The sequence below is a fragment of the Mus caroli genome, unplaced genomic scaffold (assembly GCF_978045245.1).
Source record: "Mus caroli unplaced genomic scaffold, Mus_caroli_1 scaffold_13, whole genome shotgun sequence".
Taxonomy (NCBI): domain Eukaryota; kingdom Metazoa; phylum Chordata; class Mammalia; order Rodentia; family Muridae; genus Mus; species Mus caroli.
In genome coordinates, this window is record NW_028227268.1 from 102,373,046 (window position 1) to 102,517,224 (window position 144,179).

Here is a 144,179-nt window from a genome sequence, read left to right on the forward strand (position 1 = left end):
AATATTATTCAGCTATTAAAAATGAGAACATCATAAATTTTGCAGGCAAATGGATGGAACTAGAAAATATCATCCTGAGCGAGGTAACTCAGACCCAAAAGGACATGCATGGTATGTACTCATTGATTAGTGGATATTAGCCAAAATGTACAGAATACCTAGGATACAACCCACAAACTGTAAGTGTAATAAGCAAAAAGGCCCTAGTGAGGATTCTTTAATTCCACTTAAAATGGAGAAGGAGGTAATCAGAGGAGGGAGGGGAAGGGAGGGACCTGAGTGGGAAAAGGGGAACAGGAAATGGAGAAGAGATTGAAGGAAAGGCTGTCCATGACTGGCCCAACTTGGGATCCATCTCATGGGGAGCACCAAACCCTGACACTGACACTGATGCCATGACGTGCTTACAGACAGGAGCCTGGCATGGCTGTCCTCTGAGAGCCCCTACCAGCAGCTGACCGAGGCAGAAGCAGATACTTAAACCCAACCATTGAACTGAAGTCTGGGACCCCTATGGTTGAATTAGGGGAAGGATTGAAGAAGGTGAAGGGGAGAACAACCACATAGGAAGATCAGCAGTCTCAACTAACCCAGACCCCAGGGAGCTTCCAGAGACTGAGCCACCAACCAGGCAGCGTACATGGGCTTGTCCAAGGCCTCTGGCACACACATAGCAGAGGTCTTCCTGGTCAGGACTCAGTGTGAGAAGATGCACTTAATCCTAGAGAGCCGTGAGGCCCTAGGGAAGGGGGAGGCCTGATGTATGTGTGGGAACACTCTCTCAGAGACAGGGGGGAGGAGGAATGGGATGGGGAATTGTGGAAGGGATGGACTGAGAGAGGGGCAATGACTGGAATGTAAATAAATAAAATAATAATAAGCCGGGCAGTGGTGGTGCACAGCTTTAATCCCAGCACTTGGGAGGCAGAGGCAGGCGGATTTCTGAGTTTGAGACCAGCCTGGTCTACAGAGTGAGTTCCAGGACAGCCAGGGCTCTACAGAGAAACCCTGTCTCAGAAAACCAAAAATAAATAAATAAAATAGTAAACAAAACCAAAAAACCCTTAAGGCTGAATCTGACAGATTTGATTTAAAACATAAACCTTAGAGAACCTAGGATATACTTTCTCAGTTGTTTTATACATACACTTATACATACATACATACATACTGCCTACTTTCGTTCTTTCTTTCTTTTTTTTTTTTTGATTTTTCGAGACAGGGATTCTCTGTATAGTCCTGGCTATCCTGGAACTCACTTTGTAGACCAGGCTGGCCTCGAACTCAAAAATCTGTCTGCCTCTGCCTCCCAAGTGCTGGGATTAAAGGCGTGCGCCACCACACCCGGCGCCTATTTTCTATCTACCATCAATCAATCAATTAATCAATCAATCATCTATCTATCATCTATCTATCTATCCATCCATCTACAGTTTCCTTCTTGTGTTACTGTTAGACTATTAAGAGCCAGATGGTCATCTGAGATAGATCTCATTATCTTAATTTCTAAGTTTAAAATCTCTCAGGAGGTTTAAGAACAGTTTCTTTACAGCAAGGACCATTTTATTTGAGTTTAAAAGAAACAGCCCCCAGAGCAGGCAGGCAAACTGTAAATCTCAGTAACTTGTCAGAGAAGGTGACTGGACAAGGAAAGGAAACAAGTTCTGCAGCTTGAATTAAGTAGGTATGGAGGTCACACACGTGACAGACAAACAGCCACACAGTGTTTGTCTGTCAGGGAGGGCTTTAGAAAAACGTGGACCACTCAGCGAGGATATAGCTAACAGATTCAATGTGATTCTGTTGCCCCGGATTCTATCCTCAGTCTCAGAGTATTACTGTGAGTGGTTATATTTTGCAGGCATCCTGGTTGTCTTGTTATAGAGTCTCACTGGCACTCTCAGGTGAGATCCCAATGTCATACCATGTCTTTTTGTTACATATAAGGCAAAGGATGTTTCTAAGTCAGAAAATTTCAAGGCAAAGGCTTACAATAACCTCTTTTACTTTGAGGTGTTTCTGTCAACATTAATTAGTACACAAACTTTTTTTTGAAAATGGACCTGGGTCATTGATTAAGGCAAGGTGTCATGTCAAGGGTCACCTGAGGTACCTGGTAGTTCTCTGAAGCTGCTAGGGTGAAGTTTTTACCAGGGTAGCATCAACAAGGACAGGAGGCATCACTGGGGGGGGGGGGAGGCTGACAGAATATCATCTTACAGTGGTGGGGGGGGCTGACAGAATATCATCTTACAGTGGTTCCCTCACTATGGAAGAGGGTAGAACCCTGTTTCTCAGACCCTCACAGGGGGGTACTCATTGGGTGCCTTGGCTCCCCATAGCTGTACCAAGCATCCTATTTCCTCCTGCAAGTAGCTTCTCTGATGTTGTTTGCTGTCTGCATCATTTCCAAGGGCCAACCTTATTTTATTAACTAGGCTTATATCTTTCCTAGAGTCCTCACCCCAAGCCTTTTGGATTGTCTGGAGGAAGGAAAGTGAAGCTCAGGGTCCAAAGAGCTTGGGGAAGGCACAGTGTGTCAGCCAGGATAACTAACCGTGGAACAGGTACTTGTTAGTAGGTCCTCAGGGGACCGACAGCCAGAGTCTGCTCTGAATGTTATAGAGACACCTCAGTTAGCCATTTGCTCTGAGTTTCTTTGAGATCTAAACCTCTGTAAGTAAACATATCAATTACTCAAAGAATGAGAAAAAAAGAAATAAGTCATTGTTAGAGCCTAGATGGAATGGTAAGGCCTAGGTAAAAATGTTATGGCCTAGAGAACAGTTACTTGGCTAGCCTGCCACTGCAAAGAAATTTTCTCATATGTTTCTGCTGTCACTAGGAAACTTTCTAATGCCATGATTGATTACATATTCTGTAATGTTCTGCGTCCTTGCAAACCAATCATGATATAAATCAGTAGAACTGCTTTGTATAGTTACCCACAATAAGCTGGAACCCAAACCAGCCAACCAACAACATTTCCTGCACCTGTGTATAACCTGCCCCAACATAAAAGAGAGACACCTGCACCAATATAAGAAACTATTTGGAATAAGACTTCCATTTTACAGTAGTGGTCAGTAAAGTTTAACTTCCCAAGACCTCCCTGGGAACTGACATCGTACTTGACAGGAAGAAATATGTACATGGATAACTGACATCCTGGTTGGAAAGTTAAGACATGAATGTTAGACAAGGCAGGTCCCCTGCCCCAACCAATGGGAGCAGGATAAATGTACAACACAGACATATTCCTAAGGAAATCCCCTTTCCCTGGCTGGCATGAAACTCACTAGATAGACTAGGCTGACCTTGAACTCATAGAGTTCTGCCTGCATCTGCCCCAGTGCTAGAATAAAGTCTGTGCTGCATGCTTGGTGTTCATTCCCACCTCTCTCTTGATAGGTAAGTGAGATTCTAAAAGTAGTTCTGGAGCTGCCTTTGATGGGATTAATCTACTATAGCTGTATAAGGAGGTAAGGGCAATATTTTAGTATACATGGTTTCTGGTGAGATTGCTAAAAAAAAAAGAAAAAAAGTATAGGTTTACAAGTGGGAAGGGATAAGGCCTTAAACACATGCTAACTGTATAGCAATTATTGATTCTCAGTTGACTCTAGGGTAAGAGGTCATTTTCCTTTCCCGTATCCCCATAATTCTATCTATTAGATTTGGTCCAGGCCCTCCCCAGGCCACACACACCTACAAAAGCCTCTTTCTCCATCTGTCCTCTGAGATGACTGTTATTCTCATTGCCACATAGAAAAACCATGCCCTGGCTCTAAGTCTTCCTTTGAATCTGTGATTCTCACTTCCCCAAAGAAAGTTTACCAAGACCCCAAGCAACCAGAGCTACTAGTGTCCCATCCTTATGATAGACACACATCAACTGAAGGAAAGAAACCTTGCTCTAGTCCCCACCCCACCCCCTTCCCCAGGAATTAAAGACAACCAGACAGTAAGTGAATATTATGGACTACTCATCATCTACATGATATGGGATCTCCCGACTTCTCTGAAACCTATAAGACAAGACCTTACTCTACCTTGTGGGCCTAACGTCTTCTCAGAACCACTAACGAGATATCTTTCTTAGTGTTAATAACTCTTCTAATTAATCTCGTACTCAAAAAGACTATTTGGAGGCTAGAGAGTTGGCTCAGGTTAGAGTTCATATTCCTATCGCAGAAGACCAGGGCTTGGTGTCCAGCACCCAATGGTGGCTGACAACCATCCATAACTCCAGTTCTAGGGGATCCAATGTCTTCCACTGACCTCCATAGGTACATGGTGTTCATACTTACATGCAGGCAAAACACTCATACACATAAAATAATTCAATGTTTTTTTTTAAAGGACAATCTGCCTCAGTGTCACCTTTGAATCTCACTATTGAGCCACTTACATTGTCTTGCGGCAATATGAGGCACAAGTGGTCAGACACCCTGTCATTGCAAAACTGAACATGATACTTTACCAGTGGAAAGGGGAGCATGTAATACCAAGTTAAAGCCACTAAGGCAGAGAGACAGGATACTGTAAAGGAGACGGAGTGCTTTCAGCTAGACGGACATTCTCCACATCCCTGCACCTTTCAGCAGAATCATCCAAAGCAAATCTATCCCACTCATCAGTATCTCCAGGCTTATCTTTAGCTTTCTGACAGGACCATAGCTCCTGCTTCTTACCTTTTCTTCCTTGTATCTTTGCACTTTCTAAGAGGTCCCTTCTTGTAACTGAGGTTACATGGCCTACATTCTATCCTTCCTATGTGATACCATTGAGTCCTTGCATTACTGCTTTCTGATGCTGCGATAAATAACGCACCATGATCAAAAGCAATCTGAGGAGGAAAGGGTTTATTTATTTCGTCTTAGGCTTCCAGGTCATAGTATCACTAAGGGAAGTGAAGGCAGGGACTCAAGCAGAGCAGAGGCAGGAACTATGGAAGAAAGACGCTTGCCCCTACGGTGGGATCAGCCCACCACAGGAATCATCAATCAAGACAACTCCTGGCCGGGTGTGGTGGCGCACGCCTTTAATCCCAGCACTTGGGAGGCAGAGGCAGGCAGATTTCTGAGTTCAAGGCCAGCCTGGTCTACAAAGTGAGTTCCAGGACAGCCAGGGCTATACAGAGAAACCCTGTCTTGAAAAACCAAAACAAACAAAAAAAAAAACAAAAAAAAGACAACTCCCCACAGACCTGCACACAAACCAATTTGAGGGAAGCAACTCCTCAATGTTCTCACTTCTCATGTGACTCCGGTTTTTATCAAGTCCACAATAAAAATAATCCACTATAATTCTTGATAAAGTTTTAAATCTTCTATAAAAACATGTGAATTAGTATCCAGATTTTGATCCTAGAGAGAATGTAAAAATTGTTTTTAATTGTGAAACATCAGAAAAAATAATTATCCCAAATCTGCTTGCCCAAACAAGCATCTTGATTTCCCTATTTCTATTGATGCCCCTATTATTTTTTCCTTTATAGCCATCTAATTAAATTTGACCCTGTTTAGACTATTACACTGTCGCTTCTTTTCTATTTACACTCAAGTGTTTTCAGCTTTCAGAATTTTGGATGGTTTTGAAGAAGTATAGCAAAATTCGAGGCTTTTGGGCCCAGGCTTGGGAGTGTAGCCTTTGTGGCTTAGTGCTCCAGGTGCTGGTCATAAAACAGATAGCGACATTCCTTCCTCCACCCACCTGCTTCCTGGGTTCAAAAAGTGTTCATTCAAAGAAAGTCACCCTGACCCACCCTGACCATTGCTGGAACCTGCAATGCAAATGTACTATCTTTAGGGGCTCTTAGATTGTTAGGGGCTCTTAGAAACTGTCTTGAGAAATAACCCTCACAATTACCAAGTATTCCTTGTGACATTTGTGACTTTACACTTCCTTGTGACTCTTAACTGGTATTTTTGGTATTTTCCAACAACACCTTCCCCCAGCTACTCGGGGCGCCATGGTCCTCTACCCCTGTGTGGTATATGACCATGGGCCCAAGAGTGCTCTTGAATAAAAATCCTCTTGCAGTTGCAGTAAGACCGTTTCTCGTGTGATTTGGGGTGTCGCCTCTCCTGAGTCAGAATGTGGGGGAGTCCTCACGTTGTGGGTCTTTCAGTTTCAAATTCCCCTCCCAAATGACTTTATATGAACACACTTTTCCCCGATAATGGAGATGAGTGTGCCCTAAAACTCCAACAAAAGCAGGTGTTGGTTATGATGGTTGTTAGCATTTTGTCTAAGCTCTGCCCCACAGTTACCTGGCAACAGCCAAGTATGCCTGACTCACTATAAAAGGGGCTGCTTGACCCCTCATCCCTTTCTTGCTCTTGCCTTCCTGTTCCCTCTCTCTACCAATTCCCTCCCCCCCCCCCCATGTGCTCATGGCTGGCTTCTTCTCCTCTACTCCCATCCTTCTCTTCCCTTCCCTTCCCTTCCCTTCCCTTCCCTTCCCTTCCCTTCCCTTCCCTTCCCTTCCCTTCCCTTCCCTTCCCTCCCCCTCCTTCTCTTCTCTCTCTTCCCCTCCCCCCTCTTTCTCTGCCTCTACTACCCTCTTAACTCCCCTCCCCATGCCCTTAATAAATGCTACTCTATACTATACCATTGTGTGGCTGGTCCCTCAGGGGGAAGGGATGCCTCAGCATGGGCCCACCAAGGCACCCCCTTCCCCCACACCTCATATGATGTGTTTATACAAAGATAAAGAGAGGAAGAATATGTTTTGGTGGAGGTGTGGTGAGGCGTGGGGGAAGGGGGTGCCTCAGCAGGATTTCAGTTTGTTAATAAAAATACCAGGTTTCTGTCTTTTTATTCGGGAGTTAAAACAGGCTAGAGCCAGCATAGAAATGCTCTGCAGTTATTTGGGAGCAAAAGGGACATAAAAACAATTACTTTTACAACCCCATATTCCACACCTGGAATTAAAATGAAAACATATTCTTATACTACTTTTGTGTTTTTTAAAGAAACCAAAATTCTAAAATTGTCATTATAGAGGTGAACGGGCTGTAACTTGTGTTGTCACTGATCTTCAGGGTTAAGGGATGAGCTGTGTCCCTTTTCTTCTTACCTCTCCATTTGCTTTCCTCTGGGAGCTCCACACTGGATCAGATGACCTTCTCCAATAGAGGAAGAAGGGTTGTCTGTCAAAACCATATGGCTAGCTGTTCTTCCCTGCTAGAGCCTCCAAACAAGCTCTCAAAACTATGTTAATAGTTTTTTACCTTGATCAGTCTAACAGATGAAAGATGGGCAGCACTTCATTTTCTTTTCTTGAGACAGGGTTTCTCTGTGTAGCCCTGGCTGTCCTGAAATTTGCTCTGTAGACCAAGCTGGCCCTCAAACTCCGGGATCCATCTTCCTCTGCCTCTCTAGTGCTGGGATTAAAGGTGTGCACTGCCACAAATATGTGGCTCCGTGTTTTTTATTTCTTTCCTTTTTTTTTAGATTTATTTATTTTTATATGTATTGGCATTCTGACTGCATGTATATCTGTGAGGGTTCCTGATCCTTTAGGACAGAAGTTACACACAATTGTGAGCTGTCATGTGGCTACTGGGAATTGAACTTGGGTGCCAAGCTGGCCTAGAACTAATTAAAGAGTTCCAACTAGACCTTAGCCTTCTGGGCGGGCGGGCCATGATGCCCAGGTAATTGTATTTTGATTTGTATTGCTATTATGTAGGCAGAATTACACTTCTCAGTGTGAAGCATACTTTACTGGGCCAAGGAAATGAAAATATTTTGAGAAGGAAGATGGAAGCCAGGCCCCTAGGGGACTTTTCAACAACCATCTGGTGAACACAGCACTGTTTACTCAGCATTAGTCCTGTGGGTGGGTCCAGGAGTGCTAGCTTTTCATTTCACAGTTTCTCAGTTGAAGGCAGGAGACTGTGGCCAGGGAGGATTCTGATCTACCCTTGTGGTTTCACTTGTGACTCGAGTATTTGTATCCCCCATCCTAACTCAAAGTTTGAAAACGGTTTAACTGTGAAACGGTTCAGACAATAGTAAACGCCATGTATCTATCAGTAAGCTTCACAATGCTTACGTCTGCTTCCTGTTTCATCTCTCCAACCCAGTTGTCTTCTTCCTAAAGCTTTCAGAGGAAAATCCCATGCCTCATGTCACTTGGCCTATTAATAGTTTAGTATGTTTTTCTAACAGATAAGACAACAGATTTTGTATCGATAAACACATTGATATTTTTGAGTCCTTCAGAATTAAAAAAATTGAATGCAAGAAAACCATCTGACCAAATAAATAGGCAAATGAATTGGACAGATAATTCTCAATTTTTTTTCAACAAATAGTATCTCAAAAGAAATACAAATAACCAATACTTTTTTTGAAAAATGTTCTTTAGGGGAATGAAAGCTCAAATGACATTGACAATACATCTCACCCCAGTTGGAATGGCTGTCATTAAGAAGACAAGTAGAAATTTGCCTGGTGGTGCATGCCTTTGTGAGTTCTAGGCCAGCCAAGGTTACATAGTAAAAACCCCTTTCAAAAAGAAAGAAAGAAAACACATAGAGGGTGGTGACATAGCTCAGTGGGTAAAAGCCAAGATGTAATGCTGACACTGTAATCCCTGGAACCTGAGTAAAAGTGGAGAGACTGACTCTGCAAGTTGTCCTTTGTCCTCACACATAATGTAGTATGTGAGTGTGTGTGTGCACTCGAACACACTCACACTCACACATACACTCACTTATGCACATTCTCACACACTCATTCACACACATTCACACTCATACATTCAGACACACACACTCCAATGATAGAAATGAGGGGTTGGGGAGGTGGCTCAGTGGATAAAGCATTTGCTGTTCAAGTGTAAGGACTGGACTCTAGATCCCAGAAACCCATGTAATGCTCTGTGACCTTGGCGGCCAGCCTGTAATTCCAGAGCCCAGCAGGCAGACATAGGATCCGTAGAGCAAGCCAACTAGTAGTCTAGTCATCAGCAAGCTCTGGGTTCAATTGAGAGAGCCTACCTCAATGAATAAGGTAGAGCGTGACAGAGGCAGGTGTGTCAATCTCAGGCCTTTCCACAAGCACAGGTGTGCATTTGAACACACACAGGCACACCAAGAAAGAAAACAAATGTTGGTGAGCATGAAGAACCCTTATCTATGTGGGTGAGAATGTAAACTCACGCAGTCACTATGGAAATCAATTTGGAGCTTCCTTAAAAATCTAAAAATAGAATCACCATATGATCTAGTTTTACTATTCCTGGGTACATTTGAAATAGGTTTATGACATTTTCATGTATGTCTGTCACTATACTTGGCTTATACACAACCCTCTCCTCCCCGGCCCCTCTCCTCTCTGTGCCCCCTTCTCACTGTTCCCCCTTTATTGTCTGTGCCCCCTCTTCTCACTCTCTCCCCGCTCCTCTCTGTTCTCTCCTCTCTTCTCTGTGTCCCCTTCTCACTGTTCCCTGAATAGAACCCTAAAAGAGACCTTAACTAAATTGTCCTTGGAGCCTGGCACTGACTGGGTGGTGCTCCTACCCCTTGCCCTGTTCTGAGCCTGGAACACCCCCTACCATTTTAATCTGACCTCTTTTGTAATCCTGTATGGGACTTCCATTCTCTTGACCCCAGCTCTTGACCTCCACCCCAGAGTGACTTTTCAGACTTACAAGGATCTTATAGCTCGATTGCAAAATCAAGCTTTGCGGATCAGCCACCAGGAATTGTGGCCTACACTAAGTGCCCTGTATAAAGCAGGTACCCCAAAAGTTTCACACAAGTACCAAGTTGGAGATTGGGTATATGTTAAGAGATGGCGTGCTAAAAACTTGGAAGCAAAGTGAAAAGGACCATTCCTGGTGTTTTTGAACAACCGGACCTCCGTTAAAGTGGATGGAGTAACTGCTTGGGTTCATGTAATTTATGTCAGACTAGCACCTGAACCTGATGCCAACTGGAGAGCAGCCAGACACCCAAGCAGCCCCCTCAAGCTCAAGATCACCTGCCCTTCTGCAAGGCCAGAGAAACCAGGAGATGGCTATGGTGTATCTTCCTTCTGGCACTGATACTCAGCACCCCCGCATTCCTACCAAAGTGATTTGGCAAGTACTCTCAACCACTGCAGATGTTGCTTGGTCCATTACAGAGGAACACCTGCCTTATACCTGGTGGCCAGACCTTGTCTTTGTTATCTGTAAGTTAGCAGCAGGCCTTGACTCCTGGGGATATCCCTACCCTAGAGACACAGAGGAAGGGATTACTCGAATGTGTAGGACAAGGGGCTTTCGAATCCTAAACCATGACCCAGAAGCAGCCTTGGAAGGGGGGGGCACTTAGGGTGTGGACACCCAAAGTTCAGGGGTGTCCTGTAGGAACTCCCATACATGTATAACCCCCAAATGGGAGAAGCCAGCAGCAGGTTCTTCAGTGGGGGAGGAGGCAACCACTTCTTTGGTGCTACCTAGAGGTGTGAAACATGGGGAAGCACATACTGGAGACCATTGGGGGGAGGGGTGTAGGTAAAGGTTCAATGGCCAAGGTGAGAGAAGGGCTAGCCAAGCAGAAGAGAGAAGGGAACAGAGTCAGGGCTTGTTTGAGTCTTGGTTTAACTCCTCCCCTTGGTTAACCACCCTCATATCCACCTTGTTAGGACCCCTAATTGTTCTCCTGCTATTGTTGACCTTTGGACCCTGCATATTGAGCAAGTTTATAGCCTTCATAAAAGAGAATAGGAGCAGTGCAGTTGATGGTCCTGCACCAACAATATGAGACCCTGAGTATAGCACTTGAAGAATATGAGTTAGTTATACAAGACTGTGGGGCAATGGGCTATGCACAGACAGGCTGGTCTCCAGTCGAGTTGAGGTCTGAACCCCGGTGAAACCTGGGGGTTAGGTTCTATGGATGCTTTATATTTGTTGGGGATTTCCTTTTGTAGTTTAATCTTGAATGTCAATCCCCAATCTGTGCCCTCTTTATAATATGCGCAACCCCCAAGAGAATCATCTCTTGGTCCAGTAAGCAGTCCTTGCGGCTGTTGTAAAGCCAATTTGTAATGGGTTGCACCACCCTTGTAGAGAAGAATTGGGGGAACAATAGCTATTAAGGGGTTATTTTCCAGGGGAGGTGACTTTGGAATTGGGGTGACGTCGTTTAACTGTGATATAATCCCAAGAGGAGGATGGGGTCCAATAGGTATCCCCAGTGGTTTCACAGCCCCAAGAGGCACAGTAAAAATCATTTTTATAGCCACATTTATAATTTAGAGATCTATCTCGATGAGTTCCTGGACAGACATATATACCTCCAGTGTGTAAGGCCAGGGCAGCACGACATATATCACTGCTGCAACCTGGATCAATCTTTTTATCACCTGTGTTAACTGCTGTTAATTGAGGCATATAATAATCAGGGGTGCCCCAGGTGGCAACTGCACCCAATGCGAGGACACAGATGTCTACTTCTAACACGGGCCAATGGGGCTCGGCACCAATCTTGGAGCTGGTCCGTGGTGATAATTTTCATGTCTCCTGGACCCCTGGCTCCTGTCGAAGTTACTGCCCCCACAGCCCCCACAGGAGAGGCTCGTAGCTAGTCCCAAGCTTCTGACCTTCAGGCTAGACTCCTCCCAGTTACCTCGCAACAGCAAGATAACAAGCCCACTATAAGAGGGGCTGTTTGGCCCTGAAAGATCCTGACAGAATGTAAAAGGTCACAGAAGCCCTGAAATTGGTAAGATAGATTTCATTGTTAGCAGAACTAGCTTCACTGATTTAAAAAAAATAGAGGTGCACAATGCTCTGGCCACTTCTTGAACCCGTGTGTCTGCCAATGTTTTGACCATTCCTTGAACCCATATGTTTGCCCACTGATGAAGCCCATTGCCAGGTGTTTGTGATATTGGTTGCTAAGATAGAGTCAGAAAATCTCCCCAGCAACCACAGCTGGGCCAATCCTGAGTTGCTACACCTGCACCAGACTCTTTCCTTATACCCCTCCCATACCCATTTCTTGAGAATAGACATTGTTTAGATCTGGAAATCCCATACTCCCCCCTTCTCCTTTCCCCGCTGAGGGCCTATAAAAACTGAGACCCCTTTTCCCTCAGGGTCGACTCCTCTACCCCTCATGGGATATGAGCCATCCCCAGAACTCTGGCTTCCCCCAAATAAAGCCTCATGTGGTTTGCATCAAGCTTGGTCTCTTGTGAGATCTTGGGTGTCCGCTATTGTCCCGAGGCCTGAGCGAGGGGCTCCTCACGGAGTCTTTCAGCCCCTCCTCACTCTCTTAAGCTTTTACTTTCCTTACTCTCCCTCTTTCTCTCTCTTACTCTCTAAGCTTTTACCTCACTCTAAGCTTTTACCTTTCTTACTCTCTAGCCTTTCTTCTCTCTCTGTCTCCTTTTCTCTTGGTCATGGCCGGTCTCCCTCTCCCCTCTCCCTCTCCCCTCTCCCTCTCCCCTCTCCCTCTCCCCTCTCCCTCTCCCCTCTCCCTCTCCCTCACCCTCTCCCTCTCCCTCTCCCTCTCCCTCTCCCTCTCCCTCTCCCCTCTCCCCTCTCCCCCTCACCTCTCCCTCTCCCCTCTCTCTCTCTCTCTCTCTCTCTCTCTCTCTCTCTCTCTCTCTCGCTCTCTCTCGCTCTCTCTCTCTCTCACTTTCTCTCTTTCCCCCTGCCTTTCTACAATAAAGCTCTAAAACCATAGACTGTCTCTGTTCATCAAGGCCCAGACTAAGGACTCTCATCTGTGTGGAAACCTCTCTCCCTCTGCCTTCTTCCCATATCTCCTATTCTGTTCTCATCTCCTCTGCAGTATCCAGCATGGTATGCCAGAGACTGAGAACCTGGTACTGGGGGCTGCCCCTTGCCCACCCCTTGCCGTGTGCAGTCACACAGCCAGATGCCCACCTGGGGCCATGTAGAAAACATCCAATAGTCCTCCCACATCTGCCTGCCCAGAGCACAGGAACTCTGGCTGGACATGGGCTCTCTCCCTACCCCCTTTTTCCCTACACCCTCAGCCCCACACAAAACCCCTGAGCGTAGCTCTAGGATTGGAGGTTGTACAAGAAAAAGGGGAGAATGAAGGGTCCTAAGGACTTTTTCCAGTCCCACATCCTCCTTACAGCTTCCCCCTCCTGCCTGGGGTCAAGGCTAAGCCAAGTTCTATTCTCCACCCACAGGAACACTCTTGAGCAAAAAAATTCTCAGAATGTACTGACTGACTTCTGGAAAGTCCCAGGTAGAGTTCTTCTCATGCTTGCTAGTCAATATGCTTAGCCAATAAATTTGAGCTGTAACCTTGCTCATTCACTTCCTGGATGATTTTGCTGATAAATGGAGGAATTGCAGTTGGTTATTCTTATTGGTTTTATTTCTCCTTCCAGTCTCCGTCAAGCACTCAGTAATCATACTTATAGACAACATTTGAACTCTTGAATTAAAACAGAAAGGGGACGATGACATGATCATGTAGGGACAGAGTAACATGGTTCCCACCCCTGGGACAGGGCCAGAAGAGCATTGGCCTCCACAAACATTGATGACTGCTATGGATGTAAGACTTGTTTGTATGATAATGTACATATTTTCATGTTCTTCCTTGTCCTCTATGCCAAAGTTAATGACTCTATGATAATCAGAGACACCAGGACTCTGAGAGGTGAAGGTGTGTCTATGTCTCTGCAAAATGATAAATGCTGAGACCTTCAGGACAGCCCTCAAGGCTATGGGAAAGAACTCTGAAAACATGAATTCAAAAATATATAATTTCTCAACTATGCAAAATATAAGGATGCAATATGAACTGTATAAGGAGCTTCACAGATCTAAAGGATCAGAGGAAGCTGCATTTTAAGCTACTTTGTCAGAAAAGTACAAAGTCAGGCAGATTCCTGAGTTCATGTTGAGCCTGGGACAGAGCTAGGTTGTGCCCAGACAAGGTAGGAATGGTAATTTTAGGGCAGGGTCCGACCCAGCTAGTTTATTGTCTGTGCTTAACAAAGGTAGGTAGATCTCTGAATTCTTTTGAAATGTTAAAAAAAAAAAATGTGCTTGCTATCTCTTAAGAATCAAGGGGCTGGGTCATGGAATGTTGATTCATGAGATAATCAAAAGGAAACCTGGGATAATTACTGAATTGATATGTAAATAAAAGACTGGACTTTTGATCTGCAAGAGATAAGCTATCCAGAGAATTTTTAGAATAGCAAGAGAAAGTTGTCTGGAGCAGAACACTGAGAGAGCAGTCCTGAAAGCTGCCCTGAGCAAAACATAATGAGGCTGTCAGTTCCTAACCCACGATTTGACTTTTGAGTCCTTTGTTTTGCCACTAGCCGACCACTCCTTCCTCAGAAATCCTCTTTAAGCCAAGGCTGGACCTTGGCCCATGATAAACTCTAACCTAAGTTCCTTGCTGCCAGAGAAACTCATTTCATAGATGCTAGTTCAGTTAGTGACAGGAAGAATTTTCATAGTATTGAAAACCATTTCTAGAGATTTTATAAATTGGAACTTTCATTTTAAACACAGAGTCTCATGTCTCCAGGCTGGTCTCAAACCTGGTTTGTAACTGAGAATGGCTTTGAAGTCTGATCCCCCTGCCTCCATCTCTTAATGGTTGGAATTACAGGTGGGGCCACTATGCCTGTTTCCATGCAATAGGAATAAGTCCTGAAGTTTGTGTATGCTGGATAAGCACTCTACCAAGTATATCCTCAAGCTGCTAGGAAGGTTAAATAAAGTCTTCTTGAAAACAGAGATAGCCCTGAGTTGCTATGAGACACTAAGCTTATATTTAAAACATTTCAAAAATGCACTTGACTCTTAAAATCTAGGCTATACTAGGGAGGGTGTTTTTAATAGAATCAAACAAATTAAAGCTATGGAAGGGTGTTTGCTATTTTCATATCATTTATTATTGTTGTTGTTGATAATGATTTGTGTGTGTGCATGAGGAGGTTAGAGGGCAACTTTTGGAAGTCAGTGCTCTTTCCATGATAATTGCCTATAGGAACAGCTATTAATTAATAAATGTCTTGGCTCCAGGTAGAGAGCCCAACAGATATGGTATAACAAGATGGCTGCTCTGAGTCAGAAAGCCAGAGAATGGAAGCTGCCTACATCTTGGGGCAGATATTGATTTAACTGTGAATTTTAAAATTGGGATTATTTGCTTTTAGGATAGATTTATGTACAGATTTTGTGGAAATCACGTGGGGAATTTTGCCTGGGTTTGGAACTAGGAAAGGGAAAGTTAGTCACTAATCCCAAGTAGAGAGGGCAGTAATAATTGCCTGCTATGAACAGGTATTAATTAATAGAAGTCTGTGGCTTCAGGTAGAGAGCTCAACAGATAGATATTATAATAGGTATTAATAAAATAAAAGTCTGTGGCTCCAGGTAGAGAGCCCAACAGGTAGATGGTATAACAGGGTGGCTGTTCTAGACAGAGAGCTTAACAAGTAAAAACTCTCTGTTTCCTATAGGCAGATATTAGTGAAATCTTGAATTAATTGCTTTAAAGATGGTATAAGGATATATTGCTCTAATTTGACTTACAGCATACTCAAATTCTGTCTAACATGGGCTTCACGGGAATTTTTGGTTTAAATCCCGGTTTGACAAGCTGCCTGCTAATAAGCAGGTATATATAGAAGTGTGAATCAATTGTTTTAAAGATGGTATAATGAGGTCTGCAGGATAACTAACTCATATTCTTTGAAAGTGGGATCCACAGAAATTTTGGGTTAAGTTTCTGGCAAAATAGAAAAAGCCTAAGAAGAGGCACATACAGTATTTTAGTTTACTTCATTTGTTTTGGGTTGCTTTAATTTTCAAAATGGGTACAATTTTATTCCTCTGGGAGAGAGGTCAAAATAAAGGATTTTCTGGTTACTGTCTCAAGGATCTGCTGGTTTGGGAGAAAGGTTTTGTCTTTGTGTTTTTAGATAAGTGATTAATATCTATACACCTTCCAGAGCAATATGGGACAGATATGATGAAGGAAGACCCCCTGAAGAACTAGATTCCAGAGAAACAAACAAAAAAAGTTATCTTGATGATACTAAAATTTTGTTTTGAGATTTGTATATTACATAATATACAGCCTTGGTGAGTCTCATCATTAGACATGCTGAACTGACCTGCTTTGAACGCCTGATCTCTTGGAGTTTCAGCTGGATCCAATCATGACACAGACATTAAAGACTAAAACAATTGTTGGTGTGGCCTCCTTAAAGCCAACCAACTCCCCATTTCCCCTCCTCTTCCTTCCTCCTTCAAAGATATCTCAATGCCCGTATTTAGCTTGAAGAAGTTATGAAGAGTTGCCGTCCCAGTTCCCTGGGTTTGGAGCCGGAAGTGATTATTCTAAGGTTGCCTTTTTGGGTAATTTAGAAATGGTCATAATTGGAACAGGGAGGAACTATCTAAAATCAATTGTGTAGCCATAATCTCATTTGGTAGAAATCTTTACAATAGTTACTAAGTTGAAGTCATAATTTCTTATTTTGGTACAGAATTTATTTTCATTGGTATAAATTTCTTCTATTGAGACAAAAATTTTAGAAGTGTAAGACTTGGACCCAGTCCCTCTATAACTGTTATTACAAACTGATCTGAGATATTTAAGCCTGTGAGTTAAGAGCCAGATAGCAAATTCATGGCTCTGAGTTTATTGTTAGGGTGTTTTCAGATATTTTAATTATATATATATGGGGAGTGGATGGACGAATGGGAATGTGAGCAAAACCTGCAGCAAGGGAGCCTCGATCAGTCACTGCATGGGGCTAGCCAAGGAAGCAGCAGGGTTGCTGGGGCAGAGAGTATCTGAGTATAGCGCAGGATGGTGACATTTTTTAAATACTTTTCACAACATTTCTACTGTGGGGCTTTGGTACTGAAAAAGTCAGATGGTAGGTATGTGACACTTTTATCAGCTGAACCACCTTACTGCCTCTGTTTACTATTTTATATTCATATTCATGCTTTAAATTTTTGCATTGGGCTTCATTCCTGGCAGTAGCAATTTTGCTATCTAAAAGCATTGCTTTTCCGACTCAATGTGCCCTAAAATTACCTGGAGTGTTGATAAAATGTAGCTTTTGCTTCAGGCAGTCTGAGACAAAGCCCCCGATTCTATAGGGAACTCCCAGTGAAGCTGGAAACTTCTGGAGACAGCTGAGGAGCTCCCTCCTGTAGCGTGTATGTTCTTCCTCTCTAGCCCGCCCTTACCTTGGAAGGAGCTACTTCTGTTCTTCAGCCTAAAACTGAAAAGTCAAACTTTGGGTGGTTAACTGATCTCCTTACATACTCTGCCCTTAAATCTGAAAAATTAAACAGAAGTCAAGTGTAGACTTTAAAGACAACCAGAGACATGACCCACATTTTCCATAGTGACCCAGACTTTTCGTGACCTTTCATTTCAACAACCTTCTCACAGCTTGAGCTCTTGTTAATTAGCAAGATTTAAAATAATGTTATCACTGGAAAGTTGTGTTATCTTTTGATATTGCACATTAGTAAAATCCCCTTAGAAAGCTTTTTGTAGTGATCTGTATCAAGAGATACTAGCTTGCTTATACCAGAATTGTTTTAATATTTAACCTATAGCGTCACTCTTGATAATTGATTATAAATAACTTGTTTTGTTTAATAGATATTTGTTGAAAGTAACCATGGGCTTTTCACTATAATAGATAATAAATTACTGAAGGAGAAAGGTGCTTGCTACAAAGATATCCATTAACTCTTAACTCAAGTGAACAGCAACAAACTCAATCTTTAGCAGCAGGGTAAGTTTGGACATAATAAAAACTCGAGACATTAAAATGCCGAGTAGATTGTGATATTGTGTGTAAAAGAAATATAGTGAAAAAATCACAGAGGCAAGAAATGAAAAAAGACAGAATTCTAAATGTTCAGTATGATTATGTAATGTTTTGATAAATAAAATATTGATAGCTACACATGGTAGTGCATGTCTGCAATCCCAATGCCAAGGGGGTGGGAGGTGGAGGCAGGATTTCAAGTTTGAGGTCAGCCTGAACTGTACAACCAGACTCTTTCTCAAAAACAAACAACTAAAATGCAAACACACACACACACACACACACACACACACACACACACACACACACAGAGTATACTGTAGAGAAAGAAATCACACACACACACACAATACACTGTAGAGAAAGAAATCACACACACACAATGTAATATAGGGCCAACCCCTCACCACACACAATGTACTGTAGAGATAGAAACCACACACACACTCACACATGAATGATGTCCTATGGTGCCAGATCCTTTAAGGGTTCATTTTTCTTCTTAGCTATTGATGCAACTCATGACAGCTTTCCTTACACCCCCAGGCCTCCTTGTCCTTGCTGCCTGTGTGGCTAGCTTTACTTCCTGTCTCTGCACCTGCAAGTGGTAGACAGTGGGCAGCAACGTACAGCTGTTTTCAGAGACGAGACTAACACAGTTTTCCCCAGAGGCTACCAAATGCTATACATTTGCCTCAAAAGCCATGTTGTTGCCTCAAACTCAGAAAGATGAAAACCAGACAGCAGGGCATTAAAAAAAAGGTTTTTCTTTTGTTTTTTAAATTTTAATAATTTAATTACATCATTTCCCCCTTATATCCATGTGTGTGTGTGTGTGTGTGTGTGTGTGTAATCTCCTTTTGGTATGGCTTTTGCTTTTGTTTTTTATTTGTTTTATTTTGAGACAGGGTCTCTCTCACTATGTTGCCCTGGTTGTCCTGAAGCTTGCTGTGTAGATCAGGCTGGTCTTGAACTCACAGCAATCCAACTGCCTCTGCCTCCCAAGTGCTGAGATTAAAGGCGTGTGACACATGCTGAGCTACATATTCCTACATATGCGTGTCACTTGCACACATGCTTCAGGGCTGGCCATTTGTATTCAGAGGACTACTTCTTCCACTCAGAGGCTTTCTTTTCAAAGCGATTTTTGTTCTGAAGTTATTTGGATTTCCTCCTACTTTTGCTTTAATTGTATTTTTTTTTTGAAGTTTGGTATTCATTTATAATCACAAGTTCACTCATACTTATGTCTACCCAACAGCGAAGTCACTAACTAGGTCCTCAGTTTGCCACATTTCCTAGAATTGCTGTAAAGAGTGAAGAGACGAGACGAGCGTGGTGGTGCTCGCCTTTAATCCCAGCACTCGGGAGGCAGAGGCAGGCGGATTTCTGAGTTCGAGGCCAGCCTGGTCTACAGAGTGAGTTCCAGGACAGCCAGGGCTATACAGAGAAACCCTGTCTCGAAAAACCAAAAAAAAAAAAAAAAAAAGAGTAAAGAGGCTGGGGTGGGAAATGGCCTGAAGGCCGAGGTGAAACATTCTTGTTCTTTATACTTGTTGTGTGGCAGAAGCCACAGTACTGACCCAGGATGGAGGTAGAGAGTGGAGGAGAAGAGACAGGATTCTGGAAATGAGGCTACTGGGCGTCATCACCTTATTCTGGTCTTTGTGTGAGCAAGACCTTTCTCTATCTTCTAAGATTTTGTTTTTAAATGCTTTGCTGCCTGGTTTTATTCTTTCTGGGTTTGGGGTAACAGCATGGATGGTACTTTTGTCAAATACCTGCCCAGTATCTGGCAGCCTCTGGAGGAAACCTGGTAAGTTTTTTCTCTGAAAATAGCTACATCTGTGAAGTATCTGACCGGAAGCAGAGTAGCAAGAAAAAAAAAAAAAGCCACTGCAATGTGTATATGCTACAGCTGTCAGCTAAAGAACGAACCATCAGATAGCCAATGAAAGGAGGTGAGAGATTCATACTCCATTTTCAGAAGGAAGATGGATAAGTTAGCAATCTGGGACAGATGAGGAGACCCTCCCAACATATGAGAAACACAGTGGTCTGCTGCAAACACTGTAGGTATAGTGTACACAGGGCTTGTTTCCCTGATGACGAGAAACTCCCAGAGAGGGACCTGCTACCCTTGAGTTCCTTTTAGAAAACCTGTCCTTGGGCAGATAAGGAAGCTCAGAAAGAGCCGTTCCCTGAATTTGCTGACTTTCAGATTTTACCTTAAGATCATCAACACACCCAAGCAGCAAATTTGAGGGTGTCATGTCCCTAATTCCTTCACTTTGTTTTTTTTCAGCCATGCAAACTTGCTTCTTTTGGACATACTAACCGCACCAAGCAGGCAGGCTACAAATAAACAAAGAAAGTATTTATGTGACAAAATTATCCCAGTGCTGGGTTCCTGACTCTGGTGCTCCTGCAGGGAGCCAGGATCGGGCTTAGAGCTGCTGTCCCCCAAGTTGTCAACCTGTATTCCCTTTCAGTCTTCTCATGTGTCAAAGCCTTGCTAGTGCTGTAGAGAATAAGGACACACAGAACTAGAAAGGCTAAGGCAGTAGAAAGCCAGTCAGTTAGTATTTACCTAAGAGTACAATGAGCTAATGTGAGCTTCTGCTGCTGAGTGGTGAAGGACACCCTTGATTCTGGAGATGACAGTTTCCCGTGGGTACCCTTCAATGCGTGACTTTCTGTTTAACTCTACTCAGTGCTTGTAGTTTACATTCCCGATTCCACTCCTGGCCCAGGGAACAGCAGGCAGTGAGGTTGCATGCACATTAATTTTGAATGTAGGAAGTAAGTGTTCAATGACCTTGTTGAAAACCCCTTGTTGCTAATGTGTTACAGCAGGTGGCAGCCTTTCCCTGAGAGAGGGGAAGAGCCAATGCAAAACTGGCTTTGGTTTCAATAGTTTAGTGTTTGTCTTCCTCTGATACAAGCATCAAGACTTGAAGTGGTAGATTTATTACAGAAGAGAGGTGAACAGGAGCCTGGACTCTGGCATGGTGATATGTGTGTATCTTCCAGAGATGGCCCCAGAGAAGCTGTCTCTAAGGAGTTAGTCGGATGCCCTAGGAGAATCTGGCCAAGTGAAGACACTACTAACCATGGTGAGCACAGGTGTCAGCATGAGGTTCAGAAAATGGCTCTGAGCTAGACACAGGACAACACAGAACTTCCCCAGAGACTTGGAACATAAATCATTGGCTGTGTACTGAAAATGCATCTAACAGCAGAAGTACCCCCTTTTCATTACAGATCTGCAAACAGCCCTGTAAACTAATCTGCTAAATTAGAAAGTACAGTGAGTTATTTGGACACAGATTTGCAAAGTTCTTAGTAAAAAGTCAGACTTGGTGGAGAATCTTGGTGGAGACGCTAGAAACCTGATGCTCAGTTTTCTTACAGGCAGGATCGCCATTTGTGATGATTACTACTGTCAACCTCACAGGATCTAGTAATCCCCTAGGAGATAAACTCTGCACATATTTGTGAGGGACTTTCTAGTTTGGGTTAACTTAAGGTGGGAAGGCAGGGCAACCCTTTATGTGGTGGGGCCATTCCATGGGCTTGGACCCAAGATGGACTATAAAGGAGAAAGCAAGCTGAGTACCAGCAATTCTCACTCCCTTACCAACCATGGATACAATGTGACTATCTGCCTCAAGACTTCTCTGCTGTGATGGACTGTGTCTTCCAGCTGAGAGCTAAAACAAACCCTTCCTCCCTTAAATTGCTTGAGTCATGAATTTTGTTACAACACTAAGAAATGTAATGAGTCTATTCATCAAGAAAATGCTATGGGGCTAGAGAGATGGCTCAGCACTTCAGAGCGCTTAAGATTTTGGTTGTCAGCAGCCATGGCAGTTGGCTCACAACTGCCTGTAATTCCAGGGTCCCTCTGCCCTCTTCTGGCTTCCATGACAAGAGCACTCATATGCATATACCTCCATGCAGACAGACACACATATATCTAATTGAAAGAAAAAAAATGCTATGTAGAAAAGGATGCTGTTTGAAACATTGCAAATGAGGAGACACATATAGGTGACGGTCCCTATAGATGTCTCCATAGTCCCTATAGATGAATCCACTGTGTCTTAAGGAAGTGTGGTGATTAGACTAGAAATGGTAAAGAGCTGGGGCAGGTCAGTGAAATCAGCATGAATTTAATAAAGTTAAAACTAAAACCTCAGTTAAACCAGAAGCTCAGCAGCCAGGTATATCTGTCACACAACATAGATGACAATTTCTTTTGTCACAGAATATTCTACTGAATAGCAATGGCCTAGGATGGAAGGATGCATTGCTAAGTCGGGTTGTTTAGAATGGACACGCCTCACTAATGAGGTAAGTGTTCCTGAACTTGGCAGCAGATTGAAATAGAGCTTCTCACAGCAGAACATCACTGCCAAGCCTGCTGCCATAGGCCAGGCACTCAGACCTATTGCGACAACTTACAGGTGTTTGCATCGCACTATCAAGAAGGTGGTGGAGAAGGCTTTTGATAATATATCCATGGTTTACAAGGAACAGCTAAAATGCACACCTACATTGTTCTGGGATATAACGGGAGCCCCAGCTTGCTTCATTTGAAAGAACGTATCTCTTTCCCTAAGGCAGGCCCAGCTATTAGCTTTTCTGACATACACTGTTTCCAGAAGGCTTTCTACAAACACTGTAGAGTAACAGTGTCGCCTCCTAGGTGGGCTGTGAGCCACTTCCTGCCCCCAAGCCAACTGCTGTCTGCACTGCATAGGGGAAGCTGATCTATCTTTCTTTCTTCCTTTCTTCCTTCCTTCCTTCCTTCCTTCCTTCCTTCCTTCCTTCCTTCCTTCCTGTCTGTCTTTCTTCCTCCCTCCCTTCCTCCCTTCCCTTTCTTCCTCCCTTTCTTCCTTCCTCCCTTCCTCCCTTCTTCCCTTTCTTCCTTTCTTTCTCTCTTCCTTCCTGTCTGTCTTTCTTCCTCCCTTCCTCCCTCCTTTTCTTCCTCCATTTCTTCCTTCCTCCCTTCCTTTCTTCCTCCCTTTCTTCCTTCCTCTCTTCCTTCCTTCCTTCCTTCCTTCCTTCCTTCCTTCCTTCCTTCCTTCCTTCCTTCCTTCCTCCCTTTCTTCCTCCCTCCCTTCCTTTCTCTCTTTCTTCCTTTCTTTCTCTCTTCCTTCCTTCCTGTCTGTCTTTCTTCCTCCCTTCCTTCCTCCCTTCCTTCCTCCCTCCCTTTCTTCCTCCCTTTCTTCCTTCCTCCCTTCCTTTCTTCCTCCCTTTCTTCCTTCCTCCCTTCCTTCCTTTCTTCCTCCCTCCCTTTCTTCCTCCCTCCCTCCCTTTCTTTCTTCCTTTCTCCCTTCCTTTCTTTCTTCCTTTCTTTAGATTTATTAGTACATTGTAACTGTCTTCAGATAGCCCAGAAGAGGGAATCAGATCTCATTACAGATGGTTGTGAACCACCATGTGGTTGCTGGGATTTGAACTCAGAACCTTCAGAAGAGCAGTCAGTGCTCTTAACCGCTGAGCCATCTATCCAGCCCTGGGAAGCTGATTTCTCAGAAGCTCACCTTTGGAGAAACAAGTCTATTGGGGTGAAAATTCAAAAGTAAAATATTCTTTTTTTTTTTTTTTTTTTTTTTGAGACAGGGTTTCTCTGTGTAGCCAGTAAAATATTCTTAAGACAATGAAGCAAAGTGTATGTGACAAATGCTTTTTCTCTAGGAAGTAAATTTTTGAGAAGCTGTCTATGATTTGCAATTTTATAAAACTTTAAAACTTTCAAAGCCAGATATTATATCATCATACAAATTGTGAACTGGTGTTTACCATTGGATTTTTGACATTAGAATAAATGCTTTAACACTAATCTCAAAAATTGCTTTGAGTGCTAAATACTTTAGTCAACTTCAAGAAGTTATAGAACTTAATTTTAAGGCTTAAAAGGGACATTAACCAGGGCTGGGTAGATAGATGGTGGCTAATGTGCACACTACACAAGTGTGAGGACCTTAGTTCTGATCCCCAGACATCTCCTACAAAAAAAAAAATCCCAGCATGGCAGTGCATACCCGTGACTCTGTGACTAGTCACTATAGCCCAAGCGATGATCTCCTGGTCCAGTGAGCTCAGCTCAAACATGAAAGTGGAAAAGCAGTTGAGGAAGATATCCTGACATGAGTCTACACACACACACACACACACCCCACAGAGAGAGACAGAGACAGAGACAGACATAGAGAGAGACAAAGAGACAGAAACACAGAGACACAGAGACAAAGACAGAGAGCCCAGTGTCCAGGAACTTTGGGTTTACCTATAGATGAAACTCTTCTCCATGTGTCCATGGCTCTTATGTCCTACACTTCAGAGACAAAAGACAAGAAAGTCCGTGAATCACACGGTCACGTTTATCATCAATTAGCATGATGCAGTCTCGAAACACAAATAAACAAATGTGGCATGAAGATAACGAGTGGAGTGTTTTTGGAGCTATGACACATGCCTATTCTTCTAAGACAAGACTCTGTAAGCAGGCGTGCTGTGCCCGAGGATGCTACGCATGCGCACAACATGGAGAATGTTCAGGAATTGCCTGTCTTGATTCTGTGGTCATTTTTGATTAGTACTGTGTCTTCATATGCTTTAAGGAAGTTATGCATTTCAAACTTTATATGTTTTTATTTAAATTTGAGACAAACTCTCACAATATAGCTCGTTCTGGTTTTCAACTCTATCGTCCTGAGTCAACCCTAGAGTTCTGGGATTACAGGTATGCACTGCTACTCCTAGGCTGTCTGTTAAAGTTTATATACATTTAAAGTTAGTTTTTCATAATTAAATTTGGTGTACTTCTAAAGAATTTCTTGATGTCTCAGTTGAATCCTTCTGTGAGTTCAACATAGTCAAACACATTCTCCAATATCTAAGTTCCCTGAGTTTATAGGACCATTTACTTTAATGAAAGTGATTTTAAAAGAAAGGAATTTTAAGTACAAAAGCTCAGAAGCACCAAAGACAGTAGAACTTCAAAGCATCAAGGCTCTGGCCCCTCCCACCAAGCCCACCTCTTAGACTTCTGTTTAAAACCACCATTTCCTGTTTGGAGTTCTTGTCTCACAGCTGAGAAAAAACAAAGGTCACGTGACTTCCCTTCAGCATCTGCCCAGCAGACAGGCCAAGGTGAGAAGACTGAGCAACAACAGAGGAGGCCCTGGGAGGATTGCGGCCAAGCCGGCCTTCTGAGAAACAAGCTTTGCTCACACCCTCCTTTGCTGCAAGAGTCCTGGCAGCCTCAAAAAGAAAGTTCTGGAATCAAACCAGACCCTTGTGCTTGTTTGGCTGAGAACTTGAAACAAATCCTAGACCAGTCCACTTAAGAAAACAAGCCGATCTGGAGACCATATATACCGGCAGGCATTCTCTGTTGCCTGACGATAGCAGGTAGCGTACCACCACCAACTAATGACCTCCGCAGAATCCTTGGACCTATCTGTGGGTCTTCTGTATCCTTTTTTTTTTTTCATAGTTAATATTATTTTAAATAACTTGACTCTTTGCTTGGTAGAAATAACCAAGCTTGGCTTGCTGGTGTGAAACAGCACAGCGCCCCCACCCAGTCCGTCAGTCCCCATGTCACCCCTACCCTATCCCTGTCCCACTGCATTTCTAGTTTGTTACATGTGAGCTTTGGTTTACAGGAGTTGTCCAACAGTTCTTGTATTCCCACTCTCTGGCATCCTGTGGATGTGTGCTTTGTTCAAGCATCTCTGAAACATAGAAGGACTAGGCTTGAATGAGGCTTGGGTCCCCCTCTTACAGCTTTTACATTGATGGCCTCAAAGCATAGCCCCCACATCCCATCCATGTAGATAAATGTCAAGAGAGATAGATGGGGCTAGATAGATAGATAGATAGAACTGTTTCTCCAGCTCTTTTGGACTGAGTACTAGACTTGACTTACCCCTCCCCCCCTTCTTGAGGATCATGTCACGTGACCTCCCCTGCCCCAGCGGGTTTTTTTTTTTTCCTATCTTATTTTGCTTTATCTTCTATCTTCAGCAGAAGCAGCATTTCAAAACATCAAGGCTGACTCCATAGTCAGCATTTGAATGTACTGAAACATGCTTAAGTGCAGATGTTCCCCTGAATCTATGTGTATTTATGTCTATGTGTGCACATACATACATATGTATATGCATGTGAAGGTCAGAAGACAACTTGAGGAGCCCTTCCTTGTTTTGGGAATAGGGTCTCTCACCTGTGACTTGGCGCTCACCTGTTAGGTTAAGCTCACTGTAGCTGAGTTCCAGAGATCTGTTGCTATCTCACCAGTACTAGAATTTTAAGTGTGTGCCACCTTGCCCAGCTTTTAACTGTGGAGAGCTTTGGGGGCTAGAAACTTGGCAGGAATTTGACTTTGGGCCAGGACAGGGAAGTAGGCTCAGATATCTTGGTCATCCTGATAAGCCCTTAGAAACAGTGATCAAGGGACTTTGTTTATTGCCTTGCTTGTTCCTTGACTATTTGTGTTTATTGTCTTCCTTGTTCCCTTGAACTAGTACTGACCTTATTACTTGCATGAAATTAGAATGGTATAAAAGCAGACTGGGAAAAAATAAACCCGCTTCAGCCTCAGCACTCGCTGGGGTCATGCTACAGTGTTGTCTAATTGTCTTTTTTCTTTTTAATCTTTGCTCCTGCCCTGGAGAATCTGTTGACTGACTGAGCTGGCTTAGTCATTTAACATAGGTTTTGGGAATGTCCTCAGGCTTGTGTCACAATAGCCCAAGTACTGTCCCTGAGTTTGTATTTTTAACAAAATATAAAATGTTTTTTAAAAGTATAGATATTAAAATTCTATACTGTTCAATGGCTCCCATTCTATTTCTTATTTATGTATGTATTGATTGTTTATTTGAGATAATGTCTTACTCAGAGGCCAGGCTGACTTGTTACTAAGTAGTCCATGCTGTCCTCGGAGTGATCTCCCTGCCTCAGACTCCTGAGGGCTAAGAGTCTAGATGTAAGCTTCCACTCTTGGCCCTGTTTCTTTGTGTGTATGGTGTGTGTGTGTGTGTGTGTGTGTGTGTGTATGTACAGCCCTTTCTATGTTCACTTATGCTTGTCTACCTCTTGTCCTCTCACTGCTGTAGAAGTTACCATGACATCTATGTACAATTACCTTATCTCCAACTGACGCAGACTGCCTCTAACCACCCTGTACCACAGACAGCAGCCCTGTGATAGACATACTCCTGCCCACCTCCTCAAGGCCCTGTGCAGAGGGGATTTCTGAGTCACAGGTACACCCACACACAGATGCAGCCAGAAAACTCTTTAGAATAGGTGCGCGTGTACACTCCTAACAGCAGTGAGCATGGGCTCTTGTTTTTTACATGTTTTCTAAGACTATCATGCTTTTCCAGCTTCCCCGTCTTTACAAATCAAAGGGCACTAAGTAGTATCTAGGGTTCTTTAACTGCTTTTCTTGATTACTGTGACTCTGAACGTCTCTTGACTCTTAAGCATTTAGGTTAATGCTGCTGAGAACTAGCCACTTAGACCTTCCACAGCATTTCTGTCTTGTGCCTTGTCTGACTTACCGGAGCTCCTTTGCAAGCTGGGTTTTAGCTCCTTGTTGGGTTGAGGCCTTACAAGTATCCCTTCCCAGCTGTCCTCTGCCCAAGTTTGTGACAGTATTCATACACAGACGATCTTATTATTGTGCAGCCAAACCTGTCAAGCTAATTATTCTGTGGCTTGTACTTTTTGAATACTGTTAACAAAGTTCCCACCTCAAAGTCCCATATACATTCACATGTTTCTCTAGTAGCCGTTTGGTTTCAGACCTCAGGATAGGCACAGTTTACATATCAAAGCAGACCTGGTCTCCAGGTTCTCCCAGCATCCCTCAGTCCCTACCTGGCATACCCTGCCCCCAGCCCTGAACTTCTAGCCCAGTGGCTGGGCTGCTCTTCCACCAGAGAGAGTCTCTTTTCTCTATATAATCCAGACATTTTGGTCTCCCTGCTCTCTCCTTCTTTCTCCCCATGGTGACTTCCCTGGCTTTGGTCCTTGGGGCAGTGAATTCACCCAAGATCAGCTTCCCAATAAACCTGCATTTAATATCTAATCTGTCTTGAATTGGCTCACTTTGCTGGCAGAAAAGTAACTTATCACTAGCTTTATCATCTTATTTTTTATAATAAATAAAATATGAGATTGTTATTGCTCTATACTTTTAACACCAATGCAGTGCTGGCCATATTCTAGGAACTTAGAAAGTCATAAAGTCTCCTTCCATCTCTAGTCCTGCTTCTTTGGAAGCCAAGTGAAGGACTTCTCTCCTGGAGGTGGAGGAGGCTCAGAAGGCTCCCTGGTCAAGGGCATCAGAAAGCACAGCTTCTCTCTCTGCCCTGCTGAGAGACCAGGCAGTTTCCTCAGGCAGACTGATAGGACATGGCTATGAATGGACAATAAAGATCATTAACCTCCAAGATGGCTGCCTTCTTCACCCTATTGACCCAGGACAAAAGTCTGTGGGCTTCTTTTTTCTTAGAAGTATGACTCCCCAATAGTGGATTGGTTTGGTCAGTTCAAAGCCAGACCAGGATGTGTTTATGCCCAACCTATGGACCTATCAACATCCCTGTCATTGTTCAAACTGGTCAACTCTAAACTGGAGGAAGACCCCCTCACAGACTTTGAAAAGCCCCGGCCCTCATGGAGAGGCAGAGCCTCTGGAGTGAGCTCTCTATCTGCCCTGCAGAGGCTCTTTCTCTGTGTGTCTTGCTGTGTGTACATTTCCCCCACCAGCTGGCTCTGTTTCTCCAAGTCTGAGCTTCCTTTTACCGCTACCTGCTGTGCTTGGGATGTTTCCTCATTTCTCACTCTTCAACTGGCAGAGAAAGCAAACACTCAAGAGTCCCAGACAGTAGGACTGCCACTGCCTTGTTCCAAACCAGCAGCTCACACTTCTACAAGCAACCTCACCTCTGACTTTCTGGCTTATGTTCTCCATGTTTTGTTTTGTTTTGTTTTTTTTATCCATTCTTAGCCTTGTTACAGTAATAGGGCTTACAACAACGTACAGGCACCTAGAAATTGAAAAAAACAAACAAACCCAAAAACAAACAAAAAAACCCCAGCAGTTTTATCTATCTATCTATCTATCTATCTATCTATCTATCTATCTATCTGTACTAGTTTTCTTCTTGTCACAGAAGTGTCTTGTATCTGTCCAGGTTGATCCAGAAGTTACACAATGAGAGACTTGGGGTGCAGTTCTGTAGTCGAGCACTTGTTTAATACAAAGCCCTGGATTTGAGTTTCAGCACCATAACAAAACCAGACATTTGAACAGGAAAAGCTTTTTGTAGTTGATTTGGAGATGGGGTTTCACTATGCTGCCCAGGCTGGCCTTGAACTCCTAGATCACGTGATCTTCCTGCCTCATCCTCCCAAGTAGCTTTGAACAAGGCAAAGCATGGCAGAATGGGCAACAGCTAAGAAGTCTAGACCTGTATTCTTTAGCTTTTTTACAACTTTTGCGTCCTACAGGGACTTTTTGGATATTTTTTTCCCCTTACTAACACCCATCACCCCTTTAACCTTGTAAGACCCCCTGACCCTCGATCAGTGGTACTTACTTTGAGATGCCCCTGAGTGAGACACTAAGACACAGATTGATGCAAAAGCAAAAAGTTTATTTTATGGCCTGTCTGAGTCAACCTTCAATCAGTCCCTCAAGTTGAGTGACTAGAAGGCGACCCTGAGTGACTATTACAAGCAGTTTTTATACTTAGTAAGGGCACAGGTTAGATCAGCAGCAAGGTTACAGTTCAAAAATTTTGGTTAAGAATATTGACCTTTTAATCTATTGGCTAGCAAGCATGATACACATTTGAACTCTACCTGGGACTTTCCAGAGGGTCAGGTTACTATCAATCAGTACATTCTGAGAATCTTTTACTCAAGAATGTTCCTGTGGGTGGTGAATGGAACTTGGCCTATCCTTGACCTCAGGCGGGAGGGGGAAGCTGTAAGGAGGGTGTGGGACTGGAAAAAACTCTTAGGGTCTCTCACCACTACAGACAGAAACCCTCCATATCTGTTTGTACTGGAGCCTTTGATAGAATGGCCTAAGAGTCTTTCACATTCTTGCCACAAGCATCAGTCTTTACCCCTACATAGAATGGCCTGCCCTTGGGAGAGGACTCAGCATCCAGTAGATACTGAAAGCTTGCAAAAGCAAGTGGAGGGAGGGGCGGTGGCTTTCCCTGTCTTGTCAGGTGAATGGGGGCATTTGAATGCCACAGAAGTTCCATTTGTTCTCCCAAATCTGTTTTCAGCACTGTTCTACCTTCTCCTCTGCTCTGGGAGGGCTGACAGATACAAAGGCACCTCTTTCTCTATGGCTCTCAGTTGGATTTTGCCAGTGGAACTCCTGGCTGAAGACCAGAGAAGGGAGAATAATGAGAGCACTAGGACCTTGTTTTTTTCCCTAGCTAAACTGTGTATGCTTGAGTGAAGGCATTGTTCCTCTCAAGGTGGCCTGTTCCACATGGCAGCCTTCCACAGGCTGTGTGGCATCAACTCCTCTTATCACTGTGACGAACACCTTCCAGGAGCAACTTAAACAAGGGAAGCTTTACTAGGGTTTGTTCACTGCCACAGCTGTTGTCCACCACAGCAGGGAAAGCCTGTCAGAGCTCATGGTGGTAAGAGCGTGGGACTCTGCCTCTTCACATCTCACTGAATTAGAAAACCTTAACACTGGGGCCTGGCACATCACATCGAAGGGCCAAAAGATTCCACTCTTGGACCAGTGCCACTGGCTGGGAAGCACAGGAGCCTAGGGGGACATTTCACATTCAATTATCACCCTCAGGGCCTAAGGGAACCTAGTGCCTGCTGCTTCTGAGAGTTAGTTCCTAGAGCAACCCTTAAATTTCCAGTTCACCCCCAACTCGCTCTAAATAGTCCCTTTGAAAATAACTTCTGGCCAGGTGTGGTGGCACATGCCTTTAATCCCAGCACTTGGGAGGCAGAGGCAGGCAGATTCAAGGCCAGCCTGGTCTACAGAGTGAGTTCTAGGACAGCCAGGGTTACACAGAAAAACCCTGTCTCAAAACAAAACAAAAAACAAAAAACAAAACAACAACAACAACAACAACAACAAAAAGAATTTTAAAAAAGAAAATAACTTCTGTCTAAAGTCTGTGGTACTGTGCAGGCACAGAGCTCAGGTTTGATCTCTAGCCCAGAAGGAAAAAACAAAACAAAAGACAGGGATGGAAGGTCTTTTCCTCAAGTCACACCTACATCTTTAGGAACTCAGCTTGAAAAAAAAATCAACCAAATTCATGTTACATGAAAATACTTCTTGCACTTAAAAAGATTTCTTAGACTAAGTAGTTGTCATCACAAATTCATCCACTAACCATTCATCCCATGATTCCACTATCTCAGTGCTGACCAGCGACTACTGTACTGAGTCCACTTCTCTTCTTTATCTGCCAAGGCTCCTTACTGGGCATCTCTCACACAGGGAGGAATATGGATCTAATTAGCTTTGATGTTGTCTAAATCAGGGTTATCTATTGCCAGGAGTGTTCTCTTTGGAAAGAGGACTTTCTGGAAAGGATGGAAACCGTGGACACCATGACAGCAGAGATGAAGGGTTTCGCTGTCATCTATTCTCATAAAAACAACAGCCAGTGTTTCCACAATGTACCATTACAAAGAACGGAGTGCTGGTGTGAGTGAGACTGGGTCCCATAGACTCAAATATTTGCATGCTAGCCAGTGAGTGTCAAGGAAGGATTACAAGGTTTGTCATGGGGGAATGGCTTGGAAGTTTCAAAAGCCCACATCAGAACCTCTCTCTCTCTCTCTCTCTCTCTCTCTCTCTCTCTCTCTCTCTCTCTCTCTCTCTCTCTGCCTGAGGATCAGGATGTAGCTCTCAGCTCCTTCCTCACTGTTACGCATGCTTTCCTCACCATGATGATAATGGACTAAGCCTCTCAAACTTTAAGCCAGCCCCTAGTTCAATGCTTTTTCTAAAAATAAGAATTGCCTTGGAAATGGTGTATCTTCACAGCACTAGAACAGTCACTAAGATAGCTGTCTCTCCTTGATACATGCCTGCAGTCTCAGGACTTAAAAGGCGGAGGCAGGAAGGTTTTGAGTTTGTTCTAGGTTGCTTCCTGTTGCTGTGATAAAATGGTGAACAACAGCAACTTGTGGAGGAAAGGTCTTATGTGGCTTGCAGGTTATGGTCCATCATAGAAAGAAGCCAGGACAGGAAGTGAAGCAGAAACCACAGCAACAATGTTTACTATCTGGCTTCCCCTGGTTTTCCCAGCTATCTTTCTTATACAGGTGGCCAGCCCACATCAATTAACAATCAAGAAGATGCCCTGAAAGACATGCCCACAAGCCAATCTCATAGAGGCAATTTTTTTGACAAGGTTTCCTTTTCCCAAGTATGTCTGATGTGTTTATAAAAAGATAAAGAGAGAGGGGATATGTTCTATGGAGGTGTGGTGAGATATGAGGGAAGGGGGTGCCTCTGTGGGCCCCATGCTGAGGCACCCCTTCCCCCTGAGGGACCGACCACATGATGGTGTAGTACAGAATAGAGTTTATTAAGGGCAGGAGGAGGGGAATTAAGAGGTAGTAGAGGCAGAGAAAGCAGAAAGAGAGAGAGAGAGAGAGAGAGAGAGAGAGAGAGAGAGAGAGAGAAGAAGAAGAAGAAGAAGAAGAAGAAGAAGAAGAAGAAGAAGAAGAAGAAGAGGAGGAGGAGGAGGAGGGAGAGGAGGAGCAGGCCATGAGCACGTGGAGAGGGGAGGGGGAAGGGATAAGAGGACAGAGCAAGAGTGCGAGAGGAACAAGAGCAAGAGAGTGAGGAAGGGACAAGCAGCCCCTTTTATAGTGGGTCAGATCTACCTGACTATTACCAGGTAACTGTGGGGCAGAGCTTAGACAAAATGCTAACAATGCCAAGTTGATAACTGCCTGGTTAGAGTTTCTATTGCTTCAATAAAACATCATGGCAAATTGGGGGGGGGGGAAGAGTTTATTCAGCTTACGCTTCCATATCATAGTTCATCAGTGGAGGAAGTCAGGATAGGAACTCAAGCAGGACTGGAGTGATGTAGAGACCATGGAGGGGTGCTGCTTACTGGCTTGCTCAGTCTGCTTTCTTATAGAACTCAGGACCACCAGCCTAGCACCACCTACAATGAACTGGGCCCTCCGTCACTGATCACTCATTGAGAAAATGCCTTACAGCTGGATCTCATAGAGGCATTTCCTCAACAGAGTCTCCTTTCTCTCTGATGATTTTAGCTTGTGTCAAGTTGACACACAAAACCAGCCAGGTCAACATGGAGATTAGCCATTACAGATCCTCTTTCAAAGTACATAAACAAGCTGATACAGTCCTTGTAGTTTTGTCATCATTTGGGACTTTCTGGTGTCATTTGAAATGTTAACATATCAAGGAAAGCTCAGACTTGAAAACACAAGAAATCACCAGTGATTGTTATGAGATACTTAAAAATCACTACAAGTGCCTGAGTTCACTTCTTGCCACATCAGCTTTGCTCAAAATGAAAGAAATGAAGGAATATGGTTCAGCAATTAGAGAACCTTTAAAACAGTGGGTGGTCTACTGCAAAGCACATAGGAACCATTCAGACTTTACTCCTGCAAAGACAGCTGATTGTGGGAAGCCGCAAACACCATTACAAGATGATGCTGGTTTCAATAAGCCGACGCCCATGAATATGGGTAAACAACCAATGTGCGCATGTGCCATAGAGTTTTTTGCTGAGTCACTGCCCGGCACGAGGCATGTAAATGAGGTACTGAAAGCATAACCAATCAGGTATAGACACGCCTCTCCTAGGCCTATATAAGCAGCGCCAGTCCTGGGGCTCGGGGTCCTATGCAGTCAATGCTCTCCCAATAAATGTGTTGCAGAAGGATCCTGCTGTGGCGTCTTTCTTGCTGGCGAGTCAGGCCTCTCACAGATGATTGCCATGATGACCAATGTCTACTTGATCTGACCTGGTTATCTTAAGAAGCTGCCTTATAGACAACTAGTTGTCACCCAGCCAAGTTCCTTGCCCAGAAAGCACACTATCCCCACAATTGCTTTACGCAGAGATTAGCATGTCTGAACAGAGAAATAAAATGCTAGCCATTAGTCTTATGGGGGGTGGTGGTGTCAAAAAAACATTGGTTTTGGGAGGGATAGAACTCGGAGGTGGAGTTTTGGCATACACAAGGCCCTGGCTTCAATTCCCAGCACAATAAAGTAATCTTTATCTGTTTCCCTTCTCCCCTGCTTGAAATTAGTTCCAGTCCAGAGTACTTACTGATGTCCACTGTGTGCCAGGCTAGGAATATGGTGTGCAAAAGGCCAAGCAGAGGCTCTCAGAAGGTTGCTTCCCATGAAGGGAAGTAAGAGCTGACAAAGGCATAAACCAATAAAGCAATACAGTTACAGTAACTAAGGGCTGTAGGGGAGGTGACCTGGGACAATGGCAGACATCTGAGGAAACATGCAAAGAGCTTGTCGTAGAAATGAGTGTCATGGTTGACGACAGGAAGACTGCAGTATGGCTGCAGCAGAGTAAGGCGGGCAGGCTTGGAGGGTGACAGGGAGATGAGGAAATGAGGCAGACTCACATCAAAGGAAGATGCAGGACGCAAAGCAGGGAAACTGCAGAGTGCCACACAGACACTTTGTATATTGTAGGCTGTCAGACAGGGAAGTGGGAGGTCAGGGAGAGCAGCTGGGTCAGAGATCCAGGTGTCGGATAGGTAGAGTGCCTAGGGTTGTAGTGGCAAGGTTGATGTGGGCCCACAGTGGCTTTGTGAAATTAGAAAGGGCCCTTTAGCAACACTGACAGCTGATAGGTGGGATGTGGAGCCAAGAGCAACGGAGCAGGACTCCGTTTGAGCCAGAGTAGATGGGTGGATGGTGGCAACATTCTGATCAGGCTTAGGTGGAGTCCACTGACGTGTGCACTCAAGGTGGGTGTGACTGTACCTGACACCTAAGCAGCAGTTGTGGTATTGATGCTGGCTTCCCTTCTGCTGGCACTGGGAATGTGCTGATGCACAGAGATAATATGTGTGACATAGTAGGCCAATGTACTTGCCTTCCCATAAGCTCCTGTCCCCATGGTTCTCTAACTCAGTGAGTACAGAGAAAGCCAGCCAAGTGATAAGTCTTTTATTTCAGGGGAAGACAAAAGCATGAAATCAAGTGATTTCGATCAACAAAAAACAGCCTGTTGAAACAAAATATACTCTTATGTCCCAGCAAGGCTGAACCTGAAGGATTTCCCCTGATCACAGGTAGAGCCAAGTCAAACACAAGAAGCAACGATGCCTGTACCAATTCCCCATGGCGGGAAAGAGGCATAAATGTTTGAGTAACAGGCAGGGAGTTGGAAGATTAAAAGTGAACACAGAATTAACCCAGATTTGGGGGTGGAGGCTTGATACTGTTGTAACCCCTGAATTTCTGATACTAGAGAGACTTCAGTGTTGTACAGACAGTACAGTTTGCCTCTGCATTCCCCGCCAGAGGCTCCCCCTCTCCCCCGCCCAGGCAAGCAGGATTTGCAGACAGCTGGTTTCTGTGCTGCATCCTTCTGCAGCAGCCTGGGGCTCCCTCCCCGTCCCCTAGCATTAGAATGGCAAGACCCATAATGAGGACATTCTGAGGAGACATTCTCCTGGCCTCTGTGTCTCCAAAAACCAACACTCCTGCTGATAAGAACTCCAGGTGCCTGTCCTTGACCTTAGAGAAATAACAAGCTCACGGGAGACTATGGCAAAAAAGCTAAACAGAGGTCAGATCACAGTTACGACTGGCCATAAAAAAAAGTCCTTGAACAGACACCCATTAACCCCCCACCCCTGCTTCAGTACTATTCCACCCTCTACTCCCCTTTTCTGTGAATATTCACTCTATTCCTAACTATACTGCATATAAACCCAATGCTTTCTGGACTCAGGGTCGCTTGCCAGCATTCATGTGGTGAGTGCGGGGAGGTGAATCGAGATTGAACTTGAAACAATAAAAGGACTCTTTTGCCAGTTGCAGCGGACTTTGCAATTCTTGAGCTTATCTGGATTTCAGGTGGACTCAGGGCACAACAATACGAGGAGGTGTCAACCATCTCTCCCCAACCCCCACCCTCCAGTAGTAGTAGCAATTATGGATCAATGAAACTCTGAGAATTATCAAGCAAAGCTTTGTACCATGTTTCCAGATCCTGGGGCCTGTGCTTGCTCTGAGGTCCAGAGGGTTAACGATGGAGTCAGACAGGACACATGGGAGGAAAGTATGCAAGGCTCATATTCTACTATGGAAAGCTGTAACTATGGCTGAAGCAGGAAGTAACTGAATCCATGTAGGTCAAAAAAGTACAGAGAGAATAGTTTCCTCAGCAAAGTCAGTGAGAGAGACATTTTGGAAAAGGGAAAGAGGAATGGTTTTTTTTTCTTTCTTTTTCCTTTTTTTTTTTTTTTTTTTTTGGTATTTTGAGACAGGGTTTCTCTGTGTAGCCCTGGCTGTCCTGGAACTCACTCTGTAGACCAGGCTGGCCTCGAATTCAGAAATCCACCTGCCTCTGCCTCCCAAGTGCTGGGATTAAAGGCGTGCACCACCAACTTCTTAAGAAGCTAAGGTCTTTAATTGGCAAGATCAAATATTTCCAACTGCACCAGGAATGGGGCTTTCGAGAAGGAAGGAAATCTTACAGCAATAAAGCCAGTCATCTATCTATTTATCAATTAATCAATCATCTATTTATTTATTATTTATCATTTATCTATTTATCATCTATTTACCTTCTGTCTTTGATTTTTTTTGGGGGGGGTATATTTCAATCCTGCTGTATTAGGACAGCCTGCATTATTAGCAAGCGAAGAGAATTCAACCTGAAGTTCCTGTGCCTGTCGCAGGGAGAGAGAAAAAGGGTGAGAGAAGGTAGATTCTGTCCTAGCCATTGCCTGGAGAAAGGCAATATTGGGCAGAGCATGCAGAAAGACAGACAGACTTGCCACTGTTCACTCTCTGTGTCTTTTGTTCTAGATGCATGCACAAGCTATCCAAAAGGCTAAAGACAGGAAAATAAATCTGTGCAGTAAAAACAGGCTCATGCATAGCAATCGGCATCTGCTCTTTTACAAGGAACGTTACATTCTCCTCTCTCCAGAGCCTTTGTCACTTTGTTCCCACTCTGGTCATGCGCACCCCTTTGACATCACAGAGTAATGGGGAGGTAGAGGAAAGAACTTGGGCCTGGGAGGTCAAACTCAATAGAATAGGGTTGGTGTCTGCCAACTACTCACTACAGGGCCTGAGTCTCAGGTTTCTTCCTTTGCACACTGGAGAAATTAAGTATTCTGAGCTATCCTAGCACAATGAGAGAGCTGTTCTGGTCGCCTCAGCACCCCCAGTCCAAAAGAACAAAGACTGATTTTGTGAGATCTTACATCTGGCCAGCTCAGCATACCTCTTTCCCCTGGTTTTAGCGGAGATGGAAACCCCCTCTTACAGCACTCAGACCCTTTCGTAAGCTTTCACCCTTCCCTGCAAGGCTTTCACTCCTTTGGTCCAACTCTGCTTGTTATAGTAATTCATGTTTTCTTTTGTAGGTAAAGAATCGAACTGCTTTAAATATTAAAGTGGTTTATTTAAGCTTCAGTAATTGACCCTTTCTTTGTGGGAGTGGCACTGGTGTCTCATGGACTCCCTTGAAAAGAGGGACCACGTATGTCTGTAATAAACACTATGCTTGCTAACTTCCCCTGTAGCTGGCTAGTTATGCCACAGGACTAAACTGTGGCCAATGGATTCTAGAAATGGCCAAACCTCTTCTCTGACACTTCATTCTGCTTGCTAGAATGCAAAGTGGATGGGGTTAGAAAAACACACTGAACCCTGGGGAAGCCAAATCCTGAAAAAGGCAAAGAAAGAGCAACATGGACTCCTGACACCATGAAACTCTGTTCTGGACTTATTATCCACGCAGACTTTGATAGAAGAAAAAACTCAACTACTTTTCATGTTTAAGCAACTGATATTTTCCAACCAGGGGTAGAGTTAGGGGTTGGGACTGGGGCTGGGGCTGGGGTTGGGGTTGGGGTTGGGGTTGGGGCTGGGGTTGGGGCTGGGGCTGGGGTAGGTTAAGGGTAAGGGTAGGGGTAGTTGTAAGTGTTAGGGTTAGGGTCAGTGTAAGGATTAGGTCTAGGGTTAGTGTTCTTATCATTCTCAGGCAAAAATAACTGATATACTCATAATAGACTAACCTACTCCACCCCCACTGATTGTCAAAGCATATGATAAAACAGTATCAAGCACTGTTTCTGACCCCGGAAGGCCTGTTACTGACAAGCAGTTTCTCACATCCTCCCTGGCAGCTACTCCAAAGTTTCTTCAACTAGTCACTAACATATTCCTTCAACTACTCACAAACCCATCTCCCTGCCTTCTCTCTCAGCAAATGCCCTGTGTTTATCTAAGAAACCTTTAATTACAACTCTAACTTCACACCTTCAGGTTTAGGGGACTTAGTCTAAGGTTAATCCCTTCTCTATCTCCTTTGTCCTAGTCACGGACTGTCCTGTATCCCTGACTCCCCTGGCCCCTTCCTTTCAGACTTTATATTATTTCCTATAATAGGCCTAATAATCTAAAGAACAAGAATGGCCAGCATTGCCACCATCCTTTCCTCCACCTTACATCCCCTCCTATGTGTTCCCTCCATCCTGCCCTGCCTCATTCTTTTTACCCCACGGTTTCTTGGTTTGCTGGGGCTCCTTTTCTTCCCCTAGGATCTTCTCAGAACCTCTGGGAACTGGCTTCTGTTTGCCAAGGTCACAGAACTCTAGCTAATCCAGTGCACATTTCTCAATCCTCAACTCTTTCTGCTCCATAGTATGTGGCAGCAGACCACATCTCCTCACTTTTTTTCTTGGCCTCCATACCACAGATCTTGTTTCATTTTGTTTTTTACCCTTATTTTTTCCCTTCAGTATTTACTGGGGGCTCTTTCTTCCCATGCCATACCAAAAATGCCAATGATTCAGCCCATTTAGGAAATGGCTTTTAGGAGGTTCCCCTTACTTGTGGGATCTTAGGCTAGTTGAATCCTTGTCCTAGAGATTTTAACTCTCATCCTGACACAACCTGGAGTCACCTGAGAAAATGGAGGGGTTGCTGAGATCAGCTTGGCCTGTGGGCATGTCTATGGGGACTGTCTTATTAATGGATACAGGAGGGCCCAGCTACTGTGGACTGTACCATTTCACATCAGGTGGTCCTGCATGTGCAAGAAAGCTAGCAAAGCATGGGTCTGTGAGCAAGACAGAACATAGTGCTCCTTCATGGTCTCTATGTCCAAAGCTTGAGTTCCTGACCTTCCCTTCCCTCAATGCTGGACTTGGAAGTATAAGCCAAGTAAACCCTTTCCTCCCCTAAGTTCTGCTTTGCCAAAAGTGTTTTATCACAGCAGCAGAAAGCAAACTAGAACCCCCAAATCTGTATTTCAAGGTGGGCCCTCTTTTGGAGGAACTCCAGTCCCATGTATCCAACAGAGTCACATTCATCCCCTGCTCTCTTCCTGTAAACGTCCCACCAGCTGCCCAAGCTAGTTAAGGTTTCTTCAGCCTCTTCTCTTGCCACCCCCTTCTTTTCTTCCTTACACAACCACATTAGTTTGTCTCCCAAGCGTGGGGGGCTACTGTGGCTCTAAGCCTTGGATGGCTGTGTTGGTGCATTCTTGGGTCTGCTCTTTGGCTCTCCTCTTGGTTACCTACCTCTTTCTCCAGGTCTCCGGCTCCTGCCATTTCTGTTAGTGTCTTCTCTGACTTCTGCACTCTGGCTTAATGTCCAGGTATGTGTTCTGAAGGGTCTTTACCTCTGCCTGGCATTTACGCCATACTATAACTGCTTATTGGTCCATCCTACATTGTTAGCACACAGTGGAAATTTACTAATTCTCCTGTTTCCAGTGTCCTTCACTGGCTCAATGTTATTTTTATTGAATAAATGAATCCAATGTAGGTGTTCTGTGTTTGATGTATCTTCTCTCATTCTCAACAGGGTAACATGTTTGACTAGTCAGGCAATTAAGGATATTCAGTATAGCAACCACTTTCAAGTGAATGAGAGAAGAGATCCTCTCTAGATACCGCAACATTTTTAAGTTGTTAATTTTCACGCAGCACTATAACTTGGGATGTTCATGAGAGTGGATATGAACTCTTGCTTTCTGGTTTAAGCTGACAATCTTCCTTGCTTGAGATCTGCTTGAGTCAAGGATACTCCCGAGTGGAGTGTCCATGGAGACAGACACTCACTGCTGCTTACTGCCTTTTTTCCATTTCTCCTATCTTCTGATTTCAAGGTTGCTATGAAATTAAAAAGTCCAACGCTTGAAGGATGAAAGGTCCAGTTTTTATCTTATCTGTTCCAGTATTTCATGAGTATTTAACTTCAGGTTGGTTATAAGCAGGACTCGGTGTTTCCATTATCCCTGTGTATTCTCTCTCTCACGTGTTTGTGTGTGTTCATGTATGAGAGTGTGCATGTGTCATGGTGCTCTTATGAAGATCAGAGGTCACATTTAGCTGTCAATACTCACTTCCACTTTGAGTCAGGTCTCTGTCACTACATATGCTGGGCTAGGGGCCTGTAGGCTTCTGCTGATTTCCTTATCTCTGCCCCCCATCTCACCATAGGATCTATGATTACAATTGCATATTACTGTTCCTAGGTTATCAGGGTTCTAGGGACACAAACTCAGATCCTCGCCCCCATGTAAAGCCTGCTTCCCATTGACCCATCACCCTGTTTTATTTTCTTGTACAGACCTCTCCTCAAGAGACAGGTAACGTTAACTCTCTTGCTAAAGGTTTCCAAAGTACAATAAAACCTGACAGTTTCATTAGCCATACAGGACCAAGTCCCATTCCTACAATTCCAAAAGGGAATTTTCTCTAAGCTCTCATACTTGTCTGATATTGATAGACGTGCAGCATACCATTCCCACTCTAATTCTTTCCATGTATCCGAGTCTCTCAGGCATGCCTCTGAGAGTGAAGGTCATAGACTGCTTTTTGCCCATAAAAACATAACTGCCCAAGAAACAGGACCATGTCATGGCAGACCCACAAGATCATCTTCCGGGCATCTAGGATGAGTTGTTTGCTTAGACACAACACTTGAAAACAGAAAGTGTCAGTGTTCAGAATCACCAGGTTAGTTGGAAATAAGCCACCCAGGAGCACCTGACCAGCCTTTAGGAACTGACTTCCTCTCTGCAGCCGGGACGCTGCTGTTGCCACCTCGTAAGAGGCCTTTAATTACACGTCTCTGTAGTCTCCATCACCAGTCCATACAAAGTGAAGCTTTTGAGACAGAATTTGACTCTTATCGCTCAGACCGATTTAGAACCCATGTCAACCCTCTGTGGGAGACTCCTGTGTGCTGGGATTGCAAGTGTGCGTCACCATGCTCAGCTAGGAAGAAACAAAATGGGCTTCTGGCTTGCTGCTGCCCTGCTGTCACTCAGGAGCGGTAACATCTTGTTTATGTGTAAACCCTCCCTTGTGGGTGCTAACTAGCTCAGACTGAAGGTATTTGGGAATCCATGCTCACTGGATCCTTCAAGTGCTGCTCATACTGAAGTATGACAATGACCAAGGTTGGCTTAGTAGAATACTCTCCAGTGCAAATGCATATTCTGCATGCCATATTTTAGTTTACTCATGACTCTTCCATTGCAAAGTATGTTTTCTTGGTATGTAGGCTTAATTTAGCACAACAATGTCATGTACAGAAAGGTGAAGAACAATTTTAAGTGAATCATAAAATCAGTTTAAAAACAGAAAAACAAACAAACAAACAAACAAACAAAACACAAAAACCAACCCACAAGCCTATTCAGGGACTGGACCCAAGCAAGTAGGAATGGGTAGATGGGGTAGATGACTTAGATATTGGGGTCACTGCCCTGTGCTCTGTCTCCAGTCCCAAACTCTTGTACTCTTTCAGAACTGTTTTGGCTATGAGCTATTTTAATTAACTTTGCAATTATCTATTCCATTACTAAAAGGTTCTGAAGACCAAGGATGCCATCATAACACATTTAACATCCTCTGACTTTGTTGTATCAAAGAGATGACTGAGCTTCTCAAGTAAAAAGCCATTAGCTGGGATCCATCTGCAGTACAATTTCATTCTACACAGATCGGCTCCAAAGACCTAGGGAACTAAGATAAGATATAATGAGCATCAGATTATGTCTACCAGAGGGGTGGATTATTTTCCTATAGAATCATCCCAGATAATGAGATTCGTGTCCAATGACTTGAGGCCAAATTAAGGCTTGGGTTTCTACCTTGTCTGAAGAATTCCTTGTGGCTGTGGAATCCCTCCCAGATATTTTCAATGTCCTTTTGTATTTAAAGAGGTATTAAAATACTTCATAAATATATATGGCCATATCTGAAGTCAGGAGCAATCACAAAACCATAAAAGCATCTTCAGACACACTCTTGATTGTGAAGTTGAGAAACCCTGAAGCCCTCAGCTCTTTGATGTCATACTACAAAAGGCTACATCTTAGAGTACTATCCGACTTCCATCAGACAAGTCCCCTGTCACCATTTTATCACATCACTCCTGCAAACAGACATTAAATTTGCACAGCACATTTGACTTAGTGACCAGTTTAGTTCTTTGAGTAGAATCAAGAAAAAGATATAATCAACATTTGCATTCACAAAGAATAATCCGAAATCACAATGAAACTTGTCAAATTTACACACTCAACGAATACATCTTTTTAACTAGACATTTTAAGAAGCAATCCTGACCCTAAAGTTGGGAGCAATTATCTGGTACACGCACAAATGTGGGTCCTGTGTATCAACACCCACCACAGAGAATTGCTCCTTAGGTGCCCTCTGTGCCCAATCTAGTTTTGTAGTTTCCTGGCTGTGGATATCTGACAAACTTTCTCTCATCCCTGTATATTCATCTAATTCAATTCCTGTATCTCCATCTCAAGATTTGTTCACTGTGAATTAAGAATCTCAGATGAAATATGACCATTGAACCATGGCTACTAAAGAGGTGGGTTATTTTCCTGGTAAAATCCAGGTAATCAGTTTCAAGTCCACAGTCCGAGAGCTTTGGGTATGACTGCATAGGTCCCTGGATGGCTTATCTTGGTATTTTCTAACTCCCCTCATGCTTTCAAGTTTACTTAGCGAACAGCTATCCATTAGTTGGTACCCACACTGTATCAGCACCTGGCATTCAGATGACCAAGTCATAACTTTTTAACGAGAATTCAATAAAGAATCCATGTAAAGCTGAGGAGTCTCTGAATTCACTGCAGCCCTGCAGAAGTGGAATTGGCAAACTAACTGCTCTAACATTCTGAGTGGATAAAACAAAGCCCTGCCCCTAAGTGCACTCACTTGCTGAACAACTTATGACTTACAAAGAGCACCAAACTGAAACCAGTGAATTGCTCTCCACTCCCCAAGTTTGGTTGGTTGAGGGAAGCTCACACTATAGTTCCCAGTTTGAGCACTGACTCCTGAGCACACGTGATCCTATTTCAGCCTACCACATACCTGGGACTACAAGATGTGTCACCACATCAGGTGGAACCCTGGATTTTCTGTCTATACTCGTCTTTCACTTCCAAAACCAAGTAGTTTTTGTTGAGACAAGATCTCTCTATTCTGTAGTCCTGGCTGTCCTTGAACTCACTGTGTAGTTCAAGCTGGCTCCAAACTCACAGCGATCCACCTGTTTCTGCTTCCAAGGGCTGGGATTAAGGGTGTGCCACCACCACACCTGGCCACAAACCAGGTAATTTACTGAAAAGAAATCTGAAGCAGCCCATTCTGTACATGTAGGAATCTCTGTTCACATGGCTCACACCTGTAATTCCAGCACTCAGAAGGCTAAGGCAGCAGAATTGCTGAAGTTCTAAGCCAGTCTAGGTTATAGCTTGGTTACACAATGAGTTATAGGCCAGTGTATGGGCTATAGAGTGAGACCTGGTCTCAACAGATCATTATTAGAACAGATAGAATAGACCGAGGACCTAATACCAGGTATCAGTGGATGGCTGCTTTACCTGGAGAGGACTTAAGTTTCCTCACCTGCAACTTGATAGCCAGGATCATTTTAGTTTATAAATTTGAAAACTCACTACCTGTACAGTGATGTAGTAAAAGTTCAGGTATATCTAAAACGACATAATCTTATTTTTTCCTACAAATATTGCTGCCTTTTGAGCTTTTTCTTATTTGGGTACCAAACATTTAGGTATACTTGGTTTTCTAGTTTGCTGTCCTGTTGCTGTTATAAAACCAATGGAGATAGTAATGTGTACTTTAGCTTACTGGCTATAGCCCATCAATGAAGGAAGCCAGGACAGCTCAGGACAGGAACCTGGAGACAGGAGCTAAAGCAGAGAGCATGGAGAAATACTGTTCACATGCTCGCTCACCTGCCTAGGAATGCCCACAGTGGGCTGGGTCCTCCTCTATCAACTAGCAATTAAGAAAATGCTTCACTGACAGTAGAGGTTCTCTTGCCAGATGACTCCACATTTGGGCCACGCTGACAGCTGAAGCTAACTGTGGCTGCTTCCTCTCTCCACATGTACTGTCTGCCTTCTTCCTGCACTCCTCAGTGATTTTCTCTTGCAATCTTGCCAAATTTCAGGTCAGTGCCATGCTGTGTAGGTCTTCTGCTCAGATAGAGCCAACAGCTCTTTTGGTTATTTTTTTATTAGTACTTCTTACTTACAAGTTTAATACAGACACTTCACTTCTTTACGTATTTATTTTAGGTGCATGTATGCGCACGTGTGTTCAGGTGCAGGCACTCACAGAGGTTAGGAGAGAGCACTGGATTCCCGGAGGGGGCCAAAAGTGATGTAAGCCACAAGAATGGGGCTGGGAGATACTCGCATCATCTGTAAGAGCAGCAAGTGCTCTTAACCACTGAGTCATCCGTCCTGTCCCTGAATGTCTTTTTTTTTTTTTTAAAGATTTATTTATTTATTTATTTATATGAGTACACTGTAGCTGTTTTCAGACACACCAGAAGAGGGCATCAGATTTTATTACAGATGGTTGAGAGCCACCATGTGGTTGCTGGGAATTGAACTCATGACCTCTGGAAGAACAGTTGGTGCTCTTAACCGCTGAGCCATCTCTCCAGCCCCTGGATGTCTTTAAAACAGAAGAGTAAGCACAGTGCCAAGTGCAGAAGCACTATTTAAAGTGCTTGAACAAAAGCACCCAACTTGGGATTCTACTTCCCCGAGGTTTAAAAATTTGAGTTCCATAGTAAATGAACTGACTTATGTTTTCTTTTCTTAGCTGATCAGAGAGAAATTTCAGAATACAGAATCTTTGTCATCATGAGTATAATTCAGGTAGCTCAGCTGCCAACTCTCTAACAAGCCTAACCTCAAAAAGGCTTTTATGTTGCCGCTGCTATGATGACTTCTAAGAGAAACAGATATTTACAGTGTGACATTAAGTAGAACATCCTATACATTTCACAAGACTATGTCAGAAGATGGAGGATCTGTCTAGTCTGGGACAGACTTACCACTCTGGCTTCCCATTCTCAAAGGTATGAAAAGGAACCCACACAGACAAATTTGCATAGCTATTTTGAAAAGTATTTTACTTAGTTTGAATAAATTAATTGCAAATAAAAATTAAGCTACAATATAGAGCCTCAACAGAAATGACAAAACACAACACAGGACTTGGTTTCCTTGCATTAGTCACAAAGTTTGTGACCAGAAAACTTCAAATCAATGAAATTTCCTTGAAAAAAGGGTAATAACCAGCAGCTACTGATACATCACAGATAACTTATAATACAGATCTTGACATGCATTTCCTGAGTGAACCCAAATGATAATTTTCAAAACAAGAAAAATTGACAATAAAATAAAATAGTTCATGGCTTCTAAGTGACCCTTTTTTTAATTTTTTAAAATCAAAACGTTAATGTAGTAAGATAAATTAAAGCTATACTACCACATACAAAAATTTGACAGTAGTCAATTATTATACAATTTTTCAAACTTAAGGAAAAGAAGTCAGAGGACTGAAAGATGATTCCGTCTAATCTACAGTGTACTGATTTCTACAAGTGTTGAAAGGGTTTGGTGTAGTGCAACTGTCTGTACTTCTGGTGCATTTAAAAAGGCTAGGGTGAGAAGAAACTGTCCTGCACAGCACATATGGAGGAAGAGAACAGCAGCCCCTGCGGTGTGTCCTCACTTTCATCCCCTAAGCAAACATTTCCATGAGTCACACTGAGGCCAGCTCCTGAGGAGTCAAGCCCACAGTTAAGGCTGCTCTGCTGGGCTACAAAGGAGGTACCATTGCAGCCAACCCTTTACAGCTCTAGATGTTCTAATGCCTGGAATAATCCAAATACAGAATAATTAACAAAACACTTTTTATTTAATTTTTCTAGAGCAAATCAAGTAATTTTCTTGTTAATTTCTTCACTTTCTCATAGGATTTTTTTCCTTTTTCTTTTCTTTTTCTTTTTTTCTTTTTTTTTTTTTAGAAACAGTGAACAGATGAACCACAGTTTATATCCAAAAAAATAAACTTGCCAAATGTTGCTGGCACTAAAAACAGATCAGTTATCATGGGAGAAAAATAGATCATCTAGATTAAATTGCATATTCAAAGGAGCATATAAAACGTTTCTTAGCATTAACTTTTGTTCTAGTACTACACTTGAGAGAAAGATTAAGGAAAAAACCATTTTCTGGTTAACGTCAATATGGTTAAAAACAAACACCTTTTAGACAATGGTAATTAATATGAATCTGGTTTTATGAAATATTCTGGTTTTATGAAATATCCCCTAATTATGGGGCTGGGGGGGAACTCTCCTGTCTTTCTCCTTAACTTTGCAAATCTTTGAGCCTTGTGCCCACTACCCTACCACTCACACCAAATGTGTGACACCATCATTACCATGCTAGCCTATCACAACATTCTAAGGTACTTTCTATGATAAAGATAAATAGAAAAATTAATATACATGTTGCTGTATTTTACAATGTCTGCAACAAATTGTAAACTAACGTAGTTTGAACCAACAGACCCTCAGTTCTACAGCACAACCTCTCAACACTGAGGGTGGGCGGTGATTCAAGAACACTAAACAAAGGAAGGCATCAAATTAGACTATGTCTTTTTTTTCTCAAAATAGATTTTCAAAACTCAGAGTTCAGAAGTCTGGAACTTTCAAAAATTCCTTTGCTTGAGTTTCCCAGATTTTTCTCAGAAATTGCTTATAAATATTTAAAAAATTCTTCATCTTAATGCAAATGACCAGAGCAGAGAAACTTACATGGACAAGGGGTCGGTTAGCAAACCCAATCACTTAGCTTATAAACTTACAATGCAGTCCCGGAGGACAGCTGCTAGTCTAGAGGTCCTTGGAAAATAAGTCTGATATAGCCTTGTTCACCAGCCAACTGATGTGCACAGAAGGGACAGGCTGCATGAAAAGTGTGCGTACCATGAGGAAGTGGGATCTGGGACCAGTAAGCCGTTGTCTTTTCTGAACACACGTGCCCACAGGGGCTAAAGGCATGGGTGGGAGGGCCGGCGTCCACATAAAATCCAGCTTCACATCCAAGCCACAGAGGGACATAGGGACCAACAGACCTACACATAGGACATTCACGATCTTTGCCGTCACGTTCTTCTTTGTTTCCCCAGTTATGATAACCATGGACATGGCCGCAGTTTAGATATACCCATGGTTGCTTTTCATCTACAACATCCTTCCTCTTCATACTGGGGAAGGCTAGTGTGTTGAACCCTACAGGGCACTGCGGCCGTGCTGCATTGATCTCCTGTCTTAAAGCTTCTAAGTGCTTCACAGTAGGAGTATGGGAAAGGCCTTCTGCAGTACGCCACAGCAAGGTTGCACCACAAAGGTCGATTAAGGAGCCATCTTGTAGCTGATTGGTTTCAATTTCCACCTGAAGGAGAAAAGAATCAAAACCGAAGTTACCACTGTGTTCACACTATATCTTCAGTATGTCCTAACAAGACAGGAGACCTCCAGGGTGGCATGCTAAACTTAAGAAAGGTTCTGTTTGTATTTAATTTGGAAATAGAACTTTAAGTAGCAGTTATAAAAAATGCTAAATTTGAAAATCAACAATAACACACTGAATAGTAACTTCTCTCTTTCTATCCAAAAGGCAACTTATGATTTAATCATCTGAATAATCAACAAACCTAGTTAATTTTAGTTACTTAAGTACAGTCAAGGACATAAAGAACAGAAGCTTAAACTCTCCTAACTGAAACAAACACTACCCTCTAGAACTAGTATTTGGAAGTCTGTGTTTGATGGTCTCAGTTTTTCTGTGTCAGCAACATGCATACACACTGTATTTAGTCCAACTTATCCTCTGTTTACTGTAGAAAAAAGAGGCTACATGTAAGTACTTACCATCTTTCCTCTCTGCTGAGCTGATCTGGTTTCACGCAGACTGAAGACGTTCCCACATACTGATATTTCTCTCCATATTCCAGGTTTGGAGTCTTCTGTGAACCCATTACGTGGATGCATCACAAGAACTCCATTAGTGGTCAAGCCATCCATCTGCCCATCAGATGTCTTCCACTTGGCAGCCTTCTCCTATAAAATCAACAATAACAAACTGAATAGTAACTTCTCTCTTTCTATCCAAAAAAAGTGATAGAAAGTGAGTTTTTATTTATGTATAATTTGGAAGTAGAAACTAGTATAAAAGAATGCATTAGGGAAAAAAAATCTTTTTACCCCAAGAAAGATGTTTTTTGATGAATCAAATCCTGCAGCATAAATCCGAGCTGTAAAGGGGGGATTGCGCTCACATATGATCCTACAGGCAAATCTTGATATAGTGCTTTGTACTGACTGCGTGTCGGAATTACTCTGACTTCCAGGAACTGTGTCAGTTACTACAAAATCAATAGGACTTTCAGTTGACCGGCCAATCTAAAGGGGAAAAAAAAGAATATAATATAAATTTGATTCAACGAACACAGTGGAATCCATCAAGAAAGGGATAGTGTGAAAACATTAAGCCTCTGAAATTGCTAAAGCTCAAACTTAAATGCTTCTTCTAGGTTACCAGCTAGCTGTCAGTTCTTACTTTTGGTTGTGCTTGCTTTTAGCAACAAGCTTCTTCTCCAACCACTTAAGCTGGTAAGGAACAAGACATCATATTTAGTTATTACTAAACTTCAAAGTGCCTCAAAGGTACTTTGTTCCAAGGTTCCCCAAGAAAGCACAGAAAAGGAATTCTATACCGGCTGTAGGATTTGTCATATACCCAGGTGGTTTTTCATTGCTGAGCAGTAAGGTTTCTAGCTGGAGCCCTGGGTGAGGCAGGGGTCAAGCTAAACGTTTGAAAGTATTAGCCCATGAGTAAGCAACCTGCATCTTCAGAGGAGAAGGAGAAAAAAGGAAATGAATGGATGTCACATGATAAAAGTGACACGATTAATGGAAAAAGTCATCAGTTCTTTAATATATTACAACACAGTATTATACAACTTAATGATGGCACTTAGAAAACACCAACTCTCTACAAACATGATGCCTTTGAGTGTATGTCGGGGGAGAAGGCTTGCTGTAGTCCCTAGCTACACAGGATAACCTAGAATGCCTTAGTAGTGGGGATTACAACTTTGTACCATAGTGTATATTTTCTATTTTTCAACAGGAGACAGAAATTGACACAAGATTTGCCTTAAAAAAAAATCAATCTAAACTAATTTCTTGTTATTTCTATGCACCATGTGATAGATCAATCTATCACACTTCATACAGTTTATCTGACAGCCTTCTTTTTTCTCTCCCATGATGCCTTTGTCCTGGTTGTTGTCAAAAGTCCTACTAAGTGTGATAAGGAGATACAGATGACAAGGCGACGGTGGAAACGTCTGTTGTGTCTTTGTACTTACACAGTAGGGCAGCAGCTACACAGTTAGCTAGACTGGAATCTGAATTTCTACCTGACAGACTCCATAGGAATGTTCTTACACAGTTTGGAAGGCAGCTAAGTCCCTTCTCAAAGTTAATTTACTGTTACTAGACTGGTCTCTTGGGCTTCACAGTACAGATATGTTCAACTTTCCATAGGGACGATGCATGTAGAAATTAATTTCTCATACTAGAAAATTAACTTAGGGAAACAAGGAGCCAACTACAAAGATTAGAGATAAATACAACTTAACTTTTTGAATAAATTTCAAACCTATGACCAAACAGATCACCTTGATTTTTTTAAAAAAGATAACCACATTCATCTTCATTGCTTGTTGATAAAGATGTGGAAAACATTTACTACTATGCTATTTTACCATATGTTATGTTACTTTCATCACTAAAGATGCTGTTTATTTAGTTTAGTAAAAAAAAAGAGAGAGAGAGAAACAAACACCCAAGTTCTAATACTAACTGTAAAGATACTTTTTTTTTTTTTCCTTTTAAATCTATGTCTCATTTACAGGGTTAGAGGAGAGATCAGCCTCAAAAATATTTTGCTAGTGATTGAAAGTAAGTACATCTCTGGGCCTTTTCATTGAATATTTATGAAGAAAAATGAAAAAATAATTGGGACAATAATTTTAATTGAATAATAGTCAATTCTAGTTAGGTTTCTTTAGAAAATCTAATATTGACAGAAAGTAACAAGAATTTTATGTCTTCAGGTTTCACTGCTCTATAATCTATCAGCATATAAAAATAAATATCAGTACCAGAATGGTTCAGAGAATGGGAGCCAGACAAAGAGATTTTATTATACCAGTATGTCTTAGTCAGGGTTTCTATTCCTGCACAAACATCATGACCAAGAAGCAAGTTGGGGAGGAAAGGGTTTATTCGGCTTATACTTCCATACTGCTGTTCATCACCAAAGGAAGTCAGGATTGGAACTCAAGCAGGTCAGGAAGCAGGAGCTGATGCAGAGGCCATGGAGGGATGTTTCTTACTAGCTTGCTTTCCCTACCTTGCTCAGCCTGCTCTCTTATAGACCCAAGACTACCAACCCAGAGATGGCAACACCCACAAGGGGCCTTTCCCCCTTGATCACTAATTGAGAAAATGCCTTACAGTTGGATCTCATGGAGGCATTTCCTCAACTGAAGCTCCTTTCTCTGTGATAACTCCAGCTGTGTCAAGCTGACACAAAACTAGTCAATACAATTGACCCCTTTTCAACTTGACACACAAACACATCACTAGTAAGCCTCAACCCTTAATTTCTTATTAATCCCCAAGATCTAAACAACTTTAAAAGTCCCACAGTCTTTACATATTAAAAGACAATCGCTTTAAAATTTCCAATATCTTTTAAAATCCAAGATCTTTTTACAATTAAAAGTCTCTTAACTGTGGGATCCACTAAAATATTTTCTTTCTTCAAGAGGGAAAAATATCAGGGCACAGTCACAATCAAAAGCAAAAATTAAACTCCAACTGTCCAATGTCTGGGATCCAACTCACGACCTTCTGGGCTCCTCCAAGGGTTTGGGTCACTTCTCCAGCCATGCCCTTTGTAGCACACAGCTTGTCTTCTAGGTTCCAGATGCCTGTACTCCACTGCTGCTGCTGTTCTTGGTGGTCATCTCATGGTACTGGCATCTCCAAAACGCTGCTGTCTTCCACTGTATCTTGGCTTCAACAACAGCCTCTCATAGGTTCTCTTCATGCTGCCAAGCCTCAAATCCTTTGCATGACCCCTTAAGTCCTGGGCCATCAATTGCAACTGAGGCTGCACCTTCACCAATGGCCTCTCACAGTTCCGAGCCTCAGCTGCTCTGCGTGACCCCTTCATGCCTTCAAAACCAGTACCACCTGGGTGACTCTTACACATTACCAAGTCCCACTGTAGCACAAGGTACAACCTTGGCTATCTCTGGAACACAGCCTCTGTGCTCTCAGAAAACACTTCCCAGAAGATGTTACCTCAATGACGCTGGTCTCAATCACCGCTAATTTCTTAGCTCCAGCTAACCAGCATCAATAGTCCCAGTAATGCCAAGTTTTTGCTTTAGTAGTTCTGGTATCTTGTTAATCACAGCTGATTCTTCAGCTCCAGCTAACCAGAACCACAGAATCTTCACAATCCAAAATAGCAATGGCCCTGAAAAGAGTCTTTAATTTTCCCTCTGAAATTTCACAAGCCAGGCCTCCATCTTCTGCACTGTTTTCAACATTATCTTCCAAGCTCCTATACAACATCCGACAGAGCTCTTATCACCAAATGGATCTTCTAGCCCAAAGTTCCAAAGTCCTTCCACAGCCCTCCCCAAAACATGGTCAGGTTGTCACAGGAATACCCCACTATGTTGGTACCAATTTGTCTTAGTCAGGGTTTCTATTCCCGTACAAACATCATGACCAAGAAACAAGTTGGGGAGGAAAGGGTTTATTCGGCTTACACTTCCATACTGCTGTTCATCACCAAGGAAGTCAGGACTGGAACTCAAGCAGGGCCTTTCCCCCTTGATCACTAATTGAGAAAATGCCTTACAGGTGGATCTCATGGAGGCATTTCCTCAACTAAAGCTCCTTTCTCTGTGATAGCTCCAGCTGTGTCAAGTTGACACAAAACTAGCCAGTACACAGTCGCTCTGCCCAGACGTGTGCTGAAAACCAAATCCCTACTACTGATGTCAATAGTTAGAAAATTATCTGTAATTTTTGTTGCTCAGAGAGGAAGGTAGGAGGTAGTGCCCCCTGTCCCCCCCCCCCCCCCCCATACACACACAGGGGTCCGAGGGAGAGACTATCCTCTGCACTCTGCAGAGGAGGAGGACATGGGGGCACAGAGTAGCTAAAAAATGTTTACCAGGAGTTTAGGTCCCAGGGTCCCTTCCCCCTCTTTTTATTTTCTTTTTATTTCATGTGTATGTATGAGTGCCTGCATACATATATGTGCACCATGTGTGAGCCTAGTGCTCTTGGAGGCCAGAAGAGATATCAGATTCCCTAGAACTGTAGTCCCAGGCAGTTATGAGCCACCTAACGAGGGTGCTGGGAACCCGAGTCCTCTGCAAGAGCAGCAAGTGCTCTTAACTCTCCAACTTCAGAGCCCATCTTTAAACCACACTGTAATGATATTTAGATGAGGTTAAAAAAATCAATACATATTTCAAACATACAGCATGAAAGCATAATATTTAATCTAATCATAGCAAAGTCACCAACAACAGATTTTTAACTTTTTTTAAAGAAAAAAAAATCATGTTAAAGTACCTGAAACATATCAGTGTTGCTGTCATGAGTATATTCAACCACCACCGTCTGGGCTCGAGATAAAGTATATGATATGCTATGCTGGTCCTTGTTGCTTATTGCCTATGAATGAAAGGGTTAACAGCAAATATTAGTAGTCATTAAATCGGAAAAATATCTTCATTAAAGAAGGTAAAATATTCTCTCTCTCTCTCTGTCACACACACACACACACACACACACACACACACACTGGAATTTCTCTCTCTCTCTGTCACACACACACGCACACACACACACACACACACACACTGGAATTTAGGGTACAGGCAAGAAACTATATAACTTCAATTGTGGTTTCCTCAGGTTGAGGGAATATCTTTTAATAGTCATGGAACAAAAACATAAATTTAAGCTTCTTAAGAATATGTGCTTCTCTTAAAAGCACTTTAAATTCTAAGGGAATTAATATCAAATACCACATGGAAACTAAAACCAACATCCATCTCTGATAAGGAAAAAAATTCAAAATCTTGCAAGAAAAAAATTTTTAAAGTGACATAAAAATTTATATATACAGTTAAGCTAGAATTACCAGCTCATTTTTCTAATCCTACAGATGATAAGCTTTATCATACTCCAGATCAGATACAGAAAATGTACAGGATGATTAACCATTACAAGAAGAAATAGATGTATTTCTGATGGCCATATTTTTGACTTATCCTAAGCTGAACTGCTCTCCTAAAAGAAGTGCTCAGCTTCGTTTTCATATGTTAATGAGTTGAAGATAATACCAGAAGGGGGAAAACCTAGTTATTGCACAAAGGAGGTTTTATAAGAGGAAAGCAGATAAAAAGACACAAGAGTAACTACACATAGTAAAAAAGGGGGAAATGTTTGTTTTCGCTTTTTAGCTAATCTGTAATAGGTAAGGCCTTTTGAAATTCTAATATTAAAAAAGTTATTTTTCAAATATCTAAAGCTAATAAATACCTAAGTACCAAGTACCTGGTTTTAACAAGGCTTTAAAATGCAAATTTACCATCTCACTTGTTTGTGGACTGTTTTGAGACAGGATCTCTCTATATAGCCTTTGTTGGCCCTGCTATGTAGACCAGGCTAGCCTTGAATTTACAGAGAACCCTGTGCCTCTGCCTCCTGAGAGCTGGGATTGAAAGGATGAGCTGCCATACTGGGCTTCTGCATTTTTGTCTGTTTTGAGAGTGAGTCTGGCTATATAACCCAGGCTGGCCTTACACTTGAGATCTTCTGTCAGCGTCCACAGAGTTGGGACTACAGGCGCGTGCCCCCACCCCGGCTCTCATTGCCTCTGCTTGGTTTGTTGAACTGTGTCTTGTGTACTTCAGGCTGAGTACTCCTCACTCTGCAGTGCAGACTAGCTTTGAACGTTGGATCATCCTATCTTAGTTTTCCATGTGCTGGAATTAGATAGGTGTGGGCAATCAGATTCATGTTTCTTAGTTACATTTATTTATTTGTGATATTGTGTGTGTGTGTGTGTGTACATGTGTGGTACATGCACAGGTGGGAATCAGTACAGCTTGTGGGAGTCAGTCCTCTCCTTCTGTCATGTGGGCTCCACGGATCCAACTCAGGTAGTCAGGTTTACTGAGAAGTGCATTAACACACTGAGAGTCATCTTACTGGCTTTCAAGAATGTAGTATAGATAATCTATAAGCATGGTGTTAATGGTTTACAACATATTTATGTGTTCCTAAGTATTTACAATTGTTCCACATTTTAAAATCTACAATTCTGAATTAAGAAAATGAATTTTCAAATAGTTGCTAACTTCTGGAATTTTTTGTTTTAGGGAGCAAGGGACAGGGTCTTAAGGTATCATCCATATTGATCTAGAACTGTCCATCCTTCTTTAGCCTCCGAAGCACTGAGATTACATATATATGCCACATGCCAAATCTAAGAGATGTTGTGTTGGGATCAAACACACAGAAGATCACACATGCTAGGAAATAAATAACCCTACCATGGAGTTACATCTTTAGTTCTATAAGTTAATTATTACTTTCTAAAGAGTTAGTGGGTCTTGAGGCTATAATTGCTGTTTGTTTGTTTGTTTGTTTGTTTGTAAGTGGTTACACCTTTTCTTAGATCAGGAAAAAGAACCATATCAGGCTAAGTCCAAGTTGCATTGAAAGTCAGGGTTTTTAAGCCATCCTAAGTAACTGCTTGGCGTTTATAAAGACATTTTCTTCCTGATATGTCAAAAGTTTAAGAAACTAACACTCATTTTTTCAGTTCTTCTTTTTTGGGAGGAGGCTTGGTAATATAAAATGAACAACAAAAACATGAAGAACAAGGTAATATAAGAAACTAAGAAAGTAGGGCTGGGAGCATCTTGGTGCTAGGGATGCAGAGACAGAAGGTACCTGGAGCTCACTGGACAGCCAGTGTACCGTGGTCAAAGCCCTCCAGGTTTATCGAGACCCTGACTCAAAAACTAAGATGAAGAATGAATGAGGAAGACACCAGGTATTGACCTTTGGCCTTCACAGGCACATACACAAGCATTCACTGTATACACATACATGCATGTGCACACACAAAATGAGAAAGTATTTTAGAGGTAGATTATAAATATCTCCTTGCCAGTGGTCCTCAACCAGAGGATAAATAGCTAAGAGGCATTTGAAAATACTTAAATAAGTTTGACTGTAACAATAATGGTAGTGATTAAATGACTTTTAGTACACGGGGGCCCAAGAATTTCAGTATCTTGTAATGTGTGGGACAGCTCTGCACAATGAAGCTGTGGTACATTTCAGATGGGCAAATACTACAGAGCAGCCCAGACTGAGCTGCAGCGTCTACTGAACACACACCTTCTCTACAAAGGAACAGGAGAAAACAGCTTAGAAGACCAGCCCTTCTACAGACTCTTTGGCACTCAAACAGTAACCAACGAGCAGCCAAATCAAGGCTTGATATCTAACTTTGATATAAAACAAGGCTGAAATCTAATCAACTTCAATTTACCAGTTCTAATGCAGCTCATTTATTTAACCTAACAAGGACCTAACATAGATGATGTAATGCTTATGTACAACTTCTAGAAGTCAAGGAACTCTGTAATTGTTCTTATCTGGATACCACATTACTGAATTAATTCAGTTTGTGCTATAAACTGGAAAGAGAGAAATTCCAAGGCAAAATGAGGACTGAAAACTTCCTCTACTTTTACACTGACTACTTTTAAACTTACGGTTACATTTCCTCACCTAGCCTCTAAAACTTGGTGAGGAAATGAAGCGGGGGGTGAGAAGTCACACTGTGAGCACAGCTGAAAATGTGCTCCCGCTGCACATGGGGGGGGGGGGGCAAAACATAAGCATGTCATATGACAAGAAGAAAATAAACCCAGAGAACTCAGACAGTCTTAGGGAATCAAGCTATTTTCTTTTGATTCCTACCTGCCTCTGGCCTGTCATTAGAAGGGATGGGGGAATTCCATATGGCAGCTTTTCAAATACCATCAATTCAAACAGAACTGTGAAGCACTGCAGACCACACATAAAAATAGTTCAACTTTCCAAGTTAAGTTCTTCAGAACTTTATCTTACCTTGGCAGCCTGAGGAGTACATGCAATGTGCACGGTGCTAGGCTTCACCCCATTTGCCTTCGGTCTTTTAAACAAAGCAAACCTACTTTTCCTCCTTCCCCTATCACCGTTTGGGAGAGACCCATTATATCTGATAAGAAAGGAAAAAAAAGTTTAGTTGGTCTCTTGTAAGGACCACACTACTATAAAGCTAAGTCATCGTTTGCCTTACATGTACATTCAATTCCCAATGACCGCAGATTCCTTCTAGCAACGGCTGATCTCCAGAACAGCTGCATGGGTCTGAATCAAAATGAGCATCTTTCTGGCCATGTTTTGAGCCACATAGAAGTATTGTCCACAGCTTTAAGTTATCTATATAAGCAAGAACTGAGTAACAGAATTATCGGATTCCTTGTGATCTATTTTAAGGTATATTTTTTTGCAGCAGTAATTGAAACAGATTCTCCTTTAATTGTGAACCCAACACCATAATGCTGAACTTCTGAAATAAGCAGTGTCTGGCCTCGTAAAGTCCTAACTACCCGAATGAATAGAACACTGGTGTGTTGTCAGCTCCTATCCAACTAGGTTACATCTACATCTGCTGCTGCATTCTTCCAATCATTTCTCTAGAGCGCATGTTAATCTCATGGCAAGCAAGTAAGACATATAACTAAAACAAGTGCAGAAAAGTGAAAACAAACTTAAACATCTGGGCACGTACCACACGCCCAGGAAGCACTGAACACTACGTCAATTAACCCTACACTCAAAAGCAAAAACAAACAAAACCTGCTAGGTTAAACAGGCATATAGCAATGAGTTTTCTCAAGTCCCAGAATGACACTGGCAAACCAGAATATGAGTCCATGTATGACTGCTACATATGACATAAGCTGAGTCACCTGGGCGGAGGGTGTCTCAGAGAAGAACTGCCTCCATCAGACTGACCTGTGGGCATTTCTTGATTACTGATACAAGCTTGTCTAGAGGCATTTGAGGGAAATGGAGTATAGTCTGTTGTGGGTGTTCAGAGGACAGTATGAGAGGCATTAATTATTGATTATTGATACAGCAGGGTCCAGCCCAGTACAGGTGGTACTACCCATGGGCAAGTGGTCCTAAGTTATGTAAGAAAGCAAGCTGAGCAAGCCAGTAAGTAGCATTCCTCCACAGTCTCTGCTACAGATCCTGATTTGAGCTCCTGCCCTGGCTTCCTGTGATAATGGACTATAAAGTATAAGTGGAACAAACCCTTTCTGCCACAAGTCAGTTTGGCCAGTTTATGACTACAGCAACAGAAAATTAAGTAGAACACCATGTCCTTGGGGGCTGTATGTGTGCCATTCCTACTGCTTCATTGAGACGTAAGCAGCAATTCAACAATAATACTCCTTGTTCACTGTTTCTTCACCCTAATGAAAATCTTTACCCTCTCAAATATAGCTGCTCTATCTGAGCAGAAATGAAGTAGAAAATAGGGAAGATTTGAGGATGATGGAGGTGATTACAAAATGGTCTGAAATAGTAATTAACAAGGAAAAAGAATCATATTTCAAAGCTGAGGAGTTCATTCAGTGACTGCCATATGTAAAAATTACATAAATTTGAGCAATGCTTACCATGTGCCAGGCGGAGTTTGGTCCCAGCACCATAAATGCAGGGAGACATGGAGGGAGACAGCGAGGATGAACTATGTACTCAGATAGTCTTGCTATCAGATTCTGTAAGGGAGGCTCTCATGGCTAAGACATTGTTTTAGCTCATACACTGTCACCAGACCTACTGTGGGTTCATTACTGCCCTCACACTGTCTTCTGAAGGGCCACAACTAATTCCTCTTCCAAATGCCTCTCGACCACCTTGTCCAGTTCACTTCTAGAATCATATTTGTATTTTAAGCTACCAAGTACTAAATACAAAGGTGATTACTATTGCTAAAGCTTAGCTGATTTTTTTTTTGGGGGGGGGTTCCAAGACAGGGTTTCTCTGTGTAGCCCTGGCTGTCCTGGAACTCAGAAATCCACCTGCGTCTGCCTCCCAAGAGCTGGGATTAAAGGCGTGTGCCACCATGCCCGGCAGCTCATAAATTTCTAAATTAAAGGACAGCTTAAAATTGTATTTTAAATTTTAAATCACCCTTTTTAATAGTTCACAAGTTTTCTAGCAAAATAATTTAACCCTTAATACTTTTTCTTAAAAGCTGTTTATCATTTAATATGATTAAAAATCTATATAGCCCTAAATTTGCAATACTGTGTTATATATATGTGTGTATGTGTGTGTGTGTGTATATATATATATATATATACACACATCCAGTTTATGCTATGGGTACAGGTATGTGCTGTCATATCCAACCTAAGTTTGGTCGAGTTTGGCCAGTATGGTAACTTGGTCCCAGGAACACCACTAGTACTGAGGGAGAAACACTGGAGCCTAGGAGGTATGGCCTCCAGTCAAGAGTCATAAACAGGAATTGCTGAGGTGGCTCAGTGCTAAGAGCACTCATTCCTTTTCTAGAGACCCTAGGTTCTTCCTATCACTCACATGGTGGCTCACCAGCTTCTGTAATTCCAGTCCCAGGGAATCCAAAGCTGCCTTCTGGCCTCTCTGGGCATCAGGCATATATGCAGGCAAAATACCCAGACACATGAAGTTAAATTTTTAAAAAGGTCATAAATAAACAAGAAGCTATAATAGTCTGATTCTCAAAAGCATAACTAAGTCTAGAGAGCCAAACATTTAGGCAAAAAATAAGTGGACAGGAGATTCCATAATTTTCAGTTTCTAGACTTCTTAGCTAACAGACTGCATCTATGTTTTACAGTTATTCCAGGTTTAGGTTAAAGTAACTGAAGAAATGCAATCTCCTCTTCTTCACTCTTCAGTTGCTTTTTTAAATGAACGAGGTGACTGTTGAAGTAAACAGATACCTGTGTGTTGTGCTTCAGAGTCAGTTTACTGCTCCCTCAGGGCTATACAAGTCTGTTTACCAAGAAGTATAGGCAAAGCTGGTCCTTATGCACAAATTAACACTTCCTCAGAAGGCAACAGAACAAATATACACTAAGGCACACGAAATTACCTGAAGCAGGAAAGGGAAAGGGTCTTTTGGTAGTTGGCCAAGTAGCTAAAGAAAATGTTTCAAAAGAATGGGACAGAAAATGCAAATTCTTTTTCTAGGGTGAGGACAAGGTAAAGCTTATTCAGTACTTTTACAATGGTTATTTATTTATTTATTTATGTGTGTGGCTGCTTGCAGGTCAGAAGAGGGTGCCAACATCTTTTGGATCTGGAGTTACAGGCCGCTGTGAGCTTCCTGATGTGGGTGCTGGAAACTGAACTCAGGTCCACTAGAAGTTAAGGGCAGTTAGTGCCATTACTGTTAGCCTCTGAGCGTCTCTCCAGTCTGCATGTAGTATTTCAATGCTTACAAGGATGGCATAAATACGCTCACTAAAATTTTCTTAAACTGCTAACATTACTAGCTTTAAATTCTTCTGGATACAGTAAGGTACAAATTCTTAAAAACAAAGTAACAGCAATTCTAACCCAGAGACCAAAATGAGCACACCATAATCAGTTCTGTTCCATCATGCAGAGATCTTACCCTAAGACAATGAGTTCGCCATATTTTACTGGGGCTTTGGAAGGATGATTTTCTTGATCAGGAGAAAACATGAGCTTGGCTGTCTTTCTCAAATCTTTGTTCACTGGTCAGGAGCCTTGAGACACCTTTTGCATTATTTCCTAGAGAGAAAAAGGTTTTGTTAATAATATGAACAATGATTCCAGTTTAAATAGAGTATTTTCCAAGTCTTCATGAACACATCAAGAAAATCACATGAAATACATGTCAATGGTTCTGTATTTGACACAAACAGATTAAATGTACATTTGTCTGTCTGCCACTTTACTGAACAAAGTTGTCCATTTCCCTATTATTTCTACAAAGTATAATTAAAGACCCTGGATAAAATAATGTAAGGAGATATAGAAAGTTTTTTCTAAATATACTAAGGGAGGGAGCTGGCAGGATGGCTCAGTCGGTAAAGGTGCTTACCTTTGACTGAGGTTTGATCTGGGACCTCATGTGGTGAAAGGAAAGAACCAAGTGCTGCAAACTGTCCTTTGGCCTCAACATGCACAACATGGCACATAATAAATAGACATGGAAAAATATATAAGAAGATATAAAAATCTGACAGAGGCAGAACAGTAGGGACTTCAGGATCTAGGGAACAAGAAGACAGTGAATTCTTGTGCTCCCTTTGGCTAATATATGCCAGATGAGGAACTAAGGAAGCCAGCAACCTGGAAATATGAACTAGTACAGACAAAACCAAAACCACGCTTGCTTTTTGTTTAAAGGAACAATAAAGTGTCAGCTTGGTAGAAAGTTCTGACTATAACTATTCTACTGTAGCCAAATACTACAGAAAATCCCCCATTCTCACCAGCCAGAGTTGAGTGTGGAACCTTGATAATTACTGGAACCACAAAAGAGAGATTGAAAAAAAAAAATCACAGTAGGATGGTGTCATGCAGGCTTGGGAAGGAGCCAAGGCGCTTACTTAAGCACCCTTAGGTGGTCAATCCCAGTGACGACACTGGAGACTACAAGGATGAGCTCAATTCCACATGCACTCAGCAGGAGTAAGGATACTTCCTGCAACCTGCCCACAGAGGTTGACTAGAGAACCTACACTTTATCTGCTATCAGTAACAGACAGAAAGACATGCACTTTGCTGACAAAGCAGAGTCAGGAAATGTCAGTGCAAAGAGAAGGTTTAGGTAATATACAAATTCTCCAAACAGAATCTGGAAAATACCCAGGGTTCAACACATCATCCCTACATATGAAGAACTAAAAGGACTTAAAGCAGAAGAGGTAACAACAGGGGACAAGACTGAGACGAGGAAATCTAAGATTGCCCAACAGAGTAAGATGCAGCCATGATAAAAATGCTCCAAGAAGCAATTACAATACATCTGGGACAGTGGGGATAAAGTAAAAGTCTCAACAAGCAAACAGAGGACACAAAGTGGGAACCTCCAAACTAAGACACATACTAAACTACAACAAAGAGCTTCTTGGTACACTGGACAACAGAGTAGGCAGAGCCTCCTGGGTCTGCGAGACTACAGCAAAAGAGCTAAATTTACATCACTGGAAGAAAACCTGCAGAGCTAAAACAGTACTCAAAGAAATAATGCCTGAAAACACAACAAATCTGGGACAAGAAATAAAACTACAAATGCACGAAACTAAACAGTTCTGTCTCTAGATAACCCAAAGATCTCAGCATCAAGATAAAAGTTCTAAAAATGGAAATCAAACAAACAAAACAAAAAACCAAACAAAAATAAATGGTATTTTATCTCCAGTGAAGAAGCTATGAGAATGACAGCATATGTCTCACAAGAAACCACAAGATCCATAAAACAGTGATTTAATATATTTAAAACTTTAACCATTTAGTGGAATTAAAATATAATACATCATTTTCCCCTTCCATTTCTTCCCTCCAATTCCTCCCACACACCCTCTTGCAGCTATCAAATTCATGACCTCTATTTCTCTAATTCTTGATACATACATACATACATACATGAATATAACCTGTTCAGTCTATTTAATGTTGTTTGTATGTATAGCAGTAACCGGTCAACAGAAGAATCTGTACCCAATAAAATCAGAGGGAAGGAATTAAGACATTTTCAGGTAAAGAAAAATTTGAACAAGAACTTGCCAGTGGTATATCATAAAGGAATGACTAAAGGGGATTGCTCAACAGAAAGAACAGCTAACAGGGTAGCAAAAATATAGGTAAATATAAAAAGAAACTTCTCCTTTTATATTTTTTCAAACTATAGCATTAGCAAAGCATGGCTATTCCTTAAGTCTGAAAGTGTTACATGAATGCCCATACTTGACTGACAGCATATAACACAGCTACAAGTAGTAGCCTGTGTTCTAGTTGTAGCTCTTTAACCAAAGCAATCTGATTTTTCTTACTCTAAAAATAAAGGGACTAAAATAAAGAGAATGAAGGAAATTTTGGAGCTGGGAAAAATATAAGCAAGCCCCTGGCCCTAGCCTGAAAACTTACTAGCAAAATGTGCACTGCTGTATTATTCAGGATAGGTTATAGCCTTCCTAACACTGTGACCCTTTACTACATTGCCTCATGTTGAGGGGACCCCCAACTGTAAAATTATGTCATTGCTACTTCATAACTGTAATTTTGCTACTGTTATGAATTTTAATGTAAGTATCTGATATGACTAGAAATTTTTATCAGTAACGCTAAAGCTGCAGTCACAGGAACAAGCTCAAATTCAACTTTTACTCTTACCTCTAAATATTCTATAGACTAAAATAATTCAGTACCATCAGTACTTAGATAATTAAATGATCCAAGATTAACAAGATTAAGTTTTCTTTTTCTTTTCTTTCATTTTTTTCCCTCCCTCCCTTTCTCCCTCCCTCCCTCCCTCCCTCCCACTTTAGGACAGGGTTTCTCCGTGTAGCCCTGGCTGTCTTGGAGCTGTATAGACCAGGCTGGTCTTGGTGATCCCAGCACTCAGAGCAGAGATCCACCTGCCTCTGTCTCCTGAGTGCTGGGATCACCACCTGGCTGGGATTAAATTTTCTTAAAAACAATCAACTGCCATTGAATCAGCATTATTAAACTGCAAATAAAATGTGCCACAAGTATCATTTTTCTTTCAGTGCAATTCTTGTACATATTAATGTCTGTAAAAGACATTAAATTTTTTTTTTACAAGAAGGCCATTGTCTATATAATGGGTCAGCATTTTTAACACAGATAGTGTTTTGTATCCATTTCCTTCAACTATTCTCTATGTAGTCTTTTTTTTTTTTTTTTAAAGATTTATTTATTGGTTATATGTAAGTACACTGTAGCTGCCTTCAGACACTCCAGGAGAGGGCGCCAGATCTCGTTACGGATGGTTGTGAGCCACCATGTGGTTGCTGGGATTTGAACTCTGGACCTTTGGAAGAGCAGTTGGGTGCTCTTACCCACTGAGCCATCTCACCAGCCCCTCTATGTAGTCTTAAATCTGAGTAAGATATGTAATTTTTCAAAACGATTTCCTGAATCATTCGAGTATTTAGTGTGGATACATATACAAAGAATGTCCTATAGCCTCAATCACCAGTTCTGCTTGTTGTCATTATATTAGCTGGGCTGACACCATGCACACAGTCCTACCCCAATGTGATAGCACTTAGAATTTGGAACACCACCATTAATTCTACCAAGACACGAAAAAAAATGTCCTTGGTAGTGACCACCAACAAAATTTTTAATAAATGTATACTTATTTAAATAATGGAGGGAAGAAAGGAACCCAAGGGGAAAAACATGGTATTACACAAAAGCAAATTCCTGGTACCGTCAGAAAGAAAACATCCATTAGAAATGCGAGTCCTGACAGTTCAGGAAGAGAAGTTCCATGTACTTCTTGAATGTGAGTCAAGAAGCAGCTGTAGGGAGTCTTCGTGATTGAGGGAAGCAGGGTTTCCGTAAATGCTCATCACTCCGACCCCAAATCATTGTATTCACTATGTTATTGGAAAATGTGTTTTTAAAACAACCAGAAACTCAAATATGCTTGTTGTTCTCTGTCATTTCTAGCCTGTATTCAGCAATTTTAGATTACTTAAATTACTGAAGTGGTTATATATGTTTATGAAAACGTAACAGAAATTCCTCTATTAAGTATTAAAGTAACAAAATGTTTACAGAAAGGGAAAGTTGGGTGGGACTTAGCAGCTATTCAGGATACAAGCATAGGAAAAATGTAGGGAATTCTAGCTCCTAAGTTATCAAACCAACACCATTTGTCCCCAACCCCTGCCCTTTATAAGAGCTAATGCTGGGTTGTCTTTGGGCCAAGTACTATTCTAACCATTTGACATGTGCGATTTAAACCTCACAACAATCGTAAGAGATAGTAACTACTGTAAGGTTCAATTAACAGGAAAGAACACAGAAGTGACAGCTCATACTCTACCACTGTAAACTGCTGAAATATTGTGCATAAAAGAACACAAGGGGGAATTACACCTGGAAAGTAAGTTACCCAATAACCCAAACCACCTCAACCCTGCACACTGAAGCACAGCCGACGGTATAACTGGCTCTACTGTCCACCAGCACAATCTTAAGAATCAATCTCTGAAAGTTGAGTGTAATGTACTAGAGACAAAATTTAAGCTCAGGGAAAATGAATAAAACTCAACTACTTCAAACTATTATTAATTTAAGAAATTTAAAAGTTAGAACACCAAGTAATATATTGTGTTATATTGCCATTGTTATACATTTTAGGCATAAGAAATAATACTTTTTAAATAGGCTATGGAAAAAAGTAGCACTAAATGATGATCCCGAGCAGTTAAATTTCTCTTAGAACTAAGTTACAAACATTTGCTTAGAAAAGCAACAAAAGTCACCTTCTGTGAGACACAGAAGAAATAAGGAAACATTATATTGGCACAATGCAGCTTCACTCAGCTATAATGGAGAATGAAATGATATTACCTACAGGAAAATGGAGCACTGGAGGCCATGCTACACGAGATAAGTCACCCTCTTCCTCATATGTGGAACTTACACTAAAAAGATACCAATATGCAGAGCTGATCCTGTGCCACAGCACTTCATACCCAGATACCGCCAGGAGAGACCTGGTCTCCCGTGAGTACCTACACACTTGTGAGCACAGGTAGGCTGCCACTTCTGCTCAAACCCAAGATGGACGCCCCACAGAATGATAAGAACACAGGAATCAAGGAACAGCCAGGGACAGGATCCTTTAGGTCGCCTTCTGCACGCCAGAGCTGACCCTGTGCCACGGCTCTCCATACCCAAATTCCTCCCAGAGAGAGCTAGTCTCCCAGGAGTATTGACATAGAGACTTGCTGGAGGGACAAGTCACAGTCAGAAACAGGAAGACCAGCTAACACCAGAGATAACCAGATGACAAGAGGCAAGGGCAAGAACTTAAGCAACAGAAACCAAGGCTAGTGCCATCATCAGAACGCAGTTCTCCCACCATAGTGAGTCCTGGATACCCCAAGACACCAGAAAAGCAAGCCTCTGATTTAAAATCACATCTCATGATGATGATGATAGAGGGCATTAAGGACATAAGTAACTCCCTTAAAAACATACAGGAGGAGCCTGGCGTGGTGGCGCACGCCTTTAATCCCAGCACTCAGGAGGCAGAGGCAGGTGGATTTCTGAGTTCGAGGCCAGCGTGGTCTACAAAGTGAGTTCCCGGACAGCCAGGGCTATATAGAGAAACCCTGTCTCAAAAAAAACAAAAAAACAAAAACAAAACCAAAAAACAACCCCCCCCCCAAAAAAATACCCATACAGGAGAACACAAGTAAACAGGTAGAAGACCTTAAGGAGGAAATACAAAAATCCCTTAAAGAATTACAGGAAAAAACAACCAAACAGGTAAAGGAATTGAAATAAAACCACCGAGGGTCTAAAAATGGAAATAGAAACAATAAAGAAATTACAAAGGGAGAAACCCTGGAGATAGAAAACCTAGGAAAGAGATCAGGAGTCATAGATGCAAATATCACCAACAGAATACAAAAGATGGAAAAGAGAATCTCAGGTGCAGAAGATACCATAGAAAACATTGACACAACAGTCAAAGAAAATGCAAAATACAAAAAGCTCCCAACCCAAAACATCCAGGAAATCCAGAACACAATGAGAAGACCAAACCTAAGGATAATAGGTATAGAAAAGAGTAAAGACTCCCAACTTAAAGGGCTAGTAAATATCTTCAAACAAAATTATAGAAGAAAACTTCCCTAATCTAAAGAAAGAGATGCATATAAACATACAAGAAGCCTACAGAACTCCAAATAGATAGGACCAGAAAAGAAATTCCTCCTGTCACATAATAGTCAAAACACCAAATGCACAAAACAAAGAAATATTAAAAGCAGTAAGAAAAAAGACAAGTAACATATAAAGGCAGACCTATCAGAATTATACCAGACTTCTCACTACAGACTATTAAAGCTAGAAGATCCTGGACAGATGTTATACAGACCCTAAGAGAACACAAATGCCAGCCCAGGCTACTATACCCAGCAAAACTCTCATTTACCACAGATGGAGAAACCAAGATATTCCATGACAAAACCAAAATTACACAATATCTTTCCACAAATCCAGCTCTACAAAGGATAATAAATGGAAACCGCCAACACAAAGAGAGAAACTACACCCTAGAAAAAGCAAGAAAATAATCTTTCAACAAACCCAAAAGAAGATAGCCACACAAATATAAAAATAACATAAAAAATAACACGAAGTAACAATCATTATTCCTTAATATCTCTTAACATCAATGGACTCAATTCCCCAATAAAAAGACATAGACTAACAGACTGGTTGCATAAACAGGGCACAGCATCCGTGGCATATAAAAAACACATCTCAGTGTCAAAGACAAACACTACCTCAGAGTAAAGGGCTGGAAAACAATTTTCCAAGCAAATGGTCCCAAGAATCAAGCTGGAGTAACCATTCTAATATCGAATAAAAGCAATTTTCAACCAAAAGTTGTCAAAAAGAATAAGGAAGGACACTTCATACTCAGCAAATGAAAAATCTACAAAGAACTCTCAATTCTGAAAATCTATGCTCCAAACGCAAGGGCACCCATTCACATAAAAGAAACTTTTCGAAAGCTCAAAGCAAACATTGCATCTCACACAATAATTGTGGGGGACTTCAACACCCGACTCTCAGCACTGGACAGATCATGGGAACACAAACTAATTAGAGACATATTGAAACTAACAAAAGGTATGGACCAGGACACATACTCCACTATGTTCATAGCAGCCTTATTTATAATAGCCAGAAGCTGGAAAGAACCGAGATGTCCCTCAACAGAGGAATGGATACAGAAAATGTGGTACATTTACACAATGGAGTAGTACTCAGAAATTAAAAACAATCAATTCATGAAATTCTTAGGCAATGGATGGATCTGGAGGATATCATCCTGAGTGAGGTAACCCAATTACAAAAGAACACACATGATATGCACTCACTGATAAGCAGATATTAGCCCAGAAACTTAGACTACCCAAGATACAATTTACAAAACACATGAAACTCAGGAAGAAGGAAGACCAAAGTGTGGATACTTCGTTCCTTCTTAGAATGGGGAACAAAATATCCATGAAAGGAGTTACAGAGACAAAGTTTGGAGCTGAGAAAGAAGAAAGGACCATCCAGAGACTACCCCACCCAGGGATCCATCCCATATACAACCACTAAACCCAGACATTTTTGCATATGCCAGCAAGATTTTGCTGACAGGACCCTGATATAGCTTCTTGTGAAGCTATGCCAGTGCCTGGCAAATACAGAAGTGGATATGTTCACAATTATCTACTGGATAGAACACAGGGCCCCTAATGAAGGAGCTAGAGAAAGTACCCAAGGAGCTAAAGGGGTCTGCAACCCTATAGGAGGATCAACAATATGAACTAACCAGTAACCCCCAGAGCTGTGTCTCTAGTTGCATGTGTAGCAGAGGATGGCCTAGTCGCCATCAATGGGAGGAGAGGCCCTTGGTCTTATGAAGATCATATAGCCCAGTACAGGGGAATGCCTGGGCCAGGAAGTGGGAGTGGGTGGGTTGGGGAGCAGGGAGGGGGGAGGGTATAGGGGACTTTTGGGATAGCATTTGAAATGTAAATGAAGAAAATATCTAATAAAAAATATAATGTGAAAAAAAAGGTTATGGACCAAATGAATTTAACAGATATCTATAGAACATTTCATCCTAAAACAAAAGAATATACCTTCTTCTCAGCAACTTATGGTACTTTCTTCAAAATTGACCATATAGTTGGTCACAAAACAGGCCTCAACAGATACAGGAAGATTGAAATAATCCCATGCATCCTATCAGATCACCACGGACTATGGCTGGCCTTAAATACCAACAAAAACAACAGAAAGCCGACATACACATGGAAGCTGAACAATGTCATACTCAATGATAACTTGGTCAAAGAAGAAATAAAGAAAGAGATCAAAGACTTTTTAGAATTTAATGAAAATGAAGGCACAGCATACCCAAACTTACACAATACAATGAAAGCAGTGCTAAGAGGAAAACTCAGCCCTGACTGCCCCCAAAAAGAAACTGGACAGAACATACACTAGTACTTAACAGCACGCCTGAAGGCTCTAGAACAAAAAAAGCAAATACACCCAAGGGGAGTAGAAGGCAGGAAATAATCAAACTCAGGGCTGAAATCAACCAAATAATAGAAACAAAAACAACTATACAAAGAATCAACAAAACCAGGAGCTGGTTCTTTGAGAAAATCAACAAGATAGATAAACCTTTAGCTAGACTAACCAGAGGGCACAGAGACAGTATCCAAATTAAGAAAATCAGAAATGAAAAGTGAACAACAGAAACTGAGGAAATTCAAACTATCATCAGATATCTACTACAAAAGCCTATACTCAACAAGACTGGAAAACCTGGATGAAATGGACAAGTTTCTAGACAGATACCAAATACCAGTTAAATCAAGATCAGACAAACCATCTAAACAGTCCTATATCCCCTAAAGAAATAGAAGCAGTCATTAAAAGTCTCCCAACCAAAAAAAGCCCAGGACCAGATGGGTTTAGTGCAGAGTTCTACCAGACTTTCAAAGAAGACCTAATTCCAATTCTCCTCAAACTATTCCACAAAATAGAAACAGAAGGTACTCTAGCCAATTCATTCTATGAAGCCACAATTACTCTGATACCTAACTCACACAAAGACCCAACAAAGAAAGAGAACTTCAGACCAATTTCCCTTATGAATATCGATGCAAAAATACTCAATAAAATTCTTGCAGACCGAATCCAAGAACACATCAAAATGATCACTCACCACCATCAAGTAGGCTTCATCCCAGGGATGCAGGGATGGTTTAATATACAGAAATCCATCAACGTAATCCACTATATAAACAAATTCAAAGAAAAGAACCACATGATCATTTCATTAGATGCTGAGAAAGCATTTGACAAAATTCAGCATTCCTTCTTGTTAAAAGTCTTGGAAAGATCAGGAATTCAAGGCCCATACCTAAACATAGTAAAAGCAATATACAGCAAACCAATAGCCAACATTAAACTAAAAGGAGAGAAACTTGAAGCAATCTCACTAAAATCAGGGATTAGACAAGGCTGCCCACTTTCTCCCTATCTATTCAATGTAGTACTTAAAGTTCTAGCCAGAGCAATTAGACAACAAAAGGAGGTCAAGGGGATACAAATTGGAAAGGAAGAAGCCAAACTATCACTATTTGCAGATGATATGATAGTATATATAAGTGACCCCAAAAATTCCACCGGAGAACTCCTACAGATGATAAACAACTTCAGCAAAGTGGCCGGATATAAAATTAACTCAACTCAGTAGCCTTCCACTACTCAAAGATCAACAGGCTGAGAAAGAAATTAGGAAAATGACACCTTTCACAATAGACACAAAAAATAAAAAATATCTTGATATGACTCTAACCAGACAAATGAAAGGATATGTAAGACAAGAACTTCAAGTCTCTGAAGAAATAAATCGAGGAAGAGTTCAGAAGATGGAAAGATCTCCCATGCTCATGGATTGGCAGGATTAATATAGTAAAAATGGCCATCTTGCCAAAAGCAATCTACAGATTCAATGCAAAATCAATGCATCAAAATTCCAACTCACTTTTTCATAAAGTTAGAAAGAGCAATTCTCAAATTAATTTGGAATAACAAAAGACCCAGGATAGTGAAAACTATTCTCAACAATAAAAAACTTCTGGGGAATCACCATCCGTGACCTCAAGCTGTACTACAGAGCAATTGTGATAAAAACTGCATGTTATTGGTACACTGATAGGCAGGTAGATCAATGGAATAGAATTGAAGACCCAGAAATGAACCCACACACCTATGGTCACTTGATCTTTGACAGAGGAGCTAAAACCATCCAGTGGAAAAAAGCCAGCATTTTCGACGAATGGTGCTGGTTCAACTGGCAGTCAACAAGTAGAAGAATGTAAATTGATCCTTTCTTATCTCTCTGTACAAAGGTCAAGCCCAAGTGGATCAAGGAACTCCACATAAAACCAGAGAGACTGTATGTAATAGAGGAGAAAGTTCGGAAAATACTTGACACATGGGCACAGGGCAAAAGTTCCAGAACAGAACACCAATGGCTTATCCCCTAAGATCAAGAATCAACAAATGGGACCTCATAAAATTGCAAAGCTTCTGTAAGGCAAAGTACAGTGTCAATAGGACAAAACAGCAACCAACAGATTGGGAAAAGATCTTTATCAATCCCACATCCAATAGCAGGCTAATATCCAATATATATAAAGAAATCAAGAAGTTAGACTCCTGAAAACCAAATAACCCTATTAAAAAATGGGGAACAGAGCTAAACAGAGACTTCTCAACTATGGAAACTTAAATGGCTGAGAAGCACCTAAAGAAATATTCAACATCCTTAGTTATCAGGGAAATGCAAATCAAAGCAATCCTGAGATTCCATCTCATACTAGTCAGAATAGCTAAGACACAGGAGATGCTGGCGAAGATGTGGAGAAAGAGGAACACTCCTCCATTGCTAGTGGGGTTGCAAGCTGGTAAAACCACTCTGGAAATCAGTCTGGTGGTTCCTCAGAGAACTGGACATAGCACTGCCTGAGGACCCAGCTATACCACTTCCAGAAGATGCTCCAACATGTAATAAGGACACATGTTCCACTCTGTTCATAGCAGCCATATTTATAATAGTGAGAAGCTGAAAGCAACCCATATGTCCCTCAACAGAGGAATGGATACAGAAAATGTGATACATTTACACAGTGGAATACTTCTCTGCTATTAAAAACAATGAATTCATGAATTTCACAGGCAAATGGATGGAACTTGAAAATATCATCCTGAGTGAGGTAATTCAGTCACAAAAGAACACACACATGGTATGCACTTACTGCTAAGTGGATATTAGCCATCCCATATACAGTCACCAAACCTGGATGTGCCTGGAAGTGCTTTGCTGATGGTAGCCTGATATGGCTGTCTCCTGAGAGGCTTAACAGAGGCGGATGCTCGTAGCCAACCATTGGACCGTGCTTGGGGTCCCTGACAGAGGCGTTGGAGAAGGGACTGACGGAGCTGAGGGGATTTTCAGCCCAATAGAGACAGCAACAGTGTCAACTGCCTGTAATGTTAACCATTAAACTTCTCTCTAGCCCCCATGTCTTTTCTCTAAGATGAAGTGTCCTGAGCCTTTAACCAACAGGCTGCTAATGTACAAATGTAGCCCACTGGAGTGACAGAGACATTAAAGTGTCTTCTAGGTCTACCCACAACAACCAGAATTCTATATTTTTTATTAAAATGAAAAAAAGACATATAAAGGTGTCTTATTAAGCTTTGGGTGGCCTTAAAAGTAATTTTAAATACTAGTATCATAGCTCCTGAGTGAATGTCATACAGTGAAAATTTAAAAGTATCTGCATTTATTTCAGTTCTGCCAACCATGTAATCTCAGTGAATTTTACTCTTAAAGCAAGAATTTAAGATGATTGAGGAAGCATGAAGCAGAAGCCCTGAGGTAAGTTTGGTACATTTTATTTAAAAAGCTTTTAAATATAAACCTTTTAAGAAGCTAAAGGTTAAATGTTTTCTTGAATTATCTCATTATCATAGTGCTTTATCATAGTACTTCCTTCAGAGATACTTTTGTAAAATAAGTTCTTAAGACTGACCCTAAAAAGTGGGACTTTGAGTAAGAACTCTACCCAGTTGAAATTCCAAAATTATCAACCAGTTCTGCAGAATGTAGGTCTCATATCTCATAAAAGCAGTGACAATACTCATCCCATGTTATTTGATAAGTGGAATTTGTCATGAATACCAAAAGAAAACAACTTTGCAGTAAGATTTCAATGCTGGGCCATGTGCTGGATTCACTCATCAAATACACTTGCCTCCTTTTATAAAGCAAACTTATACCAGGTAGGATTCAAATTTGTGTCTCTTACCAATAACTTAAGCCACAGATTCTAGGGTATCATAAAATTATTACAACTGGAATATTATTCAGCTATTAAGAAAAATGAAGGTTACAGATAAATGAGTGGAGCTAGGGAAAAAAAAAGAATCAACCTAAGTGAGGTAACTCAGACCCCAAAAGACAAGCGTTGCACGTTGTCTCTTATATGTGGATATAAGCTTTTTAAGCTTTAGACATGTGTGCTACAATCCAAATAACCACAGGGATTATGTACCTAGTAAGGGATCAGACAGGAGGAGAGGACCTTCCAAGGAAGGGAAATAGAATATAGTACTATGGGGAGAAAAAGGGGAAGACAGAGAATAGGGAGGGGGTGGCAGAACAGGGAAAAGGAGCGTATATTCCAAGGGACAACAACACCAGGCCTTTGGGAAATCATGCTGTAGAAGCTCCCTGAATATATACATCTATGAAAGTAACTAAGTGGAAAACCAAGTAACAGAGAAGACAAGGCTCTAAACAGACATCCTGCCAGTTCCAGGAATGAGTTACATAGTGCTGACTCATTGGCCAAAAGCGTCCCATAGGCTCCCCAACACCACAGCTCTTGCCAGTGTTATTAGTTGTTCTCTATAGGCTGATGGCAAGGCCCTAAGACAACATATACTTATTTCACTAAACACAGAAGTTGAATTAGTGTCCAATTAGCAGTTTTACCCTTACTGATGACTAACATTCACGGCGCTAACATTCTGCACGCTACAGAAGAGAAGGGGATCTATTTATGACCTAGCTACAACCTTGTGAGCCTTCACCAGAGACTGGCCTACCAGATAGACTGGTGCAATGATGTCTCAGGAATAACCAATCGCCTTTTGATTGGATTTAAGACCCACTCATGAGATGGAATCCATCTGACTGCACTGACAATTTTGGAATTTTGGTTTCCTAAAAAGCAAACAAATAAACCAACCAACCAACCAACCTATAAGAATATGTTCCATTTTACTCCCAGGTGTGGGATATGGGCTGCTTTCAGACTGTCCACAGCAGATGACTATGATGTGCTCTTGCAGGGGCATGATTGTGTAACATTTGGAATTTTGGGGACTTTTCAGAGGGTATATAAAAGCTAGGGTCCCCAAGAGACAGGGTTGGTTGGTTTTGGTCATTCAGTGTGGGCTGTGTGTTGGTTATTGTTGATCATGGTTTGTTAAGTAGTTGTTCGCCAAGAGGAAATTAGATATCCTGAAGTGAAGATAAAACTTGCCTTAAGGAACGTGACACCCCTGATCAGCAGGAAGCAGTCTAACAATAACATTGCCCCTCTACTACTGCTGACTTTATTCAGGGATCGTTTTCCTTTCCTCTCTACTCTTTTTTTTTTTTTTCTTTTTCTATTATCTAGTGTTAGGGAGTTGAAAGGGTGGAGGAAAAGAGGATGGAGCAGAGTAGAAGAACCCATGAAGACCCCCCCCCCAAAAAAAAAAACCCTATACCTGGTACTACTAAATAGCCAAGAACCTGAAACTAGGTCAAGCCAAGCAGAAAACCTATTACTATTATTCTATTAAAGGAACACAGCGATAAAAATGACTCCTAGTGACATACTGCTATACCCATAGATCACTGCCTTGCTCAACCCTCACCAGAGAAGCATCTTCTTGAAAGAGATGGGAGATAACTCAGACACCCATAACTAGACAATGTGCAGAGAGCAGGAGACTTTGGAGCTCTTAGATCTACGTGGGATGTCTTTATTAAACCCTCCCTTCAAAGCTCCATGCAAAGGAGGAGGCAAAAAAACTGTAAGAGCCATGGATGATTTCATAGATACAGTGTTTTCCAGATACAATGGAACTGATGAAAAAATGAATTCAGAGTCTGGTGGCACACACAACATCTGTATAGGTTCAAGCCAGATAGGCCCCAGCAGTGAAAAGGCAAAGTAGACACAGGCACCCAACCCTACCCAAGAGGCTGTTTGCAGCTGATACCTGCTGGCAAAGAGAAAATGAGTTTTCTTCAATGGAGTGTCACTGGGCGGATCCATAATACTCCAGGGCAAGCCCTCAGCCAGGAGTAGTAGGTCAAGAAACTCTGTGGGGGTTTTCTGTTTGTTTGATTGATTGATTTCGGCATATTTTTTGGTTTGTATTGATTTTCGTTTTGTGGCATTTATTTTAAGTGAGTGTACACACATAAAGTTGGATGAGTAAGGAGGTGGGAGGAATATGGGAAGAGCTAGGCGATAGGAAAAACATGATCAAAATGTATTCTATGAAAAATAAATAAATGTTTTTCAACTGTAAGAGTTAAAACAATGATTTCCAATGATAATGCAATGTAAAAAAAAATCAAGTACTTATTAAATGCCTACTAAGTATTTAATTAAGAATACAAAGTAGTGATTAATAAACACTTTGCTGTTATGGTAGAGTTGCCTCATCACTTACGACCTAGCCATTTCTCAGATTTAACTGTGTTTCTTGGTACCTATACTAATATTTATCTCATTAGTGCTAATAGCTAAGATATAATTTTTAAAAATCTCAGAATGTACTACAATTAGTTTTAACATCAAATGTGTGTGTGTGTATATAATTTTATTTTTATTTATTATTTTTTAAAGAGGAAAATCAGATGAGTTTGGATATGTTTTTACTACTCATACAGAGGTTAACTTTTTTGGTATTTTCTTTTCAAAATGTCTTAATCAACTTCATTTAAAAAGAACAAGAAGAAAACTTTAGTTGAATTCCAAACTACAAATGAAGTAACTTTTTTTCAGAGAAGGTAGTTTACAATACAGAGAAGCCATTACTAAAAAATGACAATTACTGCTACTCTCAGCAAATGATGAAAGTTTCTTTCCTTCTTTGTCCTTGCAAAGTTCTGAGGAAATGCAGGTGATCTTTCTCTGGCCAAATCAGACTGTGTGCCCCAGAACTTTATAACAGTAATTTAGAGATACTGTGTGTGAAAGGTTAAGAACCTTTTTTGTTTTGTTTTGTTTTGTTTTAAAAACAAAGTCCCCTTCATTAGGAAAATAAATGCACATATCTGTGCTGTTCCTACGAATTTCCTTTGTCTTCCATTTGTTTATTGTTACATTATCACATAACAAATATCCCAAATAACTAAATTATGATCAATTTTCCAACTTGTGTCTTACATATCTTTTAATGTACAATAAACTACATCTTCATAGACTAGAAAACTGGAGAAAAATGATCATATATACCAATATCTAGATCAGACCTAGTTTCCTTTGAATTTCCTACAACAACCATTTTTTTTAGATATATTTTTTCTTTTGGTGAAAACAGAACCCTGATGGGAAAAAATTATTGTTACTTTTTGGTGGAAAGCTTCCCTGCGGTTAAAAATTGATTAGATATAACACTATTCAATCTCTTTACCATAATAGCAAATTAGGATATTCAGATAGAAACACTACTTAAATTGTTGTAAAGCAGAGCTGGCCAATGCACAATGCACTGTTCTATCTACTAAATAAACTTCTTCAGAGAACAACACAATTCTCAAACTTGGAAGGAAAATATTGATTAACAACATTAAAACCAAGTACTGTAGGCTAGTTTTCAAACATTAAAAATGAGAACAGCTTTCCATTTTCTGCTGGTGTATAATTAACAGGCCATAACACCTGCAGTCAGTGTATTTCTCAGGCTTTTTTCACTGCTGATAGGAGTTAAATTCTAAAAACACAGAAACTTTGGATTTGAGATTTATCCAACTTTTGTCCTAAGACAGAAGAAAATTTAATCATATATAACACAAATTCTAAAGCAAAGTATGAGAAAAGTAGCAACTAAAAGCAGTCTGATTATGCTTCTCTAATTCCCTCTTGCAAGCTTACCTTTACCTAAGCCTCAGAATGAAGCCCCAGAGCACCCACCTTTTACTTCTGTTGCTATCACCACACCCACACGCTAAACCACCTTGGTCAGAGGATAAAATACAGGTAGGATAAGGCATCTGCCCATTGTACTGGGAACCACACACATTGCAGAGCTGTCTGTTCAGTGCTCTTTCACTGAAACACCTTAGAATGTGTGTAAGTGGGCCTTCGTCATCCCAAGTAGGTAAACACTATGGGAGTAGAGCTTCTACTGGCTGAAGCAAGAATTTGCTTCTCCTATGTGGCCCAAAAGGGAAGAAATGGAAGTAAGAGGAAGCAGAGAATAATTTTTAACTCAGGCTTAGTAGCAAATTATAGAATAAAGCACTTCAAAAGAAAAATATCCTACTTCTTAAAAGGCCATTCAAATTAACTATGTACCTGCTCCGTAAATGCTGAAAATATAATTAAGATGGTGAATTATTATCTCATGATAGTAATTAAAACAGCCTGCTTTTATAAAAAACAGAAGCAGTATAATAATCACTTTAACACTCCATTTAAGAAACCAAAATCAATAAAATTCACACGTGCAAAATATCTATTTAGTACTATGAAATGAATTTTATTCTTCCTCCTGATCTGGTCACAAAATACTACATTACCCAGGACATAAAATCAGGTATTAATTTCTAGCTTTATATTTTAAAAATAAATTAATGCTAAGGTGTAGTTCTGTTGGTGGAATGCTTGCCACCACATATAAGGTTCAATTTTCAGGAAAGTAGGAACAATAGATAGAATAGACAGGTAGATAAATAAGTTAGATTGTTTGTGGTCATGGAAATCACAACACTACCTGCAAGGAAGGTGGAACTGAGCTTTACATAATCCCTATGGAAGGCTTCCCACGTAAGAGGTTTTCTTGATCTCAGATCACCACACGTGCAAATTCCCTCTCCATTTCCCTTTTAGGAAAAACAAACAAACAAACAAACAAACAAACCAACCAAACAAAACCAAACCAAAACAAAAAAACCCAAACCCTTTATTTACCAGGAATAGGACTATACTAAGCAAGCCTTTTTCTCTATATAACCAAGCATAATTATACATGCTTTCCGTTTTCAATTTGGTAAAATTAAATCAACAAAAATGCTGATTTATACTTGCTCACTAAGCTGCACAAGCAAGTCATTTGCACACCCTACCCATTACATATTGATAATCTCTTACTGAAGTTCTCTAGTCAGGGCTAGAGATGGTTCAGAGGTTGCTCTTCCAGAGGACCTGGGGTTTGATTCTCAGCACTTATAACTGTAAACTATAACTGCAATTCCAGCACATCTGATGTCCTCTTCTGGCCTCTGAGGGCACCAGGCATGCATGGGGTGCAAACCAACATGCAGAAAACAAAATAAAAACAAAACCTACACACATAGAAGAAGAAGAATAAAGTTCTTTAGTGGTACTCAAGTGTCCAGCCCTAGTAAACATTCTACCTGCCCCAAAACTGATGCTGGTACTCATGGTTAACAGCTATTATGGAAATGACTCTCTAATTTGACAATCTAAGATTTAATTAAAGTATGCTCTACTGAACAGTACCATTGCTAGTGACACTTGATTCCGAAGTCAGTAAGTGCTCATATTAATCTTAATTAGTATCAAAAGTCTTGCCTAGAATTAGTTTATCTTTTTTTGAAGTCATAAAAACTATTTTTTTTTTTTCCTGAGACAGAAACAGTTTCTCTGTGTAGCCCTGGCTGTCCTGGAACTCACTTTGTAGACCAGGCTGGCCTCGAACTGAACTCAGAAATCCGCCTGCCTCTGCCTTCCAAGTGCTGAGACTAAAGGCCTGTGCCACCACTGCCCGGTTATAAGAACAATTTTGCTGGCCCTAAATTTATCTGAGCCTTCTCTCCCAATGCACCCATAGGACAACAGCTCTGATTCATAGCAGGTCTATAATATTTAAGACAATACTGTCACAATCACTAGTACCTTGGCATAAAATAAGCTGCTCTTAGAGCTGACAAGTTGGTATCTATTCCTCCCAGCATTTCATAACTGTGTCAACATGTCCCAAACTCTCCTTGAGGGAATCTTCACCACATTGTTTCTGTCTTTCTGCTGGCATCAGGAACACTTAGGACACAGTGAAGTAAATATGCTCAGGTGTTCTGTTTATGTCCAGTACAGATACACCCAGACCCTAAAACTCTTTTTAGACAGTCTCAATACATACTGCGATCTTTCTGAGGAAGCTAGCTGTCATGGTATTCTAGGCTGAGGATTGCTCAAGAAACCGGACATGACAGGTTCAATACTCATACCAAACAGAATGTAGTTGCAGCTGTGATGCCGAATGCCATAACAAAATCTAAGGACCTGCCTGCCACTCTTTGGATAACATACATCTTTACATTTGGAAGTGTATTTCTTGCTCATCCCAAGGGGAACCAACTTATCAAAACAGCCCATCCTTTCTTATTTCAGGCTATGTATCCTGGGCCATACATTTTTCTTAAAGAGCTCTGAGAAATACTAAGAACAAACCTTCCCAGTGTTCTCAGTGATTACTATGAGCTGCTTTCAGAATGAGCTAAAGACTTAGCCATGACACAGAATGATTAGAATTAAATTTCTAGATTTTTCTTCCATAGTCTAATTTCTGATTATTTAACAAAACATTCTTATTTCTGGCATTTGCTTTTATTTATAATGATCTTTGATTAACAACATCAAAGAAGCCAGCCAAGTGCAAAAACGAAACATCACCAAACCTTTTTCTTGGCTGGTGGGAATTAAGTTACTAAGCTTTGGACCTGAATCCTAGCACCTTTTCTTCTGTTCCAAATGCCTAGACTATGAGAGCCCCACCTCCTTACCTCATAAAACCTCAGGTGAACTCAAAGGACCAATGATAAACTTGTCCCTAAGACCTTTAAAATCATGGTCCTTCACAGTTAACCAAGACAAGGCACACTTACCTCAATTTCTAGGCCAGTCTCAGGAGTTTCTTTCCTTAATTTGTCCTTTTTTTCCTATGTGCTGTAGCCTAGGGTTCAGCTTCACCTCTGGACACAGCTGTCCTTTGAGAACTTGCTTCTCTAATGAGCTATGCATACTTGCAAGGTTGCAGTCATGGACTCATTCCTTATAGTGCCTGTGCCTCTAGCCACACCCTAAGCAGGTGTGTAAATTATTTCTTCCTTTAGTTCCACCTTCCCGGTGGTGATGCTTTGGTCATGTTCAACTAGCCGCAATACAATTCATTTAGATGGCATCTGGTATTCTACAGTAAGTTGTTGTTTGTTTTTAATAAGCTGTATGGATATGCCCAGTTTTTTACTTGCCAAACCAATGTAACTCCAATTTCTGAGAAATTGTTCAGTAAGTCCACGTTTTGTTAACAAAGCATAATTCTTCCTGGTTAGGAGCAATAAAAAGAAAAAGGGTCACTACTGAAACTGTATTTTGAAGCTGAAAAGAACATCAATGAATATACTGTTCAATTTGTTCCTTTCACGTCTGCTCTTTTATAGATGAGAAAAGTCTGTATGTACATGTATAAGGTCAAGTTATTTGATGAAGGTTGGAGTGCTAAGTACTGAATCTAACCAATGAAACACTGGATTGCCATGTCAGAACTTATTTGTAGGAAACATCCCAAACACTAAAGAACACAGAGAACAAAGCCATCAGCCAACAAGCAACTATAATGCACTATGTACTATTAAACAGGATAGTGAAATATTTAGTACTACTCTTTATTTATTATACCTTTTAAAAGATTTGCTTTTTATTTATGTTTGCCTGCATTTATGTATGTATGTGTACTATGTGCATGCCTGGTGCTCAAGGAGGCCAGAAGAGGGTGTCCCCAGGAACTGGAGTGACAGACTGTTGTGAGCACCACCAACACAGTCCTCTGCAATAGCAGCAGGTACTCTTAGCTGATAAGCTACCTTTCCAGCCTAATTTGTTTGAAGTTATATCATAAAGAAGAAATGGAAAATTAGACAAAAACTTGATGACAGGTACCACAGAGACATGTTTTTTTCCTTTCTATGTACATGTGAGGGTTGGGGTGATGTGTATGTGCCTGTAGGGATCAATGTTAGATATCTTCCTCTATAGCTCCCCACTTTATATTTTGAGACAGGGTCTCTCACTGACCTGGAGCTAGCTGTTTCTGCTAGACTGGGTTGCCAGCAAGCCCCCAGGATCTGCCTCTTTCCCACCCAATCTCCCCAGCACTTGTTACAACTATGTACTGTTATGCCTAGCTTTGATGTGCATGCTAGGAATCCAAATTCAGATTACATGTTTGTCTAGCAAGTGCTCCATAAACCCTCTAAGCTATTTCCCCAGTTCTGAGACTTTTTGTTTGCTTGTGTTGCACGCTAGACACAGCATGAACTAGCTATTCAGACACCTAGTTTGTGGGCTCTGCCTACTTGAAAGTCTCCTCAAACACACACACAGAAATCTAGGTTTGGGAGAGAGTAATTTTCAATCATATATCTGATAAAAGGCTTGAAATCTTAATATATAAAGAAGTGTTAAAGCTGAAGAATAATGCAATAACTCATTAAAAATGTTAAAGTGCAAACATTTGTTTCTTCAAAGAACATATACAGAAAGATGCTTAGTATCGTAGGCATCAGAAATAGAAACCAAAACTACAAGATATTTTCTCTTATATAGTATAGACAGCAATAATCATAGTAATAGTAATAATAGAAGCTAGGTAAGGCTACTGAAAAATGAAAACCTTTAATTGCTGTTAGTGGGAAAAGAAGTGGGACAGTCATTTTGGAAAATACTTTTATAATATAAAGTTATCACATGACTAAACAATTTAATCCCTTAGGCATACACACAAGAAAAATGAAAACCTAAGTCTACACAAAGCTGCATCAATGTTTACGGCATTGCCTCAAATTGAAACTATTCCTAACTGCCCCACAATGGAAACAGACCAAACGTTTATCAACTTAAGTGAAATGTACACATCCATATCATGAAGCAATATGTTAGTGGCCCATGAAAACAGTCCTGGATAGGCTGCACCATGAATGGACTTTCGAAACAATTAGCCAAGTGAAAGCAGTCTTTAGAAGCACAGATTTTCTCTATGACTGTACTTACAGGAAATGTCCAGAACAAGCAGAGGCAGAGAGAGAATTGGTAAGTGTATTTACCGACTGTCTGCATCGCTTCTTCAGTCTCTCTCTATTCCTCCCTTCCTTCCCCCTCCTTCCTGCTCTTTCTATGTGTAATGAAAATAGAAGATGAGAGTAACAGCAAAAGTATATTTATCTAATATGATATAAGTGTTCTAAAATTCCAATAATGGTTTACACAAATCTATGAAACTATTTAAGACTACACTCCAAGTAGGCAAATTGAAAGGTATGTAAATTAGACCTCCATACAGCTGTGAGAATATCGGGTCAACAAATAAATGAAGCACTAGATAAACAATAGGATAACTAGATAAACAATGAACTAGATAACAATTAAACCAGTCAACAAATAAATAAAGCCACAAGCTAAAGGACTCAGTTTCATAGTACTATCCCCACTTGTGTCATCTAGGCATAAGCTGACAGAAGGAAGCTGGGGCAGCAGGATTACAAGCCATACAGTGGGACTGTCACAAACAAGCACGGGAAGCCCCAGACAACCTACTGGATATAAACTGAGGGGTTCCTTCGCCCCTTCCTTGGGTTCCATAATCTATTAGTACAGTTTACAAAGGAACTCACAAAACAAAACAATGTTTCCTAACGAAGACAAGTTGTTAGGAAGCACTGCCATAAAGACAGAAAAATCACAGAAAGAAAAATTATTTTGTGTGTTTAGGCAAGGGTAAGTCATTAGGTTTCCTGGAGTAGAAATTTGGCTAACAGATCAGTAAAAAACAAGCAGAAATCAGGGGCCATGGTTTTGTGCTTGAAGACTATTAGAAAGGACACACACTCTTAAGACTTGTAAGTGAATGAGACACACCTGGAGAGTAAAAAATCTTAAGAATCAGAACAGAGGCTGGGCGGTGGTAGCACATGCCTTTAATCCTGGCACTTGGGAGACAGAGACAGGCGGATTTCTGAGTTCAAGGCAAGCCTAGTCTACAAAGTGAGTTCCAGGACAGCCAAGGCTATACAGAGAAACCCTGTCTCGAAAAAAACAAAACAACAACAAAAAAGAATCAGAACAGACATTGAATGTCACCAAATCTTTAAGGCTTCAGAAAGAAACAAACATACATAGCAGGCATTAAAAACTCCATATATGTTAAAATTAATCGTTATAATTGTCCATGACAGATAGAAATTAGGCTAATAATTTGCTCGTGTTAATTTAGAAAGTAGATTGGTAAAAGATGAGGACTATATTTAAGCATATGCTATAGTGGGCTGGAGAGATGGCTCAGTGGTTAAGAGCACTGACTGCTCTTCCAGAGGTCCTGAGTTCAATTCCCAGCAATCACATGATGCCCTCTTCTGTTGTGTCTGAAGACAGCTACAGTGTACTCATATAAAGGAGAAAAAAAAAAAAAAAGCATATGCTGTAACTTTCTACTCTGCACAAATAAACTAACAACAAACTTATTATGCTATCAAGACCAAAAAATGATGTAAAACAACAATGTCTCAGACAAAACATAACATTAGTTGAGATTTTTAGTCTGTTTGTTACTGATTGTGGCAAGTTGTTTTTGTTTTTGTTTTGTTTGTTTTGCCATTTTGACAGCAACTACTTGAGGTTCAATGATTCCAATGATAGAGCAAAAAGCATGTGCATTTAGACAGAATGCACGATAGAAGCTATAAACTAAAAGTCACAAAAGGCAGTTTATAGTTTTAGGTAGTGAGAACCAGGAGAAATTGGTCAGGCATGAGCTTATTTACAGAGATAGAGAAAACGAGATCATTTGGAACAAAACTAATTATTCATCAAGAGTTAATCAATTTTAAAATTTGCAAAATACAATATAAAACCATATTTGATAGATATCAAGACCTGAAAAATATACACCCTTAAAAGTATATTAATTCTTGAAAGTCTAATTTAGTAAATAAACAAAAGGGGCCAGGAGGAAAAGGTACCAAATCCATCAAATTCTAAGCCATTCAAATCTTATTTGAAAACTTCTGAAAAATTTTACACCCAAAATTTACGGTCAGTGGATAGTGAATCACAGCAGTGTTTATAACCAACTATGACTCAGGCTTTTAATACAAATGAATGTGACTTAAAATGAAATACCTTCTAGAAAATAGTTACATTAAAAATTATATCCCAGCCGGGCGTGGTGGCGCACGCCTTTGGTCCCAGCACTCGGGAGGCAGAGGCAGGCGGATTTCTGAGTTCGAGGCCAGCCTGGTCTACAAAGTGAGTGCCAGGACAGCCAGGGCTACACAGAGAAACCCTGTCTCGAAAAAACAAAACAAAACAAAAAAAAAATTATATCCCTTAAACCTGGCATGATAGCATATGCCTTTAACCCAGCACTTGCAAGGCACAGAGGGCGAGTTAGGTGAATCCCCTGAGTTTGAGGACAACCTGTTCTACAAAGTGAGTACCCAGTACAGCAAGGGCCATACAGAGAAACCCTGTTTCACCCTCCCTCCCATATCTATAAGTGCATGCACGTGAGCACACACACACACACACACGTATATATATGTATATATTCCACTGAATGGCATTTTAACTACCCCTCCCCACACCTCCCAGCGCTGTAGTTGACTGTGTCACTGTATTTTCATTTTTGCTCAGAATGGCTCTTTTCCTTGTTGTAAAAGATTACTGTACTTGAGAATATCATTAACCTAGGAGATAAGAGACTTGCTTCAAGTAACATTTGAAAATGAAATTGAGCTTTCCTTTAACTATATTGGTACAGATATATATTTCTTGTTTTCAAACCAGTTCTCTACCTTATTTTATAATTCAGGCATTAAGTACATGAATTTCATTCATAAAGTTTAGAGTCACATTTTTATAGTTTAGATAGTCAAAAAGAATAAATAAATAAATAAAATCTAAATTAAATTCCCTCTTAGTAATTTTTGTTGTGACCAAGATTTGATAAATAAATAATACCAACCAGCTTTCTTCATTCTCAAATCAGAGAATATATTTATATCAAAATTGAGATACGAGGAGATGGGCAGTGCTATTAAAAGCCCAGAAAATGCATGTTACTTTATCCTAAGAGTCAGGTTAGCTTAGTAAACAATTTCAGAGTGCCTACTATGGTTCCAGTACTTTTGATAGATTAATGTAAAGTGCTCTTATCTTGTATGAGCTACTAAAACTAGATAAAGCCGTTTTTCTTCTAGAATTTTTCTGTGATTTCCTATTTTTAGCCACATAATAATGGCCTTAAAAGTGACCAGTCTTTAAGTGCTCAGGTCTGAGAACATACTTTAAAGTATGATGGCTAGCTGCCCACCAGCAGTTGTTTCTCTTCATTCGGGCACCACAGACAGGTTTTTTTTTTCCTTACTGGCTCTCAAATTCTTTCCTAAAATACTATATTTTTAACCTGAGTTAGTAACCTGAGTTAAAGATTTAGACTATATAATGACATGTTTAAACTTTAAGTTTTAAAATATGTTTAATATTATTTAAATTTCACGCACCTCACAATCCTCAGCAAGAATCTCTTGATATTTTCACATATTAAAACATTGAGTTTAAATAAGTTTGCATGATTATTTTCATAACAGAATAACAAGATCCTAATTACCATATTGCCCTTCCTCTCTGAAGGAAAGAAACAGATATAAAATTGCATGAAACTGATGAATTTGTATCTATAACTTTTCATCACAGATTAATTGGTCTCTCACTATTCTGTAACTACTGAGCCAAGTATCTACAAGGACAAAGAGCAAAGCTTCCTATTCATTCCAGTAAAATCAATTAGGTTATTCACACATTTAGTGAACACTTGCCAAAACTTTTCCTTTTTTGGTTTCAATAAAAAGCAGTCATATTTTTAAAAGTTAGTTTGTTTTGAAAAAAGCCAAGGTTTTTAAATTCAGTGTCACTTCGCAACTCTTGCTTCACTTGTGTGGGTGGAGGAAAGAAACCAAGACATCCAGAACAAAATGTGAAGTCAAGGGAAATTTTTAGACAGCAATAAATTGTAAAAATCATTAACTTACAGTCAGAACAATCTTCTGCAAAGAAACATAAATGGAAGAACTTTTTATGTGGCAATGCAAATTGCTAGGTACAGAATGCCATAAATGTGGAGATCTTACTTGTTTAAATCAATTTGGCTTTAAATCAATATACTCAATAAGCTATAATTGAAACATATTAAACAAGTTTTTGTCTACTGTTCTTAATGACTATAAAATTATTGTATTTGGAGACTTGAATTTTTTTTTTAAAAAAAGATTTATTTATTATATATAAGTACACTGTAGCTGTCCTCAGATACTCCAGAAGAGGGCATCAGATTTTGTTATGGATGGTTGTGAGCCACCATGTGGTTGCTGGGATTTGAACTTGGGACCTTCCGAAGAGCAGTCGACGCTCTTAACCACTGAGCCATCTTGTCAGCCCGAGACTTGAATTTTTAAGACTTTATGAAATATATTTTCTCTTATAGTAGTAAGTGTTCATCAAATATCTATAAAGTTTCTTACCCTAAGCACTTAAGCTCACTTCAAACAAAACATCCAAATTTTGTAGAAAACACAAGACCCATACACTGCTGATCCCTAAAGATCAGGTTTTAAATCCAAGCAGAAAGTTGTTGGTTGCTCCCATACCACCATTCCACTATTCTATCAGTGTGTCTATCCACCATTCCACTATTCTATCAGTGTGTCTATCTTGCCAGATTAGTTATTCAGTGACTCACCCTCCAGATCAGCGTTGCTCACACAAGACTTTTCTCCCTTGGTAGCATGCACAGAGACCTAATAGCACCATTGGAAAGCTAGCCAGTGGGGATAAAGCTTCCAAGTTAATACTAGCTTGTTTTCTGCATGTCCTGTCTTCAGCAATAGGGTCTTACCATCAACTTCTAAAGAGTATCAGAGCAACAGTAACAGCCTGTCATGTCCACTGTAATAGCTCACAGGGTTTTTTTGGTAGCCTATAATGTCTGCAGAGACATCTTTTTTGAGTAGATAGCAATTAATACAGAAACCCACAAGCAGATACTATGTAAAGGATAAGGAACTGTGGAGGGCTCAGCTCTATATGGGACATCTATATCACACCTTCTGCCAAGGTTCACAGAAGAGGGAGTGGAAAGATTGTAAGAGCCACATCTGTATGGAACAGTATTTGCTAGACATGATAGGACTATTGTAAACATGAACTTATAATGCCTATGACTCACGCATAAGACCTCTACAAGATCCAGCCAGCCAAAATCCCACACAGATTGAGACGGGCTCATAAATTCTTGCGCCTGTCTGAAGAGATACTGGCAATGAATGGTTGCTGAGGAAGGAGAATTCAGTTTTCTTTAGGGATTCAGGCATGCTTCTGTGAATGGTCTCACACCCTTGCCTATACATGCAGCACTAAATGGACTCAGTGAGTATTTTATAAAAAGAGAGAAAACGTGTGAAGTTGGTAGGAAAAAGTAGAGAAGCAGGTAAGGTGTAAAGTTGATTGAAACTCTTTTAATGAATAGAAACAGTGTTGGTAACATTATTTGCGCTTCAGGTGGAACCCTAATTTATACAAATCAATACATTCCCATCCCACTTAATTCTGTTATAAGTTGGGTTTTTTTCTTAATAACAATGGTGTTAATACAAAAACTATTTCACGTACGTTTGTTTTCCTTAGAGTAAATATATTAGAATTCATAGAATATCACCGAATCCAGTTCCAAGAGAAGATGAGAACATTTTTCCCTCACAGATGGGTCTAGGTTTTCTATGTCTGCCTTCCGTTCAAGGCCATGGGCCTTTGTATTTTCTGTCTCATATTATCAATAAACAGAATTCTTTCCTATAAAGGAATAAAGAAACTGGCAATAAAAAAAGTAATAGGAGGGAAAGATAAGGGGTAAACTAGCTATGTTGTAAAAGGTATGCTTTTACTTATGGTAATTTAAGTAAATTCAACGATACACAAATTTTAATACAAAAGCATCAAAGTACTAATATCAAAGTTCCAATGTAAAAAGCAGCTGGGTCACGAGAGTGGGTAAGCTGGCCCTGCACCTGGCCTGGGCAGCACCGTAGAGCTAGCCCTGGTGGAGGAGGTACAGGTGAGCCAGCCCAGAGAGCAAGAGTGAGGGAAAGCTGGCCCCACCACTCATCTGCCATGAGGTCTTGTGGGTGCAGGGGACAATGCTCTTCCCCTCACTCCTCGACACCTGTGGTAGTTGGGAGAGCAATGAGAACAGGCCTTGTGCCTCACCTGGGCACCACAGTGGAGTTGGCACTGACAGCAAAGGTACAGGCAAGCCAGCCCTGAGGTAGTGAGAATGGGAGAGCTGGCCCAATCCCTGGCCAGCTTCAGCACTTGTGAGAGTGGGCCTTGAGCCTTGCTTGACTGAGCAGCACAGTGGAACTGGCTCTGGAAGTGTGGATGCAGATGAGCCAACCTGAGGGCATCAGAGGGAGAGATAACCCTGCCTCCTGCAGATAGAGGCATTAAGTAACCTAGCTAGATCATCCCAAAATTTATATCATCTTCAAATGGTTGGAATGTCTGAAAGGGACAGTCCTGCTGATCCAAACTGCGGTTCTTCATTGTTGGAGATTGGTTCTGCTTTGATTCAATCAGGAATCTGCACGTCAGAACACTGAAGGTCCTTGTCCCCAGCTGGTTTTTGATCTATCAACTCTGATCAACTAAGATGCCTTCGACCAATGACTGGGCAAAGGGAGACGGGGCAGGGGGGCGGGGTGGGTGGAGGAGGCTTAGAGTTCTTCAGGCTAGGACACAGGGGAGAAAAGAGAGAGATTGTACCGTGAGTCCGGGAAGAAGGATGGGATGCAGGAGCTTCAGGAGAGAAAGTCAACCAGCCATGTGAGAATTTGGTGGGTGGCAACTGGCCACTTCCCCCATTGGGCCTGGGGCAGCAGGGTAAGGTTTAGGAGTACTCAGTCATTGAGTTAGCCAAGGCATTTCAAAAATAAAGTAATGTGTGTGCCTTCATTCAGGAATCCAAAGAGTTCCTAGGCTGCAAGTGGCTGGAAGCACTCGACCTACCTACCAGGAGCACAAAGCGGGATAGCAAAAAACTCCACAATACACTTTATGACACAGGGCATAACAGGCTCTGAGAGGAGTCCCAGTAAGTTTCCAGTACTGATGGTGTCACAGAAGCCAGAGGCCTTGAACCAGACCAATGAACTCATTGCAATGACATATGCAAGTGAAGATTGGTGGACACACTGTGACACTATTTCCCTGATGAGATGTTTTCTATGCTTTGTTTTGGTTTTGTTTGGTTGTGTTTTATTTTGATGGGGAGTTTGCAAGGGTGGAGGGGAGGAGAGGGGGAGATGAGTGGGACTGGGGTGAAGAACCAATAAAAAGTTAAAAAAAAAACTGGGTTAAAAAAAAACCCTCAAAAATTAAAATATTTTAGACGAAAATAAAAACAACAACAAAAACCTCTAACCAGTCAAAACATTACATAATTTCAAGAGAAAACTGTTAATCGTAAAATAAAAATCCTTGATTTTATGCACATTGGTATTCTGACTTGTTGCTAAGTGCCCAAGATGTCCTGAAAATGGTTAGCAAAAGGCTCAACAAAGTAAGTCACAACCGAAGTCACTATAATAATATTGTGAAACTATAGCAGCTACACTTTCTAGAGTTTTGGCAATTTAAACTTAAAATAGAGAAAAGCAAACAATGCACAGAGACTAAGAAGGAACTGTGGTGTGCACTGTGCTTGCCAGATCACACAAAGTGAGACGTTACATGTACATTTAAAGCGTCTACATCTTAAAGCACCAGGTGTGCACCCCTGAATGAGTCACAACACTCTTACCACAGGGAGGCCACGTGGCCAGTGGATGAGATAAGTTATCACTTAAGCTGCACTAAGATAAGGTAATATTAAAGCGTTCAGGACCCACATTGCCTTATGTCTGACCACTGACACTGACATTTAGTTTCTGTATGACATGGACCAGCTTCCACTGAGGATCAATTTCCTTCTTGTAAACGTAAGATCAAAATAAAAATAGCTGGCATATTCTAGCCTGTATCATAAATGCCAAGTTATCAGAATCTTACATGTTAATTCTTTCACTCTTAATAATGTTCTTAGCTAGTAAATAATAAAAAGAAGTATCTGCTATTTTGTAGATAAAGAAATCATGACCCAAATAAGGTCACTTAATTCCCTGAGGTTATATAACTAAAAGATGCAACATTTAAGAGAGTTGGAGAGATGCTTCAGTGATTAGGAGCAAAGGTTGCACAAGCTCAAGGGATCATTGCTTGGCCCCACCTGGCCCACTGCAGAGCCTTCAGCTCAGTAAATAGCACCATTGCCAAAACTAACCTAGTAATGGCTCATATCAGAAAACTGAGGTCTGATGTCCTCAGTACTTCCTTCTCGGTAATCCTTTGGATCCCACCCGACCACTATACCACTGTTTGACTTCGGAAGCAGTCTCAGCACACACTACCATGTCTTTGCTCACGCCATACTCTAAGTCTGAACAATACTGCTCTAGCTCAAACTAACTGGTGCCTTCTTGTTCCTGACAGCTTAGAGATGAAATTCCTCAGAAAGCTCCATCTTATTATCCAGTGGAACATGGGTTCCTTCTGCTGTTCTCATAGCACCTTGCTCTGTATTGATCTGTACATTTAATTGCTTTTAATATCTCCCTCTCTACTTTGTGATTTTCACTCAGAAAAAAAAAATGCCCCAGTTTGTTCTTTCACTATATGTCCAATGCTTACAAAGCACTTTCTTGATTCAAAGGAAGATAACTGATAGCAATATGGAAGATGCATGAGAAGCATGTGGCTACTAGAATCAGTGACATCAGACAAAAATAATCAGAGCAGGATGCTGAAAACAGTAATAAAAATCGTTTCTAATTTCTGGACATTTACTTTGTTTGCTCTGTGGTGTGGACTGAACAGCGTATTTTTATCCCTTTCCATGCCGGTAGAAAGGTGTTGAGAGGTTAAGTAAAACAAGTCAACTGCCCAGGCAACAGGACAGAGCCGTTAACCCTGTGAAGAAGGCATCTGCATTTAGCTTTCCTCTAATCAAAGCTTCTTCCCACAGTGACTATTATCCAGACTGGGGGAAAGACCACAAAGAAAGGAACTAGTAGACTGAAAAATGGAGAGTGAATCCAGAAATGACTTCCAAACATAGTTTAGTGGTGATAGAAGAACTGGAGAAAAAGAAACGGAGCGCCTTTGAGAGCTCCCTTCTCCCACCAAATCAAAATAGCCTTGGAATCACTATCTGCTTTATTAAGTAAAATGTGGTACAGGGCTCACTGTAGTAGCACACCTATAATCTCAACATGTGGGAAGTTTGAGACAAAAGAAGATGAGTTCAAAGCCAACTTGTGATACTACATAATAAAAACATGTTTCAAAAATCTTAAGTAAACAAATAAGAACTTTAGTTCTACCCAGACACATTTACTGAGAATGACCTCCTACCTGAGAAGTAATGGTTCCACTAAGTAGATAAAGAAAACAACCCTGTCAAAAGTCAGTCCACAGAGCTAGAAAGTTTCATGGTTTGTCTACAAGCATTACTCTGAACTTCATTTACATGAGATTTATGTTAGAGAGTCTTTAGAACTTAACATGAATTTAAATCACATTATTGCGAAGTATTTTAATTTGTTTCTATCCCTTTTGGAATTTGAAGTGTCCCTGTAAATTTTCTTCAATCTTTTATTATACTTTTATAAAACATTAAAATGCTATCCCTGAATATAATCTTAAGTTCACATAATGTCAAGGGTAAATCATCAATGCAAAGAGTCAATAGTACAGACTGTCTCTACAGAAGCAAGTCAGTATATGAGGAAGACATCCTATAGGCAAACTATTTGAAGTCATGGAATCTTGTAGCTGGAAGATGACAAATAAATTTCATCTAAAATGCTCACACTATAATAAATGTATCAAGAAAGGAGTCTGCTTGAGCACTGCTGTGCACTTCTATTATGCCAACATAGCACTCGGGAAGTTAAGGCAGGATGATCATAAAACCACCCCAGGTAACGCAGAGAAGATTCAGACTCAAAAAGCCAAAAGCCTTCTGAAGCTGGTTTGTGATCAACAATTTCTTATAGCTTTCATGAGGGGTTCCACGGAGAAAATAACTACTACAGAGCATGTGACTTTGTAAAGATAAGAAAGGAAGGTTAAGGTTGGTTAAATGAAATACAACACAACCAAAAAATAAATAAACCAATCAGAATTCTTAGGTCCCTCAACTTTGGGGATTGGGATTTTAACCCAGCAATATAATGTCTCTCCTCCCTAATGTATTTATACAATAAAATGTTCTTTCTAATGTAACAGATGATAAAAACCAAACTAATTAAAATTTAGAGGGGGGGGAACACATACCTTTGGAGGTTTTATTAGACTATTACAGGGTTTGCAATCCTATAATAAAGACAGATCCATGTAAGTACATTCAAAGATTTAAATGAAGCTCACAATCTTTAGAATCTATCACTGTGATCAATGAATCTCTGACTCAAACTGCTTCCTGACAATTTCACTTCACATGGTAAATTTTTCCATATGACAGTTCTTCTTCAGAGTTTAACCATTATGACTCAGGGTACTTTGATGTTATGAAGGAGCTTTCAATATAAGGGGTAGGAGGAGAATGAGGGGGCGTACTGAATCATTAACAGCCTACGTAGTTATGAAACTCTGAAAAAAATCCTTTTTGGAAACCATTTTCAAGGCAGGAGGCAAATTCTTAAAGAGGTAATCTATATACCAGAAAATCAACCTCTTATTTATTCAAAGACACACAACTAAGAAACTTCAGCAGAAACACTTTCTTTTTGAATGTCAGTGATACATTTTTTGATTTTCAGATCACTGAAGTCAGCGTATGCCCTATGCTCAACGGTTTAAGAGCCTCCTCAACATCTGTCATAGCTCTCAGTTAAACTGTGAGAACTAGCTCAGAGACTGAATCATCCTACTTTATGTGAGAATTACAGTAAAGCACATGTAAAGAGGGTTTTGATGGATTCAGTCTACACATAGACAAGGTTGTGGTTCCAATGAAAAGCAGCTACTACCTTACAAAGACACATATTGTAACACATTTTATCATGAGTAGTAAACTTAATTAGGCTTGCAATTTGGATGTTCTTGTCTTTTTATGGTAAATAGACAGAATGGTAATGAAAACAATCTGAAGAAAATTTACCGTATCAACTATAGCCTGAAATGAAGAAAAATTTCTAGTAGTCACAATTCATTAAATCTGGGATAACTCCACAGGAACTGAAACACTAAGGATGGGATCTGCTAGGAATCAGGGATGCAGCATTAAGGTTTTGAAGAGCCAACCAAGTACCTTCTAATGTTTCCACTTATGTGAAAAATAAAACTTAACATAATTGAGCCTTCAAAAAAGCAATCCCAGCGATATGCTGAAAACTACAGTAAACAGGCAGGAAAAATCAAGGCCACTCAGTTTGTATTTTATTCTTGTGGAAGGAAGGTACACACCTCTACAAGACCATTTTCTCCTGTCTTCTGCTTGAATATGGAAAATAGCTCAACGAAATCCAGATATTTCTCCCCTAAGGTCATGTGCAATTATTATAGTGCTAATTAAGTCTCCAATTGTATAATTTTGGAAAAGACTACCAATACCAAGAGTTGAAAATACCCTTTGAAATTCTACTCAGTTATGAATCCTGCTATCAAGCTTTGTTCTAACAACATAGAGTTCTACCTGAATGTAGTATTAATGCCTATTTGTTTCCTACACTGACCTAAAAATATCCTCGGGTCAAATAGTTGTTTCAAGTCTAACTGACACATGGGAAAAAACAAACAAAGACAAAGAAGTTAAAAACCCCATCAGGTAAACAGAAACAGGAAACTGCCATATGTGTATCCTTACTTCTTGGCTCTTTACTCTTTCAAGATTATTTTATCAGCACAACAATGGCGGACTGGGTGGAAGACCGTTTGCAACAACAACAGGCACAACTAAAGCTGGCAAAGGAGCATAAAGGAAGCAAGTAGAGGAGCCAGGGAGGTAACTTAGCGGTTAAGAGAACTTGCTGTTCTTGTAGAGGACCTGTGTTCAATTCCCAGGGCTTACAATATGGCTTACAACTGTCTACAAGTCCAAAGGATTGGACACCCCTCTTCTGGTTTCTACATGGTGTGTGTGTGTGTGTGTGTGTGTGTGTAGAGAGAGAGAGAGAAAATACTTATAAAATAAATAAATCTTTAAAAAAATGAAGGACTGCCAGTGACAGAGTTGGAAAGATGGAAGTGAGAGAAGCAGGGATGTGAAGTTAGGGCACCTTACACCACACAAGCGGAGAATGGCCATCTGGAATGTGCTGCTGTAAAAAGGTACGAAGCTCAGGTAACTGACTAGACTTTCAGACATGCATTATGATTATGATTGTGTGTGTGCACAGTACACTGGGAGAGGGCGCATGGGTGGAGGCCAGAGGACAACTCTGTGAGGTCAGCTCTCTCCTTTCTCTCTATGTGGGCTTCAAAGTGCAAATTCAGGTTTCCAGGCTTGCATAGCTAGCATCTTTATCAGCTGAACCATCTGGTCATCTCTAGACTGATTTTCAAATAGTCTTAATTACTACTAATCATTATTTCCAAAATTAAGTACAGGTTGTGCTATGGTTACAGTGTTAAAGTGATATACTTTTTGCATAGCAATTGTTCTCCTTTAATGGAAACTATATTTTTCTATTTTTTACTTAGTCTATAAATTTATACATTAAATTTATACCTTATACTTAAGACAGTATCCATGTTCAAAAGCTTTTCCTGGCAGTTGTCTTGTTGTAATAACCATTCCTTTTGCTTTCTTGTCCTCTTTTGCTCTCTAGCAATTCTACTTCTTCAGTATATTATTTATTCCACAAAAAAATGAGAATGAAAATTGAATACTCTTGCCAAATCAAGAGACAAAAAATTCTTTCTTTCTTCTTTTTAAAAAAAGGCATTTCTAAACACCTTTGTTATAAGACTTTTTTAAAACTGTCATATTTTACAGGTAAATCAAAGGCAGCTTTTAAGACTTTCAGAATTAACAAAAAGCCCAAGAATTAAACATAGGCTGTTCTACATTTCATACTAGCAAAATAGTGTTTAAAATACATTAAGTAATACAGTTTAGTTCCTACATCCTGATAGTACATAAGGACTGAGCCCGAGTATTCATACATACATACACACACACACCCCTAACAATTTATAGAAGATATTTTAAGACAGAGCTTTACTAATGTATTCTTAATACAGCTGGGCACGGTGGTACATGCCTTTAATTCCAGTATTCCAGAGGCAGAAGCAGGCAGACCTCTGACTTTGAGGCCAGTGTGTTCCATATAGTAAGTTCCAGGACTATATAGAGAGACCCTGTCTCAACCAAACCAACCAACCAACCATGAACAAAAAGGCTAGTACTTTATTCAGATAGCAGTTTCATTATACATGGTCCAAGAACATTCAAATAAGAACTCAAATAAAATCAGATGTTAAAGATTTATCTTTAAACCTCATAATGCCAATAATTCCACATTTGCCTATGATGTCTCTGATATAAAATCACTTCCATACCTCAGTGGCCACCAAACCATTCAGCACAGCTTCCTTAACTGTAAGCTGTTTGAAGCTACCAGTTTCAGCACTTTGAACTATATGTTTTACTTTTTGAATATCTGGAAGTTGGGGGAAACCAGCTCAACCTTGGCATAGTGCCAAACTATGGCTAATTGAGGCTTCAAGTCAGGGCAGCGTTCATCAGCACTGAGCCCTTCTCAAAGTTATAAAGGAATGTAGCCACGGTCTAACGTTTGTCTTCCTGAATCCATAAAGTATTCTTAGTACAGATATGCATGTATAGTTTTAATGGCTAGTACATAATTTATCATAAAATTAAAGTTCATAAATTCTGATTACTGCCATTAAATTCTAAAAATATGAATGAAAAGACAGTATTTCCCCCTTATTAGACATAAGTAGAAAAATGTAATTTTTAAAAAGATTTATTTATTTATTTATTATATATAAGTACACTGTAGGTATCTTCAGACACACAGAAGGCATCAGATCTCATTATGGATGGTTGTGAGCAACCATGTGGTTCCTAGGATTTGAACTCAGGACCTTTGGAGGAACAGTCAGTGCTCTTAATTGCTGAGCTATCTCTCCAGCCCCGAAAAATGTAACTTCTATTAAAGCATCTAAATAAGTTTCATTTCTCTGTTTGGAAACATTAACTACAGTATAAAGTAGCATTGAGTTTTCAAAATTAACAATATCTGAAAGGACCCTGATATAGCTGTCTCTTGTGAGACTGGGCCGGGGCCTAGCAAACACATAAGTGGATGCTCACAGTCAGCTATTAGATGGATCACAGGGCCCCCCCCAATGGAGTAGCTAGAGAAAGTATCCAAGGAGCTAAAGAGATCTGCAACCCTGTAGGTGGAACAACAATATGAACTAACCAGTACCCTGGAGCTCTTGACTCTAGCTGCATATGTATCAAAAGATGGCCTAGTCGGCCATCACTGGAAAGAGAGGCCCATTAGGCATGCAAACTTTATATGCCCCAGTACAGGGGAATGCCAGGGCCAAAAAATGGGAATGGGTGGATAGGGAAGTGGGGGGGGAGGGCGTGGGGGACTTTTGGGATAGCATTGGAAATGTAATTGAGGAAAATACGTAATTAAAAAAATATTTAAAAAAATTAACACTATCTACATATACACTGTTGTTGGATAATTTTCCTAAAACTCTCTAATGATTAATTTCTTCTGAGTGTTTAAACATTTGGATAAGATTCACTTATTTCAACCTATGATTGAGAGGTCATAGGGTCCAGAACCCACAACTACTGTTCTGCTAAAACGATAGATATAATACTGAACTGCTCTCTAAATTCCTATCTCTAAGCCCAGGTTAGGGCAGCTCTCAGACCTCAATCTGGGAAGTTTCTTTTATGCAGTGTATGGCAGTTAGTGCAGAAATTCACAATTTGTCAAAGTACAAAGAGTGATCAGTGGAGTGATCAGCCACAAATGAGACATCTACCCTACCTACCTCCTCCAGGCTCAAGGACCACTGCATAAGAGGAGGCAGAAAGAATGAAAGAGCTAGGAGCCAGGAAGCATGAGAATGAATCTATCTTCTGGACTTAACAGGACAGATGTGCTCATGAACTCACCACAGCTACAGCTTTCTGCACAAGATCAAGCCAGTTAACATTCCAACATGGAGGGACCTAAACCCCTAGACCTGAAGGGCTACTGACAGTTGATGGCTTCTAGGAGAGAGATGGTGAATTCTCTTTTAGAGTGTGGTCCCTGGTAGGTCAAGAAGGCTCCAGTAAATGGTCTTACACCCAGGAATAGATGGGCAGCAAGTTGGACTGGACAAGCTATTATTATTTTTTAAGACACCAAGTTGGAGGTGGGATGAGGTGGATATGGGAGCAGTGAGAGTGAATAAACATTAAAAGATATGATTTTCCTATAGCTCTAATAAAGATTTAACTCTATTAACTGATCTGAGAAATTAAGCACAAATCTACAATTTGTAAGTGCACATGTGTACGTGTGATGGTCAGAGGTTGATGGAGATGTCTTCCTCAATTGTTTTCCTTACTTTTGAGATACAATCTCTTCAAGGACCTGGGGCTCACCATTTCAGCAAAGCCAGCCAGCCAGCCAGTGAGCTAGAGAGCCTCCCTTTCCACCTCTGCAGTGCTGGGGTACAGGTACATGCCACTAAGCTCTGCTTCTGTTACATGGGTGTCAGTGAGCCACTCAGGTCTTCAAGCTTACATCTGACTGAACCATATCCCAAGCCCCACACTCATCTCTTGACATTATACTTGTTAGTCTTCCAACTCCCCAACCCTGTGCCCCATCAACAAGAAAGTTCTACTAGTTGGTCAGCATTAAAAGTACTGTTTAGTCTTAAATACATTATATATATGAAACTTGTATGCAACAGCTATTTTTGAGTACTTAAGCATTAAGAAATATACATGGCATGTGCACCTATCTGTTTTAATATTTAGAACATAAATATCCAAACAAGTTTATTGCTTTTCACACAGTCACATTCTGAGTTATACCTCATTCCAAATAATGTAACTGCCCAGAACATTACTAAAACTCCTTCCAGGATCATGGGTGGATCTAGTTTTTAGAAATAGTAACTGTGCTGGGCAGTGGTGGCGAACACCTTTAATCCCAGCACTTGGGAGGCAGAGGCAGGCGGATTTCTGAGTTTGTGGCCAGCCTGGTCTACAGAGTGAGTTCCAGGACAGCCAGGGCTACACAGAGAAACCCTGTCTAAAAAAAAAAAAAAAGAAAGAAAGAAAAAGAAAAGAAATAGTAACTGCCTTCTCCGAGTAGATTTTTTAGAAACAGCTTCATGTTACTTCCTATTTTCTGTCAAAGAATAAATATGAAGTAATAAGCTATTTTCATGTGTGGCTGTTAGACTAGCTTTTAAGACAATTAAAAAAATAACTTTTAAACTAAACTGAGCAATTTTAATGTTGAATAGTTTTCATAATGGCTACTCTAAAGACAGTTTATTTTATATATGTGTGTGTGTATAGTACATATGTATATATGTGTATGTACACACACACACACACACAGGCACACAAAACAAGAATGGACAGCGAGCCCTATTCATTCATACCCCTTTTAGTCAATATGCTCTTTACCATTCTAACATTATCTCCTGATACTCTGTGGCTGTGTGTGCACAAATTACATTCTTCTCTAGGGCCTCCTTATCCAGGGCTTTTGACATGGTTAAAAGTACCTTGTATGAACTAGCCCTGTGTAGTAGGCTTCTACTACAACCTAAAACTGGTTGGTTACTACTGTACGTACTAGTTATGCCACTATTGTAGCAGTAGGCACATCTTGCCTGGCAGATTAGGACTGTAGATCATATGGTTCACAGTTGCTTTGAGACCATCGATAGATAAACTTTTCTTCACTGGAAACCTACATAGCTCCTTCTCGCACTGTGAAAGCTGGCCAGCAGGGGAAGCTTTGAGCTCAGTTCCAGCATGACTTACTTCCCTACGTCCTGCCACCAAGGTAAAGTGACCTCAGTAGTAGGGTTTTATCCAGTTCAGGTAGGAAACCAAGAGCAAGTGGCTGAATTCTGTATTGTTTGGGCTCCTCTGCACTGGAACGTTTATTTAGTGACATAAGTCTTCTAGGAAGAGCATTATCCGCCTCTGCAGGGTACTTCCCTAAATGGTCCTTCCTGATGTTCCTTTACCTTCCTTCTCCCATAGTCCCTCTACTACTTCCTTCAGGTTCTTGTACATATGTGTACAACATTTTTAAGTATTACACAAAAGTACAGAGTTATGAAGTTTCTTGTATCTATATGTGTGACATCTATCCCAACCATTTCAATCTAGGCCAATTACATACCATCAATGTTTTCCCCTTTTCAAATAACTTAAAACAAACACTTCTAGACATCCTCCTGGGTGTGTGCATCTGTCCTCGGAGGCCAGAGGCTGACGTAAATCGGATGCCTTCCTCAAAGGCTCTCCACCTCTGTCTTTTTGTTTGCTTAGTTTGGTTGGTTGGTTGGTTTGGTTTGGTTTTTGGTTCCACGTAATCTTTGTAGATAGGCTCTTTGATTCAGCTAGACTGGCTGGCTAGCAAGCTGCAGGAATCATACCCAGTCCTGGAATGATAGGCAGGTGACACCATGCCAGGCTTTTTATATGAGTGCAAGGATCAAACCCAGGCTCTCATGCTTTTGCAAGAAGTACCCTACTGCCTATGCCATCTCCACAGCCCCTAAAATTTATATTTTATTAACTACCTCTACAAAGTAAAGGTTTCTATTATCATACCTTAAAAGAAAAACTGACAATTCCTCTTCATTAAACATCCAGAGTTTAAACTGTCCTATTTTCCACAGATATCCTTTCACAGTTAACTTGCTCAAAGCACCATTCAACTCAAGTCCATATATTTGGTTGCTATCCCTCTTAAGGCAATTTTAAATCTTAACAGTTTCTTATTACTCTCTTACTTTTTGCAGTATATGTTTGAAATATGCCTGGTCATTCCCTCTTAAAATGTGAAATACTTTAAAAATTTTAATTGTGGTGGTGCTGGGGTTTGAACCTGGGCCTCAAAGATGCTAGCAACTGCTCAGTGTGCTCATTCATTTTCTTGTTTGACTCTCGTGATTGGAATGTGAGGTAACTGTGAGCACTTAGTGTGATGTGTCAACAATACTAGACCCTTCCCTAAACCCAATATTTACTGAAGAAATAGTTTGGCTTTCTTATCTAATTCTAATAGCAATAAATGAAACCTAGAACCCCCATTTTCTAAACTCAGGATAACAGCAGCCACTACTAAGCTATCAGAATTTAGAACATAACATGGTATTTATTTGATATTTCTTGCTTTAATGCCCTCAGAAGTATACTTCTATTTCTAAAACAGAGTTGACCATACTTTGTATGTTGAAATTCAGCTGGCATTTAGTATAATAAGTAAGAGTGTTTAAGTGTCTTTAAATGTTTCTTTGCTTATTCTAGAAAGTTGCCCATCTCCACAGCCCCTAAAATTTATATTTTATTAAAAGAGCAAATTGTGGCAAAAAAAAGTAGGAAATCATGGAAAACTACATATTTTTACAGTTACTCCCATCGCAAGAGGTTCATTATAAAATAAAAGCAAGAACAAATGCTTTGAAAAGGAAATAAATACCACGTGTACTGAATTAGAACTTTCACATTTAAGCATCAGTAACATTCTATTTTTCTGTAAATGGTATTTTGAAGTGTAATATTACACGATACAAGAGTAAAGGTACACGAGCCTCAGCCAAGCCTGATGACCTGAATTCAATCTCTAGACCCACACAGTGGAAGAAGAGAACCGACTCCTACAACTGTTCTCTGGAATCTATCTGTAAGAAAAAGCTTCTGTAGGTGGGTAACAAACATGTATCTTGCTCACACATGAAAATAAGTAAAACGCAAAACTCTGTCTGAAGTGGCATTTACTGTGACAAAATCACCACCACCACCATCATCACCACCATCATCTTTGATGATCTCCATCATCTAAAATATCCCATGTAACATTCTTGGGAGAAAAATGTTTTGAGAATCACGTGCAATTCATTTCTCCTCAGTCAGTCAATGGAGCCCCTTTTCTCTAAATTATTTCTGAAAGTGGCTACCTATTGCATCAAAAGATTCCAATCTTCCAGGCATGGAGCACTGCTGGGGAGGCTAGGGAGGAGGATCTTCATTTCAAGACTAGGGTGGAAAATACTACAAGGCAAAATCTGATCTGAAAACAAAACAAAACAAAACAAAACACCCAAAACAACTCTCAAACCAAACCAGGAAATCTCATGCTTCTCTTTAGCACACATTCCTTTCACCAGAACAAAAATGACTTAGAATTTACTAAGTATAGCATATTAGCCAGTATTTCCAAGCACTTATCTATTAAAACAGCATAGAAAACACTAATAGATAACTTGAAATCATATCCAGATCTCTGAGTGACCTGTATTTCTTGTTTTAAGATCCTACAAATTAGTGTAGGCTAGGTGAGCTTTCCCTAGCAGAGGTGAGACTCTAACAATGACGTGTAAAGAGAAACTCTAGAGTGTAGTAAGAAACTCTACAACAGCCTGAGTCATTTGAAAGAGTATCTTATATAGACTTTTCTATGATATATGAAGAAGGGCTCTGAGAAAGACGGCCACAAATCTATAAATTGAAAGACCGTGCTATGTGTAATTTATTGTCTGGGACTTCAACTAGAATTTTGTCCCTTATTTATAAATGTTTCCAGGAATATTTAATATTATACTTCCTAAAGTCTTTGTCAGTTGCCTTATCTAATAATTTTGATTCTATCAATGGATTTTTCAATCTGCTTTACATTTCTCTGTGAACAGAAAAACTGTTCACAAAGCAGAACTCTATAGCCCTTTACACCTATCTACTGGGCAACCACAGTGGCGCACATTCTAAATCAAGGGGCTTAAAATAAAACTGACATTTTGACAAGTAAAACAGAAGCAGAAACTAAGGCAAATGGGAACCCTCTGAGGCTTCCCTCTGAAAACTGCCTCAATAGCTCTGTTTCCTGCCCTGTAATGTTCAGCCATTTGTTTTAAAGCATCCCAAAGAACTCAGGAAGGCAGCAAAGCCAGACTTCACTAACTTCTGCCTCTGGACTCTTGGAATCGGACAGGACAAAAGCACTGTTAGTGGGTTCCTTAAAAGTACAAATGGCCCTGGTAGAGCTGGCTGGTAAGTACTATGGAAAAAGGTCAATACAAGGTTACTTAAATGCTAATTTTAAGGAACACATAAATAACCCCCAAGTCTCCAACTAAGGTGATTTCCAGTTTACACTAAAAACCTAGGTGGTTAAGATTCCTTAAATTTATCAGATGAGACACTATAATCATATAAGCAATCTTCCATACATTTAACTGTTCCATTTTCAAATTGCTAAACAGATCTCTTAACAAACTTCAGAAAGGGGATAGGTTGGGGAACACAAGAAAAAATACCTAAAGTCTCACTTTCGTTTTCTGACACACCTACTAGATTTAAAATCTGGGGGCATTACAAAATTAAATTAAGTGTGTAAATGAAAATAATGCTAATACAGTTCTAAATCTCATACAACTTAGGAAAAGAACTTGTAGAAATAACACTTGATTTAAAGTTTTCACACCTTCCATTTGATACCAAAAGTGTTTAAAAGATTAATTGCCCTCAGAGTATTTACTACAGATGTTAACTGTGAAAAAAAAAAAAAAAACCAAATAATTTATATGCTGTATTTAGACAATAAGGAGAATGTTTCAAGTATGTGTATTTGAGTACTCTCAGGAAATACGTTGTTACCTGTGAAAACGCATCATAAACCGAAACAGAAGGAATTGAGGAACTGCACCCTTGTCCACAATTCAAAAACTTTAAATTCACACGACTAGGCAAACTCGGTGAATGTGGAGAAAAGACATTGTGCTTTCCTGACACAAAAAATCACCTGCTACGAAGACAAAGTAACATTCTACTACCCGAAAGTAAAGAGCCTTTGAATCAAAACAGACAACCTTTGATACACAAAAGCTTCAATTCTCGGTATAATCAAGCGCCCTGTGGATGAGATGCTCAGTATTTGTTGATGGAAGAGTGCTGGGGCTCAAACCAACGAGCATTAATTGTGAGTAGTGACTAAACATGTTAAATGTAGGTTAAGTAAAAACTATCCCCTCCCTCATCGTCGTTGTCTGACTTTGTAAGAGATCTGCACATATAAACATAATATATGGCGAAGTGAGTTGATGACTTACAGTATCTTCACCACTCGGAACATTTTTCAGAAAGTCCTTTGAGGTTTTAAGATTCAAATACTATTTAAAAAGAATTATTGTTTCAACTACCTAACAATTACCTAGACTTCTTCCAGACTTCATTTAACCTGTAAGTAAAATGAGCATCTTTAACTTTTCCACAGGGCATTTGGAGAATGAGTTATTACTCATAAACGCTTTCGGAGCCTCAGACACCAGCGCGGTACATCAAGCGTATCCATCAATTTGAGGGCTTTCTGGACCTCAGTTTACCCACGTACGGAAACGGGCTTGGCAAGGGCCGGGAGGTGAAATTAATTAGTGTTTTTAAAATGCTCTGAGATCCCAAGATGAAAGGAAACGTAGAGGCACGCAGAGATGATGACAATAATCATAACAATAAAAAGAATGACTAACTTGGAATTCTGTGTTACGTAAGGAAGCTGAGAAGTTATCAGATTCACACAAACAAAAGAAAAGCCCACCGCCCCTTTGTTCCCCTTCCACTTCGCCGGCCTGCAGCCGGGTCGGGGGAGCGAGAACCGGGCCGCGGAGCTGGGGCTCCCCTCCGCCGCGCACCCGCTCCAGCCGTGGGGGAGGGCGTTCCGGGCAGCTCCTCACAAAGGCGCTTCCTCCCACCGCGCGGGATGCGGCGCCGCAAACTCTGCTCCCCGCCGCCTCCCCGCGGGCGGGCGCGCAGGCCGCCGCGCCGCCACCGGCCAAGGCTGGGAGGAAGTTCCGCGCCGCCGGCCCTCGCGCCCCCGTTCGCCGCCCGCGCCGCACTCACCGGACGACTGCTGGTGGCCGGAACGCCAGCTCGGCCCGCCGCACCGACACCCGGGGCGCGGGGGCGGCGCGAGCACCGGTTGAACGCAGGCACCAGCGGAGCCCCCCGCCTTCCCGCCAGCCGCCGAGCCCCGCGAGGCCGAGTGGAACGGGGAGCGGAGCGCGGACTAGAGAGAGAGGCTCGGGCCCGCTTTGTGGTGAGCTCCCCGGGCTGCAGGCAGATCCGGTGGCGCCGCACGGCCGCTGCTGCTGTTGTCGCTGCCGCTGCTGCTGCTGCTGCTGCTGTTGCTGGCGCTGAAGAAGGCGGCGGCGGCGCCCCCGACCGTCCCTCCGCCTCGAACCGCCTTTGGGTCACTGACACACACTGGGAAGGAGGGACTGGGACTAGCGGGAGGGCGGGGCATAAGGGTAAGGGGCAGGGCCACATCGCGAGGCGGTGCCGAGAGGGCTCTTGGGAACTGTAGTTCTCTTTACCGAAAGAAAAAAAAAAAAAGTATCTGTTGTGGAGGAGCCTACTGCTGGCTCTGCGCTGTGCACGCGCAAGGGGGTTGGGGCGGGGACTGTTGCCATAGTCACCCATTCACTAAGCCTGAAGGTTCAGGATTGTAGTTGACTAAACAAGGCTGGTCTTGTGTCTTTGGTGCCATTGGGTTCCTGCCCACAGCCAGTCCCTCCTGCATCACCCCACCCCCAACCACTTCCAAGTGCCCAGTGAAATCTAACTTCCTCTTGACATGGCAGTCTCCTTGGTTGTTTAGATTTCTTCTGCAAATCATAAATACCCCCTTCCTTTGCCTCCTTCAAGAGAATTACCCAAGGTACTAAAAATCTACTTGTTCTTAGTGTTTTAACAATTAGGTTATAAAACTGTAGGGAGCATGACCATTAGCAGAATCCCGTAATTTCTTTGTTCGGTTAGTTACATTTAATTTCAACCCAAGTTCAGCATTAACAGCATTGTTGGATCATTGTACTGCAGTTTGTTCATCTGAAAATCTATACTTCTTCAAACATCCAGATTCCATAAATATAAATTCAAAAGATAAGTAGAGAGAGTTCAGAACTGTTCGATGTATGTATTAGCCAGTTCGGGTTTCTCACTATCAAATTACCCACAACGTACGGCACAACATACCCATACCATGTTTCAAGGTATGGGTATGTTGTGCTCAGCTAAGTCATACCCAGGTATGCATGTATGGTGGTGTGAGAAAACACAGTACTGGCTCTCCAGAAGGCTTACAGGTAATTTGCCTCAGTTTCCCTTAATAGACTATCTAGAACCTGGAAGAAAAAAACATTAATGCCAAGGAATCAGACATATATTTCAAGACGGGAAACGAAGGATTTTCAAATAATCTTAGGATCAAAAAGCCTGGATGCCCACAGACCACATAATTATTTGATCAATGAAGAAATAAGTAATTTAAGAAACAAATACATGGGAGACAGAGAATGGCTCAGCAGGGCTCAGCAGTTAAGAGCACTGGTCACACTTCCAAAGGACCTGGGTTCTATTCCAGCACCGATGTGGACACTCACAGCCTCCTGTAACTTCAGGGAATCCAACACCATCTTCTGGCCTCATTGGCCCATAGACATATATGCAGGCAAGACACCTGTATTTAAAATATTTAACGTAGATATTTAAATAAAATACTAAAAAACAAGTGAAGGTATTTACTATGTGCCAGGCACTTTATTGGGCCTCAAAAAATAGAGCTGTAAAGATATAAAAGAGACATACTTTGTATTCATTGTCCCCTCTCTCTGCCAAGGAAGAGACAGATAAATGGACTCAGTGTGATCTATGCTGTCATAGGAAAATTCAGACTACCTCAGACTCAGGCAGGGTCAGGAAGTGCTTCAAAGATCATTTGAATGTGGGCTGACTCACGGCTTTCACGTTTGTGTATTTTATTGGCAAAGGTGGAAGAGAGCAGGGAAGGAGCAGGGAGCTCGAGGACACAGAGGCTAATGACACATTTGCTGGTGGTGGCAGAAGCACACTGGGGAGAGAGGCATGAGGAAACTTCAAGAAAATGAAGGAGACAGCTAAGCCCATGAAGGGTGGGGGTAATATGCTAAAGAATGTTATCTTTTTTTTTTTTTTCTTCTGGAAGCAGTATTCAAACCTGAGTTTTTGATAAGATATATTTGAGAAGTTTAATGAGCCCTGATCAGGGTAAATGCACATTCATATAAAAACTACCACAGGACTTATGAGATGGGTCAGTGGGGTTGAGGGCTCACTCTTAAGCCTAGCAACCTGAACGCCAAAAATTGTAAATATGTAAGATCCCCCTTCTTCAAAAACAATTTAAAGATAATTTAAGGCAAAAACAACAATGTTGAGGTTTGATCTTGCTCCCTATTGTAATGCTAAATGTGGGCCCCCAAGACTTGGAGTCTGCACATAGACTTGTGACCCTACCCCCAAGTTATTTCTAATCGGTAAATAAAGATGCCAACAGCCAATAGCTGGGCAGAAGAGACATAAGTGGAGTTTAGGCTTCTCAGGCTTGGAGTCCTAGGAGACAGGAAGGAGAAGAGTGCAGGAGGGGGGAGGAGAAGCCACCATGGGTTAAGTGAGCCATAAAAATGCAGCCCTGGGGGCTGTCCAGTGGGAGTTAAGAGCATCCCAGATGAAACATAGTAAATATTAAGTAATAATTCGTATTTATCTATAAGAAAGTAGATTCTAATAGCATGGAAGGTAGATAGCTGCCCAGTTCTTGTGCTGTTTACGACTTATTATAAATATAAACGTAGGGGTGGTTCTGATGCTCTCTGATCAGGCATCTGCATGGGAACCTGAAGGTCCTGTTCCCAGGTGGTTCTTGATTGGTCAGTAAAGATGCGAGCAGCCAATGAGCTGGGAGGAATAGGCAGGACTTGCAGTCTGACCCTCTCCCCCATCCCCTACCACCACCACCACCACCACCACCACCACCCCCCCACACACACAGGCAGGCTAGCAGATCAAGGAGAGAAAAGGCTTGCCATGCTTCAGAGGGGGAAAGAACCATCAGCCATGTCAGATCTCAGGCAGGGTGGCCATCAGCCTCTTCCCCAGTTGGGCCTGGGGTAGCAGGTGGGATATTAGAAACATAATCAAGCTGAGGGCAGATTTAGGAGGCTGAACAAGGAGAAGATAATCGGGCAACAAAGTAAAGGGCAGAATTAGAGGTACTGCGCTGGGAGTGAAAAGAAGGGTGTAAAAGCTGAAGAAGGCTTAGAAGAGCCTGGCCACTGAGCTAAAGCATATCAAAGATGAGCTAGTGTGTGTGTGTGTGTGTGTGTGTGTGTGTGTGTGTGTGTGTGTGTCTATGTGTCAGTGTGTGTGTCTCTGTGTTTGTGTGTATGTGTCTGTGTGTGTGTCTCTGTGTGTGTGTCTATGTGTGTGTCTGTGTGTGTCTCTCTGTGTGTCCGTGTGTGTGTCTCTGTGTGTGTCTCTGTGTGTGTGTCTCTGTGTGTGTATCTCTGTGTATGTGTCTGTGTGTGTGTCTGTGTGTGTGTGTGTCTCTGTATGTGTGTGTGTGTGTGTCTGTGTGTCAATGTGTGTGTCTCTGTGTTTGTATGTATGTGTCTGTGTGTCTCTGTATGTGTGTCTGTGTGTGTGTGTGTCTCTGTCTCTGTATGTGTGTCTGTGTGTGTGTCTGTGTGTGTGTGTGTCTGTGTGTATCTCTGTGTATGTGTCTGTGTGTGTGTCTGAGTATGTGTCTGTGTGTATCTCTGTGTGTGTGTCTGTGTGTCTGTGTGCACGTGTATGTGTCTGTGTCTCTGTGTGTGTCTCTGTGTGTATATGTGTGTGTGTGTGTATGTGTGTCTTTCATCCATGGATCTGAGGGGACCTGGGTGTGACTGGTAGTATGGTCTGCCTGGAGTCTAAAGTGGGGTGATAAAAACTACACACTACGTGTAAAGGTTGTGTGTGTGTTTCATATGAGACCTAAATGATAAAGGTGAGGTAGAAATCCTGGGTCAGAACTGATATTTTCTACAACACAACAACACTGTGTAAGACCACAACTTGTGCAAAAGTAAAATGTTTTGCAACAGATAACTCAAAGGACTGAAGGAGGAAACGGAATCATTTTGTTTAGATTGAGTTGTGGTAAGTTAGAAGAGTGGATTCTGAAACATGGAATCGCTGTCAGAAGTAAAACAAATATGGACACACAATAGTGAAGATAAAATGAAAATCTAAGCCTAAAACAACCAAACTGTGGATGGAGAAGCAGAAACACGGAAGTTATGTCCCTAATGCTCATGGGGCTGACACACCTGCTCTGGACTCTGCCTCCTGCTTTAAGATTCCGAGGAAAACAAATTTCTATCCTGTTTAAAGGCAGTTCTAGTTCTACACAGCTCAATCTAAGCAGAGTGGCTACGCGCTGGCAGCAGTTTCATGAGATAGAATATGTGCCTTAGATTCAGGTGTACCCAAGCATTGCACTGAATCTGGCTGCTCCACCAGCAACTTCATCCTCACTCTGAGGCTATACATTTGGTGATAAGTTCATCTCTTAGGTAAACATCACTATTTACTTCTACGTTTTCTTTTTCCTTTCTTTCTTCCTTCCTTACTATTATTCTGTATGTGCGTAGGTGTGGATACCAAGGGGCAACTGTGTGAAATTGATCTCTGCCTTCCACCTTTCCATGGGTTCTGAGAGTCCCATGCAGTCAGAGCTCCTGTCCTTCCTGAGCTGTTCCTCTGGCTCCTTTTGATTTTTTTGTTTTGTTTTAACATAGTGCCTTTCCATGTCTCAGAAACACTGTATATCCCAGACTGGCCTCAAACTTGATATCCTCTTGCTTCTGCCTGAATACTGCTATTGCAGGCATGTGCCACAATGTTCAACTCTAACCCTGGTTTCTCCTAAGGGATAAAATACATGCCAATGCTTAGTGTAGTCCTTAGGATATAGGCATAGTAAATAGTACTTTACAGTATTTTCATGGAAGCCACAACAATAAAGTAGATAGAACACAATTTAGATAATAGCTGTGCTATAAACACAGGTCTAGAAACCAAGGTGGTGTGTGTGTGTCTATCAAGATCGGTGAAGTCTTGAAACTATGTCTTTTCTTTCACAATATAGTTCCATACAGCTCTTCAAAATTGGCAAGCCTTGAGCTGGGCTCGGTGGTGCATGCCTATAATCTTAGTTCTCGGGAGGCAGAGGCAGACAATTTTTTTTTTTTTTTTGTGAGTTCATGGCTATCCTGGTCTACAAAATAAATTCCAGAACAACCAAGGCTACACCAAGAACCCTTGTCTAAAAAAAAAAAAAAAAAAGCAAGTGTTTGAATTCAGGACAGTTCTGTCATGGAAGATGAATACACTCCCAAACCCTGTCTATTTAGTCTCCAGATATAGTCTCATGTCTGTGTTTCCTTAGCCAAAGCAGCTCTGCTTTTGTTGTGCTGTCTAACTATGTAAGAGTCAACTAAATGTCTGTCTCCACTCTGTCCTCAAGCAAACACACAAACAATGTTTAGGATACGAACAGAAGGTTTTAAATATGGACCTGGTACCACTCAGATTTCCATTAATGCCTGGGATAGACATCTGGAAAGAGAAAGGGTTCATTTGGACCATGTTTTTGGTGGTTTCAGTCTGTGATCCATTGGGCTGGTTGCTTCTCAAACTGTGTGAAGCCACTCATTATGGTACACAGCAAAACTGCTCACTTAAACCCTGGAAAGTGCTGCTGGTCCCACCTCTCAGAGTCACAGTGCCACCCCATAGCACCCTGAGCAGCTGGCATTTGCCACACAGGCCTTGAGGAAACACTAAAGATTCAAATCACTCTAAAACAACATTCACTGAATAGAGTTTTCTGGTGAGCGATCCAGGGTTAACTGGGCATAACAATCCTTTCTTGCAATTTGAGGAAATAATTGCAAACTTACTTTTCTCCTTTCATGGCAATGCTTCATCTGCTGCAAAGGAATATATCTTTGTTATCTTCTTAAGTTTAAAATTTTAAAAATCCAAGTGGACTTCTTCCTTTTGGGGCCAGGAAGATGGAGACCACATCTGAGTGACGATTTTATATGCCTGTGTTCACTTTGATGTTCAAATTACAAGTAGTTTATCTCCAACCTTCCAACATTGCTTCCCAAAATAAAGTTATTTTCTCCTAATATCCACAGTTTCCAAACAGCTCATGGTCAGCGTGGAGCACACTTCTATTTTAAACCTGTGAGTGGCACATAATTTGAAGGCTTGGGCTTCTGCTCAAAGGATTTGTAGGCCCCAAATGCTGGCTGTGACATTTTAGATATATTCGGGAAATGTCAAAAACAAGCTCGCTAAGATTTAATGTTTTAGAGGAAAATTCTTGTACGACAAGGAATACAGCCTGGATAGTCTCAGCACTAAAGAAAATAACATGATCAGTTGTTTTAGAATGTTAAAGAGCAGAACGAAGCTGGTAATGGGGGTGCACACCTGTAATCCCAGTGCTTGGGAAGCCAAGCCAAGTGGATGGTGAACCCGAGGCCAGACTGGACCACGTGGCTAGATCTGTCTAAAGAAACAAAGCAAAATGAGCTATGAACCAGAAATGGCAACGTGAGAAGTGACAACTCAGGAAGAAAAGAAACACAGTTTCCCATGACTCTTTTTTTTTTTTTTTTAACCAATGGACTGATTGATTTTTTTTTCTTTTCTTTTTGAGATAGTGCCTCATGCAATGCAGGCCGTCCTTGTTCACCTGAAGATAGCTTTGAACTTCTGGTCGTCCTACTTCCTCTTCCCAAGTAATAGCACTAATTACCATCACATCTGGGTTTTTTTTTCTTTTTTAAACACAAAAATCTCATTTTTTTTCCCTGATGCACAAAGGAGTTCACTTAGTACAATAACAATAATCAAATCACGCATATAGTAAGGGGAAGGCTGTCCCCTTGACTACATATATGTATACATATACTGTTTTGTCTTAATTGCTTTAATTTTAAACTATGGTTACAGACTATTGATACAGAAACTAGTTCATTATCAGCTCCTTCCAAAACCCTTTTTAAAAAATAATTTATCTAGTTTTGTTTTTTATGTGCATTGGCATTTTGCCTGCGTGTATGTCTGTGTGAGGGTGAGTTACAAGACAGTTGTGAGTTACCACGTGGAATCAAACCCTTATCCTTTAGAAGAACAGTCAGGGCTCTTAACTGCTGAGCCATCTCTCCAGCCACTTCCCCCCAAACCCTATTAATCAAGTAAATAAAGGAACATATTTTATGGGTGCTTTTAAAGAAATATGCTCAGGGAATAGGAGGAATGTACAGAATAAAATAATCAATGTTACTGAGAATGCAGTCAGAAAACTATGTCAGAGAGAAGGCAGCAGCTATGTGGGACCCTAGAAAACAAGCAGATGTGAGATGGTTTGTATATGCTTAGTCTAGGGAGTGGTACTACTAAGAGATGTGGACTTGTTGGAGTAGGTGTGTCACTATGAGTGTGGGCTTAAGACCCTCACCCTAGCTGCCTGGAAGTCAGTCTTTCACTAGCAGCCTTCAGATGAAGATGTAGAACTCTCAGCTCCTCCAGTGTCATGCTTGCCTAGATGCTGCCCTGCTCCCACGTTGATGATAATGGACTGAACCTCTGAACCTGTAAGCCAACCCCAATTAAATGTTGTCTTTTATAAGACTTGCCTTGGTCATGGTATCTGTTCACAGCAGTAAAACCCTCACTAAAACAAGGTGCTAACACGGCAGGTGACTAGCAGGAGGGCTTCACACAGCTCCAGCTGTCAGAAAGCTTAGAGGGATGAATGAGCTGGGCCATTAGACTCTGAATGGTGACCAGAAAAATCTAAGTACGCAGCACAGAAGTCATGAGCATCATCTTATCCCCCCCAAAAATTGGTGATAGGGTCTGGGAAAGACTTCTGACAGAGATACTAAATCATATCTGTGTTTGAGTAGAGTGACTAAGAATATGCAACAGAAATTGCTTCTGATGATGCACACCTTTAATCCCAGCACTTGGGATGCAGAGACAGCCTGATCTATACAGCCAGCTCTAGGGCAGCTAGGACTACATAAAGGAAACCTGTCTCAAGAAAATGAACAAACAAACAAATAGTAATTGTTTCTGTTTCTAAAACACAATGGCATGTTCTGGTCTGGTTATATATGGTAGAAAGAACCCATCAAGATAACTGATTTACTGTTATAGTTGGGCATGGGATGTCTCTCAGAGGCTCATAGTTCCTAGTTCAAGGCTTAGTCCCCCAGTGCAGCAACATTTGGAGGTGGGGCCTTGAGGAAGTGATTGTATTCTGAGGATTCAGTGGATTAGTCCATTAATAGAAATTTAGAAGAAAGAAAGAAAGAAAGAAAGAAAGAAAGAAAGAAAGAAAGAAAGAAAGAAAGGAAGGAAGGAAGAAGAAAGAAGAAAGAAAGAAAGAAAGAAAGAAAGAAAGAAAGAAAGAAAGAAAGAAAGAGAGAGAGAAAGAGAGAAAGAAAGAAAGAGAAAGAGAAAAAAAGAAATTTAGCAGATAGGATCTAGTTGGAGGTAGTACAGTACCGGTGAGAGACAAACACTCACAGCAGCCAAACCCCACCTACACACTACCTCACTTAGACTTGATGAATTGAACAAGTTCATGGCAGTCTGATTCTTTCTGATCTTCCAGTTAAGTTGAGATCCAAATAACCTGATTCTTCCTATTAATTTCCACTAGTTCTCTGAGTAATTCAAGTAGTAAGCTATCCCTTGAATGCTTTAGCTTATTTCTCTTTAATCTCTCCATAGACCTGAGGAGTAACTTCTGCAGGTTGAAGATCTCTGGGCTGCGCCTCTCTGGCTTCCAATTCCCCAGCTTTCTGGAATTCGAGTTTTGCTGTTTCCTCTAGGGAGTCTCCCTTACAGTTTCACTTCCTGCCTTACTCACTGTGTCTCTTAGAAGTGCTGCCTCCAGTTACTGCTGAGATAAGTTGCTGCACAACTCCACCCACTGAGCCACGTAGAAAGCTCCCATCCTTCCCACCGACCTGAGTCATTGCACCCCCTGCTTCTGCTGTTAATAGCCAGGGCTCCTGTCATAGGCCCTGTCTCTATTTCTGATAAAATCAAAATCTCAGGTTAGCACACAGGCAGTTCTATTTGCTAGACTTAGCCAACCTGAGCTTTAACAATGGGGGTGTTTTCTTTAAAAGCAAACAAAACCAAAGTATTCTTCTAAAACCTTTTTATTATTGGAAATTTTAACATATACAGTAAGAACAAGTGTGGCCCAGCGACCCACACGTCTCCCTCGCTATCATCCACAGTTCCACAGAGTGGTCAATCTCATGTTGTTTCTACCTCTACCACACCCACTGGTTATTTAAAAGCAAACTCCAAATGTTGTGTAAGTTCTTTTATATCTGTCCATGCCACTCTGAAAAAGGAAACAGCCCTATGAAAGTATAATACATACCATGATCACATATAAAACCTCCAAGTAATTTCCTAATCTTCTCAAATATCCAGATTTTTTAATTTTAGGTTTAAGTAAGAGAATATATGATACATATGTAATACATACATATGCACATAAATATATATGAACATATACATATATTATATTACATTTTTCTTGGAATCAAACCTAATGGTGTAGACCTGTAATCCTACTAAGGAGGCTGAGGCATGAAGATTACAAATTCAAGGTTCTCCTGGGGGACAGCTCAGATGAGTTCAAGACCAACTTGGACAACTTGTCTCCCAATAAAAGTTAAAGAGAAGGTAAAGAAGTGGCAGAGTCCTTGCCTAGCATGGATGCAGCACTAGGTTTAACCCTCAGTGCCTAAAACACACAGACGTGCTGGAAAAATACTCAGGTATAATAAAAATAACATATAGCATAAAGGCCATGTTCTCCATGCATCTGTGGAACAATTATTATTGCCTGCTTCTAACTCCCTTTGCTACTTCTTAGTATGTGTGTGATTCTTATAAATGTTATTATCAAAGCAAGTACGTAGCTGGATTTAACTCACAGGCTATAGTTTACTTGACTTTAAACTTTTTTTAAAAAATTACATTTTATTTATTTTTGTGTTCATATATATATATATATATGTGTGTGTGTGTGTGTGTGTGTGTGTGTGTGTGTGTGTGTGTGTTCTCTCTTCTTACCATGGTACATGTGTAGAAGACAACTTACTGGAGTTGGTAAAGCACTTGCTTTGCAAGCACAAGAACTTGAATTTGATCCCCAGAACCCATGGTTTTGGGGAAAAAAAAAGAAAAGAAGCAGTTGTGGTGGCCCAGCCTTGCAATCTCAGTACTGAAGAGGTAGGCAAATTCTGGAGCTGCCTGTCCAGCCAGTCTAGCCTCATTGGCAAGCTCCAGGCCAGTGAGATCCCCTGTCACAAAAAGAAAAATGGCTGATGCCTGAGGAAAGACACCTGAAATTGTCCACCGGCCTGACACGCACACACATACACACACACACACACACACACACACACACACACACACACTCGGCACATAATAGTCATATGTATTTATTGGATATGGAGCAATACTTTGAATATTACACAATGCCCAGTGATGAAGTAGAACACTTAGCATGTGCATCTCCTCCCACGGATATCATCGCTCTGAATTAGATCTATTATTACTTTGGGCAATGGCAACAGCAAATGTATCAATAGACTTTTGTTTCACTTTCACCCTTAAGCTTTCCTTCCAGCCAGATAACCACCCTAAGACACTTGTTGGACTGAAAACATCTTAGCAGAAGCTTTCAGTCTTTATTCCAAACAGCTATACCCCATGCTGAGGTGTAGCCCAGAAGCCTGTGCAGCTCCACCAGATTCCCCTCCTAACAGCAAGCATTGGCCTCAGCATGACAACTTCAGCAGCACACCCTAAGCATTAGCCCAGGTCTCCTGTTCTCACTGGAGATCTTTCGCTGTGTGGCTTTGTTGTTTGTTCATTTTTTCTCTATGTGAGAATTCCAAAGTCTATGTAGAGACATCAATGATAAACAGATGGGAGAGATGCTGAAAAGCAAACTTTCCTACAGAAGATGAGGTATCCTAGATGATCATTGTAAAACAGATGCCCACATTGTTACTTTTGACTGGCTATATTTAACAATATTTAAGAAAGTTGTGACAGAACCTTCATGAATGCAGTTTCTGTGTTTCATTGTTGTAATTGAGTTATGCACAGCTTTTGAGACAATTATCTGGCCATCACAAACAATTTGTGCTATTCAGTTGTCGACCATAGCTATCTCCTTACTCTCTTATTCTTCAGTTCCAGATTCCAACAGATTATTTGACTGTGGGATTATACTGGACTAAGTGTTGTGGACAAGTAGGTAGTTCTTAAAAAGTCTAATCAGAACATCCTAGTTATTCTGGAGATAGATCCTGTGTATAGCTTCAAAGTAACAAAGGGCTAGACAAGAAAGATTATGTGTAATGTCAAATATAAGATCAGATCTGAGACTTGGAAATGGTCCTTAGCTGGTACTCACTGTTGCCTCTCATCCTTTGAGAAAAATGTCTGCTGTGTTGTAATCACTGAGCAAACGCCAAATGCCTTCTGGGATGTTTTGATCTTGCCAAAATACCCTTTTCCCTAAGCTCTTATCTACTCTGTGGGAAAGCTTTTGAATTTCCAAGTCTCTAACAGACCACACCTAAATCCTGGCCACCCAACCTTAACAAGAGTGTGCCTCCAACTGCCTCATAGGTAGTTTGGGGGGAGGTGCCCAAGGGAAGGAGATAAATAGAGGAAGTGATATGTGCACCTATTTCTTATATGTGACACAGAAACTACTGTTGATTCTGTTGATGTCAGACTCAGTAGTCATAGTAGGTCTTGATAAATAAGCAGAGCAGTACAGTGAGAACCTTGTCCTGTGGCTATTGAGCAATGAGACTGATACACAAAATAAGCTCTTTCATAACTTGTATCTCAGCCAAACTTCTGTTTATGCAATTTCTAGATTTAATTGTTCAGCACAGCCGCAAATGCATCCCATTTTATGAGACCATTGCACCGTCTCAATTTGTTGAGATGTATAACTATTCACCCTCATTTTTTCCTCTCCATTTCTAAATTCTAATAAGTTATTCAACTGGAGGATTAGATTTGTGCTAATGGCTGAAGACAAATAGATGATATTTGGACAGAAAGAAATGGAATGCACAACACAAACACTTTACAATATTCTCTGAGTTTGAAACAAGGAAGGTGTTAAGCTTTATAAACATAACCACTGGGAACTTTTACAGATAACAGGGTGAGTTTTAGACTGGGCTGTTGACATATGGCCACTTGTGAGTGGAAGGCAAACATTTGTACATGATAATGCTGGCAAACTGGTTGGCGGGAAAAAAACCTTCCAACCTGTCTTTGTAAATGGAACAGAGAAAATGGAGCCAAATCACATAATAAGAAAAACAAAGAGGAAAAGATAGGTTATCTCCAGTTCTATAAGGTAAAAATATTAAATGTCTTGACACCACCTGCCCAACAGTCAAACAGGACCCCATAAGTCAGAGTAAATTGGAGCTGTAGATAAGGAATAAGAAGAAAGAGGAAAGGGATGGGGGCAGGGGGGGAGGCTAAAAGAGGGGTGAGGGCAGGCCAAGTAGCAGCAGCAGCAGCAGTGGTATGGTTAACACTCACAAAATTTACTATTAGAAAATTTCAACTTACTTAAGTACATATGATTCTGTCATCCTCCATCACAGAAGGCTGGAAGCAATGGAAATGCTTTCCCAGTCTTTATAGATCCTAACATTTGAGTTAGCTTTAATGTATGAGGGATGGTTACATGAATTGGTAACTTAAAAATCCCTGAGGTAGGAAATATGTTCGCCTCATAAGAGGAAAGAAGATGAGAAAAAGATAGAGAAAATGAATAATTTATCCAAGGTCACACAGTAAAAGGTGGTAGGGTCTGAATTCAATATAAATTTTTATCAGCACCCATACTTTTAGGGGAAGAATAGCAAACTCCAAGGTACAACATACTTGGAAAGGGTTGGGGGGATGGGGTCCATACCTTTGCCAATTTTTAAATAGTTGACTGACCTTCCACGGATGCACACTTAGTGAACAGTGGCTCTGGAGAAGGACTCCAAGTCTGTGTGATGCCCAGGCTTACGTTCTTCCTCCTGCATCTGAGTAAGAGCCACCAACAAACATAGTCACTTAAAATGCATTCTCCACCATACAGAAGGAGTTCACCCCAACAGAACTCACTGGGCCTTTGTGCTTGGATGCAGGGAAAGAAAGCAGGGCAATAGTGAATGTGTGCAGCAGATGCCCCTGTCAATCATCAAGAAGTTGCCATGTTTTGTTGACTCTTTGTTTGAGTGCATAAGCATGCTTTTAAAAGTTAACAAAAAGTGTTTAAAACCAATGTAGGCTTAAAGGAATGAGCTTAAAGTCATAGAAGATTTTCCCATGTGGAATCTGTCTTTTCTAAAGTATTAGATAAAGATTTCTATGCTGGAAAGTCATAGATTTGATAATTACAGGTTAATATTATTTTGTGTCACAGAAACCAACAAGGATAGCTCTCACACTTTAACAACAGCTTCGATTATGTGTTAGTTCTGAATAAAACAACATTTTAAATGACTTGAAATTGTTTAAAATATGACATGAACCAAACTGCTAGAAAAATTAAGTAATTGGATTTCACTTGATTATAAATTTGTGACAAATAACAAACATTCAAACCCCGGTGAACGGAAAATTTATGCAGTCACTCTAAGCAGAAGATTTCTGAAAAGAGTGACAAGTTTCGTATGCCTTTCTTATTTAGTATGACTTTCTTGGTTGGTTGGTTGGTTGGTTGGTTGGTTGGTTGGTTGGTTGGTTTTGACATGGCCTTACTATGTAGCTCTGGGTGTCTAGGAATTCTTTATGTAGAGCAGGCTGGCCTCAAACTCACAGAGGTCCACTTGCTTCTACTTCCCAAGTGCTGGTATTAAAGGAACGCACTACCTTGGATGAGTCTTAAATGCATGTTCAACTCTATTTTGGGTAGTTTTTCTTCTACGATGGCTAGTCACACAGTGGTAATCATGATTCATAGTCTGAGCTATAAAAAGGGAAAAAAACTGTATTCCATGTAACTTGAGAGTGATGACTTTATTTCTATCATTTAAAATCAATCAATGTTTAGTAACTTTCAGATAACATTGCTATATAAATTAGAAGATGTTATTCTTCAACCTAGTCACATGAATTTTTGAAGAAATCCTTGGCTGTGAAAGACAACCATATTTTTTGTCCATTGTCCATTACTTTCATAGATGTTCTTTTAAAGCTGCTGGCTGTGCATAGAGATTTGACAAATTTTTGATAATTTAAAAACAGCAATAATTTTCAAGTGGTTAGATGATTGTAGACAGACAATAGTCAAACAGATGAATAATTCTAACATTTTTGCTTATGTTGAAGGAGCTTTGTGGGGGTAGTAATTACTTAATTTGAACCCACGGACATGTGCTCTGAAAATGGTAATAACTAGGCACAAACCTTGGAAAAGAATTTTGGTAAAGGCATTTTGCTAACTGTAGAATTTGTTGAAAAAAAAATCCAATTTTGGCTAGGTAACAGGCACTTAAGAACTCAGCATTCAAGGGGCCAAGGCTTTGTTAGTATTATGGGTTCAAGGCCAACCTGGGCTACACAATGAGACCACCCTTTTAAAAACACACAAAGAAAACATAAAGCCAAAGGAACCAAGAAGTACAGGTAGTTAAATAGAAACAAAACAAAACGAACAAAAAGCATTCTTTTCTTCCCAGGCATCTATACCATGGATGATGTAAGGCTTCAACTATCTTTTTTCAGATTTTCCAAAAACGTTCCAGTTTTATTTATGTGTATGTGTGTGCCTGTGTGACTTTATATGCACTATGTATGTAGGGGTGAGGCTAAAGGAGGCCATGGGCTCCCTGGAACTGGAGTTAGTCATGAGCAGCTGGGAGTAGAAACCAGGTCCTCTAGAAGAGCAAAGAGCCTTTTAACCACCAAACCTTCTCTCTAACTCCAATAGTTCTATGTTTAGTATTTCATTTAAGACCACATTAGACCATTAATTTGATATTAATATTTTAAATGACTTCAGAGTATAATAATCTGATCTTTTAGGAAAACCTTACTTTTTCTTTGATTCTAACTATTAGAGAATTTTCTAAATTCTAAATTTAATTTAATTTCTTTTAATTAATTTAAATTTAATTTAATTTCTAAATTCTAACTATTAGAGAATTTTCAAAAGTGGGTTCCAACTCATTGAAAGCCTAGAACAGTGGTGGGGGAGACAACTCAGTAAAAAATACACAAGCATGAGGACCCAAGTTTGATCCCAAATGCCACATAATAAGCCAAGAATGGTGGTATGCACTTGTAATCTGGTGCTGGGACCGTGAAAAAAAATTGGCAGGTGATTTGATTTCATTGGCTTTCCATCTTCTCAAAAAAGATCAATCTTTTAGTTTCCTTCTTTCTCCCCTTTACAGTTTTTACTTGGTTCATGTAATTCAGACCTCAGGAAACAATTCCATCCTTCCCTTCCTATGACTTATCTTCAATCTACAATACCTATGTCATTCTATGACCCTGATATCCATAATGATGAGATCTGTCTTAGTTACTGTCCTATTGCTCTAAAGTGACACCACGATCATGGCTACTTATCAAAGGAGACATAAGTTGGGGGTTTGCTTACAGTGCAGAAGGTGAGTCCATCACAATCGTGGGAGGGAACATGGGGACAGGAAGATGAGTTATTGGAGCAATAGCTGAGCACTTCCATCTGACCCACAAGCAGGAGGCAGGGGAGACAGCATGTGGAGGGAGAACTAAACTTGGCATGGACTTTGGAGACCTGGAAGCCCGTCTCCCAATGCCATACCTTCTCCAACCTCCTAATCCTTTATAGATCGTTCCACCACCTGGGAACCACACATTCGAACATGAGAGCTCATGGGGACATCCGCACTCAACCACAAGATCATACACATATACCCAACAGAGAGATTTATATTGGATTTTGTTCTCGTTTAGTTTCTGTTGCTGTGATGAACACTATAATCAAAAGCAACTTGGGAAAGACTTTATTTCATCTTACAGGTTACAATCTGTCTTTGAAGGAAATTGAGGAGGAACTCAAAGCTGGAAGCTGGAGGCAAGAACTGTAGAAGAACGATGCTTGCTGGCCTGCTCTCTGGCTCATATTCAGCTACCTTTTTTTATACAGCCTAGGCTCACCTGCCTAGAAATGGTACTACCCACACTGATCTAAGTCCTCCTACATCAATTAGCAATCAAGAAAATATGCCATAAATATGCCCATAGGCCAATATGATAGAGGCAATTTTTCGATTGAGATTCCCTCTTTTCAAGTATATGAAATTGACAAGCAAGATTAGCAGCTGCTGCTTTAAAGCTTGTTCTAGAAAGCTCCAAATGCAATTCATGTCAATGTCCCTGACACTGTTGTTTGTGTTTATGTGTTGTACTTTTATAAAACTGAAAATGATGCAAACTCATGTAATCAGATCCTACAGCCAGGGCTTCCTCAAGGACTAATAAGAGTATACCTAGTACATTTCTATTCATAAGTACATGTATCACGGATTCCTTTCTTTGTAGTTTATAAAATTTAGGTTTAGACAAAAAAATTCAGTGTAGTGTTGGATCATTACTTGTGTGTGATGATAATGTGAAGTGATCATTTGAGTAGACCTAGATACATAAACTAGATACAGTGTTTCTAGGAGAAATCACTCTTCCCCCAACTTTTTTCTGCTTTAAAAAAAATAGTTAACCCTTTTTCACTTAACTATTTTTCCCCATGACTCAAAAAAAAAATCTATGACCTGAATACATTTTTATCAGGTCTTTTCAATAACATCATAAACGTACACATAGTAAACTTAAATTTAAATAGAGAAATATTTAAGAGTACAAATTTTAGACAATATTTTTTTGACAATATTCTTTTCTTGAAACTTGATGGTGATCTTCAAAAGCTCACACATATTTTTTAAAAATGATTACTTCTTTGAGAACTTCATGCACTGTTTTGATCATGTGATGTCACTCCCTGCCAGTCCCTCCCAGATCCCTCTCTTCCTTACCTCCCCAACATTTTTGTTGTTGTTGTTGGTAGTTTTGTTGTTCTTTAATAACTCACTTGAGTCCAATTTGTTCTCCCCATATATGCCTGGTACAGGCCATCTACTGCAGTGTACTTGACCATACCATACCCTGAAAAACAAGAACAAAAAACTGAGGGCCTCTCCTCCAGCAGCCATCAACTGTCCATGGCACCTCCCCCTCCACACTAAAATGTTGACTGGCTTGGTTCTCACAAATGATTCCCTCCCTTACATAAACACTATCTAACAATTGGAAGATAAAAAATTTCATATCAAAATAATATCATTGCATCTATTCAATCTGTATGTTTTCCTATTTTTTTTAATGATTGACTAATTCAGTTGGTAGACAACTGTGTGGACCATGATGATCTGTTCTAAATTATCACAGTGAACTAGAGTCAGATGGAGCCAGCCCTTTTGCCATCTGTGTGGTCACCATCCTTGCTTCTGTCCTGCTAGCTTGCCTTCCTCAGTGTTCCCTGCAGATCCACCAGTGACCATTAACAATCATTTTATTGTGCTCAGCTAATACAGTCACTTTGCTGTGACAATGACCATCCCATCCACCAGCTCTCCTAAATCACATTCTGCAGCTTCTTTCTTTGACTATTACTCTTCTCTCTCTCCCCGTTCGAGCTTCTTGAGGGAGGCCTACATGGTTCATCCATTTTCATACCCTCCTTTGTTCCCTTTCTCCTCTCTATCACAGGAAAATACATACTCTACGTGTTTACTACCCAAAACTTGCCATTTAAATCGACTTCAAGTGCTCAACTTTGTAGTCTTAAGCACATTCACACTCTTGTGCAACAGTCATTTCCATTCCACCTGCAGAACCTTTTCAACTTCCCAAATGGAAATACATACAAGAAACACAAAGTCTCTCCCCATGAGTCTTGGCAACTATCCCTTCATATTCTGTCTCCACGAATCTGACAACCCTTGATTCCTTACATAACAAAATCACACAAAGTTTGTCCTTGTCATTAGCTTATTTGAAGACATCTTCAGAGCTCATTTGTGTCTCCTCTTTATTTTGACACAATCTTTATGACATTATTGCTTACCGATACTATCCACTCCTTTGGCTTCTCCCTTCTGCCCCCCCCCCCCCGAGTTGACTCCAACTCTGTGTCCAGCTCAGATTTATTTTCTGAGCTCTAGGGACAGTAGCTAGAGATCTCTACATGAATGTTGAAAAGACCATATGATAAAAACAAGATTTATCTGAATTGGAAACTTCTAGTTTCTTTGGAAATTTTGTTATGTCAAACGCTGGTTTGTTGGGGCGCACAGGTGAAAGGATATCTTGCTAAAGCAGACACATGAGAGAATGTTTTCCTGAAGCAGACACAGGTGAAAGGATGTTTGATATAGCAGACACATGAGAGGATGCTCAACGAAGGAGTGTAGATATGACCCCACAGACAGTGGGAGAGGAGCACTGAACATTGGTTTGATTTGTTCCACCTCACTATTCTTCGCTAACAACACGAATGTATTGGTTCGCCTTACATAGCAAGCTAAGCTCAACTTGTGATAATTCCAATGTTGAGAGAAATTCACCAAAGAACTACTCGTGAGGTTCCTTCGGCAGCTTGCTGCTTGCTCCTGAAGCCTCGCCTCAGGCTGGTTGGTGAGCCTGATGGGTCCTTTAGGATTGAACTACAGTTGCTGGTTCATGCCTGTTGTCTGCCTGCTTAGAGGACTGGTCTGTAGCTGCTGTGTCATATTTGGCGTTTGCTACAAGACTGAACTGAGAAAGAAGATCGAGTTTGCCCCCAAAGACCTATTGCTGAACAGGTCTACTTCCCCCACATCCTAATAACTTTTCTCTTCCACTACCTCTGCTGGGCGGTGGGCTAGAGGAGAGGGTGAGCCCTTATTGCAAAACATTTATGCCTACACTTATCCCCTTTCCCTCCAGAGTTGCCATGCTCGTAACAATTGTTTTTCTTTGGTGTGCTCAGTTTTTCTACTTATCATGCCTAGTGCTATGTGTCAGTTTGAGTATTGGACTAATTCTGATTCCATTCCAGCATCACTGTCCCATTCACCCACCACGTCTGCTTCTTATCCTTCAGATTCATCCTCATTTGCTAATCCCTACTTGCTGCCCTATCCCCTTAACTGCTGAGAATGTTGGTACCTAATTTTAGCAGCATTTCCTTCTGGCAAGTGCCCTTGTTGAGCAGGAGCAGCCCAATGCAATGACTAGATGCTAATGAGCCTGATCATGTTTCCCAACCATGATAGGTGCTAGCTCTATAATTCTTCCAGAAAGGGATGAGATGCTTATTGTAACTCGTCACAACTCAACTTGTCCTTCTGAACCATTTAGGTTCAGCTTCTTTCCTTTACCCAAAGGTGCTGATCCTGAAAGCAAGCCTCCTCGTGCACACAGAGTTCTATCTGAATCTGTATTCCCAGATACTGGATAGCAACACGGGGGTAGCACTTGCTCTCAACATCACTTGCTTATATCCATCACATCTCTATGCTGCTACCTCATAATTAGCTGTTTACTTAAGCATCTATGCCTAAATATAGTCAGCAACTCGAGAAGAGGAATTTCTGTCTTATCTTTTTATCTTCATTTGATTTTTAGCCTAGTTAAATGCTTCTAACTAAATAAGAGTGTAAATGAAAGCAAGAGAGATCGATATCTTTGTAAGCTATGAGGAGCATTCCTAAAATCAGTCCAGTCCTTCCTGAACCATATTTCTTTTTGGAATAGCCCCATAAATCTGGGTTATCTTTCCTTGGGTACATTTTAGGTTTGCTGCTTTTCATGTTTCATTAAATTGTAAGTAGTATGGACTCAAAGGTCTGGACTTGGAAACCTGGATTAAATTCTCACAGCACTGTATGCTAGTTGTATGATTTTGGAAAATGCTATAACTCTTCATGTTTCAGCTTACTAGGCTAATCTAGAGGCATTGCCAGGTAGTTAATAAATGAGATGATACTGTATAAAGTGATAGTTTTTACTGAGTAAAAATTTCTCCACCTTTCTCCTGTTTCTCTTTAGGTTGAATTCAGGCTTCCATAACAACTGCAAGGAAGTAAATGACAGTAGCTCACTCATACCCAGTAGATCCCATCAGCTCCCATTATCTGCTTTTCTCCTCCAATGCACAGGTCCATCCTTCTCAGCCACTGTGCTTGTTTTAGAAGGGGAAACAAGTGACTCAAAGCTTATCTACTCCACCGAGCAAGCCCTTGCTTGCTATGGCTTTGTTATTCATTTGTGAGACATCAAGTATGTCAGTGGCAAGGGGTGTACTTAAGTGTGCCTGAGAGTGAGGCAAAGGAGAGCTGTGACATAAATGTAACATTGTTGATGGGTTTCAGTGAGGTAGGGGTGGGACTAAAACTATGAGCATGATCCCAGTGAAAGGTGAAGTGTTGACAGCAAGGTACTCCACATCTGAGTACCAATCCACCCAAAGCTCCAGTTTTATTTCTCTCACTAGTTGAAGAAAAAAAGTCCCCTCTCTCTGGGGTTTTTTTTGGAGGGGGAGGGGGCTGCTTGTTTGTTTGTTAAGACAGGTTCTGTGTGGTCTTGGCTGTCCTGGAAGCCACTTTGTAGCTCACACTGGTCTTGAACTCATAGAGATCCACCTGCTTCTGCCTCCCACGTTCTGGGATTAAAGATGTGTACTATCACCACCTGGCAATATTGTTTTTAAAGTTTTATTTATGTTTATGTGTGTGGATATTTTGCCTACATGTATGTATATGCATCACATGCATGTGATGCCCTTGGAGGCCAGAGAGAGCATCATATCCCTTGGAAATGGAATTACAGATCATTGTGGGCTGCCACATGGGTGCTGGAAACTGAATCTGGGTCCTCTGCAAGAGTAGCAAGTGCTTTTAACTACTGTGCCTTCTATCTAGCTGACATTGCTCTCTTGAAGTTAAGCAGACCATGTGATAATTTCTGACCAATTGCTTTGAAATAGAAGTGTTAGATTACAAATCGGAAGAAGTATTTAAAAGCTAGTACTAAAGATCTTAGATAAAAGCAGAAATGCCCCAAACATCTCCCAGGCCTGGAACAGATTAAGAGAGAAAGAGATAGGGGGAGGGAGAAAGACCAGTGGGGGTGGGGGAACCAGGAAAAAAAACAAGGATGGAAGGAAAAGAATAAGAAACTTTGTGTTGTGTTAAACTGTAAATTTTAGCCTTTTCTGGCTAAAAACATTGTATCTGGGGGAAAACTCAAGACAACCCAAGTAAATAAGAATTTCAGGAAAAGCAGGGACAGTTGGCTGTCTGGAAAAGTAGAGCTGGAATGTTCTTAGATTCCTTGTCTATCGGTCTATCTATTGCTCTGTGGCTGGAGTGCCTTAGCTCTTCTCTCCCGATCTCCTCAGGTGAGTCTATCTACATCAGTTCCCACTTCCAGATGTTAGGTGACTTTGACTGCAATTCTGTACCATTATAGTTCTATATCCTTGTAAAGAGATGGACCCTAATTAGCCCATTTTGAGCATCACTAAAAGTTCTCTCAAGTCTACTCCAAAGACTTAAAGGAACTTAAATTTTGCTTGTCTTTTGGGCTGGGGATACCCTCTTCACAGACCCATTAACAGTAACCATGGTGCTAAGGCATGAAAGACAAAACATGGCCACTGATGCTTTAGGAAATTGGGAGCCTCTTCCACTTGACCAGAGATGTAGGTTGGAGTCCAGTGAGATAGGGCCTGTCCAGGTGGTATACCACACATTGGCTTGTCCACTAAACTAAGATGCAGACTCTCGAGATTAGTAAGAGACAATCATCCCTCTCTATATGAAGGAGCATAAAATTAGTTAAACAGGTGTCTTGGTCTTAATCAGAAAATTGGTCAGTGGCTTCTGAGTTGAGCCAAATAAGACAGGAAAACTGGATACAATGACCCATGTTCAAAACCATAGTCTAGTGGATTCAGGTTTAGCAAGAGCCACTCAACTTCCAGAGTGCTTTGAGAGGGTAATATTCACAGAAGGCAGGGCTAGAGAGATGGCTCAATGGTTAAGAGCACAGACTGCTCTTCCAGAGGTCCTGAGTTCAATTCCCAGCAACGACATGGTGGCTCACATAGGTGTATATGCAGATAGAGCACACACACACACACATATATATACATACATATATATATATACATATATATATAATGAATAGATAAATCTTAAAATTTTCATAGAAGGCAATGATTACTGTGCAGCATTATCTGCAAACCATCTCCCTTTCCCCAGGCATTGGTTACCTATCCACGTGCAGTCAGAGCTTTCTTTGGCTTTCAGGACCACCTTTTTGCTAGCAATCATCCCAGGAATAATCTTTCTAATGAATCATCATCTGCTTGGAATATATTAGTTTACTTTTCTCCTAAAATAGTTCCATTTTAAACTCTTCTCTGTACCATTGTGCCTTTTTGATTTGCCTTTCTCAGGGACATCTTTTAATTTTCCTCCAAAATATCTCACTGTCTTTTCAAATGGCTTCAACATCTTTTAATTTTCCTCCAAAATATCTCACTGTCTTTTCAAATGGCTTCAACCCCTTAATTGTTGAACTACTAGTCAAAACCTCAACTTTGTCTCTTTGTTACCTCAGTTTGGGGCTAAGAAGAAAGCATTTAATTAAATTACTATAAATTAAGCTAGCGATCAAAGCCATCTAGAGAAAATAATGGATTTCTAAAAATTGTGTATTTTCATACTGGTCTTTAAGTGTCTCGCTGGCTAAGCCTCTGACATTGTCAGTGGGGTGGAGGCTCCACACCAGTTCCTGATGAGAGCCACGAGACAGAGACGAGAACAGTTTCTCTAGCATTGGAGAAGCCATTATCAAATGTCTTGTAACTTAAGAGTCTGTCATTTGTAAAAATTCATTCCCATTTCAGGGGACGTTAAAAAGAAGGGGGGGTCCGAGGTTCTCCTGAAACACGGCGTGTTCCTGGGCAGTGGACCATGAAGGAGGAATGGGATGGGGGTTGAGTTCTGACACCAAACTTGGCTTGTGCTGCTGGAGTTTGGGGCTGACATGGCGGAGCTGAGAGGTGGTGGACTCTTTTGAGAGTTGGCGAGTCTTTGAGGGTAGGGCCCCCTGAAAGGATTAATGTCATCCTTTCATGTGAGGATGCATGGCTGTAAGGTATGACCACACACTTTCTGCCCTCTTCCTTGTTCAACTGTTTTCATTTTTGGTTCTCCAGTGTGTGATGGCTGACCCAAAGAGGACTTCATTAGAAGATAAAAAGAGAATCTTGGACTTTTATCTTCAAAAACAGTGAGCTCTTTTTACCTTATAAAGGGCCCAACCTCAATTATTTTGTCATAGCAAATATAAATAGACTAAGATAGTTTCCAATCTCATCACTTACACATCTTTGTGTGTGTATATATGTGTAGTTATCTATATACCTTGTAGAAAGCATTTAGACTCTTTGATTCTCTGTGACTGCTTTGCATAAGTGTGGAAAACAATATGGTTTATATAAGATTCTGTACATGAACATACCTAACACATAGTAAGTGCTCAGGGGGTGTTAGCCAAATTTGAATCTACTTTCTTTAAATTACCATTTGATAATTTTAGAGAAAAGACTCCTGTCCTATGAAAGAAATTGATTACAGAGTAAAAAGAGACAGATGTGTTGGCATATCCTATAACCCAAGCACTCAATAGACCGAGGCAGGAGGATCATGAATTTGAGGGCAACCTGGGCCATGTATTGAGAACTTGTCACCAACCAACGAACTACACATATAAAGAAAGCATAAGAGTCTGCATTTGACTGGCCTTAGTCCTCCTTCCCATTGCCACTGATGAGATAATAATTTGCCTTTGTTTCCCCTTAAGTTCTTTTTCTAAATTATTCTATTGTTAGTCCTCAGCTTTTAGTCAGGCACTGGCAATGAAGATTAAAAAATGCCATGGCATCCATGTATCTACAGATTTGCAGCTACAAAATGAGGAAAGAAATGCTAGCAAATCATTGTGGGTTTTAAAAAGGTGGATTCCCAATGTCTTCTACAATTTGTAAAGTGCCATGAAAGAGTGAGAAACTTAAAATAATTGCATCATAAATAAAATCTCCCTTTTAAATGTCTCCTTCCTGCTTAGATTAATCTGCTTAGATTAATCTTGACTTGGTGTAAGACACATTTTGTCTTTCTTCTGTTCTTTCTCTCTGTATCTGCTTCCCCTTCTGTTAAGCATGCAGAGAAATCGATTCCTTAAGCAAGAAGCAAGCATGCACATAGCATCAAAGTCAAAATTAGTAGTCATGGTTTTAGATCTGCCTTCTTTCATGCTGCCCAGGCCTATGAGATACTTACCTGTCTATAGACTGCTCAGTTCTCTGTGTGAAACAGCATGGCATAGTGGGGAAACCACAGCCTGAGAGATCGGAATAAACTTAAATTTTGGCTTTACTAGTTTCCTGAGCAAGTACTTAACCAAACTTGAGTTTCCAATAATGACAAGATCAACGAATATATGTCTAGCTTTGTGTGGTGAGCCTTTGATACCTTATTATTTTTCAAACCTAACCCAACTCTTGGGTAACTGTACAAATGCCTTAATATAAGGTAAGCTTATATCAGGGGCAGAGCTGACCCGATTGTATCAAGCAAGACAATAGTTATTATAATTAGCTTGACCCAGGACAGCTATTGGATAAAAGGAATTCTAAGCTATTCAGACAGCACAGTCAACTCTGAGAACCAAGATGGGTACAGTTTGAACCTCATGGGTGTTCACCACATGGAAGTGGGATTTGAAATTCTTTGGGGTCAGGTATTGATTCCCAGAGTAGGAGAGTTCATATCTGATTAGAGTGACATAATAGTCTGATTTTAGGATCAATGTCTGAGCCCCTTTTGGTTTTTAGGAAACTCCATTAATTGATGGATATGGAACCCACCTTCTATCATGAAATGCAAAGTCGGTTTCCATATTCCTAGAAGTAATTGAGTGTCCACGTGACCTATTGTAGAAGCAAAGCCAAGAAGCAATCTATTGTGATAGAAGAAATATGGCTGCACATTGAGGCTAGTGACATCAGTGTCTGGGTTTGGGAAGTACTGTGCACATCCTGTGAAGTACAGAAAATTGTAACTATGGTGACCCAGAGAAACCAGGCACGTTTGGCTATGCCAACCTCCTTGGCTTGGGTCCATTTCTTTATTTTTCTTTTCCTTGCTCTCTTCTCCTCCCTTCCTGTGTTCATTCCCTTCTTCCGGCCTCACACTCCCATTCCTTCCTTTTGTTCCTCCTCCCCACCTCTGTTTTTTCAGATATGGCTTCAGTCTGCAGCTTCAGAGTCTCAGTTCTTCTGTCTTTGCCTTGCAAGTGCTAAGATTACAGTTGTGCACGCTCAGTTCTCTGGATCATTTCTTTCTTTTAGTTCTTATTTTTTAATTATCATTGTATGTGTGTGAGTGGTTTGCCCTCATGTATATCTATCTGTGCACCATATGTATGCCTAGTGCCAGGGAGTCTGGAAAAGGATACTGTAAATCTTGGGACTGAAGTAACAGATGGCTGTGAGATGCCATGTGGATACTGGGAAGTAAATCCATGCTACCTGCAAGAGCAACAAGTAAGTACCACTGAGCCAACTCTGGAGTCCCCTGGTTCAAATTTTGAACCTGGTTCTTTGGACTTCTTGTCAACCCTAGGAACTGTCTATTAGTGTACCAGTATACATACCTGTTGTCTGTTCAAGAGAAAGTCCATTTTAGTCATTTGCCTCTAACTCTTAACTATTCTAGGACAAATAAAAGAATCCATGTTTGGGCAAAGTGGAGACCAAAGCTACCACTTTATCAGGAGGCAAAGGAAGAGAGGTCAGTGCCGATGTTGATGGGCCATATAGAAATGGATAATAGTTATAGGGAGCTATATTCCCTAACCCAAACTTCTTGCAAGAACCAACACTCGGTTGGTAATGTAATGGGGAGGTAGGTTCCATTAAGGGATGCTTTCTAGGGAGTCATCCAGGGCAGCAATAAATATCCAGATTCCTGATAGAGGGCGCAGGACTGAACCAACACAAGTGCAGCTCATTCTCACCTCCTGGTCCCTTCCATGGGCAGAGTCAGCAAGGGAAGCAGCGAGTGGTGCCATGTTTCATGCCCCCCAGCAGGTGTTTCTCAGATTCATCCACAGCTTGAGCCACCTTCATGGTCTGTGGGATTGTAGGGAGCAATCTTAATTGGGTCCATGAGGAGTCTTAACTGACCCTGCTCTCCAGAAGAGAAGGAGAGTGGGACACCAGCTCTGGACTTGGTAATCATTTCCTGGCTGAGGTTACAGAATGGGACAATAAACCAGGAGACCAGACTCTGGGAGGAAGGAAGGCATATAGGAAAAGGCATATGAGAAGTAGCCTGCAAAGGTAGGAGACACAGGCCAAACACTCTTGCTCACATGTGCTCCTTCCATGTGCTCACTTGTACCATGTGCTCGCTGCATGTGCTCAGTCACATGTGCTCAGTTGTCTTATGTGCTTAGTTATGTGTGCTCATTGCAAGTACTCATTTCATGTGCTGATCACATGTGCTCAGTCATTGCATGTACTCAGTTGCATGTGCTTAGTTGTTACGTGTGCTATGATTAAGTAAATCACATGTAGTCAACTGTTACATGTACTCTGTTGTTAGCTATATGTGCTCATTGCCTGTGCTCAGTTACATGTGGTGATGGCTGCACAGGGATGGGTTTCATGCAAAGCCTCTGAAGTCTCCAGCACCTAACACTGTCTCTTCTTATTCATAGCAGTAATAAGTAGTTACCAATTCGTTCTTATAAGTACAATATAATTAGTAACTATGTGTATTATATAAATCCAGTTTTTCCCTTCTGATCTCATGCTGACCATGTGGAAGTCTTTGGGGGGCAAAAGTCACTGCAGTCTAGTGAAATGCATCTATATGAGAAATAACCTTCCCAAATAACCGTATGTAAAGCAGTGTATTGAACAAATGTTCCTCTCCACTCTATCTTGAGGCAGAAACAAGGTGACCCACCTTGTGAAAAGCAAGTGGGATACCTTTACATCTAGACAAGGAACTGTAGAATTGGAGCTTAAAGGAGAGCTGGCCTTCAGGAGGCTGAGACAGTTTGGAGCTTGGTGATCGCATCTATGGATATCTTCTCACCAAACCTGTTCTCCTGGCATGCTTGCCAAAAGCATGCTGACCGGCTCTTAAAAGCAAGTTGAGAGCCGTGCAAGGGCAGTCGCGTGGGCTGATGGTGTGGGTGAGATGCTCTGTCCTGAGAGTCCTTCAGCCTCCATGCACACTAGGACATTTGAAGAGCACTTTCTGTACCCTGAACGGGATATTTTTAGAGCCTTAGCTGCCTCAAAGTAGAAAATAAAACTCAACAGGATTTTTAGCTTGTTTTTAATTTCTATGTTTCCTTGGCAGCCGTAATATTATACATAGTAAATTTCTAGGGTAAACCAAACAGTCACGTGGAAAAAATGATATTTCACACCTCTATTTTGGAATTATGTGCAAATTTTGCCACATCCCTCACGTTGAATAACACATAGTTAAATTACTAATCAGTCCAGCGTGGTGAACTACAATTAAACCATTAGTCATTGTCCTATTGCATAGAAATAGTTGATTGCTTAACTCAGATAAAACATGTAGTAATGGTTGCTTCTTTACAAGCAGTTTATCACTGACTTACATGAAGCTGTGAACACCAGATTAACGATGGCTTCAAACAGAGTGAATAGCTAGAGAAATTAGATGCTCTGTCAGAGGCAACAGAACAAACATGAAAGTTAAGTTTCTATTAGAAAAATAAAACCGAAAGGCCCAGCCTCTCTGTAACTGGGCACTAGAATTCTGGCGCCTGTGCCATAGACTGAGAAATCCCCCTGGGGCTAAAGAGGCAAAGCTGACTGAACCAGCTGACTGGTGGTGGGATGCCCCATCTGCCTTTAGCTTTGGCTCCTCTTTTTCTTTCCTCCCTGTTCCCATGCTCCCTCCCTGCTTCCTTTCCACGCTCCCCACTGCCCTTTTGTCTGTGTCTGTCATCTTTTGTTGCAGTCTTCAAGCCTGAGCTCCTTCCTTTCCTCCCTACCTCTTTCTCCTCATTTCTCTCAAGGCAAAACTGCACAGTGGTTATTAACAGCGTATGATCTGAAGGTAGATTAAAGCCTCCGACTCTGTCTTTCCGTTTGCTAGCTTGATTGGCCTTGGGTAAGCTACTTCACTTTACCCGATGCCATGACTGTGTATTTAGATCAAGGTTCAGATAGAAACAGAACATTCCCTAAGGGAGACCCTGGGAAATGAAGGTCTACAGAGAATACTGGGTGATCAGGGCAGGCACCCATTAGTTCTTTGAGAAGGCAGACATGTCCTTCAGGTGAAATGGGATTACAAATAGGGAGCTGGTGGAGAATCCGTGGAAGGTTTCACATTCAAGCATTAGGGGATGTTGTTTTTGATAAATGGGGCCTGAGGTCTCAAAAGCATATTTGGATGTGGAACAAGGGAAGCGGACAGCCAGAACCTGCTGGCCCCTCTCTCTGTCCATTTCACCAGATGACCTTCAGAAAACCATGACTGAACTTTCCCCCTGCCTTCCATATCTCAGCAAATTCCACTTTGGGGTAAATCACACCCAGAATCCTACAAGAAAAAGATTCTGGAGTCTACAGGTTAGAGTGAGGACCACAGAGGCAGACAGCTTCTGGGACAGGCGGGAGCCACAGAGCCACTGAGGCAGCACCCTTTTGGGGTCGCAGACATCCGGCACCCTCCCAGTCGGAGGACAGTGACCTGCCCTGCAGGGAGCGCCATCTTGGCTCCGGGACTCCGCCGAGCTTAGTCTCTACAGGTCAGAGTGGGGACCACGGGGGCAGACGGCTTCTGGGACAGGCAGGAGCCACAGAGCCGCTGAGGCAGCACCCTTTTGGGGCCGCAGACTTCCGGCACCCTCCCAGCCGGAGGACAGAGACCTGCCCTGCAGAGAGCGCCATCTTGGCTCCGGGACTCCGCCGAACTTAGTCTACAGGTTAGAGTGAGGACCACAGAGGCAGACAGCTTCTGGGACAGGCGGGAGCCACAGAGCCGCTGAGGCAGCACCCTTTTGGGGCCGCAGACATCCGGCACCCTCCCAGTCGGAGGACAGTGACCTGCCCTGCAGGGAGCGCCATCTTGGCTCCGGGACTCCGCCGAGCTTAGTCTCTACAGGTCAGAGTGGGGACCACGGGGGCAGACGGCTTCTGGGACAGGCAGGAGCCACAGAGCCGCTGAGGCAGCACCCTTTTGGGGCCGCAGACTTCCGGCACCCTCCCAGCCGGAGGACAGAGACCTGCCCTGCAGAGAGTGCCATCTTGGCTCCGGGACTCCGCCGAACTTAGTCTACAGGTTAGAGTGAGGACCACAGAGGCAGACAGCTTCTGGGACAGGCGGGAGCCACAGAGCCGCTGAGGCAGCACCCTTTAGGGGCCGCAGACATCCGGCACCCTCCCAGTCGGAGGACAGTGACCTGCCCTGCAGGGAGCGCCATCTTGGCTCCGGGACTCCGCCGAACTTAGTCTGTACAGGTCTGCTGACAGAGGATACTCAGAATCCCCAGAAGAACAACCTCTGAACAGAGACAACTATAACAACTCCAGAGATTACCAGATGGCGAGAGGTAAAGGTAAGAATCTTACTAACAGAAACCAAGACCACTCACCATCATCAGGACCCAGCACTCCCACTTCGCCCAGTCCAGGGCACCCCAACACACCTGAAAAACTAGACCTGGATTTAAAAGCATATCTCATGATGATGGTAGAGGACATCAAGAAGGACTTTAAAGAACTACAGGAGAACATGGCTAAAGAGTTACAAGTCCTTAAAGAAAAACAGGAAAACACAACCAAACTGGTAGAAGTCCTTAAAGAGAAACAGGAAAACACATCCAATCAGATGATGGAAATGAACAAAACCATACTAGACCTAAAAAGGGAAGTAGACACAATAAAGAAAACCCAAAATGAGGCAACACTGGAGATAGAAACCCTAGGAAAGAAATCTGGAACCATAGATGCAAGCATCAGCAACAGAATACAAGAGATGGAAGAGAGAATCTCAGGTGCAGAAGATTCCATAGAGAACATGGGCACAACAATCAAGGAAAATGTAAAATGCAAAAAGATCCTAACTCAAAACATCCAGGAAATACAGGACACAATGAGAAGACCAAACCTACGGATAATAGGAGTGGATGAGAATGAAGATTTTCAACTCAAAGGACCAGCAAACATCTTCAACAAAATTATAGAAGAAAACTTCCCAAATCTAAAGAAAGAGATGCCCATGAACATACAAGAAGCCTACAGAACTCCAAATAGGCTGGACCAGAAAAGAAATACCTCCCGACACATAATAATCAGAACAACAAATGCACTAAATAAAGATAGAATACTAAAAGCAGTAAGAGAAAAAGGCCACGTAACATATAAAGGCAAGCCTATCAGAATTACACCAGATTTTTCACCAGAGACTATGAAAGCTAGAAGATCCTGGACAGATGTTATACAGACACTAAAAGAACACAAATTCCAGCCCAAGCTACTATACCCAGCCAAACTCTCAATTAACATAGATGGAGAAACCAAAGTATTCCACGACAAAGCCAAATTCACACATTATCTCTCCACGAATCCAGCCCTTCAAAGGATAATAACAGAAAAAAACCAATACAAGGACAGGAACCACGCCCTAGAAACAACAAGAAGGTAATCCCTCAACAAACCTAAAAGAAGACAGCCACAAGAACAGAATGCCAACTTTAACAACAAAAATAACAGGAAACAACAATTACTTTTCCTTAATATCTCTTAATATCAATGGACTCAACTCCCCGATAAAAAGACATAGACTAACAAACTGGCTACACAAACAAGACCCAACATTTTGCTGCTTACAAGAAACTCATCTCAGAGAAAAAGATAGACACTACCTCAGAATGAAAGGCTGGAAAACAATTTTCCAAGCAAATGGTCTGAAGAAACAAGCTGGAGTAGCCATTCTAATATCAGATAAGATTGACTTCCAACCCAAAGTCATCAAAAAAGACAGGGAGGGGCACTTCATACTCATCAAAGGTAAAATCCTCCAAGAGGAACTATCAATCCTGAATATCTATGCTCCAAATACAAAGGCAGCCTCATTCATTAAAGAAACTTTAGTAAATCTCAAAGCACACATTGCACCTCATACAATAATAGTGGGAGACTTCAACACACCACTTTCACCAATGGACAGATCATGGAAACAGAAACTAAACAGGGACACAGTGAAACTAACAGAAGTTATGGATCAAATGGATCTGGCAGATATCTACAGAACATTTTACCCTAAAACAAAAGGATACACCTTCTTCTCAGCACCTCATGGTACCTTCTCCAAAATTGACCACGTAATTGGGCACAAAACAGGACTCAACAGATACAAAAACATTGAAATTGTCCCATGCATCCTATCAGATCACCATGGACTAAGGCTGATCTTCAATAACAAAATAAATAATAGAAAGCCAACCTTCACGTGGAAACTGAACAACACTCTTCTCAATGATACCTTGGTCAAGGAAGGAATAAAGAAAGAAATTAAGGACTTTTTAGAGTTCAATGAAAATGAAGCCACAACATACCCAAACTTATGGGACGCAATGAAAGCATTTCTAAGAGGAAAACTCATAGCTCTGAGTGCCTCCAAAAGGAAACTAGAAAGAGCACACATTAGCAGCTTGACAACACACCTAAAAGCACTAGAACAAAAGGAAGCAAATTCACCCAAGAGGAGTAGACGGCAGGAAATAATCAAACTCAGGGGTGAAATCAACCAAGTGGAAACAAGAAAAACTATTCAAAGAATCAACCAATCAAGGAGCTGGTTCTTTGAGAAAATCAACAAGATAGATAAACCCTTAGCCAGACTCACTAGAGGGCACAGGGAAAGCATCCTAATTAACAAAATCAGAAATGAAAAAGGAGACATAACAACAGATCCTGAAGACATCCAAAACACCATCAGATCCTTCTACCAAAGGCTATACTCAACAAAACTGGAGAACCTGGATGAAATGGAGAAGTTCCTAGACAGATACCAGGTACCAAAGTTGAATCAAGATCAGGTTAATGATCTAAACAGCCCTATATCCCCCAAAGAAATAGAAGCAGTCATTAATAGTCTCCCAACCAAAAAAAGCCCAGGACCAGATGGGTTTAGTGCAGAGTTCTATCAGACCTTCAAAGAAGATCTAATCCCAGTTCTTCACAAACTATTCCACAAAATAGAAACAGAAGGTACTCTACCCAACTCATTCTATGAAGCCACAATTACTCTGATACCTAAACCACAAAAAGACCCAACAAAGATAGAAAACTTCAGACCAATATCCCTTATGAATATTGATGCAAAAATCCTCAATAAAATTCTTGCTAACCGAATCCAAGAACACATCAAAACAATCATCCATCCTGACCAAGTAGGTTTCATCCCAGGGATGCAGGGATGGTTCAATATACGGAAATCCATCAACGTAATCCAGTATATAAACAAACTCAAAGACAAAAACCACATGGTCATCTCCTTAGATGCGGAAAAAGCATTTGACAAGATCCAACACCCATTCATGATAAAAGTCTTGGAAAGATCAGGAATTCAAGGCCCATACCTAAACATGATAAAAGCAATCTACAGCAAACCAGTAGCCAACATCAAAGTAAATGGTGAGAAGCTTGAAGCAATCCCTCTAAAATCAGGGACTAGACAAGGCTGTCCACTTTCTCCATACCTATTCAACTTTGTACTTGAAGTCCTAGCCAGAGCAATTCGACAACAAAAGGAGATCAAAGGGATACAAATTGGAAAAGATGAAGTCAAAATATCACTTTTTGCAGATGATATGATAGTATATATAAGTGACCCTAAAAATTCCACCAGAGAACTCCTAAGCCTGATAAACAGCTTCGGTGAAGTAGCTGGATATAAAATTAACTCAAACAAATCAATGGCCTTTCTCTACACAAAGAATAAACAGGCTGAGAAAGAAATTAGGGAAACAACACCCTTCTCAATAGTCACAAATAATATAAAATATCTTGGCGTGACTCTAACTAAGGAAGTGAAAGATCTGTATAATAAAAACTTCAAGTCTCTGAAGAAAGAAATTATAGAAGATCTCAGAAGATGGAAAGATCTCCCATGCTCATGGATTGGCAGGATCAACATTGTAAAAATGGCTATCTTGCCAAAAGCAATCTACAGATTCAATGCAATCCCCATCAAAATTCCAACTCAATTCTTCAACGAATTAGAAAGCGCAATCTGCAAATTCATCTGGAATAACAAAAAACCTAGGATAGCAAAAACTCTTCTCAAGGATAAAAGAACCTCTGGTGGAATCACCATGCCGGACCTAAAGCTCTACTACAGAGCAATTGTGATAAAAACTGCATGGTACTGGTATAGTGACAGACAAATAGACCAATGGAATAGAATTGAAGACCCAGAAATGAACCCACACACCTACGGTCACTTGATCTTCGACAAGGGAGCTAAAAACATCCAGTGGAAGAAAGACAGCATTTTCAACAAATGGTGCTGGCACAACTGGTTGTTAACATGTAGAAGAATGGGAATCGATCCATTCCTATCTCCTTGTACTAAGGTCAAGTCTAAGTGGATCAAGGATCTTCACATAAAACCAGAGACACTGAAACTTATAGAGGAGAAAGTGGGGAAAAGCCTTGAAGATATGGGCACAGGGGAAAAATTCCTGAATAGAACAGTAATGGCTTGTGCTGTAAGATCGAGAATTGACAAGTGGGACCTCATGAAACTACAAAGCTTCTGCAAGGCTAAAGACACCATCAATAAGACAAAAAAACCACCAACAGATTGGGAAAGGATCTTCACCTATCCTAAATCAGATAAGGGACTAATATCCAATATATATAAAGAACTCAAGAAGGTGGACTCCAGAAAGTCAAATAACCCCATTAAAAAATGGGGCTCAGAACTGAACAAAGAATTCTCGCCTGAGGAATACCGAATGGCAGAGAAACACCTGAAAAAATGTTCAACATCCTTAATCATCAGGGAAATGCAAATCAAAACAACCCTGAGATTCCACCTCACACCAGTCAGAATGGCTAAGATCAAAAATTCAGGTGATAGCAGTTGCTGGCGAGGATGTGGAGAAAGAGGAACACTCCTCCATTGTTGGTGGGATTGCAAGCTTGTACAACCACTCTGGAAATCAGTCTGGCGGTTCCTCAGAAAATTGGACATAGTACTACCGGAGGATCCAGCAATACCTCTCCTGGGCATATATCCAGAAGATGTCCCAACCGGTAAAAAGGACACATGTTCCACTATGTTCATAGCAGCCCTATTTATAATAGCCAGAAACTGGAAAGAACCCAGATGTCCCTCAACAGAGGAATGGATACAGAAATTATGGTACATTTACACAATGGAGTACTACTCAGCTATTAAAAAGAATGAATTTATGAAATTCCTAGCCAAATGGATGGACCTGGAGGGCATCATCTTGAGTGAAGTAACACAATCACAAAAGAACTCACACAATATGTATTCACTGATAAGTGGATATTAGCCCAAAACTTAGGATACCCAAGATTTAAGATACAATTTGCTAAACGCATGAAACTCAAGAAGAATGAAGACCAAAGTGTGGACACTGTGCACCTTCTCAGAATTGGGAACAAAACACCCAGGGAAGGAGTTACAGAGACAAAGTTCGTAGCGGTGATGAAAGGATGGACCATTTAGAGACTGCCGTACCCAGGGATCCATCCCATAATCAACTTCTAAACGCTGACACCATTGCATACACTATCAAGATTTTGCTGAAAGGACCCAAATATAGCTGTCTCTTGTGAGACGATGCTGGGGCCTAGCAAACACAGGAGTGGATGTTCACAGTCAGCTATTGGATGTATCACAGGGCTCCCAATGGAGAAGCTAGAGTAAGTACCCAAGGAGCTAAAGGGATCTGCAACCCTATTGTTGGAACAACATGATGTACTAACCAGAACCCTGGAGCTCTTGTCTCTAGCTGCATATGTATCGAAAGATGGCCTAGTCGGCCATCAATGGAAAGAGAGGCCCATTGGACTTGCAAACTTTATATGCCCCAATATAGGGGAATGCCAGGGCCAAAAGAATGGGAATGGGTGGGTAGGGAAGTGGGGGGCGCTATGGGGGACTTTTGGGATAGCATTAGAAATGTAATTGAGGAAAATATGTAATAAAAATATTAAAAATTAAAAAAAAAAAAGATTCTGGAGACCTTAAAGTCTACCTCAATTAATTAAATTGGTGGAGTAAAAAAAAAATCATCATATAAGTAATTTTAAAAATGTATGAGATACAGTTATTAGTATTTTATAAATGTGGAAAAATAAATGAGTTTAATGCATGTGAAGAAAGCACTTTTCACAGTGTCATACAATGAGCACCCAACAATGTCATTCATGAGTCCCCCACTGTCTCAGCCCCTTCCTGTGTACCCTCTCACTGAGCACCGTCACCAAGTTTCTCAGCATCATTGCTGTGCAGTCAGAGTGCAGGATGGTAGGGAAAGTATAACAGAAGAGGCATGGCATATTCTTTTCTAGGCGACATACACTGCATCTCTTCAGACAGCGACAGTGTGATGCTTTCAACAACCTATGAACAGGGTAGCATCACCTTTCACATTAAAAGATGATAAATAGAAGAAGAGTACACATTTACTTGCCCAAATCACACAGGATTTACACACTGCACCAATTTGCACATAGCAATAGAAACACAACCATTTCAAAAATTTAGTGTGTGTATCTATGGTGTGTGGTCTGTGTGTTTGGTGGGTGGTGGTGGTAGTAGTAATGTGTGTGTGTGTGTGTGTGTGTGTGTGTGTGTGTATTTCACAGGTGGAGGCTGGAGAGCAGCTTTTGAATGGCAGTCAGTTCTTTGCTTCTACTGTGAGTCCCAAGGACTTCCATTGTCCTCTCCTACCATATGAGTCACCTCACTGGCCCTAAATCCAAGCATTTTAAATACTCTTTACATTACCAGTGGGAATACCACAGATGCTTTTCAAAAGTAGTGTTTTCCCGTGGGGTTACAAACGTCCAGCGGGCTTTCCCTAGGGCCCTGCTCTCAGCTCTCACAGGTCCTTGTTACTCACCTCCTTCTAGAGCACTGATGGGTGTCTAACCCTGGTCTCTAGGAGGACAAATTAAAGAGAAGAGAGTTGGTCCTGACCGCCACATGGAAATCAGTGGACATGGAGTGTGGGCTTCAGTCTCTCACGCTTTCACTTTCTGGCTCCTGCCCTTCCCCAATTTTTTTTTTTTTTTAACCGATAAATTCGATTTGTCCTCTGTGAAGCAAGACCTGAAGTGTTCAAAAGGTCAAGTGGGCAAACGAGAAACACAGTCTTTCTCAGGTGTGACACACTTTTTTAAGTGAAAAATTCTGAGACATAAAAGCTGACTGCACACAGAAAAATCAAAGACTTGCCCCTAAGGAGGTCCAGGGCGATCCCTGCACTTTAGACGGGCTAACTGTGCTTTCACTCTATAGAGCTCAAGGTTGTAAACTGCGCTGTTGGGGAAGCGTTTGCTTTCCTGTAGTTTGGAAGGTGTATGATATGAAAGGTTGAGGACAGCAGACAATGATTAGATATGGTGTTCTGATTTGGTGATAGCCACGCTTAGCACATGGGGGTTATTTCTCACCAGTAAATCGAGCAGGGAGAGCTGGGTGTGGCGCTTTACTGCAGTCCCAGCCCCCGGAGGCCAGGATACACAGGGAATACAGGGCCAGCTGAGGTGCTAGAGCAACGTTTATCTCAATGTAAATAATTCAAAATAGTGCTGTGTTCAATGTTTAACTTAACCGAAACCAGAAAGTGCAATAAAATGACTCGTTCAAAAGTTGGATTTGGTATTTTATAATAAACCCGGCAAATTTTGCAGTATATCATTTAAAATATGGGTTAAGGTAACCACAAATATACTTGATAGAATGGCCCTTTTCTGTGGTGCTATGGAGATATCTGGGATTAGATTCATGCCCCCAGAGGCATTGGAGGGCAGGACTGGCCCCTGCAGGGCCTCCGGGCTGCTGCTCCTGGGTTTACATACCAGAATCTGGGCCTGAAGCACGATCCTTACATCCTCACCCTTATGCTTCTCTGAAGAGTGTCAGCACTAAAGACATTTTGCCAGGGATCAGGAAATAGCTTGATGCTCCAGCACATGGCCAGCATGTATACGGCCCTCAGCTGCATCCCCAGCCATGGGCAAAGCGGCTGGTGTTAGAGGGAGAGAGAGATTTTTTTCTTACTGGGTATTTAAATGATTACCTTTAGCTAAGTATAAATCTACAATTTTATTTTATGAACCTTTGGAAACTTTGTTCTCAGAAAACAAAATATAATTTATAATTTGGAGAATAAGTTTAACTAAAATCCTTGGGTGTTTTTTTGCATATATATATAGTGCATATATCTAGATAGATAGATAGATAGATAGATAGATAGATAGATAGATAGATAGTGTACACATGCCACTGTGTATGAAGTCAGAGGACTTGTGTTTCGAAGGACCATCCTCTGAGCCAAATCCCATACTCCTGGGGCTTTAGCTGCATCTATTTGCAAAAGAGCAGCCCCATTAAGTGTTGATTGATGAGACCCTCTTGAGTACCCAGCCTACCCCCATCACCCGTTGTATAAGGCTCTGTCTTGACTGATCATGACTTGGAGGAGGGGCTAGAGTTTATTGGCCCTGGAGGACTAGGGGAGAGGGTGCTTAGGTAGGTATACAGAATATTAGGCCCTTAAACCAAAGTAGCCAAATTACTTATTGGACATTTTGAAGAAATAAGAAGTGTTTGGACTAAGTTCAATCAATGAATAGGAAATTGGTTTTTCTGAAAATATCTTATGTCACATAGTTAATATTTAAAATGACAGCAATAGTAATGATCTGGCTGGCCATGTAGAAATAAGATCCTCCTGGGGTAGAACTTTAGAACTATGCTGGCCACTAGACATGTCTACAATGATAGGAATACTTTCTCACCGCCACGATGAAGCGTGGCTAGGCCACGTGTGACTAAGCATCTGAGACTGGGCAGTAAAACCAAAGAGCTAAATTTTACTACTAGTTAGCTTAAGGCCACCTGAGTTATATTAAGCAGTAGCTGCTGTATTAAGCAGTTCAGTCCCACAGTGTTACTGCTGAAACGTCTTGGAGAAATTTCTTTAAATTACTCATTTCTTCATGCATGTAAATATTCCCCTTAATGTACTATTTTTACAAATATTTGCTGGATGTTTTCTTTTTCCAGGCACTGGGACTATAGAAGTAAGGACCAGCCCGAAGCCCTATCTTCACAGAAGTTGTGTAGTCTTATGGACCAGAAAAATGCCAATCAAATAATCACACAGCTAGTAGGAATTAAAGAATCTCAATGTAGTATGATTAGCCTTTATGGCTGATTTCTCTGAAGGAAAACAGGCTTTACAACCTCTTTAATGTCTTTTGATTTATCCCATGGAAGTGAGCTAGCATATGAAAGATCTTTGACCCTATGAAGGAATGGATTTTATCAGCTGACACTTCAGAGATTAAGCAGGGTCAGCAGACATAAAGCTGGATATTTTTCATACTGCGTATGTAAACAAAACCACCAGTTCTCCTTAGAATGAAGTGATTAGAAGCTTTACAGCTGTCAAAGCTGAGAGCAGAACAGCAAGCCCCAAGGTATTCAGGACGTTTTCAAGTCATCTTGACTCACTGTACAAAGCAGAGGTCTCTTTAAGAGCCTCTTGTTATTAAATAAAGTATAGGAAATACATATGCACACATATGTGTGTTATAATCAAGAGGTCAGAAGTTGAGTGAATTATAATTCTTTAAAAAAAAACCCTTTTGAGATGTTCTTGGAAAAATACATCCCTACTGAATACTAACTAGGGTGTGGATATAGACAAATTGTGTCTCTTGAAAACAAAGCATATAAAAACAACACTGATCTCTTACATTGAAAATTTCCCATTTCCCTGAGAAGATTAACTGGGAAATATTTGATCCTAGGGTCCAGGAAACAAAAGTATCTGAGAGGCTAATAAAATAAGTATGAATTAAAATCTTGTTTGCATGTAGAATTCCAATCTCCCTGGAAGTTTTAACTCATAATCAAGCTTAACTGTGAAATGATATATGATAATTTGAAAATAATTATGCAGTCTTCAATGAGACACCACTAAAGTAAGGCAGTTCTGAATTAAAGTAGCATGTGACATTCCACTTTTAGCTGCTGTAACTTTAATTTGGGTTTTATCTCAGGATAGAACTGTCTCTTCAAAACATCTCAAGCTGATAAAACATCCAGGCAGAATTTTGTCCTCCTTCAAATTGTACAAAAAGTGTGGGTAGCAAGCCACCGGGTAATGGCTTATGGGTCTACCCAGACTTACTGAACATTGAAAGCTGTCTGAGCATTTTTCTTTCACTGAAGCGCTTCAGAACATCTGAGTTAAATAGCTCACATAAATACATCAAAATAATATTGTATTTAAGTAGCAGATCACTGTATAGTACTGTACTGGCCTGTTTGTGTGTCAACTTGACACAGGATGGAGTTATCATAGAGAAAGGAGCTTCAGTTGAGGAAATGCCTCCATGAGATCCAGCTGTGGGACATTTTCCCAATTAGTGATCAAGGGGGAAAGGCCCCTTGTGGGTGAGACCATCTCTGGGCTGGTAGTCTTGGTTCTATAAGAGAGCAGGCTGAGCAAGCCAGGGGAAGCACGCCAGTAAGGAACATCCCTCCATGGCCTC

The 144,179-nt window shown here is 41.1% G+C and overlaps 1 protein-coding gene and 1 pseudogene across 1 annotated transcript; both read right to left on the bottom strand.

Annotated features, from left to right (window-relative positions):
- Positions 1 to 45,547: 45,547 nt before the first annotated feature.
- On the bottom strand, positions 45,548 to 104,498 carry Peli1 (pellino E3 ubiquitin protein ligase 1). The gene is made up of 7 exons (XM_021177675.3): positions 104,126 to 104,498; positions 60,372 to 60,511; positions 56,777 to 56,906; positions 53,192 to 53,293; positions 48,722 to 48,919; positions 48,389 to 48,577; positions 45,548 to 47,909 (listed from the first exon to the last, which is right to left on the bottom strand). Exons 2-7 carry the CDS (start codon positions 60,440 to 60,442, stop codon positions 47,343 to 47,345), a joined length of 1,257 nt encoding a protein of 418 aa, XP_021033334.1. The 5' UTR covers positions 60,443 to 60,511; positions 104,126 to 104,498; the 3' UTR covers positions 45,548 to 47,342.
- Positions 94,704 to 101,068, bottom strand: LOC110304153 (ATP synthase F(0) complex subunit g, mitochondrial pseudogene; annotated as a pseudogene).
- Positions 104,499 to 144,179: the final 39,681 nt, after the last annotated feature.

Coding starts and splice junctions, on each gene's coding strand:
- Peli1 (XM_021177675.3), bottom strand. CDS start 60,442: ATGTTTTCTCCTGATCAAGAAAATCATCCTTCCAAAGCCCCAGTAAAA. Junction 56,907..60,371: donor GGCGAACTCATTGTCTTAGG/GTAAGATCTCTG, acceptor CTTTCTTATCAG/ATATAATGGGTCTCTCCCAA. Junction 47,910..48,388: donor CTCAGCAGAGAGGAAAGATG/GTAAGTACTTAC, acceptor TTTCTCCTTCAG/GTGGAAATTGAAACCAATCA.